The sequence below is a fragment of the Saimiri boliviensis genome, chromosome 13, assembly GCF_048565385.1.
Source record: "Saimiri boliviensis isolate mSaiBol1 chromosome 13, mSaiBol1.pri, whole genome shotgun sequence".
Lineage (NCBI taxonomy): Eukaryota > Metazoa > Chordata > Mammalia > Primates > Cebidae > Saimiri > Saimiri boliviensis.
In genome coordinates, this window is record NC_133461.1 from 30,703,739 (window position 1) to 30,847,917 (window position 144,179).

At 44.9% G+C, this 144,179-nt stretch overlaps 1 long non-coding RNA gene and 1 pseudogene across 1 annotated transcript; one reads left to right on the top strand and one right to left on the bottom strand.

Moving 5' to 3' along the window:
- Window positions 1–451: 451 nt before the first annotated feature.
- Window positions 452–885, bottom strand: LOC101041625 (ATP synthase F(0) complex subunit g, mitochondrial pseudogene; annotated as a pseudogene).
- Window positions 886–7,103: 6,218 nt separating this feature from the next.
- Window positions 7,104–48,509, top strand: LOC141580783 (uncharacterized). The gene is made up of 6 exons (XR_012513108.1): window positions 7,104–20,208; window positions 20,496–20,675; window positions 41,992–42,093; window positions 46,081–46,224; window positions 47,382–47,581; window positions 47,951–48,509. It is a non-coding gene; the product is annotated as an uncharacterized LOC141580783 (long non-coding RNA).
- Window positions 48,510–144,179: the final 95,670 nt, after the last annotated feature.

Below are 144,179 nucleotides of genomic sequence, written 5' to 3' on the forward strand. Positions count from 1 at the left end.
AAGTACACTAGCATCTTTTCGATGAATCTGATTGCTAATGCTTTTATAGAAAAAGCAGTAACTGGTGATGACAAAAACTTAGAATAACCAGGATTAAAAATCTGATGAAAGTTTACCATAACCAGAAATAGACAAGGAATTTTGGTTATTTTGTTGGCATACAGCATAATCAGAATTATGACCGATGACAGATTTCTAACAGCATCATACAATTTTGGAACACTCATCAATAACACCCATAAATGTAACTGTGTCTAGTATTACATGATTAGACAGTGCTTTTCATATAATTTATCAAACAAGCCTAATTAATTAACATCTCTACCAGATGACATACACATGCTCTGAGGCTTTCCAGAGGCACAAATGAAAAACTCCAAAAGGTAATTTTAAGTCAAAAACCTTTAATTTAGAACTTGATCTTTTTTATTATTTTTTTTTAACATATTTTATTCAGATAGCAGTCTGATCACACGTGGTCCAACAACACTCAAATAATAAACCAAATATAACCAGATGTTAAAGATTGGTCTTCAAACATCACAGCCAATGATGCCACGCTTGCCTATGATCTCTCCGACGTAAAACCACATCAACACCTCAGTGGCCACCAAACCATTCAGCACAGCTTCCTTAACTGTGAGTTGTTTGAAGCTACCAGTCTGAGCACTATTGACTATTTGTTTCAGGCTCTGAATAGCTCTAGGGATCTCAGCAGGGGTGGGAGGAATCAGCTCAACCTTGGCGTAGTACCAAAATGTGGCCAACTGAGGCTTCGAATAAGTCACAGCAGCGTTCACCAGCGCTGGGGTCTTCTCCACAAGGTTACGGATAAATTGGGCCATGGTTCTGGTATGGAAAGTCCATCACCCCGAACGGCCGGCTGAATGTCACCCTACCACCGGCTAGAAGTTGATCTTAAAGAAGTCTGTCAAAGATGTCAGAAGGTTCAAAACAGGATCACAGATCACTGTAAAATACTGAACAGGAAAAATAATCAAAAGACTTCAGAAGCAATACAGAAAGTTCCATTTTAAAAAACTTTCATCTTTTCAAAGCTTCATTTTTCCTAAGGGGGAAAAAAACACAAATGTAAACACAGGAATTTATTTTGATTAAAAAAAATCTTCTTAGGTCAGTTACCGAAATGGTAAAGAAAAACCTCTTGCAGTATGACAGCCTTTCCTTATGGGAAGCCTATTTGGATATACTGCAAGTTGAATCTGATGAAAATGTACTTGAAGTTAATCAGACACAGGAAGAGTATTTCCAAGGCTGTGAGTGTATGCCTAACTATAGAGGAATGTAAGTAAGAAAACTAGTACTTTGAGCAGAATACATGGCTCTAGGAAAAATTATGAGAAATCTCCTTGTTGCTTGGAACAATTCAAACATCCGAAAAAGCCAAGTATTCAGAATCAAGTTATACTGGAGGAAAACACCGCTTTTCTGTGTCTTCTACAGAGCATTTCAGTATCAAGTCATAACGGCAAGAGTTAGAACCAGAGAAAAAATGTTACAGGAGCTAATGAAAAAGTTAAGAGTTATTACTACAGCCAGATAAAAAGATGTACCTTCTTAAGGGAAGAAAGCTGAAGGCAACGATGTGTGACCTGCAGATAAGGCACAGCAAAACAGCAGAACCTGAACTTGTGAAATACACATCAGGACCTTCAAGAGGAAAACTCTACCTCAAGAAATGAAATGACCATTGTAAATGAAAAAGACAGCCTCTCTAACCTGAATCTAGGGGAAATTAAACAAATCTCAGAAGGAAATAAGGCAGAAATTAAAATGATGCATTTTAGAAAATGGCTGATTTTGGAATTAAAAATTAAACTTCTTTCAATTTTATTAAGACCAGATCCTTAAAAAAGAACCTTGTTCTAGCATAGAGGACCAAATTTTTGGCGTTAGTATATATAATATACATGTATAGCATTTATACTATAGTGTATAAACAAACATATGTGTATAGAATATACTGTATTAGTGTATATATACATATGTATATATATGTAAACTCAATCTTTCGAAAGTCTTACGATTTCATTCTAGCCTATAGCCAACTTCATTACACGCAAAACTCCTTTCATAAATTTATCCTTCATGAACCTTTCATGACCTGTACAGACCTTCAGTAACATGCTTAAACTTTCTGCTTTGTTTTAAACTTCCTCTTACTTAAACAATTGATCATGCTGCTTTAGGACAAAGATTTACTGTGCAAGACTCATAAAGAATTTTTCTGTTAACTTTGTAACCTTCCTTACCAACAGTACATTCTCATACCTGTAAATTCATATTTCTCTCTCCTCCTCCCACTTACTGGTTCTTTTATCTTGTTTCCATATTTGAAACAACCTCTAATAAACTCTGAATTTAAACAACTATTTTTTCCCAATAAACAATTTTTATGCCTTATAACTTTTCTTATTAAATACACATTTTTTTGGTACACTTTGTTTATGGAATTGTAGATTTTCCAATTTTGACTCTTATTAACCTTATATTTTAGTGAAAACCTAGAAAGCAAAATTTTTCAACTGTTATGTCAGCATTTTACAGATGAGAACCATTTTATAATTTTAAAAAACATGTTTCCTTATAATTTAATGTATTAATGGGCCCAAATATATTTAGCTTTTCTAGAATTTGGGAAGCCAAGAACAACTAACATTTTCAACAATTTATGTATCTGTTTTTATCTGGAAATGATCCAGACATTTAATGAATACTACTTAATTTAACATTAAGATTTCAAATTACATGTAAAGTGTATTAACATCATATTTTTAAAAACATTCTTTTGGTTTATCTTTTAGAGATAAGATCTTACTATATTATCCAGGCTTGAGTTCAATGACTGTTCACAGGGACAACTGTAGCACACTGTAGCCTCAAACTCCCACACACACAATCCTCTTGCCTCTGTTTCCTGAGTAGCTGGAACTATAGATGCATACCACTGTGACTCACACTTGCTTATCCCATTTATACCCATCCAATTCATTTTTTAACAATTATTCCTAGATTACTTATAAAAAACAAGATATTAGACATAGTTAATCATTTCAAGTTATTTTCCTGTGAACCATTTTTTTTATTACCTGTGAATGTCATGTATTCAGTTAAGTAACAACCATAAAAATGAAACACATGGATATTTTGCCAGTAACTCAGAGGATACAGCTGTTTTCATTAACAGTACTAAATTAGTCCAACTTACAGTTACACAAAGATCATTCTGTTTTTAAGTTGAGTTCATAGTTTTATGACCTTAAAACAGCTAACAGACAAATATAAAACTGAGTTGTCAATTCAGGCAAAAATTTTAAAGACATTGTTATTTTTGATTTACCAATTATTTTTAAACCAGCTTATTAAGTATTTACTTAAGTCACATGAACTGAAAAGCATTTGTGTTAATTACTATATATTTTATATTAGCACTCATTTATCTGAGCCAATATGAATAGAATTCCTTAAGGGATTTATGGCCAACTATGCCAGATTTTACCATGTAGGTACAGCATACAATATATATGTACATATGTGTAAACACACCTAAACATACACATATACAAACAGCTTTCATTTTAGAATTTTAGTTATAGTGATACAGACTTGCTGGTTTATGAAAGACAGTTATTAGATTCAAATTATATTTCTGAGAAAGTGGGACCTCAGCTGAGTAAACTTGCCAGAATAGGTAATCTTACGAAGGCTGTGAACCAAAAGTTTGAGTAAATAGCAGTTTTGATTTTTAAAAAAACCTCTTATCCCACCTCCCCAACCCCTTTTTTTCAGTTTCAAATGAGTTTAATGTTAAATATTTAAATGCTTACATTTTTAGCTGGGACTGGCTGAATTGTATAATAAAAAACAATCTCCAAATGGCCTTGAAATTTTAGTAACAAATCTTTTTGCCATTTTGATTGTTTTGACTAGTCAGTGCAGGCAAGAAAGCATTTTATTTAGCAGCTGTGGGTGGGGGTTTTTGTTTGTGTTGTTTTTTTGGCCTTTGCATAGCTGGCAAACCATTTTTGGACCAGAGATACCTTATATTATTGTACTGAGCTCAATATTTTGACTGTTTCATTTGAGAGCCCAATTTTCATAAAAATTTATCTAGTTCTTTTATGATAGTAATCCTTTAATTGTTCCATCACACTAAGCAGTTATTAGGCAAACCTAAATTTATATTGAAAGGGATACTTCTGAGCCGGGCGCGGTGGCTCAAGCCTATAATCCCAGCACTTTGGGAGGCCGAGGCGGGTGGATCACAAGGTCAAGGATCGAGACCATCCTGGTCAACATGGTGAAACCCCATCTCTACTAAAAATACAAAAAATCAGCTGGGCATGGTGGCGCTTGCCTGTAATCCCAGCTACTCAGGAGGCTGAGGCAGGAGAATTGCCTGAACCCAGGAGGTGAAGGTTGCGGTGAGCCGAGATCGCGCCATTGCACTCCAGCCTGGGTAACAAGAGCGAAACTCCGTCTCAAAAAAAAAAAAAAAAAAAAGGGGGTACTTCTTAAGTTTAGGTGTTGGTTGCCATGGAGTTGTTGTAATTTGTAAAATCATTAATTTGAAGGCCCTTTAAGGTTTTTTTTTTTTTTTTTTTGGTCTTGGCTGGAATGCCATAGGAGTGAGTTTTATCTCAACACCTGCAGAAAAGTCAGCAGATTTAAAGTAGGCAGAAAAAAAAAAAATAGAGAACTTGGAAGACTCTACATGTTAACTCTATAGCTGTAGCCCCTTGGCATTAAAAATAAGCTTGGAGAGTTTAATCTCTGTGATGGTCTTTGATCCAAAAACGTGTATGAGGAAAAGCCACGTAGCCGACCTGAAGTCCCAGAAAAGCGAGCACGCCTCAACGTTTGAGAATTCCCATTTTGTTTCTTCTCAATCTCTTAACAGCATAGAAAATTCTGTAAATCCTATCATCAGAGAAGTCAGGTGTTTGGACCAGTGTTTTAGTTGGTGGCAATTGCTCAAGTGGCTTTTAACGAGCCACCCTGTGCCCCAAATTTAGAATGTTTATTTTTGCTCTTGGAAGATGTTCAGAAACAAGGGAAAAGAGCCAAATCATTTACAGATATTCGTAACCAAACCAAAACGAAACCAAAATCAGTGTTCCCAAAGGTTCTAACCTGGTCATGCATATTTAAAAAAAAATTAAAGCACACAGAGGAATCTAAAGTAAACTCATCAGAAAAGGCATGCCTTAGAGTCCAGGGTAATTGGCCAGGTGTGGTGGCTCATGCCTGTAATCCCAGCACTTTGGGAGGCTAAGGCGGGAGGATCACCTGAGCCCACCATTTCAGGACCAGCCTCGGCAGCATAGTGAGACACTGTCTCTAAAAAAAAATTTTTTTTTTAAATCCAGAGTACTCAAACCAGATGGACGCTTGTCTTTATATCAAAAAGGACTTGTCAGAAAAGAAAAAACGTCTTTTGTCATCCCAGGAGGGATGTGAAGTCCTTTATTAAAGTGGTCTTAGAACCAAGACAAATCCAAAGTCAAGTCAAAAAGCCACTGCCAAAAGTGGGAGGCTCCACCTGAGAGAATACTCACCAGGGCAGAACACACAAGCTGTGTAAGCCGAGAGCCCAAAGGGCTTCAGCGAGTACTGCATACTGGTTCCCAGGTCACCAGTTCCCTCCGAAACGTGTCCTGCTTCAGGTCCTGCTGGACACCATTTTTGTCAAATAACAAGCTCTCTAAAAGAAAACTATTTGGGAATACAGCATTGCAATAGAAATACACATGTCATGGTAAACTATGTGTATATTCAGGGAAGGAAGACAGATTTTAAAGAAAAATGAGGAGGGTTGCATAATAGTTTTGAGGTAATGGTCCTTGGCTATAAAGATCAATAGCAAGCATGGTGCCAGTCTGAGGTTGGACAGGCAGTTGCTAGGCAGAAGTATTTTGTGTGTAAGATTTGGTGGCCTTTGTGATAGGTTGCAGTTTATGCAACACAAGTTATTTTCCCAAACACTTTGACAGTACATAGAAAATAATTGGACATGTTTAGTATTGAATGTGCCAAATTAGTAATATTACATTAAAATATTTGTTATTGTTGTTTTTAATAAGTTATTTAGGCAGTTATACCAGAATCTATCTTTTCTCATTTTCCAATTTATAAGTGTATTATCCAAAAACAAGTGTTTTAGAGTGACCACTGTATATTGTATTTTTTAAAGCTACCCAATTATGTGTAATTTATTTTAAAAACTTTTTTTCATAAGACCCAAAACTTCTTTTTTTTTTTTCTTTTTTTTTTTTTTTGAGACGGAGTTTCGCTTTTGTTACCCAGGCTGAAGTGCAATGGCGTGATCTTGGCTCACCGCAACCTCCGCCTCTTGGGTTCAGGTAATTCTCCTGCCTCAGCCTCTTGAGTAGCTGGGATTACAGGCTCGCGCCACCATGCCCAGCTAATTTTTTGTATTTTTAGTAGATACGGGGTTTCAACATGTGTGACGAGGACGGTCTGGATCTCTTGACCTCGTGATCCACCCGCCTCGGCCTCCAAAAGTGCTGGGATTATAGGCGTGAGCCACCGCACCCAGCCCAAGACCCAAAACTTCTGACCAATACATAGGTACAAATAAAAATAAATACAATTCCTTTTCATCTCGTACTCATTTCCACTGCCCTCTCTGAAGAAAGCCTTTTATTAGTGTCTTACTAAATGTGGCATGGGAGCTAGCATTTTCTTTTCTTTCTTTTTTTTAAATTGCATTTTAGGTTTTGGGGTACATGTGATGAACATGCAAGATTGTTGCATAGGTACACACTTGGCAGTGTGGTTTGCTGCCTTCTGTCCCCTCACCTGTATCTGTCATTTCTCCCCATGCTATCTCTTCCCACCACTCCACCCCCCCGCCCCTCCCCCGTTTCCCCCCAACGGACCCCAGTGTGTAGTGCTCCCCTCCCTGTGTCCATGTGTTCTCATTGTTCAACACCCACCTATGAGTGAGAATATACGGTGTTTGATTTTCTGCTCTTGTGTCAGTTTGCTGAGAATGATGGTTTCCAGGTTCATCCATGTCCCTACAAAGGACGTGAACTCATCGTTTTTGATGGCTGCGTAATATTCCATGGTGTATATGTACCACATTTTCCCTATCCAGTCTATCATTGTTGGGCATTTGGGTTGGTTCCAGGTGTTTGCTATTGTAAACAGTGCTGCAATGAACATCCGTGTGCACGTGTCCTTGTAGTAGAATGATTTATAATCCTTTGGATATATACCCAGTAATGGGATTGCTGGGTCAAATGGGATTTCTATTTTTAGGTCCTTGAGGAATCGCCACACTGTCTTCCACAATGGTTGAATTAATTTACATTCCCACCAACAGTGTAAAAGTGTTCCTATTTCTCCACATCCTCTCCAGCATCTGTTGTTTCCTGATTTTTTAATGATCGCCATTCTAATTGGTGTGAGATGGTATCTCAATGTGGTTTTGATTTGCATTTCTCTGATGACCAGTGATGATGAGCATTTTTTCATATGTTTGTTGGCCTCCTGTATGTCTTCTTTTGTAAAGTATCTGTTCATATCCTTCGCCTATTTTTGAATAGGCTTGTTTTTTTCTTGTAGATCTGCTTTAGTTCTTTGTAAATTCTGGGTATCAGCCCCTTGTCAGATGGGTAGGCTGCAAAATTTTTTTCCCATTCTGTTGGTTGCCGATTCAACACTATTCCCATCAAGCTACCAATGACCTTCTTCACAGAACTGGAAAAAAACACCTTAAACTTCATATGGAACCAAAAGAGAGCCCGCATAGCCAAGTCAATTCTAAGCAAAAAGAACAAAGCAGGAGGCATCACACTACCGGACTTCAAACTATACTACAAGGCTACAGTAATCAAAACAGCATGGTACTGGTACCAAAACAGAGATATAGACCAATGGAACAGAACAGAGGTCTCAGAGGAAATACAACATACCCACAACCATCTGATCTTCGACAAACCTGACAAAAACAAGCAATGGGGAAAGGACTCCCTGTTTAATAAATGGTGTTGGGAAAACTGGCTAGCCATGTGCAGAAAGCAGAAACAGGACCCCTTCCTGACACCTTACACCAAAATTAACTCCAGATGGGAGCTAGCATTTTCGAGGGAAGTTGATCTTATCTCTGGGCTCTAGAAGCTAGGATGTGAGGTGACTCTCCAGAACTTTCATTCTCAAGCCCCGCCCTCACTGCCAGTTCCTCCTCAGCTTCTGAGATAAGTGGCAAAGGAAAAATGGTCTCTTATGTCGGGACTAAGTCATGTGCTCTGAGCCCTGGGGAAGTCTGCAAGGCTTCTCTAGAACTTACACATAAATTATTCCTCCTCTGGCTTCTTCCTACAGCCTACATGGGCTCAGTAAATCCTCCTCTGTTAAGACAACAGGAAAATTAAGACAACATCCTTGCAACCCCTGTAACTACTTTCTATCTCTGCTATTTACAGCCAAGTGTGTCAAGACCAGTTCACACAAACCATGTTGATTTTCTGTTTTACCCCCTCCTTACTAAATCATCCCTCCATTTGCTGCAATTGCCATGGGGTGCTGTACTCAGACTTGGAGAGTGATGTCTTATTCAAGGCCAGTTCTTGTACTAGTGGTGGTTAAATAAGTGGTTTTGAAATTGGAGTCACAAGGAGAGCTTCTAAAATTCAGGTTCCCTGGCCTCAACTCTGGGATTCTGATTTAGCAGGTCTGGAATTGGAGCATTGAGATCTGCATTTTCAGAAGACCCAAAGTGTTATCAGCCAGGACGTAAACCTCTGCTTTAGATCACATTTCCTGTGGCTTTCAGATTTTTCTATCAGTGTTCTTCCCTCTTCCCAACTCCCACACATTAAAACTCAGATCATGCAGAAAAGAAGTTGCAGTTCCTTCATTTCACATCAATTTCTCATACATTCCATCTGGCTTTGGGAGGGTGTGGGAAGAGGTGGATGGCCTTAAATTTGCCAATCAAAGATAACGTTCTCTTTGGATTCAGATAGCCTATCTCAGGCTTAAAACTGCCTCTTTGGATAAATGCTCAGCTTTTCAAAGGTTCTTGCTATCTTCTTCCTCATGATGGCATCTAGAGGATGGGAGCAGTCATCTCCCGGTGACACAGGAAGCAGGTTCCCTAATGCATGTGCTGAGGTCCTTGACAGTCCTGCTGCTCATGCTCTTCCTGCCATCTCTGTTGGATGTCCCTGAATCCACTGGTTAATGTAAGTGGTTCACAGGCTTTTGTTCACTTGCTGTCATGCCGTGCTGCTGACCACAACTCTACCATTGCCTTTGGTCTCAAGGTCTCTGCCTTAATAGCCCCCATCTCCCAACTGTGGGATGATTAATCTGCTTAGCTTTGGAGTGGGTAGAAAGGGATGATGTTGGAACTTTGGGATGTACTAAACATCTTGCTCAAGCTTTGGGAAGCCAATATTTTCTCAGACTAACTAGACACCTCCTTCCACCAGTGCTGAGCTAGTGCTCCCGTGCCATACTGGGTAAGCCTCTTAAGTCATGAGTAGGACTTCCCTGAGTGGCTTGCAGTCTTCTACTTTCCCAGGCTATGCCAGGAAAGTAGTTCACTAACCCTACTGCTCTAAGACTCGCAGTCTAAACTCATCCTGCAGTTTCTGTTTATTTCCCACCTGGGCAATTGCAATCTCAAAGGAAGTCGAGGCTTCAGTGAACCATAATTGTGCTACTGCACTCCAGCCTGGACGACAGAGTAATTTTTAAAGACCCAGTTTGTTTATGAGACAGAGTTTCACTCATCAGCCAGGCTGGAGTGCAATGGCGTGATCTCAGCTTACTGCAACCTCTGCCTCCAGGGTTCAAGTGATTCTCCTGCCTCAGCCTCCTGACCATGCGTGGCTACTTTTTGTATTTTTAGTAGAGATGGGGTTTCACCATGTTGGGCAGGCTGGTCTCAAACTCCTGACTTCAGGTGATCCACCTGCCTCAGTCTCCCAAAATACTGGGATCACAAGCGTGAGCCACTGTACCCGGCCAGCACCCAGTTTAAATTCCATCCTCTCTGCAAAGTCTTCCTTAACTACCCCTATTGAAAGTTCCTCCTGCTCTCACAGGAAGTGGTACTTGGATGTTCATGAGATACATCCACAAGGCTCCTATAGGGGTCCTGGGGAGACAATGACACGGACACTCAAGAAAGAAACCTGGGAATAGCGAGTGTATGTGCTACAAAATGTGCTTTAGATTTGATTACCACCACTTAGGTTATGAGCTTTGATATGGTTTGGGTCTTTATCCCCACCCAAATCTCATCTTAAATTGTAATCTCTACATGTTGAGGGAGGGAAGTAATTGGATTATGGGGGTGGTTTCCCCATGTTGTTCTCATGATAGTGAATTCTCACAAGATCTGATGGTTTTATAAATGGTCGTTTTTCCTGCACTTTTACACGCTCACACTCTTTCCTGCCACCTTGTGAGGAAGGTGTCTGCTCCCCTTTCTGCCATGTTCGTAAGTTTCCTGAGGTCTCCCCAGCTGTATTAGTCTGTTCTCATGCTGCTAATAAAGACATATCTGAGACTGGGTAATTTATAAAAGAAAGAGGTTTAATTGATTCACCATTTTACATGGCTGGGAGGCTCACAATTATGGAAGAAGATGAAGTCCCCTTCAAGACAGGTCTTACATGGCATCAAGCAAGAGAGAACTTGTGTAGGGGAACTCCCCTTTATTAAACCATCAGAACTCATGAGACTTACTGTCACGAGCACAGCACAGGAAAGACCCACCCCCATGATTCAATTACTTCTCACTTGTTCCTTCCACAACGTGGGAATTATGGGAGTCACAATTCAAGATGAGATTTGGGTGGGGACACAGCCAAACCATATCATCAGCCATGCAGAACTGTGAGTCAAACCTCTTTCCTTTATAAATTACCCAGTCTCTGGTATTAGTTTATAGCAGTGTGAGAATGGACTAATACAAGCCCCTTGAGGTTAGAGACTAAAATTGCTTTTTCCCAGACATTTGCTTTTTTGGCGTGCTACATCTTTGTGTCTGCTTCAACATTTCCAGCAGTGCTTTATATATAGGAGGCATGCAATAAATGCTTCTTGATCGACTGACAGGTGCTCAAAAGATCTAGGTTGATTGATTCTCTTGTGATGCTATCTTTTCCTGAGAGCTCATTAATTTTTAAGTTGTTTACCTTAAAATGCATGGTATGTTGCCCCCACCCTGCTCTTTTTGCCTTTCGTAGGTTTCCATCTTGATCAGTTGTTCTCATTGTCTGTTTTGTGATCAAAGGTTCTGATGATCTTTGGGATATGTGTGTGTTGGAGTGAGGATGGGGCCTTGGGGAGATGCAAGGTGGAGGACGAATTCACCCAATGCAGCTCATGCAAGTAAAGTGGCCCCTTAGGAGCACGGAAGCATTGCTGTGGATTTCAGAGTTAGCTTCTTTCAAATCAGCATAGGCCTTCCAATGTGGCAGGCCATAAGATCTGAGGTTTTCACCCTGTTCCTGGAAGCCAAGTGGACAGCAACTAGTTTTTACCTTCTTCATTGCACATTTGGGGCTTGGGATAAAGTCAGATGTGTGTCCATTGAAACTGTAGCTACTGCATTCCACTCCTTGGGGATGGTAGTGCTCATGCCAACAGAAAACTTCTAGGCCAAGAATTACTGTCTTTAGAGAACAAGACAGGCACAAAAGTTGTTTTGGCATAAGAAAACCATGATTTGCACCCCACAGTGTAATATGGAAGACGATGCTGAATTCAGAAGATAGTGCAAGAGTGTGACAGTTCAGCTGTGGTGGCTTTTGCTGATGCATGGGGCTATTTAATTTACTTTTCTTTTTTAACAGAGACAGGGTCTCGCTGTGTTGCCCAGCCTGGTTTCAAACTCCTGGGCTCAAATGATCCTCCCACTTCAGCCTCCCAAAGTGTTGGGCATGAGCCACTGTGCCCAGGCTTTATACATTTCCAAGTCAAATATTTTAGTTGGTCAGTTAGTCTTTTTAAGCACCAATTTTGTGCCTAGCCTTGAGGGAACTGTAGGAAAAAGACACTGCCTATTTGGGAGGACCTTGATTTGCTGTCACAGGTGCCACTAATGCCAATTATAAGGCAGTGTGGAATCAGATGATTGAAAGCCCAGTCTGTAGCGCAAACTACTGCAGGGTTCCAAGGTGGGCAGGGAGGGTGGATAGCGTTTGATTTTGACAGCATAGCCTGGGCAGAGGCACAGTGGGGATGGTGAGTGTGCAGTGAGAGGAGGGAGAGAGGTAAGTGGTAGGGAAGAGGTGGGAGGGGGCAAGGAGAAGGCTCAGGAGGTTTTGGGACAGGGAAATGACCTGGTTGGTGACCACTTAGTTTCTTCTCACATGTGTACAATTTGGAATTTGCTTGGTTTTTAGTATTCCTGAGTCAGATGACTTCTTTCCAGGATGAGAAACCGTTTCCCAGGCCGGCTGCCTGGGTTGTGGTGTCTTCCAGTGCTCCTCTGTGATTGTACTCAAGATTAGCTGGTCTAGGCAGGCAGGATGGCAAAAGCCCTCTGACTTCATGTCTGAAAGAGTACGTGTTTCAAGTCTGTAATTACAGCATTTAACAGACTGTATCAGCCCTCTTTGGGATGGCTTTTGGCAAATGGGCTAGAAATCTATTATGCCTTTAAATAATACTCAGTCTTCTCTTTAAAAGGTTTCTCAGTGAGTCCACCCCACTCTATCCAAGTATGTCTCAGGCCATGAGTCAAAAGGAAATGAGTAGTTCTTTTTGGTTGGGGAATTAAAAAGAAATCTCCACCCAAGTAACAGGTACATAGTGGGAAAAAAATAACATCTTCCTGAAAGCTTAACCTTCAGGCAAAGAGAGGGTCAGGGGGTGGGAGCTCAGTAATGGGGAAACCTCAGAAGATGTAAAGAGAATTACAGACAAGGCTGATCATTGGCTGTCATCCAACAAAGCTCTTACAAGATTGGAATCACTGCCCGGTTCTTGAGCTCTGACCTGGAGGGAAGAGGAGTCTGGAAGGCTTGGCACAGACCCAAGAGTGCTTCCTTGTCTTTCTGGCTCCAAGTCCTCCTCAGCTCACTGGGAAGGAGGTGGCATGGGGGCAGGCAGGCCAGTCCGGATGAGTGCACACATCTCCACTGGCTAGTCGACTTCACAATTGCCCTGCAGGTTACCCTCACCCCTACCTGGTTCCGGTTTCAGACTGGAGGGATATAGAATGCCATCCCTACCCCTCACCCTGCTTGCTCTGGCCTGGAAAACTGTGCCATTCCTTTACCACCAGCTGGCATCTGCCATATGCTTTAAGGACCTGAATAGAGAGGATGGGAGAAAGAAGAAAGCAAAGAAAGTGGAGCGCTTACTATCTGACCTGCAAGTGCAGAGAATGCCTCTTTCCATAGTAGCACAGAACTTCTCCATCCCTTTGACCTCTGTCTCCCCAGAGGTGCCTGAGGAGGACAGCCTTCTTTCTGTGATCTGTTGTTAAGAACTGCTGCTGAGAATTCTTCCTTCAGCACCGCCTTAATCCTCTTTGTTTTTTTACTAGGTTCCCGGTAGGAAATAGCCAGGAATTACTTAGTTGACTACTATCTGAGGTGGTGTTTGGTGTTGGTAATAAAGAATAAAGATGGAAATGAAGCAATGAGACTGCATTTCTTTATGGTTCCTAAATTAACTCTGATATCAGTTGTTTGTTTGTTTGTTTGTTTTGAGACAGTCTCGCTCTGTTGCCAGGCGCCAGGCTGGAGTGCAGTGGCGCGATCTCGGCTCACTGCAACCTCTGCCTCCTGGGTTCAAGCAATTCTCCTGCCTCAGCCTCCCGGGTAGCTGGGACTACAGTCGCACACCACCACGCCCAGCTAATTTTTTTTTTGTATTTTTAGTAGATATAGGGTTTCACCATGTTAGCCAGGATGGTCTTAATCTCTTGACCTTGTGATCCGCCCGCCTCGGCCTCCCAAAGTGCTGGGATTACAGGCCTGAGCCACCGTGCCCAGCCTGATATCAGTTTTTAAAAGAGAAGTCAGAAATATTTTGAGCAGAGCAAAGCTCACTGACATACCTAGGTGGTCTTAGATGCAGCCAGTGTGCCAGGTACCACAGGACACCTAAATGTTTATCAGTGTATACTGTCACTAGTTATGAATAAGAATGCCTTTTTGCCACATGTTCTTCTTAACTCAATGTATTATCAAACTGATTTAACTCTTTCGGGCCAGGCACAGTGGCTCATGCCTGTAATCCTAGCACCTTATGAGGCTGAGACAGGTGGATTGCTTGAGCGCAGGTGCTCAAGACCTGTCGGGACAACACAGGAGTTTGAGATCAGTCTGGGCAACATGGTGAAACCCCATCTCCACAAAAAATACAAAAATTAGCTGGGCATGGTGGTGTGCACCTGCAGTCCCAGCTACTTGGGAGGCTAGATGACAGGATCACTTGAGCCTGGGAGACAAAGGTTGTGGTGAGCTGAGATCACACCACTGCACTCCAGCCTGGGTGACAGAGTGAGACCCTGTCTCAAAAATAAATAAAAACAGGCGCAGTGGCTTACAGCTGTAATCTCAGCACTTTGGGAGACTGAGGCGGGCAGATCATGAGGTCTAGAGATCGAGAGATCAAGACCAGCCTGACCAATATGGTGAAAACCCATCTCTACTAAAAATACAAAAATTAGCTGGGCATGGTGGCACATGCCTGTCATTCCAGCTACTCTACTCGGGAGGCTGAGACAGGAGAATTGCTTGAACTGAGAAGTAGAGGTTGCAGTGAACTGATATTGTGCCATTGCACTCCAGCCTGGTGACAGAGCAAGACTCACTCTAAAACAACAACAAAAAATTAACTCATTCAGTCTGAGAGGTGAAAAATAGTAAGAGAATTTGATCTTTCAAAAGGTAATCACATTTCTTCCATGCTCAAGACCTTCACTGCTTTCTTATTCTTACAGTGAAGCCAAACTTCCTTAACATGGTCCAGAAGGTACTCAGGATCTGGACTTACTATTTTTCTTACTTTATCCCATGACACTAACCTTACTCTTAGAATAGATTCTACCTGATGAGAAGAGAATATGTCCTTACAGTAAATGTGGAAAAAAGTCACCATAATGTAGCTACCATAGTAATAACGGCTCTGTCAAGGATCACAAGGATAAATGGACACTAAAAGTCTTGAGTGAAAGTTATTTGGTGATTGGAATATTTGCTCAGATTATTCATCAATTGTAAAGGGAGAAAGTGACATCTATACGTTGGGGAGACATGGTGGAAGGTTTCTTAACAAAGTGATCAAGTTTAACGTCACCAGTAATGTGACAAGTGGGTAGCACATGCTGTGACTAATGTGCCTCCTCATGTGGAGTACTGGGAAGATGCACATCAATCACTTCGGTGAGTGTTCTGTCAAAATACGGAACCTGATTCTAATCATGACAAAACATCAGAAAAACCAAATCTGGGGACATTCTACAAAATAATTATGAACAAGAGGGTAGGGAAGTAAGTAAAAGAAGAGTAATCGTGAGCCTTGTAGACTATTAGAAGGCCTTTGCTTTCCTAATAAGCTGGAAAGCCATTAGTGAGTTTTGAGCTGAGAATGACATACTATGACTTTATTTTATTTTATTTTTTGAGATGAGTCTTACTCTGTAGCCCAGGCTAGAGTGCAGTGGTGTGATCTTGGTTCCCTGCAACCTCTGCCTCCTGAGTTCAAGTTATTCTTGTGCCTCAGTCTCCCAAGTAGCTGGGATTACAGGTGTGCACCACTACGTGAACTAGTTTTTGTATTTTTAGAAGAGATGGGGTTTTACCATGTTGGCAAGGCTGGTCACAAACACCTGGCCTCAAATGATCTACCTGCCTTGGCCTCCCAAAGTGCTGGGATTACAGATGTAAGCCACCACCCCCAGCCAATATGACTTAATTTTAAAATGGCTGCTTTGTTCTAGCTGGTGGATTGAGAATAACCTATATAGGGGCAAGGACAGAAGCTATGTGTCCAGTTAGGATACTATTGCAACAATCCAGGCAAGATGCTAGTGATGTAGACCAGGATGAGGAGTGGTTTGAGATGTACATAACTTCAAATATAAAAACAGAATAGGATAACACACAACCATATACCCATCACCCAGCTGCAAACATTGTCAGCTCATGGCTGATGTTTATACACCACCCATTTCCCCCTGCCATTTTATTTGTATGCAAATCTCAGTTGTATCATTTCATTCTGGATGTGTGTTTTAAGAATTCGCTGATGGGTTGAATGTGAAGAAAAGGAGAAGTCAAAGATGTCTTCACGTTTGCTGTGAAGGATGGAGGTACGTTATTGGGATGACGAAGGCTGTGGGTGGAGTAATGTGAGACAAATGATTGAGAGATTCCTTCTGTGTACATATGGTTTGAAATGCCTATTTGACATTCCAGAGCTGTTGAATATACAAGTCTAGATATCAGGGAAACAATGGGGCTGTAGATATAAATTTGGGAGTTGTCAGATTATAGATAGTCCCTAACACCGAAAGATTGAACCACCAGCTTCTGGTACTCACAGAGTAGCTTGAGTCAGACTAATTCTTCTGCTGATAATAATTACCATATAAACTCTGGAGGCATGGGAGAGTGACCCAAAGCAGATATATGCTGGAGGAGATTCAAACCTTGAGAAAAAGGAACCACGGTGGGTGGTTTTTTTTTTTTCTTTCTTTTCTTTTTTTCCTGTGGGTACTCACTAGTCCCTACAATACACGGTTAATAGAACTCAAGTAGAAAGTGGCAGTCTTACTGTTCTGAGGTTTCTAGAGAAGCTGGAAACTGAGGAGGAGAGAAGTCATAGAGCAGGGAGTCCTATAATCTGTGTATAAACTCCTTTTAAATCCTTGCCTGACTCTTTATATGTAGGGATCAAAACTTCAAGATTCCCAGGGGAAAAGCAATAGCTACCAGGCTGGAAGCGCTGAGGAGAGATTTCAGCTTCCCAGTGCAATTTAAGTCCTTCCAAATTAGAGGAGCTTATTAAGGATCTCAGACTTTCACTGAAACTTCAGAGAGCCCACACCCTAAGAGTAAGGACACATCCTGGCACTCGGCGATTCACACTTGGACTAAGGACCAAGCTGAAATAGACTCACTATAATAGAACTAAAATCAATCCATCTCAGATTCAAGATGATCTGCTAGTAATTTAAAAGCTTGTAAGAACCATCCTCTTCAGAGGAAGATAAGAGAACCTAGAGTCTCTACAGTAAATCCTCCATAATGGCCAATGTACCATCTAAAATGAAAAGAACCGGCCGGGCGCGGTGGCTCAAGCCTGTAATCCCAGCACTTTGGGAGGCCGAGGCGGGTGGATCACGAGGTCGAGAGATCGAGACCATCCTGGTCAACAAGGTGAAACCCCGTCTCTACTAAAAATACAAAAAGTTAGCTGGGCATGGTGGTGCTTGCCTGTAATCCCAGCTACTTAGGAGGCTGAGGCAGGAGAATTGCCTGAGCCCAGGAGGCGGAGGTTGTGGTGAGCCGAGATCGCGCCATTGCACTCCAGCCTGGGTAACAAGAGCGAAACTCCGTCTCAAAAAAAAAAAAAAAAAAAAAGAACCGGAAAAAAAAAATGCATAAGATGTGACCCACAGTAAAAAACAAAACACACATCAGTCAACAGAAGCAGACACATAGATACTGCGGATGTTGAAATTATCAGAGAAGAACTTTAAAACAAATTTGATAAGTATTTTGAAGAATCAGTAGGAATTGGTCGGGCACGGTGGCTCACCTCTGTAATTCCAGCACTTGGGGAAGCCAAGGCGAGCTGATCACACAAGGTCAGGTGTTTGCGACCAGCCTGGCCAACATGGTGAAACCACATCTCTACTAAAATACAAAACTTGGCCAAGGATGGTGGCGCACATCTGTAATCTCAGCCATTTGGAAGGCTGAGGCACGAGAATTGCTTGAGCCTGAAAGGTGGAGTTTGCAGTGAGCCAAGATTATACCTCTGTACTCCAGTCTGGGCAACAGAGCAAGACTCTGTCTCAAAAAAATAGAAAGAATAATGTCTCACAAATGGAAGCCCCAGAGTAGTCCAGGCCCTGTATTGCAAAGGAGTGAGTTACTTCCTATCTCTGTGCTCCACTTTCCTCCATTCATTTGTTCATTCAGTAAGTATTTATCGGTTGAATACTTCATGTCAGGCACTGCTTTTGGGGTTGAAGTCATATCAATGGACAACCAAAATCACTTCTCTTGGCATTTACTTTCTATTTTGTAGAGACAAAACAAGTGCACATAGTGATAAATTATGTAAAAATAAATCAAGCTGGGCAAAGGAGTAGAAAGTGACGGAAACTGAGGAGTCTCTTTTACGTAGAATGGTCAGAGAGGACCTCTGATAAAATGGTATTTGAGCAGGGACCAGCAGAAGCAAGCATGTGAGTGTCTGGGAGAAGAACCTTCCAGGCCGAAGGAAGAGCAAGCACTGAGGCAACTAACTGAGCTGAGTTTGGGACATCAGCATGGTTGGGGTGCAGCAGGTAAGGTGTGCTGGGAGCTGAAGATGGGGAGGTGGAAGCAGTGGGACAGCTCACACAGGCTGTGTAGGCCATGGTAAGGGTACTGGATTTACTGAAGCCCCTGGAGGATTTTGAGAAGAGGAGTGCCTGGACTGACTTCATCTTAAAGAATCATTAGCAGGAAGCTTAGTTGAACGGCACTTGCAATTGACCAAGCTGGGCATGGCGGTGTGTACCTGTAATCCCAGCTACCTGGGAGGCTGAGGCAGGAGGATGGCTTGAGTCCTAGGGTTTGAATCCAATGTGGGTAACACAGCAAGACCCTGTCTCTAAGACAGATAAATGAAAATAAAAGCCCAACGGGGGAAAAATAATAGCCCAGGTGAAAGATGATGGACCAGGGTAGTAGCAGAAGTGGTCAGATTTGGGATATATTTTGAAGGTGGGGCAAACAGTGTTTGCTGATGAATTGGATTAATTGAAAACTCAAGGTTTTGGACCTGAATGTCTTGAAGAATGGAGTTTCTAATAACTGAGCCAGAAGACTGAGGGCCTCCCAAAGTGCTGGGATTACAGGCATGAGCCACCATGCCAGCAAGAGAGTGTTTTTAAAGGTGAGGGTTAAAGCAACATGCTTGATCATAAGGAGAAGGGAAAACAGGATGTCAGGAGATGGGACTGATGACCACGAGCAGATGATAGGAGGTGATGTGAGTGCATGCATGGAAGGGCCTTTGAGAGCAGCATGGAGCCTTCAAGCAGAGAAAAAGGACAGCAGGCTGAGGGCCTGCACTCAGGCACAGTTGAGTGAGCAGACTTGGTGGCCAAGATGAGTGAAAGTTGTCTTGTGGTTGCTTCTACCTCCTCAGGGACATAAGAAGGCAAGTCATTAATTAGCTAGAGTGAAAAAGAGGAAGGAGGTGCTGGAGAAGGCATAAAGTAGGGGTCAAGGGGTTGGGGAATTAAGTGGACTGAGCAAATGGAGGAGAGTTCCTGGAGGCAGCAAGAGCCCATCTGACTTGAATGGTCACGCCTTTTAGGCGAGACAGCATGCTTGTTTGCTAGACTGTTATTCTGCAAAATAATTCATCAGGACTCACTGCAGGAGAACTATATTTTCCTGCTCTAATGACATCAGGCTTTGGTATAAGATTTGCGTTGATCAGCAAAACATGGTTAGAAGTGATGTGTGTCAGCCGGGCGCGGTGGCTCAAGCCTGTAATCCCAGCACTTTGGGAGGCCGAGGCGGGTGGATCACGAGGTCAAGAGATCGAGACCATTCTGGTCAACATGGTGAAACCCCGTCTCTACTAAAAATACAAAAAACTAGCTGGGCGTGGTGGCGCGTGCCTGTAATCCCAGCTACTCAGGAGGCTGAGGCAGGAGAATTGCCTGAACCCAGGAGGCGGAGGTTGCAGGGAGCCGAGATCGCGCCATTGCACTCCAGCCTGGGTAACAAGAACGAAACTCCGTCTCATTAAAAAAAAAAAAAAAAAAAAAAGAAGTGATGTGTGTCATGTCTAAGTGGAAGATTTATGAAACAGCCTGTCTTTACCATGTTCTTTTCCCCCTGCCCAACTGGCCATATCCCAGGGGAGCTGCTCCATCATCCTGGAGACTGGAGTGAAGACAATGAGCAGTAGAGTGACAGCCAGCCTGCAGTGGACACATTCTACAAGTGAAAGGTGCACCTTGGAGCGGCCAGGCCCTGTGGCTGGGGTTGGTGGTTACGGTGGCATGGTCCGTGCTGACTGATAGAGCCCGCTGTGTACCTTTGTCCAGCTGTCTTCCTTCTGCCTCTGTGCAGGGGCAAAGAGGATCGACTCACTTTAATCAGCACTGGGGCTTTGAGAGGGGCCTAGCAGGGAAAGCGAGGGCCCAGGAAACTGAGGGTGTATTTAAAGGAGCCTGAGCTGGGGAGGAAGGGAAGCAAGGGATATGCCAGAGTCATCTTTGTGTTCATTTCTTACAGTGACAAGACGGCTGCCAGCAGCAGTCAGGACTAAACGTGTCCTTGCTTGTGTCCCCGAGGAGAATGGGTCCCTGTGTCCAGCTGGAACTTCTGGCGGCGAAGAGAGTCACCAGAATTTCTTTTTGAAAGGATTTACTTCAATTTATCTTGCCAGCAAAGCTTCTGCCCCTGCGGTTTCAGGTATCTGCTTTTGTTTGTCGTTTCGGCCTTTTCAGATTGAATTAAACTGGGGACACACACACAAAACTGGGGACACACACACACAACTGGGGACACACACACACAACTGGACACATACACACTAAACCGGACACACACACACACACACACACACACACACGAGAGAGAGAGACAGAGACAGAGACAGACAGAGAGGTTTCCTGGGCCAGTAGGGGTTTCCAGTGCTTGGGTAAGGACGGTCCTGTGTGGTCTGCTCACACCTTTCAAGTCCTCATCACAGCCTATCTAGTCCTGACAGGGGTTAGGTCCAAATCACCTATTTTGGAACCTGGGCAGGCTGGAACCTGGTCTGACTGGAACCCATTAATTCCCTGTGCCTTACTGCCCAGAGGCTAGAAGGCTTCCATTCTCATGACCCCCCCTCCCCTTATTAGAGAAGCCAGACAGTCCTGCACAGCCGTGGGCCCTGCCCTAGACACTGTCTGCCAGTTCTGGCCCTGGCCTTCAGGCCTGTTGCCCAGCCAAGCGCAGGAGAAGCTCTGCAGTCTTGCCTGGATGCCTCTCCCAGCTGTCTGCCCCTCCGGCCATAGACACTGGACAGGAGCCCACATGTTCTTTACTCCCCCTCATTTGGGCATCAGCACTTAAAAGAGGCTTTATGGTGAAGAGTGGGAGGTCCAGACAGGCCTCATTTCTCAAGATTGCAGGGTGCAGGCCTTGGCGGGGCTGAGCTGTCCCCTTGATCTGGGAGCTTCTCCCGCAGGAGTCTGGCCTTGCTTCGGTCTGGCTCTAGGAGCCCACCTGGCCCCTCGCTCATCCTCAGCAAGCCTCCCGCTGAAGTCAGGGCATGTGCGCGGTGACCTGACAGCCGGGGGTGCTGGAGATATCATGGTCTCATGATGCAATGTCTGCAGTGTTTATGTCCAGTGACCCTCAAAAAGGCACAATGGAGTGGGAAAGGTCAGGACAGGTTTACAGCTGGGGAGTTGGTCCTCCGAGAGGGGGGTGCCCACCATAGGCCACGTGGCTTGTTGGTGGCTAACCAACCTGTGGCCTCATGACGCTGAGTCCCATGCTCTTTTCACTGCCCCTCACTCCCAGGGAGAGCCACTGTTATTCAGTGTGGTGTTAACCTGGACTGCAGCGGACCCTCAGGCCGTGGCTAACTGGTAAACCTCACCTTGGGCTTCAGGCTGGGCTTGCTCAGAGATGACTGGAACACTCCGGTGGTCAGACCAGGGGAGGGTAGAAGATGGGGAGTCCCTGCCAGACTTCCATGGGGTTTCCCAGGTGCTGCTGTGGTGGTGGGGGGACTGCTTTTGTATGTTTTTCTTAAATTGTACTTTAAGTTCTGGGGTTCATATGCAGAACGTGCAGGTTTGTTACATAGATATACACATGCTATGGTGTTTGCTGCATCCATCACCCTGTCATCTACATTAGGTATTTCTCCTAGTGCTATCCCTCCCCAATCCCCTCAATCCCTGCTATCCCTCCCCTAGCCCCCACCCCCAACAGGCCCCGGCATGTGATGTTCCCCTCCCTGTGTCCATGTGTTCTCATTGTTCGTCACCCACTTATGAGTGAGAACATGCGGTGTTTGGTTTTCTATTCTTATGTTAGTTTGCTGAGAATGATGGTTTCTAGCTTCATCCATGTCCCTGGAAAGGACATGAACTCATCCTTTTTTATGGCTGCATAGTATTCCACAGTATATATGTGCCACATTTTCTTTATCCAGTCTATCATTGATGGGCATTTGGGTTGATAACCAAGTCTTTGCTATTGTGAACAGTGCCACAATAAATGTATGTGTGCATGTGTCTTTAAAATAGAATGATTTACAATCCTTTGGGTATATACCCAGTAATGGGATTGCTGGATCAAATGCTTTTGTGTTTTATCGAAGATAAGTTTGTTATTTGCTCAGTGACCCAAAATTGAAACTCAAGTCCTTTGGAGGAAGTTCCGGGTTCTGAAATTCCTTCTCTCAGCCTCAGTTTCTCCATGGGTTTTGGATTCAGGGATTGACCACTGTGATTCTGAGAGTATAGTTTGCGTGGTGGCTGGCCTGGCTCATGGGCCTTACTCTGCAACAGTGGAGGAGGACATGCAGGCCATTTGACCGAGTGTAGAGTCCCAGCTGGTAACAGGGTCCACTGAGGCACTGACTTCCTGCCCTGGGGCTCTCAGCAAATCCAGCCAGCCAGCCTCCGTTTTCCCAAGTGTAAAATGTGTGTCAGGCCATTTGCTTCTGTGGGAGGGCCTGGAGGGCTATAATTATGGGAAGGTGTGTGGAGTCCTGGGAGCCCTCAGCGGGGTTTTACAAGGAAGCTGCAGGCAGCTATGGGTCATGACTGGTTGGGGGAGTTACGGAATTTCTTTGGAAAAAAGAACCATGCAAGGAGTGGGAGGGAGGGGGAGATGGCAACTTGGGAAGACAGTGTCTGGCGCCCTTGGGAAGACATCTTAGCACACACCAAAGCCCTCTCTCACAATTCAATCAAGTTGTTGCTTCTGTTCATACCAAAAGGGCCTTTTTAAAATACAATTAGGCTCTGTTTTATTATGTGTGACAGACGAGGCCATTAACCATTCCGACTATTAAATCAGACTTCATTAAAAAAAATGGAAGTAACTGTAAATTGCCTTGGGTCACGATCGTTTAGAGCCGAGACATTTCAAAGAAAAACATTAGGGAGCTCACGACCATGATGAAGTTAATCAATTTGACATCCCAGGGAGGGCTGGGCGTGTCTGTGCCGGAAGAGCTGCTGCACAGCCTCTCCCCCGAGCCCGGCTCCTGGGGAGCAGGGGGGTCTCTGCCTCTCCTCTCTCCAAAGGAGAGCTGGTAAGGCTACGAAAATAAGTTGGAAATTTGGGGGAAAGGGAATTTCTTGTCTCTCAGAGAGGTGTTATTGGTTTGCTTTTCTGAAAAACTATCTAAATATATCAAATGTGATACCAAGTCATACATAATACATTTTTATGTTTTTGCACCAAAAAGTGACTTTGGAGCTGTAAGGAGCAGTGCTATGTAAGTATAATGCATCTTTCCTAGCCCCGTAAGTGGGGTGGGGTGGGGTGGGGTGGGGTGGCTTCCACAGACTTCCTCATTTATGGACAGGTTGCGCCCTTTCTCTGGGTGTCTACTTCTTGGCAGGGGTCCTGAGGAGGAGACACTCACATTGGGGTGAATCTTGCCCTCCTCTCCTTTGTAGGGGTAGAAAAGGGGGGATGGATAGGGCAATCCAAATACAAAAGATGGGAGGAAGCCCAGCCCCTGCACTCTTCTTCCCCAGGCTGTGCTGACCCCAGAGAGAAAGCAAACCCCAGTGTTCCTCCAAGGCTAAGGAGAGGTGGGGGCTGAGTTGTGTCTGGGGCGCATCCTGGCCTTGAAGTGGCAGCAGGCATGGCAAGGGTGGGGATGGGCGGAGACCACTCAAGGCCAATTCGGGAGGGGTGGGAGCCAGGGAGGGGGGTAGGTCACGAGAGGCAAGTTTGGTTGCCTGGAAGGTGGGGTCCTATCTAAGCAGGAATTTCCTGGCTGGATTATTAGCATAATAATGGTGGGGGTGGAAGGGGAGCAAGTTTGTCTGGAATGCAGAGATGGCAGGAGCAGTGCCGTCAGCCTCAGAGAGGTTTCCTCTGGGACCTTGCGCGCTCTCCCCTTTCCCACTGTCCTGCTGATTGAGATGCACCAAGGGCCTACCTGAACGCCAAGCTCGCTTTCCTTCAAGTATGGCCTGCGCAGGGCTCACCTACCTCCTCTATGAAGCCCCTCAGGCTCTACCCGAGCTGCACCCTATGCTTGGGGACCCTTTTGCCTCCCTGCTCTGCTGGCGCTGTCTGAAAGCTGCTAGATCCTGTAGTTCCTTGCCAGCAAACCTCTGTCCGGTCTCCATCTCTCCCTGTTCCAGCACGCCTCCTTCCAGTTCTCTGCTTTCCTGCTCTAGATCATGCCTATAGCCCAAGGACACCTTTTCTGGCCTCAAGTCCCTTCAGAAGATGTCCCCGCCTACTTCTCTGGCCTCACCTTCTGCCTCCCTGCTCCAAACACTTAATTAGCACTGTGGTTTCTTCTGGCCTCCCTGACTTTGCAGGTTTCTTTTGCCTAAACTGCTTGTTCCTGTCTTCTTAGCCCAGGGAAGCTCTTTTCAGATTGGTCAGGGTTGGTGACTCAGTATCTTCCTTCCTTTCTTCCCTCTCCCCGCCCCTCCCGTCCACTCCTCTCCCCTCCCCTCCCCTCCCTTCTTCCTTCCCTTCTTCCCTTTCCTGAGCACCATCTGTGCCAAGTACAAGATATCTGCTTTACAGAATTGCCAAGACAATAAAGAAATGTACTATGAGGTATTGATGGCACTGTGGAGAAACACAGGGCAGGGGAAGGGGAGAAGGAACGAAGGGGGAGCGGTCAGGGAAGGCCCCTGTGGTGAAGGGGCATTGGAGCAGAGACCTGAAGGAAGTGAGGGAGCGATCACTGCCACAGTGTCCCAGGGCCAGGGGTGGGGACATGCCTGCGTGTGTCCCACAACACAGCTCCGTGACTGGGACAGCTCTGGGGCCAGTTGTGCATTGTATTGTCACAATGGTGGTTATGCCAGTCTGTTTGCCCTGGGCTCCTGAGCCACACAGGGCAAGGACATGTCCTGTTACTCTCTGAATCTGTGCTCTGGAGCCACGAGCAACATCAGACACCCGCAGGCAATTGGCACGTGCCTGTGGACTAAAAGAATGAATGAATGTGTGAACACGGGGGAAAAAGGAGCAGATTTCTGGACTTATGCAAGGCTGTGGGGAGGAGAGAGAAAAGGAAAGATGCATGTGGTTTTTATATTCAAAAAATTTTCAACCAATTAGAAAAGACTTGCACACACTTCAGACAACTTTAAAAACCTAGTTTAGATAGAAAATTAAATAACTTTAGGTGATACCTTAGAATCCACTAATTCCACATTTTATCCAGGATGAGTGTCAAACAATTCCAAGTCTCTTAGATGCCCCGACATTTACTCCAAGAATACTCCAGAACATTTCTTTGGGGCTAGCTTCCCAGGCTGCATCAGACGAATGAATTGTCCCCTGGACTCTGAGATATCCTTCCTTATTTGTTTTTAACCCAAACTCTCCCCCTGCCCCCCGAGTGATGTTACTCCCTCACTCAGCAGTGGTCGAACATCACGGATTCTTCCTATGGTCTTCCTAGCAAGCATCATGAGAAACTACCCCTATTTTTTTCTCTATTTGCTTACTGGGAGCAAATAAGCCAACTGTGGTAAGCTTGTGTTGCACTGTCTGTCTCCCCGCCACCGGTATGTAAGCTCTCTGAGGGCACAGACCATGTCTGTTGTGTTCACTTTTGTCTTATGCTTACAGCAGTGCTGGTTCTCAAGAAATACATATTGAATGAACGAATGAATGAATGTCAAGAAAACCTGCACTGTTTCCAAAGACTCAACCTATATTGGAAGGATGGAGATTATTAGCCTACTACAGGCAGCTCCTTGATGATAGAGCCATGTGCCCCTTGTCTCTGGATTCCTCATCCTGGCATGGTGCTCGGCATGTAGGTCCGTCCAACACATACCTGCAGGGGGACTGTGCAAAATAGGACCCTTTAGAGCCTGCAGCAGTGACTGGCAACTCTCTGTGGCCAGCACAGTGTCAGGCTCCCATGGGTAGTTGGCACGTGCCTGTAGAATGGCAAGATGAAGGAATGTAGGGACAAAGGGAGAAATGAATGCATTTCTAGACTTGTGCAAATACCTATTGCCAGGTGTCCGCTAATGCTGTCTTGCCACAGTAAAGCAGGACAGAGGCTTATATTCCAGCCGCAGTGCTCTGTGACCCCAACTTGTGACTCTTCTCCAGCCACAAGGCCACGAGGGTGGCTTCTCAGGGCCTCCATACTGCCAGCGTTCATTCTTCTTTCCTACCTGTGCCAGTGCTGAGAGAGTAAAATCCTTTCCTTTCCTTTTTCCCTTTTCCTTTCCTTTCCCTCTCTTCCTCTCTTCTCTCTTCTTTTCTCTTCTTCTCTTCTCTCTTTTCTCTCTTCTCTCTTCTCTCTCTCTCTCTCTCTCACTTTCTTGCTTGCTTTCAACAGTCTTGCTCTGTTGCCTGGGCTGCAATGCAAGAGCCATGATTTCAGCTCACTACAACCTCTGCCTCCTGGACTCAAAAGATCCTCCCACCTCAGCCTTCCAAGTAGCTGAGGGACCACAAGTGCATGCCAGCATGCCAAGCGAATTTTTGTATGTTTTGTAGAGACAAGAGTTTTGTCATGTCGTCCAGGCTAGTCTTGAACTCCTGGACTCAAGCAATCCACTCCCTTCAGCTTCCCAACTGTGAGCCACTGTGCTGGCCTATTTTCATTTTAATTTGTTATTTTTAGACACAGGCTCTTGCAGTGTCACCCAGGCTGGAGTGCAGCAGTGTGATCACAGCTTACCGTAGCCTCAATCTCATGGGCTCAAGTGATCCTCCCTCCTCAGCCTCCTGAGTACCTGGGACTATAAGGCACATACCTCCATGCCCAGCTAATTGAAAAAAAAAATTTTTTTAAGAGATGGAGTCTGGCTATGTTGCCCAGGCTGGTCTCAAACTTGTGGCCTCTAGTGATCCTCCTGCGTCAGCATCCCGGAATGTGGGGATTACAGGCATGAACCTTCATGCCTGGACCAAAATATCTGTTTGAATAAAACCTTTGAGGATCTGGGATGAGGTTTGGTGGGCTCTGGCAATGAGATCACACAAGTGAATGCCTGTATTTTTTCCCTGTTTCTGTTCCCTTATGTGTGACTTTCTGCAAAGATAGGGTTTAATATAGAAGAAACCTAGGCTTCAGTCTTTCCTTTGAGTGAGAAGTCTAAAATATAAATCCTGAAACATTTAAGCCTGGGGCAAGCAGAATACGAATGATCCTCTCCATGGGCACTCACACCTAGCGATGTGATGGGTGTGTCACTCCTGGCCAGTTGGTTGCCTGATCTTGTTTTGGGTTGCAGGCAGGCCCCCTGGGCCTTCTCCCTGCTGCAGGCCAGGGGAAAAACAGGCTCCTGCATCCAGCCAAGCATGCACCATCTTCCCCATCATCGTGCTTCCTGCATATCCCTCGCCAGGCACCCACGTGCCCTGGAGATTGTCGCTGTTGCCAACAGTTGTGATTTTAATCCTTGCTCTGTTTTTCCTTCCTGGAGACCAGGGACCTTCCCGAGGTTTGTCCCAACAAAGCAGCTTCTCCCAGGCACTCTGTGGCCATTTCCTCCAAAGACCACTCCCTGGGGAGGAGTGAGTCACTAGAATGAGTCCGGGGGCAGGGGACTGGCTTTTTCGGAGGGGAGTGCGGGGAGGGTCCCAGTATTCTTTTATTTATTTATTTATTTATTTTTATTGCATTTTATGTTTTGGGGTACATGTGAAAAACATGCAAGATTGTTGCACAGGTACACACATGGCAGTGTGATTTGCTGCCTTCCTCCCCTTCACCGATTTCTGACATTTCTCCCCATGCTATCTCTCCCCACCTCCCCACACCCCCGTCCCTCCCCAGTTTCCAGTATTCTTTTCTTTAGCACTTTGCCCAGAGCACGTCTAAGCAGTGACCTGAGCTTGGCCGGTCCCTGGTTCTTCTGGCAGTCATGGTGCTTTTTGCAGTTTTCTGTTCTGAGAGGGGCCACTGTCTCTGGAAGTGGGGGAGACTTTCTGCTCCTACCCAGCCGCCAGTGGTGGCTGCTTAGCTTAGCAATACCTGATGCTGGGAGAGTGCCCAAGGAGCCTCTGGTGTTTCCTGGAGCAAGCTCACTCCCTGGGGTCCTGCCTGCACTGCCCGACCCCCAATGCCCCAGCTTCCTGCCCTCAGACCCCAACCCTTGACTCCCTGAGCCCTGACCTGGGAGCCAGTGATGATGGATTCCAGCTGAAACTGCCTTCCCCTAGTTGAGTAGTCTTTGCCAATCACTTCTCCCCAGCCCCTAGCCTAGCTTCTTTGCCTGTTAAAGGTGGATTAAAAAGAAAAAAATTTAAAAATACCACCCTGTTTTGCCAACCTTATGAAGCAGGAGCCTGTTGTGAAGCTCACATTAGCTGAGGCTGGAGACATGGCTTAGAAGGTGCAGGGCACTGTGCATATACCAGGCTGGAGCTATTTTTATTTTTAACATTGGAATCCTGTGTGTCTCTGTCTCGAGGAGAAACAGCCATTAGGGGATGCATGAGCTTTAAAGAGGAGCTAATGAAAAATATTGAGGCCAAGATTAATTTTCTGAAGCAATCATGAAAAAGCAAGAGATTTGTGCTAGTAGTTAACAAAAATGTCACTTGCCTTTTTTCATTCTGCATATTATTATATAAATAGTTTATGGAAAAATAGACTATGATAAAATATTTATAAAATAAACAGAAAATTAATCACTGAAAGAGTAAGTCAAGCCATCACCATTGGCTACATTATCCTCTGACATTTCCACTCTGGAATTACGGTGTTTTCACATAGTTTTTGCCAAGCTCAGAAACATCCCTCACTCTGGGGGCACTGTCCCCACTGTCTCTTGCTCAGAGGTGGCCTCTGACTCTGAGGGATATGAGTCTTTCCTCTTCACCATCACTGGGATTTCCGGCTGATTCCAATGATCCTTTACTTCAAAGCATCCTTACTGGGGGACCTCCCTGCCCCATCAATGAACAGTCATGATTTCAGGGTTTGGAAAAAGGGAGTAAAAGAGGCATTTGAAAAGTGGTGCCTGGGGATGGGGCCTGGTGGTCTTACTGGGTTTCTTGAACAAGCCTCCCCTCTCCACTCCCCTCACTCTCCACGACTATTTAAGTCATCTTCATTCACCTCAACTCTTCCATGTGCTGTCCCCTCACGGGCATCTGATGGCCAAGCGCTGTGCTCTGAGAACAACCATCAGATGGCAGCACATCCTGGGCCTCCCAGCTGGCCTCCTCTCACTGCCTCTCCTTCTCCCTCCTGCTGTGACACCCTGAGCCTTACTCCCCTGGTCAGCTGCCCCCACCCCTGTCTTGACTTCCCCCTCGCGCCTCAATCAAGATGTTCTGTCTCCCCGTGGCAAAAGAAAACCTCCGTCAACTCCTTGTCCTACTCTCCCGCCCAGTCAAACTAGTCAGACGAGGCATCTGTACATCCCTCCTGCTCTTCTCACCTGGCTTTGTTCCCCAACCCACTCTGGGTGGTGGATTTCTGACACTGAACCTGCTTCCTTGCTGCAGTGCAGGACTCCAGTTGGTGGCGGATGGGTTGGGTAGAACTGGCCCTTTCTGTCTTGTTACTCTCTCTCTTCAGCTTCCACAAGATCAACTCTCCCAGGCTATTCAGGCAACTGAATTTCTTACCCAGGGCTCAGGAGAGTTTCAGGAGTTCTGGGAGCTGGGACAAAGATTCCACTTCCAGCTATTTTGTACTTCCCCTCGGATCTCATGCAGGGAGATACCTAAAGACATTGGCCATTCATATGAGGCCATGGAAAGGTGCTCAGCCTATTGCTAATTAGGGAAAGTACAAAAAAAATCCCAGAAACATACCATTTCATACCCATCAGCATGGTATTTTTTTTTTTTTTTTTTTTTTTTTGAGACAGAGTTTCACTCTGTTGCCCAGGCTGGAGTGTAGTAGTGTGATCTTGGCCCACTTCAACCTCCATCTCCTGGGTTCCAGTGATTCTCCTGCCTCAGCCTCCCAAGTAGCTGGAATTACAGGCACACGTCACCACACCCAGCTAATTTTTCATATTTTTTTTTCTCAAAACGTAGCCTTGCTTTATTGCCCAGGCTGGAGTAAAGTGGTTTGATCTTGGCTCACTGCAACCTCCACCTCCCTGGTTCAATAGATTCTCCTGCCTCAACCTCCTGAGTAGGTGGGGGTTACAGGCATGCGCCACCATGCCCAGCTAATTTTTGTATTTTTAGTAGAGACAGGGTTTCACCACGTTGGTCAGACTGATCTTAAACTCATGACCTTGTGAGCCACCACACCTGGCCTTAATTTCCATATTTTTAGTAGAGACAGGGTTTCACCATGTTGGTCAGGCTGGTCTTGAACTCCTGACCTCAGGCAATCTGTCCGCCTCAGCTTCCCAAAGTGCTAGGATTATAGGTGTGAGCCACCACACCTGGCCTGATAAACATTTTTTAAAAGCCTAATAATACCAAATGTAGACAAGGAGGTGCTGAGATCAAACATACCCAGCAGGGAGTGTCTTTGGAAGAACCACTTTTGAGAGAAGTTTGGCAATAGCTAGAGAGTTGAAGATGCTCCTGCCCCATGACCTGGGCATCACAATTCCAGGCCTGTGTTGCAGAGGGACACAGGGAGCCTTGTTGGTGCAAAAATATTCTTGCAAGATTATTTGTAACATAAAAAAATTGGAAACAACCAGAAAATAAATGTAAAAGTTGTGCTTTATCCATATAACAGTTAAAATGAATGAACTACAGTCACAGGCATCAACATGGATACATCTCAAAGACATGTTGTTGAGTGGGAAAGACAAGTTGCAGAAGGGATGTCTAGTATGATACTATTTGTATAATGTTTTAAGATATGCAAATTAGTACTACGAAATGTGTGTGGATACATAAATATGTATGAAAACTATAAAAATCTGCACAGGAACGATAAACACCAAATTCCTAAGAGGTGCTTTATTTTCCCTGGGGAGAAGGGGAGTGATGGCAGGAGCGATACGCAGGGGGGCTTCAATTCGATCTGTTGTTCCATTTCTTTCTTTCTTCTTCGTTTCTTTGTTTTTTTTTTTTTGTTTTAGATGGAATCTCTTGTCGCTCACGCTGGAGTGCAATGGTGCGATCTAGGCTCGCTGGAACCTCTGCCTCCCGGGTTCAAGCGATTCTCCTGCCTCAGCCTCCCAAGCAGCTGGGATTACAAGAGTGTGCCAATGGGCCCAGCTGTATTTTTGTATTTTTAGTAGAGATGGGGTTTCATCATCTTGGCCAGGATGGTCTCAAACTCCTGACCTTGTGATCCACCTGCCTTAGCCTCCCAAAGTGCTGAGATTACAAGTGTGAGCCATCACGCCCGACCTGTTGTTCTGTTTCTTAAAAGTGAAAATCTGAAGCAAATGTGGCTTAGTGTTAGATTTTATTAAGCCAGGTTGTGTGTAGATGTCTTTGATGTTAATGAATTGGCTTTATTAGAAAACATATCAAACATAGATAAATGAAAAAAGCTACTTAGGCCTCTTCAACATTGGGGAGCATGAAGGATTTCTCCCATTCCAAACGGCTCTCCTGTCCCAGGGTGGAGTCTTTTCTTCCTAGTACTGGTGCCCCTTCTTTAAGGCACTGAGTTGGAAAACTCTGAAGCACAGTGGTGGAAAATTCTGCCCTTCCTCCAGGCTGAGCCTCTCTCCCAGAGTCTTGCCCTTCATACCACATCATACAGCTGAGCTTTTTGGTCTGGGTAGTGGCCCAGCTTCAGCCTGATGCAAGAAAACATGGCATTTAGGAGCCAGACTGGCTGGGTCCAGATGCTGGCTCTGCCACTTGACTGCACGACCTTGGGCAAGTTACTCTGATTCTGTCTGCCATAGAGTGGAGGGTGCATGGGCAGGGAAGAGGGTGGCCCATGAGTTCAGGAGGGTGAGCAGGGGCAGCTCAGGGAGGTTGAGATCCTCATCCTATCCAGAGCTGGGCTACTTGGCACAGAATGATCAGGTCATATTGTTACCTGGCAGCAGGAAATGGCAGCCTGCTGTCCACCCATCCCAAACCACATGGGAGTTGAAATGGACAGGCCTGATAAATAAACTGCTAAAGCAATTTATTCAGACTGGTTTCCCTGCCCAGATAACCAAGCAAGTGTCATTGAAAGCAAATCTGCTATTGATTGCAGCAAACCCTTAGATAGGGCAGGAAAGAAACCCAGGCTCCTCCAGCTGGTGCAGAGCAGCTCAGAGGCCCTGGGCCCTGCCTCTGTGAAAACTCTTTCCAGGTTTTATCTTCTTAAATCAAGCATTTCAAGAAAAACTAGATAATCAGGCTGTGTGGGATTTCTGCAGAACTCTCCAGAAGAGTCATGAGCCCCTCACACCTCCACGCTCCTGCCTCTTGGCGGTGTTCCAGCTACGTCTCAGTGGTCTAGATTCTGGGAAGCTCACACCTGCCCTTCCATCCTGTCCTCTTACCTTCCCCTGAGAGTGTTCACATGCATGGCCTTCTGTGGCACTGGAGATGCAGGCCATGCTGGGATGAATATGGGGAATTGCTCTGGATTAAACTGTGTTATCCTAAAATTCATATGTTGAAATCCTAACCCTCAGTACCTCAGAATGGGATCTTCCTTGGAAATGAGGTTGTTGCAGATGGAATTAGTTTAAGATGAGGTCACTAAGGTAAGCCCTAAGCCAATATGACTGGTGTTCTTATAAAAAAGGAAGAATTTGGACCAGTACACACACACACACACACACACACACACACACACACACACACACACACACACAGCGAGAGAGTGAGGCCATGTGACAATGAAGGCAGAGATTGGGGTGATACCTCTATGGGTCAAGGAATTCCAAAGATGACCAGCAAACCTCCAGGCTGGGAGGGAGGCCTGAAACAGATTCTCCCTTACTGCCCTCAGAAGGAACCAACTTTGCCATCACCTTGATCTTAGACTTCCAGCCTCCAGAATTGTGAGAAAATACATTTCTGTTGTTTAAGCCCCCAGTTTGTGGTATTTTGTTATGACAGCTCTTAGCAAGCCAATACAGTGACTATGTGTCTTTCAACTGAGGACCTGGGGACCTGATGACCCCTGAGAGCAGCAGTGTCTCAAGGTCACATGGCTACTAAGGAACTTGAGCTAACACCTGGCTTCACAGACAGCGTCACAGGGTGGCTTGGACACTTATACAAGGGAGTCAGTGATTTCAATAGGAACTGGGAATAAAAACGTATTGCAGTTTATGCTTCTATGAAGTGTGATATGTCACAATGGCTTCTGGGTGGTCTGTTCCTGAGCTTGATCGAGATGGTGTTTGGGGAAAATACTTTACTTATCACCTGTAGGAGATCACACAACACACCAGATTCAAGTAATGGGCCCCATCATGAAGACCACAGCCTTCAGACACACTGTCAGTGTGCCAGCTCATTATATAAGTAGTCCAGCATCTCTGGCTGCCAAATTTGTGGGACTTACGGCATTTTGGCATGGCCTCGGCCTTCTGATTCTGGTGTCCTTTCTATCTTATATTCTTGGGTGTGGACGATTCTAAACATCTTTCTTCGGGAGTTATTCTTTTCCTCCCCACCAGTGCTAAGCTGGTTACCACACTATGGGTTGGACGGCTGGAGTTGGGCAGTGGGGAGTATAGGAGGGGCAGGACAGAGGCTACCCATCAGGAGGCTCATGGCAGGCTGCCTCCATCTCGCCACCCACAGCCGTGTGGCCATGGTTAAGCCACTTCCCCTTTTGAGCCCGTTTTCTTACCAGTAAAGAGGATTGGGGAGTGAGGAAGATGAGCTCTCTTCAAATTGGAAGGAGGCCGCAGCCCAACAAAGATGGTAAGAGACACCAAGAGTGAGGCTGGCTCACCAGCTATTTTTGCTGTTTTAAAAATCCCACCTAAGTGCCAGGTTTTTCTCCATTATGAGCCTGAGCAGGACAGCCAAGGTTGAGCATCTGTCAGCACAGCCGACTTGCTCATCAGAACCTCTGACCAGCAGAAACATGTTTTTAGGCAAAAAATATAGGACACATGCATGAATTCTTAATTTGTACAATTTAGTTGGCAAGCAGCTCTTAAAACAGAAGTCTGCTGAGATGGCGCATACTAAAAGTGTCCTTGGTTTTGAGAAGGTAGAACCACTGAGTTTTGGGCCCCGGGTCACCTCCTGTTCTAGAGCCTACATTCCTAGCCCTACACTGGGGTAGCACCCCTCCTCTTGGTGATCTAGATGAATGTCAACCCCACCTGGATGGCTGGTCGATGGCTGTGCCCCGTAACTCCTTCCGTCCCCCGGTCATGTCACATCCTCCCTCTTCAGATTAGAATTCAAGGTCACCTTATATGGGAGTTTCCATCTCCAGTTTGCAGGCAGTTGCCAACACCATCCTCGGCATTTTTTGTCTGTACCTCTGTGCTGAGGATGGTTTTTGTATATGTCTTTGTGTTGAATGTGGCATACCTTCCCTTTAAGATGTGAAGCTCCTTGAGCATTGGAACGGAGTTATTCCAGCTATAACTGGATTTAGGGCTATGGATTCTTCCAACTTGTGGCCAGAACCTGCATGTCTGGTGTTGCAGCGTCAGGCTCAATGAAGAAGAGGCTCAGTGCTTGGGTTGACAATGGTCAGCACAGCTGGTGAGGGGCAGAGCCAGGAAGCCAAGCCGAATCCCGCTGATTCCCTGCACAGTGCTGTCCGGTCCTCAGCAGTGCAGCGCTGCACCGCAGCCCATCTGGCTCAGGGAGGCTGCAGAGATGGACTCAGAGGGCAGGACAGCCCTTAAGGGGCCTAATAACAAAGCCTTGTAATAGCAACCATGGTGGGAGGGAGACGTGCTTTCCCTAGCTAGGAAGAAACACTGCAGAGACGTGGGCTCAAGGCCAACTTCAGAGGCAGGCAGGGGTGTCTGCTGAAACTCCGGGCTTGGCTTGACTTACATGAGCTCCCTAAGGTGACTCCTGGAGGCACACAGGCACAGTGGAGGATCATGAAGCCACAAAGATTGCTCTCATTCAGCCACCTCTCCCTTCTTCTCTAGTAACAGAATTTTTCTTCTTCTTCTTCTTTTTTTTTTTTTTAAAGTGACGTGCTTGGCTGCCCAACGTAAAGGCTGCATTTCCTAGTCTCCCTGGCTGTGCGACGAAGTTCTAGCCTATGGGGATGTAAGCAAAAGTGAGAAAGTGTTCTTAGAAAGAAGGGATGTTCTTTTTTCTTGTCCTTTTCTTTTTGTTGCTCTGTGAAAAGCAGATGAGATGGCTGGTGCCGGAGGAGCAATCTTGGGCCTTGAAATGACCTCGTGAACCACCCTTGCTGGAACTCCAGGATAGAAGCCACGTCATCATGACACTATGGGGTGTCTCAGCAGGACTGGTCCACCTGCTTTTTACCTTCTATGTAAGTTTCTATTTTATTTAGGCCACTGTGTCTTTGGGGTTTCTGTCTCCTAATCCTAGACTCCAGAGAACCCTTTATTCCTTTTTCATTTTCTTGCAATTCCTCTGATTATCTTTTGATGCTGGTTTATCACAAACACCTCTCTGTAACTTGTTAAAACTCCCCTGTCTTGGTAAAGAGAGAACAGAGCTTATTCAGGCTCTGAGCTTTTGGTAGGCAGGAGATCTGAGTGTTATTGACATTGTTTTGTTTTGTTTCTATGGTATTTATTTTTAGGTTACCATTTACTTAAAGTAAATGATACTACTTTTCCATTTACAATAGTGACATGAGGTCATTTTCCTTTTTAAATAATTTACTTAAGCAAAAACCATTGAGCCAATTTGAAAGATGTTAAGTGACTGGGAGTGCAGGTTATGTCAGCCGTGGCTGAAATGAAAGCAGTGGCGGGAGGATGACAATGTTTGGGAAACAAGGTTCTAGGTTGTGCTGCTTCAGAAAGAATTGTCTAAATATTCTTTCTCCAATAGTTGATGGTTCTTGTTTTTGATAATTCAAAATACTCTTGTAATGGGGTTCCCACAGACCCAGCATAGTAGTTAAGAGTGTGGGTTCTGAAGTTAGACTCCTGGGGTTCAGTTCCTTGCTCCTCCAATTGCTAGCTGTGTAGCCTTGGGCAAATTACTGTACCTTCCTGTGCTTGACATCTCATCTGTAAAATGGAGTTGATGATGTGTTTGGGAGGACTAAGTGACTAATTGCTCCTAAAATGCTGAACAGAGTGTCTGGTGTGTATTAAATGTGCAATAAATGGCAGCTGTTATTATTCTTAGTTTGTGTGACTTGAGCACACCAGCATGTCAATGTTGAGAGCTTTATGTTAAGTTTTTTGGAGTAGAATAACTCTGATTTGATGCTTGAGGAGTTTCATATTGTAAAGGGAAAATATACCACATTCAACACAGAGAAATATACAAAAGCCATTCTTAATATGAAGCTACAAGCATAAATCGCCAGGTGCGGTCTTGGCAACTGCCAGCAAATTGGAGATGGAAATTCTCCAGATCAGGTGACCTTGAATTCTAATATTTGAAAGGAAGGAGTCACATGACTGGGGAGGAAGGGAGGCTGTAACATCTATAGTCATACATTCAGGGTTTATTGAAGACCTTTGTTAAAACTTGGTATCCAATGCTTAAGCTAAAATAGATCTTTTATTGCAGCAAAACAGCAGAAAAACAACCTTTTTGATTTACTTCAATTTTATTCGATGCTTGTGTAGGACTTAGGAGGTTGGGAATATCACATCTAAGAATTTCCACCACTGAGCATGTAAAGATAGACACATGACTGCCCTGGCCTGCATCGTGGAAGGCTACAGGGTTTGGTGGAAAGACCACTGGGCTGGGAGCCAGTAGACTTGCGTTCTAGTCTTCTCCCTGCCTGCCCCTTTGTGATTTGGGGTAAGTCACTTCTTTCAGCCTCTTTTCTCATCATAAATCAAAATAACTGCATCAGACTAAGTAGCCTCTGTCATTTGATTATTCTTCATCTTAGGAGACAGCAGGAAGATGAGGAATATACTACAGGGCAAAGTCCCAACCTACTCTAGGTATTGGACAGGGTGTGGACTTTGGAGCTGGATAGATCTGGGTTCAAGCTCACTCACTTACTAGTGGGGAGGTTCAAGGCTGATTTCTTAACCATCCTGAGCCTCAGTTTTCTTAGCTGTAACATGAGAATAATAGTACTTATGTAAAGATGCTATAGAAATAAGAAGAGCATTGAATAGGCATCTCACAGAAGAAGCAATGTAAATGGATAAAGTGCACATTAAAAGATGCTCAGGTTCTCTCTCAGTGAATGAATTAGAACTCAAAATAGCCAGATCTCATTTTACCCATCTAATTGGCAAATACTGAAAGTCTAATAATTCTCAGTGTTGGAGAGAATGTGAGGAGATGGGCATTCTTATCCACTCTTGGTGGGACTACACACTGGAGCAACTATTTTAAAATACCTTTTATTTGGTCAGATGTGGTGGCTCACACCTGTAATCCCAGAACTTTGGGAGGCTAAGGTGTGGGTCACTTGAGGCTAGGAGTCAGAGACTGGCCTGGCTAATATGGCGAAACCTCATCTCTACTAAAAATACAAATATAAATATAAATAATAATAATAATAATTATTATTATTAGTTGGGCATGGTGCATGCCTGTAATCCCAGCCACTCAAGAGGCTGAGGCACAAGAATGGCTCGAACCCAGGAGGTGGAGGTTGCAGTGAGCCAAGATCGTCCCATTGCATTCCACCCTGGGTGACACAGCAAGACAGTGTCTCAAAAAAAAAAAAAAAAAAAAAAAAATTCTTCTCAGCCTTTTGGCTAAGATCAAGTGTTAAAACACTGTTTATTTTGAAATAATCTAGATGTAGAGAAGAGTTGCTCAGATAGTTTAGAGAGTTTTGATGTGCTCTTCATTCAGCTTCTCCTAATGCTAACATTTTATGTCACTATGGTACAATGATAAAAACTAAGAGTATTAATGTTGGGACAATATTAACAAAGCTACAGACTTCATTTAGATTTTTCTACTTTTTCTATGTATGTCCCTTTCTGTTCCAGGATCCAATCCAGACTACCATGTTCTGTTAATCTGTGTGCTTACCTTAGTCACCTCCAAACTGTGACAGTTCCCAGAATTTTCTTGTCTTTTGTGACCTTGACAATTTTAGAAGTCCATTTCTGATATTTTGTAGAATGTCCCTCAGTTTGGATTTGTCTGATGCTTTCTGATAGTTACAGTGAAGTTATAGAATTTTGGGAGGAGGACCACAGAGATGATGTGTCCTTCTTAGTGCATGGTATCAGTGGATGTGTGGTGATGTTAACTTTGATCACTTAATTTAGGTGATGTCTGTCAGCTTTATCCATGACAAAGTTAGTATTTTCCTCTTCTTACATTCTGTTAGAAGAGAGTCATTATGTCCCAGCTCACACTCAAGGAGAGGGAAATTAAGGTCCACCTCCAAGGGAGGTGTATCAAAGAATTTGTTAACATATCTCACTACAGTAACTAATGAGTGTTTTGAGGAAGATATTTTGAATATGCATTCTGTGCTTTTCTTGAACTTTCACCCATTAATTTTAGCATTCATTGGTGGAGCCTGCCTCTGCTAGTAATTGTTATTGTGCTGTTCTAATGATGATCTTCTATTTCTCTCATTTGTTCTATATTTATTTGTTGGAATTATTATTTTTTACAGGCAGCATCTTGCTCTATCACCCAGACTGGGGTGTAATGGCATGATCACAGCTCACTGTAGCTTCAACCTCCTGGGCTCAAGTGATTCTCCCACTTCAGCTTCCTGAGTAGTTGGGACTACAGACATGTGCCACCATGTCCAGATATTAGTTAGAGTTTGTTTATCCAATCATTTATTTTATTATTTGGGATTTAATTCAATAACATTGTATTGGGAGCCCTTTCAGAGTTGCTTGTGTCCTTTGACAAGACTCCATAAGTTTTTTGAACACTTTCTTACTTTCTGGTACCACAGAATACTCTTAATTTATCTTGTATTCTTCTTACTTCAACTCTGGATCAACCATTTCTCCAAGGAGCCCTGGTTCCTTTTGCTGGGAAATGATATTTAGAAACCAAAATCTTTCTATTAGATGTGCACACTGCTATTGGGATGTCACGGTTTCTAAGTCTTTTCAGCAGATAGAGATAGAAATATGAATCTATCAATCAATCTATCTATCTATCTATCTATCTATCTAGCTATCTATCTTAGTCTCTTTTGTGATCATCATAAATGAAATTGTGCTGATATCTCTAACACTAATTCAATGCAACAGGGTTCATTACAGTCTTCTGCTGTTGCTTATTTGTAACGTTTTTGTCCAATAGTGAGAAATTTGCTTCTTATTTCTGTAATATATTATTTGTTTAGCCCTAGTGTATATGTACAATAGTTTCAGAATCAAACAGTATCCTTTGAGTAAACAAATTTATTAATGAAGACACAATGTTTGTGTAGTTCTCTTTGTCTTTTGCCTCACAGCATCTAGGCAAAACACTGCTTTCGGAAGTGATTTAGGTTAAAAGCATTATTTTAAAAGTTGAAACCTAAATTTAAAATATACTTATTCTTTGTGCAGGCAATGTCATTTTTAAAATTTTATATACTCTGTCAAATGTGTAAAAATATATGTGCAAGTATGTTTGCTGCTGAAAAAATGGAGAAAAACTAAAATGTCAGTTACAAGGGAATCACATTAAATATATTGTGGTATATAAATATTCTAACACATGCATGCAATAAAATCCAATATAGCCAATGAAAGGAAATAAAATAATATTTGTAATGATTTGGAAATTGACAAAAAATATAAAACACATTTATTATAGTATGATGTATTTGGTGTAGAAGAATTCAATATATATATACTTATCGATGTGGAGTGGAATGGAGTTGGGGGAGGTGACTGAGGAAGATTAAAAGACTAATTTTTATTCTCTGTTCTACTCTGTGTTATATGATTTTTTTTCTTATGAGTATACATTACATTTATAAAAGAAAACATTTAAAAGTAAAAAAAAAAAACTTGAAAAAAGAGGTACAAATGGGTACATGGAGGTGGTTTAATAAATAGTAACTGGTTCCATTTCTGATCTGGTGGAATGAGCTCCTGACTTGTAATCCTACAAATAATAACAATAAATTCTGGAAAAAAAAAAAAAAAAAACCACAAAAAGCAATGACTTAAAGCCTCTGCAGAGTGAGAAAAATCAGGGAGAATTTGGAAGGGAGTTGAAACTAGAAAAAAAGGCCTGGCACATGGTACATTTTCTGTTCTAATGGCTTCAGGCTGAAAACTGCTTGTTATTGAGTTTTGGAGTGACCAAAACTCTGATAGAAAATCTGTCACCTTTCTGGCCTGAAATGTCAGAGGATGAAGCCTGGGTAGCCACAGCCACTGGAACATGTAAAGGTAATCCCAGAAAGAAGAGAGCCAGAAAGGACAACTGTAAGTTCTGTGGGTGAACTAAAAAATCCAAATTGAGGGACACTGGTTAACCCTTGTACCACACATGTGCTTGTAGGTAAGGCTAACAGAACTGAACTGAGATTTGAATTGCCGCCTACTTCAGGCAATTCAATTGAAATTTGAGTCTACCAAGTTGACTGTTTTCTGAAACAATAACATTAGCATTCTTTGGGAGAATATAATAGAGTTTAGAATCTCAATGATATAAAATTCACAGTCTATGGTGCAATCCAAAATAACTTGACATTCAAAGAACCAGAAAAATACGAGTTTTCTTTTTTTAATTATTATTATTTTTATTCTACAATATGTTTCTCCATGAAGGCCTAATGACTTTTCTTAAGTGAAAAAACAGTCAATGAAGGTAAGATACCAGATGCTAGAATGATCACATAAGGACTTTGAAGCCACTGTTATAAGCATGCACAATGAGGTAATGGAAAATATATTTGTATGATTGAAAAGATAGGAAATCTCAACAGAGAAACAGGAAATATAAACAAGAACCATATGAATTTTCTAGAGCTGAAAAATAGCACATCTGAACTAAAATTTATAGACTTAATAGCAGTATGGACCTAAAAAAAAAAGTCAGTGAATGGAATGATACATCAATGAAAATTATCTAATCTGATGAAGAAAGAGAAAATAATGTTAAGTGAACAAAGCACCAGGATCTGTAGGACATATGTATGTGTACTTAGAGTGTCAGAGTGGGAGGAGAGAAAGAATGGGGTAGAAAAAATATCTGAAGAAATAGTGGCTGAAAATTTTCCAAATCTGGTGAAAGATATAAATGTATAGATTCAAAAAATGTGGAAACCTCAAGTAGGATAAATGCAAAGAAAATCACATCTAAGTTCATTAGAGTGAAACCACTGAAAATCAAAGATAAAGAGAAAATTTGGAAGCATCCAGAGAAAACAACACATGAAATTCTAGACAACAATAATTTTGACATCCACAGATTTCTCATGAGAAAACATTGAGTCCAGAAAATAGTGGAACACCATCTTTAAAGGTCTAAAAGAAGAAGAAAAAAAACCCCTGAAAACTCAAAATTCTGTATCCAGCAAACATATTCTTCAAAAAAAAAAAAAAAGAAAAGAAAAAAAGAAAAAAAAAATAGACATTTATTTATTTATTTTTTACATTTCCAACAGACCTGCACTGGAAGAAAAGCAAAGGACGTTCTTCAAGCTGAAAGAAAATTACGTAAGAGAGAAACTTGGACCCGTAAGAAAGAATATGGAACATCAGTAATGGTAAATATCTGGGTAAATATATACAATTATTATTAGAGACAGGGTTTATCTTCTGTTGCCCAGGCTGGAGTGCAGTGGCACACTCTTGGCTCACTACAACTTCTGCCTCCCATTTTCAAGTGATCCTCCTGCTTTAGCCCCCTGAGTAGCTGGGACTGCAGGTGTGCACCACCATATCCAGCTAATTTTAGTATTTTTAGTAGAGACAGGGTTTCACCATGTTGGCCAGACTGCTTTCAAATTCCTGATCTCACATGACCTGCCTGTCTCAGCCTCCCAAAGTGCTGGGATTATAGCTGTGAGCCACTGTGCCTGGCCACATTTTTAATCTCAATTTCCTTAAAATATATATGGCTATTTTGGCTAGGCACAGTGGCACAGTGGCTCATGCCTATAATCCCAGCACTTTGGGAGGCTGAAGCAGACGGATTTCTTGAGCCCAGGAGTTTGAGACCAGCCTGACAACATGGTGAAATCTCATCTCTACAAAAAATACAAAAATTAGCCAGATGTGGTGGCACACACCTGTGGACCCAGCAACTTAGGAGGCTGAGGTGGGAGGATCACCTGAGCCTGGAAGGTAAAGGCTGCAGTGAGCTATGATCTTGCCACTGCATTCCAGCCTAGGTAGCAGAATGAGATCCTGTCACAAATACATACATACATACATACATACATACATACATATGACTCTTTAAAAAAGAAAGCATAGTGTTTCTTGCAGGCTACAGTACATGTGAATATAATATACATGGCAGTTGCAGCATAGAGAGTGAGTGCTGTGAGTGGGGTGGAGTGAGGGGTAAATGAAACTGTACAGTTATACAGCATCCAGATTTTATGGGAAGGGGCACAATATCAACTCTGTGAAAGATTAAGGATGCGCATTGTACTCCCTAGTGAAACCTCTAAAAAATAATGCAAATAGTTCTAGCTAAAAAGCCAATAGATACATTAAAATATAATTCTAGAATATACTGCAATAGTCCAAAGATGGAAGGAAAGTAGGAACAGGGGAACAAAAACCAAGAAGGGATGAACAAATGGTAAGTAATGAAAAGATAGACTTAGTTCCAACCCTATCAACAATTAAACATTAAAGGACTAAATAAGCACCCTAATTAATAAATAGTAATTCACATTATTATTACCATCATGACTACTGTCGCCTGCAGAAAGAGTGTGCATGCCTATGAGCATCTAAGGTTTGGCTTTGAGTTATCTGCTGCTTCTGGAAAAACTTACTCATCTCCCAAGCAAGCAGGCAGGGTGCCCCTGAAAAGGCCACCTCTCTGCCCTTTCTGTCCCTGCTGAGTGCCTAGGTTTGAGCTCATCCTTGATGAGCACAGATGCAGAGCAGCATAGAATCAGCACTAGAGAGATACTAGGACTACTGAATCCATCCTGAAAAATGCCTCAGTTTCCCTTGATAGAAATCTGTCAACTAAGATGAGTCTCTAAGAAGAATTTTTTTCTTTTTTTTTTCTTTCTTTCTTTCTTTTCTTTTCTTTCTTTCTTTTTTTTTTTTTTTTTTTTGAGATGGACTTTTGCTGTTGTTGCCCAGGCTGGAGTGCAATGGTGTGATCTTAGCTCACTGCAATCCCTGCCCCTGGGTTCAAGTGATTCTCCTGCCTCAGCCTCCCGAATAGCTGGGATTACAGGTGCCCACCACCATGCCCTGCTGATTGTTTTTTTTTTTTTGTAGTTTTAGTAGAAACAGGGTTTCACCATGTTGGCCAGGCTGGTCTTGAACTCCTGACCTCAGGTGATCTGCCTGCCCCAGCCTCCCAAAGTGTTGGAATTACAGGCATGAGTCACTGTGCCTGGCTGTAAACAAAAAATTAAAGATAATTGGTATACACATTATATGTTTTAAAATTCTGTACAAAAAGATTTGCAGTAAAAAGTCAGTCTCCCTCCTATTCTGTATCCTTGAATCAATTTGAAAGTTTTAAATGTGTTTAGCTTGAACCACCTCTTGCAGCAATGGGGTTGGGGTCCTAGAGACACTAAGAGCAGGAGCAGTTGGGTTTTACATTCTCTACTCAAGCAGATGTCTGCCTCATGTTCTTTTTTTAGCATTTGAAACCAACTTCCTGGAATCTATGTCCTCGCTATGGCAAGCAATAGTATTCCAGAAAGCTTGTTTTTATAGAAGAAAATTTAGCTAGGCATGGTGGACTGGTCTTGCCAGCTTTGTAAAATACAGAATTTGCATGAAGATGAAAGTCCTTTGTAACTAGGAGTCGAAGGGGTGTGGGTGGGGAGTGTACCAGAAATAGTCTCTGCTGGTTAAATTTGAGGATTAAAAAAAGGTCATTGGTAAAACACCATTTAATATTGAAATGGTTTGGGATTTTGTTTTTCTTCAAAGGACAGAAGTGGAGTGGAAATGTGAGAAGGTCATGAGTCCATGAAATCTAGTAGGATTGGTTTTCATCCTAATCCTACCACTAATGGCTTTGGAAAGTCGCCTGTCTAAGCCTTAGTTCTACCATCTGGGAAATGATCCTGGAACAAAACAAATATTCAACAAATACAGTTTTCTTACCCAGATCTTTCTCTCTGTGTTTTGGTGTTTTCCCATTACCTTATACTGCATAACAAAATATCTCAAAACTTAGTGGATTAAAATAAGCAAAACACTTATTTTGCTCAGTGCACAGGCAGCTTCTGAGATGGCTCCTGGGATTTTCACCCTTGGATAATCCCTTCCTTTGGAGCATGGGATAGATGTCATGACTTGATTCCAGGGAAGGGGGGGAGAGAGAGAGAGAGAGAGACAGAGACAGAGAGAGAGAGAGAGAGAGACAGAGAGAGACAGAGAGCGAGACAGAGAGAGAGACAGAGAGAGAGAGAGAGAGAGAAACACTACATAGAAACTATATCACCTTTTCTAATCTCACATCAGAAACCATTGAGTCACTTCCACCAGATTTTATTCCTTAGTACAAGTCCCCAAGGGAGCTGAGCAGGATAGTCAAGGGGAAGAGAATTAAACTCCACCTTTTGTAGGAGAGTTGTCCAATAGTCAGGAAATCCATGTGGGATCAGAAACGTTGCTGCGGCAGTTTTTGGAAAATGCCATCTGCCCCACTGGGGAAACGCAATCCTCCTGCTTCCATTGGTGTCTTCTTCTTGTCATTATTTGCCTTAACTTTACTTGACCCTCTTTAGGGGATAGGGTACTTAGGCATGATAATATTTCAGAAAAGTCTTCTTCCTAAACTGTTTCACTTCCCAGGGATCAATATGGCCAGAGGCTCTAATGCCTTAGGAACAAGGCCTTTCCCCACCTTTTTCTTTGAAGACACGTCTAAGTGATGTGCACAATATACTTGGGTAACTCATAGTTTTAATTTTTTAATTTTATTTTTTGAGACAGGGTCTTGCTGTGTCATCCAGGTTGGAGTGCAGTGGTGCAATCACGGCTCACTGCAGCATCCCGGGCTCAAGTGATCCTCCTGCTTCAGCCTCCCAAATAGCTGGGACCACAGGCGTGTGTCCCCGTGCCTGGCTAATTTTTTGATGTTTTGTAGAGAGGGGGTCTTGCTATGTTGCCTAGGCTGGCCTTGAACTCCTGGGCTCAAGTGATCCTCTCACCTTGGCCACTGCACCTAACTCAGTTTTGACAAGGAGGAAGTTGTGAAGCTCAGCTGTTGCTCACTGACTCACTGGAAAGCCACTTGCTTAGTGGCCTACCAGTTCTTTACGTGAACAAATCTGCAAAGACAATGCTTCTGAGAATATCCTGTAATTCTTTTCTTGAGGAGGGAGGGAGAGAGGGAGAAAAAAGGAGAGAGAGAGAGGCAGGAGAGGGAGCCAGAGCAGAAGAGAAACACAAATTCAGATAGGTGAGTGGGACTGAAATGTGAAAAGAAGGAAAAGAATGGAAAACCTAAAACAAGAGACCAATGGCCCAATTCCGTTCAGAATAAGGAAGTAAGATATAACACTGTCTTTGTTTTGTTTGCTTTGTTTTATTAGAGACAGGATCTTGCTCTGTTACCCAGGCTGCAGTACAGTGGCACAATCACGGCTCACTGCAGTCTTGACCTCTTGGGCTCAAGTAATCCTCCTGCCTCAACCTCCTGAGTAGCTAAGACTACAGGAGCACACCACCACACCCAGGTAATTTAAAACAATTTTTGGAGAGATGAGATCTCACTATGTTGCCCAGGATGATCTCAAAACCCTGGCCCTCCTGATCACTCCCAAGTGATCCTAATATCTCAGCCTCCCAAAGTTCTGCGATTATAGGTATGAGCCACCATGTCTAGCTAACACTGTTTTTAAAAAACATCTTTATTGAGTTACAATTCACATACCATACAATTCACTTATTTAAATTGTACAATTCAATGGTTTTTAGTATGTTCACAAGAGCTGTTCAATTTTCAGCACAATTAATTTTAGAACACTTTTATCACCCTAAAAAGAAACCCTGTATCCATTGGCATGGGCACTAGTGTAGTGACCACTCCCCATCTCCCTCCACCTTTTCAGCCCTAGGCAACTGCTAATCTGCTTTCTGTCTCTATAGATTTGCCTTTTCTGGACATTTCATATACGTGAAATCATATACGTGATATGTGGTCTTCTGGCTTCTTTCACTTAGCATAATGTTTTAAAGATTTATCTATGTTGTAGTATATATCAACACTCCCTTTTTATGGCTGAATGATATTCCATTGCACAGATATGCTACATTTTGTTTATCCATTTATCAGCTGATGAACATTTGGGTTGTTTATTTTTTTTGGCTCTTATGAATGCTGTTGACACAAACATTCATGTAAAGCAGGGATCCCCAACATTTGTCTATAGCAGGGATAGCAGTCCCTGGCCTGTCAGGAACCAGGCTGCCCAGCGGTGATGAGTGGTAGGTGTTGAGTGAAGCTTCATCTGTATTGACAGCTTCTCATCATTGCTTGCATTACCTCCTGAGCTTCACCTCCTGTTAGATCAGCAGAGGCATTAGACTCATAGGAGCATGAACCCTGTAGAGAGCTAGAGTAGCCCACCCACTCTGGGTGATCAGCAGCAAGCCTGCTGTGAACTTTAGGTAAACTCCAGAGAAGTGAAACCATAATGGGAGGATGTGTATGTCTCGGGGTAGAGAAGACAGGCCTAGAGAGATAACCAGCTTTCACTGACCTTGCTGCAAGATAGTTGTTAGCTGAAGTATGTTAACTGAAGTGTAAGAATAGTAACCACAGGCTGTTCTAAGTAACTGCACCCTCCCTCTGCTATGTGTCTTTCTTTATCCCCCCACTGTTCCCTTTTAGGTCTTTGAACCCTTGTGCAGCATAGGATGCAGCACACACCAGAGAACCCTATTGTGAAGTGCACATGCAAAGGATCTAAGTTGCACACTCCTTATGAGAATCTAATGCCTGATGATCTGTCACTGTCTCCCATCACTCCCAGATAGAGCCGTATAGTTGCAGGAAAACAAGCTCAGGGCTCCCACTGAATCTACATTATGGTGAGTTGTATAATTATTTCATCGTATATTACAATGTCATAATAATAGAAATAAAGTGCACAGTAAGCATAATGTACTTGAATCATCTTGAAACCATCGCCCCCTTCCCAGTCTTTGGAAAAATTGTCTTCCATGAAACTGTTCCCTGGTGCCAGAAAGGCTGGGACTGCTGGTGTACAGGATTTTATGTGGGCATTTGTACTTCGGTATATACTTAAGAGTGGAATGGCTGGCTCATAGGGTGACCCTATGTTTAACGTTTTGAGAAAATGACACATGGTTTTCCAAAGTGGCTACACTCTCATTAACGTATACAAAGGTTCCAATTTCACTATAACCTCACCACATTCTCTGTCTTTTCTCTTACAGCCATCCCAGTGGGTGTGAAGTAGTATGTCACCGTGGTTTTGATTTCCGTTTCCGTAATAGCTAATGATGTTGGGCATCCTTCCCTGTGCTCACTGGCCATTTGTAGGTCTTCTTTGAAGAAGTGGCTATTCAGATTCTTTGCCCATTTTTAAGTCGGGTTATTTGTCTTTTTCATTATGGAGTTGAAAGAGCTCTTTGTATATTCTAGATACAAGCTCCTTATCAGATAATGTAATTTTCAGATATTTTCTCTTATTCTGTGGGTACTTTCACTTTCTTGATGGTATTGTTTGTATCACAGAACTTTGTAATTTTAATGCAGTCCATTCACCTATTTTTTCTTTTGTTATTTGTGCTTTTGATGCTATATCTAAGAAGGTTGTGCTTTAACTCAAGGTCATGAAAATTTACTCATATGTATTATTCTAAGAGGTTTTTTTGTTTTGTTTTGTTTTTTTTTTGTTTTGTTTTGTTTTTTAGCTTACATTTAAGTCTTGGATCCATTATGAGTTAATTTTTGTGTATGGTGTAAGGAAGGGGTCCAACTTTATTCCCTTTCGTGGGGCTATTCATAATACTGTTTTCTTTACATAATAAAATTTATAAATCAACCTGTTTAATAGTGCTTTTCTAAATGAAGCAAGACGGGGTGGGATCCACTTTCCCCTTAGTTCTACCATATTTTAAACATGAGATTTCTATGAATTCTATTTCTTCTTCACTCCCTATTAGTATATAATGTGAATATGGGCACATTTCTAAAATTAATAATTGTGTAGAGGGGCTTCAACTCTTTGTTTTTTTAAAAAAGCAGATTGCACTAGGATAGTGATTCTCAACCCTATCTACTTATTAGAATTACCCACAAACTTTACAAAACACCTACACCATAATTCCTTGCCTGGATATTTAATTGGTCTGGGGTAGGGTCTGAGTACAGATATTTTTCCAAGCAGCCCAAGTGATCCTATGGTGCAGCCAGGATCATAACTCCTGCTCTGGACAGTTTCTTTGACAGCTTTCCAAATCTATCATCCTATAGTTGTGTGGCAGTTCTGAATAGCAGAAACATGACAGAATACGCCACTCAACCCAAGCGAGCTATCCCCAGGCACCCACCCTGCAGAGTACTCTATGAGTAGCTGGTGTCTGTCTTGGGTTTGACAAAGCAGATCTTCCCATCTCTTCCAAGAGCAGGTGGCATCGTTTTTACCTGGTGCCTGATCTCTGCAGTAGCCTTGAGGGGACCTTTGCAGTCAGTCCAAACCAATGGCCACTGTTCATGGGGCCTTGCTCCAGCCATACTGGCTTCCCTCAGGTACATTTCTTCTCACCTACCTCCCACCTTCACAATGGCTGTTCCGTCTGTCCAAAGCTCTTTTCCTTTCCTTCTTCTCCACTGACTTCCTCCTACCCTCCTCTGGTCTTAACCTAACATTGCTTCCTCAAATATACCTTTCTTGTCTCCTTTTCTCTTCTTCAGATCCCCTCTTGGTAACTTCAGAGTGTCACAATGTGATATTCCTTCTTGCCTGTGTCCCAGCTATGATGAATTATGGGTATAAATATTTATTAGTGTTTTTCCTCACTCAGTTGTAACACAGTGGCCACGTCTGCCTTGGCCACTGTTGTTATTCCTAGTGCTAGAACAGTGCCTGTCATCTAGCGAACAACCAGGCAATACGTGAACGACCCTGAAATGTTGAAAAAAGCCTTAACTCTGTTGAGTGCCCACTCTTAAAGAAGACAGAGCAGCGTGCAACCCATTTAGAAAGAGGTTCAGTCAGGAGAAGCTTCAATGGCAACCATTTAGATGTCTCATGGGAATCTTTGCTTCTGAGAATGTCTTCACCAAGAGTTCCTCATTCTCTGGCTGTGCAAGGTTGAGGCAGCATCAGGCTGTGGCTTTGGGAAAAGGAAAGTCACCCTCGTGTAAGTTAAGCTATCCCTTGTAAGTATATCACGCGAATGGTTTGCCATTTATGAGTGTGAGTTAGGCAGGCATTCACTCCATTCACTGGAAATCTGATTGATGCTTGATCCTGCAAAGCACCCCAGAAATCCTTGAGTTTAGTCATTAATTCACTGGACAAGGAGTCATCCCTATTTGTACCTCCATTTCCTTGGAAAATGGAGAGGTTGGACTAGATCGCCAAGTGCCCTATTGGGTGTCATCTGCACAGAATTACTTCTCTTCCACTCCATCCATAAGGTTGTGTTAGGAACTGTTGTCTCATCCTTATCTCAGATGACAACTGACAGACATGGGGGTGAGCACCTTGGCCCAGGTTGGACACATCTGTCCCTTTCCTGGACTTCAGGGCAGGGACTAAGAAAAATCTGCCTTGTTCACGTTTTTTTCTACATGTCTTGGAGAAGGCAATCCGAGGAAAGAGAAAGACTGAAGGAACGGAGCTTTGTAGAGCATGAATGATGCAGGGAGAGGGGACCCCCCAATTCCAGTTGTTTCTGAGCCCCAATTCATCCTTGCATTTAATTTTTTTTTTTTTTTTTTTTTTTTTTGAGATGGAGTCTTGCTCTGTCCCGCCCAGGCTGGACTGCAGTGGTGGGATCTTGGCTCACTGAGCAACCTCTGCCTCCTGGGTTCAAGTGATTCTCCTGCCTCAGTCTCCCAAGTAGCTCCAGGTAGCCACCACGCCTGGCTAATTTTTTTTTTTTTTTTTTTGTATTTTTAGTAGAGACAAGGCTTCACCATTTTGGCCAGGCTGGTCTTGAACTCCTGACCTCAAGTGATCCGCCCATCTTGGCCTCCCAAAGTGACTGCACTTAGTTCCTTATAAACAGTTTTCACTGTGCTGAAGCTAGTTTGAGTTGGGGTTCTGTTACTTACAGTGAAAATATGAGCATTCATGACTAGCATTTGGAGTTCTGAGTATTTATGATCAATATTTAAAACAAGACCTACTTCCTACCTTTATCAGTGGCATTAACCAAAAGGTTAGAGACCTTGAGAAGCTGAAAGCTCCATTGTCCTCTGTATTAACAGAACCCCTCTTGGGTCTTTGGGTCCATTTCCAAGAGATACAGTGCAAGATAATAAAATGAGGAAGGTGCGAGCCTGGGAGGTGGTTGGGAACAGAGATCTTACTCTAAGAAGCTCTTTGCCAGTGCACATGAGGGCAAGGCATTGTTTTCCTTTTCACTGCTATGTCTCTTGGGCCCCCAGACAGGGCCTTGAATAGTGCCTGGCACAGGGGAAATGCACATGGAGCATTTATGGAATGTGTCCTGTGGGAGTGCCCACCTCTCCTCTGGTGTTCTAGCATAGAGGGCGCCCACGTTTGTAAGGGGCATTGGTGGCTGTGGGGAGTGGGCAGAATTGAAGACGTGGATCACAATGAAACTGAGGTTTGATGGCAGGAAGATACCCCGGGGTGGGGGTGCTGTGGCAGTGGCCCTGTTCTTTGTCGCTGCCTCCAGCTCGTGCCTGCTGGCCTCTGTGCCATTGCTTCTGTCATCTCACCTATCGCCTCTGGGGACCCTATTTCCTCAAGCCCCTTCTCTCTGTGATGCCTTCGCTGACCACCCCAGGTGGAAGAGCTCCTTCCCTCGGCGCTGCTCACATGGCAGTTATTTACATAGTGTCTGGCTTGCCTGCTCAGTGGAGAGCTCTCGAAGTACAAGGATGGGATCGTCATCATCAGCACACCCCGAACACCCCCAAGGGCCTGCCCCACAGCAGCACTCGGGGCACAACAGCGAATGAGCGCAGACCTGGACCAGGCTGGCTGACATAGAAGGTTCAGGGAGGAGGTGGTGAAGGTGACTGAGACATCTGTTTCTACTGGTCTACTTCATTCTGTCAGTCCATGATTCTCCCAGCATTTAATTTGTGCCCTTTTATTCATTCTCCTTGACTGTTAGTTTACTTTACAGTCTTGTTAGGGGTAATTCAGCCACCCCAGGAATCAATGCCTTGTGGCCTGTTATGTGACGTGTATGGGCTCCCTGAGACCTCCAGAGGGGCCCAAAGGGCACAGAGAAGGGGGCAGTTTCTCCTGCATCCTAAGTCCTGCCTCTCTGTGCTCCCTCCCTCTCCAATGCCGCCCTCCCTCTCTGTACGCTGTAGGGCCATGATTCCTTTTGGGAAAAAGAGCATTAGTTATTGACTTTTTTTTTAAAGACAGGGTCTCACTCTGTTGCCCAGGCTGGAGTGCAGTGGTGCGATCTTGGCTCACTGCAGCCTCTGCCTCCTGGGTTCAAGCAAATTCTCTGTCTCAGCCTCCTGAGGTGCTGGAATTACAGGCACACGCCACCACACCTGTCTAATTTTTGTATTTTTAGAAGACATGGGGTTGGCCAGGCTGATCTCGATCTCCTGACATCCTGCCTTGGCCTCCCAAGGTGCTGGGATTACCAGCATGAACTACTGTCCCTGGCATAATTTTTTTTTTTTTTTTTAATTCCAGGCTTGAGGTTCCTAGACAATCAGTCAGCTCATAATCCTCCAAGTCGCAAAGTAACCCCCCCACCGCCAAACACACTTTCAGAAACCCCTGCCTTCCAACAAGATGACCTTGGCTTTCTTTCAGCCTCCTTTGCTGAAGCTGTTGACTGATATCACCAGGATAAACACAGGCGTGGGCTGACTGCAGGGAGCGGAGGTGCTGGGCCTGATTTAGCCTCTCGACCTTGAGGGGGTAGTTGATGGGGCAGGTTTCCTGGGCGGGATTATAAGAAATCCTAGGGAGTCCTTGGGTGGTGTGTGGGGGCGTCCAACGGGGTTCTGAGTCTGTATGACCATATTGAGCAGATGTGCTTGGGCATTCTTCCAGGGAGAGGGTCAGTAGTTTTTATCGGTTTCTCAAAGGGGCCTGTGACCTTCAAAACGTTAAGGAGGCTGGCCCGGATGATCTCCGATGAGGTCCTTCCTGCCTCAGCCTCCGTACTTAGGTAAGAGCTGTGTCAGGAGCCACGGAGTGGAGACACAGGCGGTGGCTGATTCCGGGGCGCCACCTGCTGGTGGTGGGGTGCATAGCACCTTTGGGCAATTGGAAACTCCCTGGACTGACTTCCTGTCTGAACGAGCCCTAGGAAAGGCTCTGGAATGAGGTTTTGGAATCTGGGTGCAGCTGCCTTCCCTCCCAAGAGATTGAGAATGGTTCTGGTCCAAATATGGAAGGGAAGCCCTGGTGGGTCACATCCCTCCTCCTCATTCACTCTGCACTTGACTTCTGAGCCCCCTCAGGAGGCTGCGTGGGAGTTGAGAGTCAGGAAGCATGTTAGTCCTCGTTGGTCTGGGTCAAGGAAGGAAGTTCTGCCTTAAGTGGGGGAAGAAGAGCTAAGGAACTCTGGCCAGACTTGAGAATAAAGGCAGAGCTTTTTATATCTCAGAAGGCTTCCCTCGAATGTAGTAGGGTGAAGGAATTCACCCTACTTTCATCTGGAGAGGCAGGTGTTGTCTAAGCCCAATTCACAGATAAGGACAGTAAGGCCCACCTAGGTGATGTGATTTGCCTAAGATCACACAGCTAGATGGATTTGGAGCCAGTCTCTCCACTGGAAGTCCCACTGGAGATAAACACTCCCACTTTCTCCATCCTCCCTGCCCTCCTCCCCTGACACCCCAGCTTGGGCTGCCTGGGGTCAAGAGCCTGTATTTAGCTCAGCATGCTTCTGGTGGGTGGAGTCCAGGGGGAATGATGAGAGTCCTGCTTTCCAGTTCCTTCCACCCTCCATGTACAGTGGACACATAGGACCAGACCAACCCCCTTGGTCATGTTGCAGAGCAAGGCAGGAAGCTGAGGCCACCTCCTCAATAGCGATGCTCTCTGTACCATCCTCCCTGAGGCTAGAAGGAGGCTGCCTTGGGATAATACAAAGGAAGACCTTAATTCCCTCAGCAGAGTGCAAAGCAATGAGGCTCAGCATCCCAGTGGGTATTGGAGGCTGAATATACAACAGAAGCCAACAGAAGGTTTGATCATCAAGTGACAGGTCCATGACATGTTACTGAATGTAACTCAGGTTGAAGCTGGGAGGATGGTATTACAGAGCCCTTTGTCTTCCTAGCTTAGTTGCCACTTCCTCTGGAAGCTCTCTAATGGCCACTCAGTTTGGGAATCTTCCCCTGTCTTCCTAGTGCACGGAACTCACAAGCTTATTACATTTGACACTCTCCATTGTATTTGCCCATTTGCTTGTCAGTAGCCCTCTTAGGCTCTGGACTTCTAAGGGTAAGAGCCTGTTTGTCACATTTCACTATGGTAATGCAAGTGGTTAGCTCATAGTCTGACACATGGTAGGCGCTTACAATAATATGTTGAATGAGAAACAGACCTTCTCATATAGTATCCTGGTCAGAGACAGAATTGTTGGGAAATTTCTTACCTGGACAAGAATTCTGAGATGTTCTGAGGAGGACAGACAGCTACCAGGTTCCCCAGAAAGACAAAAAGAAGCAAGGATTCCTTGGTCCTGCTTTGAGTCCCAGCATGAGTGGGTCTCCTGGCTGCAGTGGTTGTGAGGAGTTCTGTGTCTTGGGAGCTGTGTCCGCGGAGACTCGACTGTGTGGGATGCTCTGAGCTTGTGTTCATGGCAATCCTGGGGAAAGGCCTTTCTTTTAATGGTTCCATTCATTATACTTTTTCCCTGGGTCAAGAAAAGAATATACTATCAGGCTTTCAGTAAATTTTAAAGAGTTACTGAATTTTAAATACATTTTAAAAAATATTATACATATGCACATATAAAGGATATAAAAGATAAAAATAAAATGAACATACATCTACCGTGCATCAGGCTTAAGAACTTATTTTTAAATATTGTATGTTATTATTTAGTTCAAAATAATTACTGAATTTTCATTGTAATAACCTTGAGAACTCTTATGTATCTCTTGCAAATCCCTTTGCCACCTCTGGAGGTTCCAGCATCCTAAATTTTAGGTTTATTGTTTTCTTTTATTAAATAACTTACCACATGTGTATCTGTCAAAACAATATATTATTTAGTTTTGAATGTTTTGAAATATATTTAGGTGGCATCATATTGAGTGCATTCTTCTGTGACTGATTTAATCCATTCTGTTAAGTGTAGCTGTGGCTCACTTGTTTTCACTGCTGGTCAATATTCTATTTTATGACCAAATCACAGTATATTTATCTATTCTCCTGTCTTTAGAATAATATTTTGATGGTATATGTATTTTCCATCCTTTTGCTTTCAGACTTTCTGTGTTTCTATTTTTTAGGAATGCCTCTTACAGGTAGCTTGTAGCTAGATTATTAAGAATTCAGTTGTACAAATTTTATCTTTTAACTGGAAAGTTAATTTGTTTACTGTTTTTACAATACATTTGGATTTATTAATATTATCTTATTTTGCATTTTCTACTTGTCCAATTTTCTTCATTTCCTTTTTTTTTTTTTTTAAACAGGATCTTGCCCAGGCTGGAGTGTAGTGGCACAAACATGACTCACCACGGTCCTGACCTCCCGGGCTCAAGTGATCCTTCTACTTCAGCCTCCCTAGAAGCTGAGACTACAGGCGTATGTCACCATGCCTGGCTAATTTTTGTATCTTTTGTAGAGATGAGGTTTTGCCATGTTGCCCAGGCAGGTTTGGAACTTCTGAGCTCAAGTGATCCTCTTACCTTGGCCTCCCGAAGTGCTGAGATTACAGATGTGAGCCAATGCACCTGGCCCTTCATTTCATTTTTTCCCCCTTTTCTTATTTTCATTTGTACAGTGAAATCTCATTCTCACTGGTCCCCATTAGGGTTATAGATGTCAGTTAGGTCCTTTTAGTGGTTACCCTAGAAACTTTAACAAGCATAGTTAATCTAATAAAGTAAAAAATGTATTCGCATTTTACACTTAACTGTTCCTGTAGATTTAGCTTCAGTTACCCCCTGTTTGACTCAATGCGTCAGGCAAACCCCAGTGATCCAGATTCTTCTTGTATAATCCCCTTCCCTCGAGTAGGAGTGGAACGTGTGACTTGCCTCTAAACAATAGGATATGGCAAAGATGATGGCATGTCACTTCTATCGTTATGTTTCTCTACATAGCACTGTCTTAGACTGAAGAGAAAGACCTTCCTCTTTTGGTTTTTTAAATAAATTTTACTCTGTACATTTGAGGTTTCAAACATGTTATGGGATACATATAGATAGTAAAGTGGTTGCTATAGTGAAGCAGATTAACCTATCTATCATCTCACATAGTTACTTTTGGAGGGAGGGCCTGCTGGTATTAAAGAAGCAAAAAAGTATGTGTGAGTGTCTATGGAGAGGGCCATGTAGCAGGGAATGGAAGGCAATCTGTAAATGATGAGAAAAATGGGGACTCAGCCCTATAGATGTAAGAAGGTCAATTCTGTTGACAATGTGGGGGAACCTGAAAGCAGAGTTTCCTGAGTCAAGCATCTAATGACACTGTAGTGTCATGCTGACACCTGATTGCATGCAGCCTTATGAGACCTGAGCAGAGGACCCAGTTAAGCTGTGCCCAGATTCCTGATCCATGAAAACTGTGAGATAATAAATGTGTGTAAGTTGCAATGTTTGTGGTAATTTGTTATGAAGCAATAGAAAACCAATACTTTTTATAACTTCCTCCCCTCCCTGCCACCACCAATTTTTTGGTTTAATTTGCTGGAAAAGCCTCTTGAGCCTGGTGTTTCTTTTGTGTGAAGATTTTAAGTTATAATTTATTTATTAAAACAGTCATGGGACTACTGCTCGTATCTCCTATTTCTTCTTGTGTCAGTTTTAGTATTTTTACATTACTAGGTATTGTTATTTTTGCTAAACTAAAATATTTTGATACAAAGTTGTTCAAATTATATGCTTTTGACCTTTTTAATATGGGTAGGACCTGTAGTGGTGCCTCTTTCTTTTTTCCTTATGTTGGTTATTTGCTACTTTTCTCTTTGTTTCTTGGTTAATTTCACCAGAGAATTATACAATATATCTTTATTTTTAAAGAACCAATTTTTGACTTTATTATCTACATTATATTTTTATTTCATTATTGTCTGCTGTTTTATTATTTAACTCTTGTTTTGTTTTTGATATTTCTAAATTCTTGAGATAGTTTTCTTAGCTTTTATTTTTTATTTTTTGTAATACGTGCATTTAAGGCCATTACATTGTCTTCTGATGTTTTAGCAGCATTTAACAAGTTTTGGTTTTTAAGGTTTTATTATCACTGAGTTTAAGATACTATTTAATTTCTATTTTAATTATTTTTCTTGACTCACATATTTTGGAAATGTATTTCTTTAATTTCCATTCACACAGAGACTTTTCAGTTATATTTCTGTTATTAATTCTGAGTTTAATTTCACTGTGGCTAGGGAATGTACTCAGTAATTTGGCTTTATTTTTAAAAAATTGAGGCATAATTTAAATATAATAAATTTGTATGTAAATGTAGTTTGATGACTTTGGGCAAAGGTCTACACCTATATAACTAGTAATTCAATGAAGATATAGAATATTTCCATCACTCCAGTGAATTTTTCATGCCCCTTTTCAATCAGTTCACCTCCACTCCCTCTCTCTCTGCCCAAAACAACTACTGTTTCAGTATCTATCACTAGAACTTAATTTTGTCTGTTCTAGAATTTCACTTAAACAAAATATTGTAGTACACACTCTTCTGTGTCTGGCTTCTTTCATTAAACATAACAGTTTTGAGATTCATCCATGCTATAAGGTATTTCTACCCATTCTCCTTTAATGGACATTTAGATTGTTTCCAGATTTTGCCTATTCTGAATAGCCAAATGAACATTCTTGTGCACATCTTTCTTGTGGACAAATGTCTCATTTCTCTTGATAAATACATAAGACTGAGGAGTAGAGTTGCTGGGTAATATGGTACGTGTTATATTTAACTCAGAGGGAATGGCCAAATTGTTTTCCAAAGTTGTATCACTATACAATCTCACCAAACATGTTAAAGAGCTCAGTAGCCACACATTCCGTCCACATGTCAGTCTGTTTTATTTTAGCTGTTCTAGTGGTAGGAGGTGGTGTCTCATGATAGTTGTAATTTGCATTTCCCTGATCACTGATGATGTCGATTATTTGTTTTGTGCTTACATGCCATTCATATATATTTTTGTGGCAGTGTGTTTGTATAAGATCTTTTGCCCATTTTTGAAGATTTAACCTTTTAGTTTGAAATAACTATGGATTCACAGGAAGTTGCAAAAAATAGAGGGTTTCATGTACTCTTCACTCAGTTCTTCCCAATGGTAGCATGTTACATAACTTCTGTATAATGTAAAAATCAGAGAATTGATGTTGGTACAATCCACAGAGCGCATTTGTTTCATCAGGTTTCTATGCACTTGTGTGTGTGTGTAGTTCTATGTAACTTTATCATAGATGTCTTGTGTAACTTACTACCACAATGAAGTTCCAAGATTGTCTCATCACCTGAAGGATTTCCCTGGTGCCACCTCTTTATGGCATTCTTACTTCCCTTCCACACCATTCCTAATTTCCTGGCAACCACTAATCTGTTCTCCATCTCTGTAATTTTGTTATTTTGGGAATGCTGTATAAATGGAATCAGACAGTACGTGACCTTGTGAGCTAGGCTTTTAAATTCAGAATGCATAATTCCCTTGTGATACATCCAAGTTTTATGGATCAGTTACTCATTTTTTTCTACTGTTAAGTAGCATTTCAACATATGGATATACCACAGTTTGTTTAAGCATTCTTACTGAAGGACATTTAGGTTGTTTCCAGTTTTTGGCTGATTTAAATAAACCTTCTGTGAACATTCAGGTACATGCTTTTGTATAACCATAAGTCTTCATTTCTCTGTTAAAAAGCCCAGGAGTGGAATTAATGGGTTACATGTTTAGTTTTTTGTTTTGTTTTGTTTTGTTTTTTTCTTTTTGAGATGGAGACTTGCTCTGTCACTAGGCTGGAGTGCAATGGCGCAATCTTGGCTCACTGCCATCTCTGCCTCCTGGGTTCCAGCGATTCTCCTGCCTCAGCCTCCTGGGGAGCTGGGATTACAGGCATGTATCACCACGCCTGGCTAATGTTTCGTATTTTTAGTAGAGATGGAGTTTCATCATGTTGGCCAGAATGGTCTCAAACTCCTGACCTCAGGTGATCCACCTGCCTCAGCCTCCCAAAGTGCTGGGATTTCAGTTGTGAACTGCCGTGCTTGGCTGCATGTTTAGTTTTTAAGGAAACTACCAGCTGTCTTCCAGAGTGCCTGTGCTGTTATGTATTTCCACTAGCAATGGATGAGTGATTCATTTTCTCTGCTGCCATCAGCATTTGGTGTTGTCACTATTTTTTACATTAGCCATTCTGATAGGTATGTTTTGATAACTCATCGTAGTTTTAATTTGCATTGCCCTTATGGCTAATGATGTTGAACATCTTTTTGTGTGCTTATTTGCCATCATATATCCTCTTCAGTGAAATTTTCTTCATGTCTTTTGCCCATTTCTAATTAGATCGTTTTTGTTTTAAATGTTGAGTTTTGAGGTTTTTGCCCATCTTGTAGATGTGGTTTGCAAATATTTTCTTTCAGCCTGAGGCTTGTCTTTTCAGCATCTTAGGTCTTGCACATAGGAAGAGTTTTAGTTTTGTTGAGGGTGATGCTATGGTTTGAGCTTGTCGCCACCAAAACTCATATTGAAATTTGATCCTCAATGAGGTGGTGGTGGGAGGTGGGGCCTGGTGGGAGTTGTTTGGGTCATGGGGGTGGGTCACTCATGCATGGTTTGGTGCAGTTCTTGCTGTAGTGAGTGAATTTTTGCTCTGGCAAGACTGGATTGGTTCTCACAGGAATGGGTGAGTTCCCATGACAGTGGAGTGTTAAAAACCAGGTGACTCTTGGGTTTTGCCTCTTTGCATCTGTCTGCTTTCCCTTTGATGTTCTCTACCATGTTATGACAGTGAGAAAGCCCTCACCAGAAGCCAGGGCCATGCCCTAAAACTTCTCAGCCTACAGAGCTGAGCTAAATAAGCCTTTTCTTTATAAATTACTCTGTCTCAGGTATTCTGTTATAGTAATGCAAAATGAACTAAGACAACCAATTTATCAATGTCTTCTTTTATTAATTGTGTTTTTGATGTCATGTCTAGGAACTCTTCTCCTAGTCCTAGGTCCTGAAGACTTTCTCCAGTATCCATCCTCCCTCCCTCCCTCCCTCCCTCCCACCTTCCCTTCCTCGCACCTTCCTTCCCTCCCTCCTCCCCTCCCTCCCTCCTTCCTTCCCTCTCTCCCTCCCTTCTTCCTTCCTTCCCTCCCTCCTCCCCTCCCTCCCTCCTTCCTTCCCTCTCTCCCTCCCTTCTTCCTTCCTTCCTTCATTCCTTCCTTTTCTTTTCTGTTCCCTCCCTCCCCCCTCTCTCTTTCCTTCCTTCCTTCCTTCCTTCCTTCCTTCCTTCCTTCCTTCCTTCCTTCCTTCCTTCTCTCTCTCTCTCTCTCTCTCTCTCTCTCTCTCTCTCTCTCTCTCTCTCTTTAATTTTTGAGATACAATATCACTCTGTTGCCCAGGCTGGAGTACAGTAGTGCAATCTTGGCTCACTGCAACCTCTGCCTTCTGGGTTTAAGCAGTTCCCCTGCCTCAGCCTCCTAAGGAGCTGGGATTACAGGTGACTGCCACCACACCTGGCTGATTTTTGTGTTTTTAGTAGACATGGGGTTTTGCCTTGTTGGCCAGGCTGGTCTTGAACCCCTGACCTCAAGTGATCTGCTTGACGTGGCCTCCCAAATCCAATATTTTCTTATAAAAGTTTTAGACCAGTCTGACCAACATGGTGAAACCCCATCTCTACCAAAAATATGAAAAAAAAAAAAAAATTAGCCAGGTGTGGTGGCGCGTGCCTGTAATCCCAGCTACTCAGGAGGCTGAGGCAGGACAATGGTTTGAACCCAGGAGACAGAGGTTGCAGTGAGCTGAGATAGTGCCACTGCACTCCAGCCTGGGCAACAGAGTGACACTCCATCTCAAAAAAAAAAAAAAAAAAAAAAAAAGTTTTACGTTTTACGTTTTACTCTTAAGTTTATAATCCATTTTGGGTTCATTTTTGTATAAAGTATAAGGTTTAGATTGAGGTTCTTTGTTGCTGTTTTTTCATCTCCTATGAATGTTCAGTTGTTCCAGCACCATGTGCTGAAAGACCACCCTTCGTCTTGAGTTTCTTTGGTATGCGTGTTAAAACTCAGTTGAGCTGGGCATGGTGGGAGGTGCTTATAGTCCCAGGTACTCAGGAGCCTGAGTCCTAGGCTATAGTACACTATGCCAACCAGGTGTCTGCACTAAGATTGTCATCCAAATGGTGACCTCCCAGGAGTGGGGGACCACCAGGACTACCCCAGGTCAGAAATGGAGCAGGTCAAAACTTCTGTGCTGATCAGTGGTGGGATCTTGCCTGTGAATAGCCGCTACACTACACCGTGGGCAACACAGCAAGACCTTATCTCTTAAAAAACTCAAATGGGCATATTTGTATGGGACTATTTCTGGGTTATATAGGCATTCCATTCATCTCTGTATCCATCTCTCTACAAATACCACACTCTCTTAATTACTGTGGGAATATAATAAGCCATACATTGATGTGTTAGTCAACTCAGGCTTCTGTAACAAAATACCTTAGACTGGGTAATTTTTAAACAACAGAAATCTATTTCTTATAGTTCTGGAGTCTGGGAAAGTCAAGATGAAGGCACAAGCAGATTCGGTATCTGGTGAGGGCCTGTTCCTCATAGATGTTGTATTTCCTCTTCTCGCTGTATTTTTACATGGTGGAAGCAGTGAATGAGCTCTCACAGGCCACTTGTAAGGGCATTAATCCCATTCATGAGGGCTCTGCCCTCATGACCCAGTTACCTCCCAATGACTTAATTACCTCTTAATACCATCACCTTAGGGATTAAGATTTCAATCAATCAATTTTGAAGGGACATAAAAATTCAGATCATAGCAACTGGGTAGAGTGATTTCTCCCACTTGATTCTTCTTTTAAAAAATTGATTTAGCAGGAGTTCGAGACCAGCCTGACCAACATGGTGAAACCCTGTCTCTACTGAAAATACAAAATTAGCCAGGCATGGTGGTACATGCCTGTAATTCCAGCTACTTAGGAAGCTAAGGCCAGAGAATCACTTGAACCCTGCACACCACTACACTCCGGCCTGGGCAACAAGAGTGAAACTTTGTCTCAGTCAATCAATCAATCAATATTTGATTTAGCTATTTTAGGGCTTTGCTTTTCCACTTAAATTTTATAATATATGGAATAAGCTGGTCTATCTACCAAAACAAAGAAAAACACTTAACAATTTTAAGAACCTCTATCTGAGATTCTCATAGAAATTATAGTAAACTGCTAGATGAATCTGGAAAGAACTGACATTTTAGTATGTTGCATCTTCTAGTTTATGAATACTTTATGTCTATTTAGATGTTTATTTAGATCTCCTTTGCTTTCTTTGATTAGCATTTTCTAATTTTCCGCATACTAATCCTATACACGTTTTGTTACATTTATGCCTAAGTATTTTATTTCATTTGGAGCAATTGTGAGTATGATTAGTATATGTTAGTATTGTGATTGATTTTTAGTGTATTGATCTTATATCCAGCAACCATGCTGAACTCTTATTGGTTTTAAAAGCATTTTTGAAGATTTTCTATTTAGACAGTCATGATATCTGTAAATAGGTACATGACCTTTCCTTTCCTCCTCTCCTCCCGTCCCCTCCCCTCCCCTCCCTCTCCACTCCCCATTCCCTCCCCTCCCCTCTCCTTCCCTTCCCTTCCCTTTCCCTTTCCTTTTCCCTTCTCCCTTTCCCTTCCCTTCTCTCTCTCCCACCTCCCTCTTTCTTTCTCTCTTTCCCTCTCCCTCTCCCTCTCCCTCTTTCTCTCTTTCTTCTTCTGCCATAGTGCATGGGCTATGACTTCCAGTATCAGGTTGAATGTGAGTGGTGAGAGCAGACATCTTTGTCTTGTTCCTAACTTTTAATGAGTACAGCATTTATTATTTCATCATTAAGTGTGATTTTAGTGGTAATTTAAAAAAAATAATTTCAACTTTTATTGTAGATTCAGGAGGTACATGTGCAGGTTTGTCACATGAGTACACTGTGTGATGGTGAGGTTTGAGGAATAAATGATCCCATCACCCAGCTAGTGAGCATAGTACCTAATAGGTAGTTTTACAACTCTTGCTCCCCCCGTTTCTCCTTCCTTCAGTAGTCCCTGGTGTCTATTGTTGCCATCTTTACGTCCATATGTACCCAGTGTGTAGGTTCCACTTATAAATGAGAATGTGCAGTATTTCTGTTCTTGCATTAATTCACTTGGAATAATGGCCTCCAGCTGCATCCATGCTGCTGCAAAGGGCATAACTTTTTGTTCTTTTTTTTTTTTAATGGCTGTATAGTAGCCATGGTTATTTATACCACATTTTCTTCATCCAATCCACCATGCCTAGGTGGATTCCATGTCTTTGCTGTTGAAAATAGTGCTGCAGTAAACATATGAGTGTGGGTGTCTTTTTAGTAGAAGGATTTCTTTTCCTTTGGGTGTTTACCCAGTAATGGGATTGCTGCGTTGAATGATAGTTCTATTTTCAGTTCCTTGAGAAATCTCCAAACTACCTTCCACAGGGGCTGAACTAATTTACATTCTCACCACCAGTATATAAATGTTCTCTTTTTCTCTGCAGCCTCATCCAACATCTGTTGTTTGTTGACTTTTTATGAGTAGCCATTTGGCCTGGTGTGGGATGGTATCTCATGGTTTTGACTTGCATTTCTCTGATGATAGTGACGCTGGGCATTTTTTCATGTCCATTGGCCCCTTTTATGTCTTCTTTTGAGAAGTGTCTGTTCATTTTTTTTTTTTTTGCCCACTTTTTAATGGGGTTATTTGGTTTTTGCTTGTTGAATTGTTTAAATGCCTGATAGATTCTGGTTATTAGACCTTTGTTGGATGCATAGTTTGTGAATATTTTCTCCTATTTTGTAGGTTGTCTGTTTACTCTGTTGGTAGTTTCTTGTTTTTTCTTTTCTTTTCTTTCTTTCTTTCTTTCTTTTTTTTTTTTTTTTTTTTTTTTTTTTTTTTTTTTTTTGAGATGAAATCTTGCTGTGTCACCCGGCTAGAGTGCAATGGCTCACTCTTGGCTCACTGCAACCTCCACCTCCAAGGTTCAGGCTATTCTCCCACCTCAGTCTCTTGAATAGCTGGGATTACAGGTGCCTGCCATCACATCCGGCTAATGTTTTATGTTTTTAGTAAAGACAGGGTTTCACCATGTTGGACATGGTGACCTCAACTCCTGATCTCAAGTGCCTGCCTCAGTCTCCCAAGGTGCTGTTGATAGTTTCTTTTCTGTGCAGAAGCTCTTTAGTTTAATTAGGTTTTATTTAATTTTTGTTTTTGTTTAAATTGCTTTTGAGGACTTAGTTATAAATTCTTTCCCAAGGCTGATGTCCAGAATGGTGTTTCCCAAGTTTTCTTTTGGGATTCTTATAGTTTGAGGTTTTACATTTAAATCTTTAATCCATCTTGAGCTAATTTTTGTATATGGTGAAAGGTAGGGGTCCAGTTTTGTTCTACATATGGCTAGCCAGCATTCCTAGCCCCATTTAATGAATGGGGAGCCCTTTTCATTGCTTATTGTTGTTGACTTTGTTAAAGATCATATGTCTATAGGTGTGTGGCTTTATTTCTGGATTTCTATTCTGTTTCATTGTCTTTATGTCTGTTTCTGCACTGGTACCATGCTGTTTTGGTTACTGAAGCCTTATTGTATAGTTTGAAGTTGGGTAATGTGTTGCCTCCAACTTTGTTCTTTTTGCTTAGGATTACTTTGGCTTTTTGGGCTCTTTTTCAGTTCCAAATGAATTTTAAAATAGCTTTTTCTAATTATGTGAAAAATCATGTTGGTAGTTTGTAGGAATAATGTTGAATCTGTAGATTGCTTTGGGTAGTATGGTCATTTTAACGATATTAATTTTTCCAATCTATGAGCATAGAATGTTTTTTTCATTTGTTGGTGTCATTTATTATTTCTTTCAGCAGTGTTTTGTAGTTCTCTTTGCAGAGATCTTTGACTCCCTTGGGTAGAGGTATTTCTGGGTATCATTATTATTTTTTGCAGCTCTTGAAAATGGGATTGCCTTCTTGATTTGGCTTTCAGCTGGAACATTAATGATGTATAGAAATGCAACTGATTTTTGTACATTGATTTTGTATCTCGAAACTTTACTGAAGTTATTTGTCAGTTCTAGGAGCCTTCTGGTGGAGTCTTCAGGGTTTTCTACGCATAGAATTATATTGCCAGTGAAGAGACACAGTTTGACTTCTTTTCCTGTTTCCATGCCTTTTATTTCTTTCTTTTGCCTGATTGCTCTGGCTAGGACTTCCAGCAGTAGGTTTTTGTAGATGCTTTTTATTGAAGAAGTTTCATTAATTTCCTAGTTTTCTGAGGTTCTTTTTTAAAAGTAGGAAAGGATGTTGAGTTTTGTCAAATGCTTTTCCTGTGATGAGATGATTAAATGATTTTTCTTTTTCAGTTTGGTGAGTTACATTGATTACCGAACGCTAGCCAACCTTGCTTTCCTCATGTAAACCCCACTTGCTCATTAAGCATTATCTTTTAAAATTTATATTGCTTGATTTGATTTGCCAATTTTTAATTTAGAATTTTTACATGTATGTTCATGAAGGATATTGGTTTGTAGTTTTCCTATCTCTGTGGTTTTGTTTTGTTTTCTTGTCTGGTTTTGGTATCAGGGAAATGACTTCATAGGAGAAGTTCAGAAGTATTCTTTCTTCTTTAACTTTCAATTGGCTATAATTGATACTATTTTTTTTTCTTAAATAAAAATTATTGGTAGAATTCACCAGTGAAACTCTCTAGGTTTGGAGGTTGTTTTTTTTTTGTGGAAGAGGGAAACATTAAACACATTTAATTTCTTTAGTAGATATTCAGGCTATCTATTTCTTTTTGAGTGAGCTTTGGGAATTGTATCTTTCAAGGAATTTATACATTTTATGTAAGTTGTCAAATTTATTGGTATAAAGTTGCTCATAACATTTCTTTATTATCCTTTTAATATCTGTAGCACCTATAGTGATATCACCTCTCTTATTTCTGCTAATGTAATGTGTGTCTTCTGGTATTTTTTCTTGATTAGCTTAGCTAGAGGTTTATTCATTTTATTGTTTTTCTCATAGAACCTGCTTTTTGTTTAATTTACTTTCTCTCTCTCTCTCTCTCTCTCTCTCTCTCTCCCTCCCTCCCTCCCTCCCTCCCCCCTCCCCCTTTCTCTCCCTCCCTCCTATTTCTGCTCTGATCTCTATTTTTCTTCTGCTCACTTTGGGCTTACTTTCATCTTCTTTTTGTAGTGTCTTAATGTGAAAGCTGGGGTCATTTACTTGAGAGTGTTCTTCTCTAAAATAGGCAGTTAGTGTTATAAATTTCCTTCTAGTACTTCTAATACTGCTTTAGCTGTGTATTAAAACTTTGATATGTATTATTTTCACTTTGATTCAGTTCATAGATTTCTTCTTTGAACAACATTTATTTAGAAAAGGGCATCTTGTGGATTTTTCAGAGATATTTCTGTCATTGATTTCTAAATTAATTCTATTGTGGTCAGAGAAAAATGCACTCTATGACTTCTATCCCTTGAAATTTATTACACATGTTTTATGGCCCAGAATATGGTCATGGACACTTGAAAAAAAATGTTCTACTGTTGTTGGGTGGAATGTTCTATAAATATTAATTAGGTCAATTTTTTTGTGAGGTATTTTGCTGGGTATAGAATTATAGGTTAATACATTTTAAAAAATATTTTTAAAGTATTGTGGATACTATCTTCTCATTTCCATTGTTTCCAGTAAGAAAGCTGTGGTTATCCTTTGTTTATTTTATTTTTTTTTGAGAAGGGTCTCCCTCTGTTGTCCAGGTTGGAGTGCAGTGGTGTAATCATGGTTCACTGCAGCCTCAACCTCCCCAGGCTCAGGTTATCCTCCCACCTCAGCCTCCCAAGTAGCTGGAACTACAGGCATATGCCACCATGTCCAGATAATCTTTGTATTTGTTTTAGAGACAGAGTTTTGTTGAGTTGTCCAGGCTGGTCTTGAACTCCTGAGCTTAATTGATCCACCCACCTCAGCCTCCACAAATGCTGGGATAACAGGCATGAACCATTGTGCCCAGCTGTTATTCTTTATTTGTGCCTTTGTTCATTTTTCCCCATTGTCTGCTTGTAAGATTTTCTTTGGCATTAGTTTTGAGTAATACTATCTTGAGGTGCCTTGGTGTGATTTTATTTATATTTCTTGTACTATAGCTTTGTGAGATTCTTGTTCTGTAAGTTTGTGGTTTCCATTAAATTTGAAAAAGTTTGTCCATTATGTCTATTACAATTTTTTTTCTGCCCTCCTCCTTACTTTGGAAATCCAATTTCATAAATATTAGGTTGCTTGAATTTGTCTGATATCTCACTGATTCTCATATCCTTTTTGGATTCTTTTTCTCTGTTTCATTTCAGATAATTACTATTGCTATATTTTCAAGTTTACTCAACCTTTCTTCTGCAAAGTCTAATCTGCCATTAATTCCTTTCAGCACATTTTTCATCTCAGATATTGAATTAATCTCCAGAAAACCAGATACTGTTTTAATCTCTAGAAGTTCAATTTAGCCCTTTTAAAATGTCTTCCACTGGCTGGTCCGAGTGCAATGGTGTTTAAAATGTCTTCCATGTCTCTATTACAGTTTTTGAACATCTGTAATACAGTTGTAATAACCATTTTAGTTTTAATTTATTGCTTTTTCTTATCTTGAGAGGTTATATTTTTCTGCTTTTTTGCATGCCTGGTAATCTTTGATTGGATACCACACATTGTGAATTTTACAGTTTGTGTGTTGGATAGTTTGCATGTCTATAAATATTCTTTATTTTGTGATGCAGGTAAAGTAGTTGGAAACAGATTCATTATTTGGGTCTTGCTTTTAAGATGTGTCAGACCCGACCAGAATGTTTTTTAGTTTAGGGCTAATTATTCCCTGCTACTGAGGCAAGGTTTTTCTAAGTGCTCTACCCAGATGTCCCATAAAATATATTTTTTAGTCTACCTGGTGGAATCAGGTGCTCTTCATCTTAATCCTCTCAGATGTTTTCCTCCAAGATTTGGGTAGTTTCCTCAGATGTATGCATTTGTACTGTACTGAATAATTAAAGAGAAACCCTCTACAAACTCTTGGAATTCTTTCTTCCTTTGTTTTTTTTTTTTTTTTTTTTTTGAGATGAAATTTTGTTCTAACGCTCAGTCTGGAGTACAGTGGTGTGATCTTGGCTCTGCCTCCTGTGTTCAGGCAATTCTCCTGCCTCAGCCTCCCAAGTTAGCTGGGATTACAGGTGCCTGCCACCACACACAGCTAAGTTTTGTATTTTTAGTAGAGATAGGGTTTTGCCATGTTCGCCAGGCTGGTCTCAAACTCCTGACCTCAGGTGATTTGCCCACCTTGGCCTCCCAAAGTGCTGGGATTATGGGTGTGAGCCACCATGCCTGGCCCAGCGTTTTTATATAGGAACTTTTGAACACTTAATGTATTCCACTTCAGGCATATGTTGTTGTCATCTATTTCATTTCTATTTACAGCTAGTGCTCGACTTACAACTACGGTCAGGGCTGCGGAACGGTGGTAACACGATTTTGGTCATAAGTTGAGTAGGCTATACGTACAGTTGAAATGGTGCATGCAGAGATGGTAGTGCTGCCAGAAGCTGGCCTGCACTGTCGTACGCCCAGCTGGGCTACGTTTGCGCTGCCAGACGCGGAGCAGTTGTGGCTAGCGATTGTGGTCGTAAAGTCGAATGGTCGTAAGTTGCATAGGTCATAAGTTGATCAATACCTGTATTAAGTATCAACATCATTATTTTTGTTTTATGTAATTAATGTTTGTTTATATGTGCTATTTTCCATTGCTCTTCATTCCTTCCTGCATTTTTGAGTTTCTACCTGCAATAATTTTCTTTCTGCCTAAAGAACACTTTTCGGTATTGTCCTTACTGTTTGTCTGCTTTGTTGAGTTTCTCTAGTTTTTGCATGTTTGAATATGTTTTTATTTCACTTTCATTCTGAAGAATATTTTTGCTGGGTATAGAATTCCAAATCAGCAATTATTTTCTTTCAGTACTTAGAAATATCTTCCAATAGACTCTGGCTTCCAATTTTTTTGTTAGGAGGTTTAAAAAAAGATACTTTTCTTTCTGGCTGTTTTTATTTATATATTTTTAACCAATTAATTATGTGGTTTTAATTCTTGCATTGATTTTGAACAAGTCTCAACCATTTTCCCTTCAAAGATTGCTGCTGTTTCATTCTTTTTTCTCTGGGATTACAATTGGATGTAGGTCTGACCTTATTGTATTCCTTATTTCTCTTACATCCTTATTGTGTTTTTCATCTCCTTTGTCTCTCCATAATTCATTTTGTTTTTTGACCGTTGTTACCTCTTACTAATTATTTTTTCATCTTTTTCTAAGCAGTTGTTAAACTTACTCATTTAATTCCTAATTTGGGTTATTTTATCTTTCAGTTCTTGAATTTATAATTTTTCAAATTTTAAATATTATTTTGGTTCCTTTCTGAAATTCTACATTGTGTCTTTATTTTGTTGGACAGTAAAGCATCCTGATCTTTTCCTCATGGAAAGCAATGTCTTCTCTACCACATTGCACTTGTTCTGTTGATGTTCTGAACATAAAGTTTATTGAACGTAAATTCAGTCTTTTACTTTATCTGGTTGTTTCTGCTTATCAGTCTAAAATTTCCAGATCTTTTGCCATCTTGACTAGGCCCATGATTTTATGAGGAGGGCAGGAAATCAGCAGAAAGGACTCTAACTCAAAAACAACCAAATTTATTCTCTTCTGACACAGGATTTTCATGCTGAAGTCATGTGAAAAACAAGTTTAGCATCGAATCCAGGAATGGCACAGCATGATGGCAAATCTGTCAACTGTAAATTCAGCAAATAAAGGAAAGTTTCTGCCATCAAGAAACTTATTATCTAGTGTGGGAGACAGAACACAGATCAATAATTAGTAGGACATATTAAAAATATACAGTTGGCTGAATAATGAAGTACAGATCCTGAGTGTACTTCACTTTCTAGTCTCTAGATGGAGACTATGAGGACTAGAATAGTTTTGAAAGGCCCCAGGTGTGCTGTTACTAGATGTAAGAAAAAGGATCCCATGATGAATTACTTTCTTGAAACTTGAATTAATTCATTCATCCATTCAGCATTTGGACATTTTTGGACTTTATTCTATCCCAGGCACTGGATGCTGTACTGGCCCCACTGGAGAACAAGATGGGTTGGACCCCTTCTCTCATGAGCCTTACATTCCCAACAGTCCTGCTTATGGACCAGAGCGGGAAGGGGAGGAGCACGGCTGGAGGAGGCCTTGCAGAGGAGCGGCCGGAGAGGAGTGATTGGGCCCGTGACCCTGATCATGATCTGCCATCTCATCTCCCCGGAACATCCCTGGAGGTTCTGCCTGCCGAGGACATGGTACTCACAGATGGCCCTCACCCTCATCTTCTGGGTTTGGGGCAGGGATCTGCGTGGGGATCGAAGCCCATCACCTCTTCTCTCTGTGATATGAGCCAGATTGTGATTTTGAGATCAGCAATTGTATCTTTTCATCTCTGAATCTCCAAAACCTGCCACATTGTAGGTGCTCAGTACATGTTTATCAATGAAAGTTGTTACCTCAAGACTTACCTGAGGTCCCCACCTTTAAGCACTTAGTGTCATCTCCATTTACAGACGAAGTCTTGCTCATGGTCACAAGCCTGCATCTTCTGCAGAGCCCTATTCAGTTCTTACCTTCCATTACTCTCTCTGTCATAATTCTAGTTCATAATTGGGTTAACCTTTTCCTGAATTCTTACAAGACTAAGCCCGAATGAATCATTTTACCATTTCAGTAATAGCATCCCTCTTAAAAGCCACTTACCCTCTGCCAAGCACTGTGCTGAGTACTTTAATACTTCACCTCAGTTCTTAACAACATCCCTTTGAGAGAGGCATTTTTATTCATGTCATGTTACAAAAGAGAAATCTAGGGCTTACCGAGGCAAAATACTGTACCTGGAATAGCACAGCTAGTAAGTGCCAGAGCTGGTATTTGAACCCTGGACGGTCTGACTCAGAAGTCTGTACCCACAAGCATCATGCTATTACTGCTTCTGTTGCACCGTGTTAGGCTCAGTTCCCCACTGGAAGGCAAGTGCTTTCCCGTGCAGGGAGCCCATCTTAAGGTTTTGTTTGTTTGTCTTTGTGATTTTCTGCCCACCTGTGAAGGCCTGGGATAATGCCTTATGTATGGTTGATATTCAGTAAAGACTTGCGCTGAAATTTCACTTGCAGCACTGTCAGGCTTCAGACTGCCACTAGGTGGTGCTACATTCCAGGGAGTGGACAGTGGCCGGCCATTTGATTGGCAAGAGGCAGGATTCTGATAGCTCTGGACAGTGGGAGAGGAGCGTGGTCTATTCAGAAATGGGATGGCTGGGGCCGTGGAGGAGGGGGACTTCATACTTCCTGAGAGGAGACAGGGTTGGGGGAGAGAATCTACTACCCAACTTGTAGCTACTGCTGCATCCCCGGAAAGACTGCAGTTAGAAAAGTGGCTGGCCGGGCAGCAGAGGGGCCAGAGAGTGCCTCTGCAGCCCACAGTGGTGGGATGGAAGTAAGTCAAAGTCACAGGCCATCAGGAAACTACCAGGCTCTTGGTAGAGAGCCTCTGGCCTGCCTTTCTGCCCAGGACCATGGGAGGTCAGTGGCCAAATCAGCATTTTCATTCCACTCCCATTCAGACATGTGGCTCCCCACCTTCTAGTTGGGGCTTCAGGCCACTGTTGTTTCAGGTGCCCAGGGAGAAGCGTGCAGTGACGGATTCTAGACCCTGGCCCTCTGGCCTCTGCTACCTGTCTATTCTCCTCTTCCACACTCCTCTCTGGTCCAGCCACATTTTGGTGGAGAAACAAGTGTAGTGCTGTGAGGAGGACTGGGATGGCAAGTACTGATGGCAGAGTTCAGATGTGGATGGGTCTCTGCAGGCTGTCTTAGTCAGGGAGGGCTTCCTGGAGAGGGAGGTCCCAGTAGATAGGTGGGGTCTGATCCTGCAGCCTTGAGTGTCAGGTCTTGGGGTTTGGCAGTAGTTCAGCTTAGCAGGAAGAGCAGAGAATGTTAGGAGACTTGGGCACTGGCCATAGGCCAACCATGGTCAGTGACTGCATCTCAGCCTCAGTTTCTTCTGTAGAGTGATCATATTTATTGTTCACACCAGTATGATCTTGTGAGTGAAAGGAGTTATTAATTGCCCTGGGTCAAAGGCAGAGACTGGGACAGCTGTCTGGGCAAACCAGAATATAAGGTCACCCAACTTCTATGTAAAATGAGTTACCTTCTAAGACCACCAACTTGAGGTCCTCTGATTTCTGACTCTAAGGGAAGCACACAGAAGGGACACAGAAAGGAGGCCAAAATGTCCTGGTTCTGTCACATTCTAGGATGCATGGAAGATGTGAGTGATGCTCACTCATGAATCCATGGATCTAGTCTTCCAGTCCAGCCAGCCATCCATGAGTCACACAGATCCAACAGTCTGCAGGAAGACCCTGGGTGCCAGGCTCTGAAGGGCTGCACAGACACCTTGCTGTTCCTAGGGGAGAGCTGGGGCGCCCTTTGACCTGGCAGGGCTCTCTTGGGCTGGAGTTGGTTCCTTCCCCCTCCTTTCCTGGTCCCATCCTAGCTCTGCCCCTGAGGAATTCTTGATCCAATCCACCTTCCTTTCCTTGGGCTCCTGGCGCACCAAGTATGCCGCCCCCCCACCCCGCCCCCAGGAGGTTTGCTGGGAAGCGCTTGGGATGGCCCCCGGTTCTGCCTGACCCTGTCTTGCCCACCCATCCTCATCCCACCCCAGCCTCTGCATCCTAACAACCCTATGACAAATTATCCCATGGCTAAGTGAAATTGGCTGCTGCATCCAATACCGTGGATTATGGAGAAAGGAAAATACATAGCTCATTAACTCAAATCCCAGCCTCCCTCCCCCAGGCCTCGTTTTTTTCTCCATCCCCCCTCTACTCGTCTCTGGAGAAGAGGCCTGGCCAGAGGACTACCTCCTCTTCCCTCTTAGGACTTCTTGGGGAAGGGAGGAACTTGGGAGGGGGACGTGGGCTTTCAGGGAGCCAGGACCAGGTGAGCACTCTAGCACTGCATGGGACCCACCAGCAGAGGGCGCCACGGCACAGCGGGACCTGCGGGGAAGATGGAGACCCGTGAGCAGGGACTCCTGGAGGATGGCGAGGACGCTGGCTGGGGAGATCTTCCACCCCAGGCCTTTCCCTTGTTTGAATACAAGGGAAAGCAGGGCAGATCTCGCCCCGGAGACCCTTTCTGGAGCAGGGAAGGGGAGTGCTCCCCCACCTCCCGAGAACCAGGGCCAAGCCACAGCAGCAGGGCTGCGTCCTGGAAGGAGCGGAGTTGCGCCGCGTGCGGGGCGCCCTCGCCTTGACCTGGCCCGGGGCTTCTGGTTTCAGCGGACTGCAAGGGCGGCAGCGCCAGGGCAGGAGGCTGGGGAGGGAGGCTGGGAGCCGTGTTGGATGGGACACTGGTTGGTTGAGATGATGTCCTTCTCCCCCATTCAAGGGCCGGCCCACCTGTGGCCAAAGACAGGGAAGAGCTGCACTTTCAGACGGTCATGAAGAATTCATCCGGCCTTTGTGCCCGCCTGCCCGTGAACTCCAGCCGAGACAATGGCAGGGCTGGGGGCCTTTGTCTCTCTCCCGGCAGAGGCAGTGTCAAGTGTTGGCCACCTGTGGGCGGGGAGCCCCCCTCTCTTGGGAGAGGGGCAGTCCTGTAACTTGACAAGGGCACCAAATTCAGGTCTAATTAATTGGAAATTAAAATTTCCATTTGACTGGGCCAGAAACAATTGGGGGTGGGGACCTAAAGTCAGGAGAGGCCATTGGGAAGAGGGTCGGTGTACATGGTGTGCGTCTCTGCTAACCTTGCACTGGAAGCAGGGTGTGCCCCCAAGATGCACTCACAGTCAGAAAATCAACCAACCGGCAATCCAACAACACCATAGTGGCTGCACTCAGCAGGCTTTCCTAGCAAAGGTGCTTGCAAAAGCAAGAAGGCCCCTCATGTCTCGGAGAGTTTCAGGCACCCATCAGGTGCTTGGCACTGTGCCATGTCCATCAGTAATGCATGTGCTGCCTGAAATTCCACCATTAGAAATTCATTTCCTTGTGACTTTACAACTGTTTAATTAACTTAGCGTTCCTTGAACTCACATTGTATGCTGGGTTCAATTTCACATGTGGGACTGCCTCAGTGAACAAAAGGCAAAATGCCTGCTTTTATGGAGCGTCTAGTCCAGTGGGGAAGACAGAGATAAAGAAATAGACCTATGTTTTGTAAGGGGAAGGCCTTCTGTGTGGGCACAACAGGCTGCTCTTTTAGGTAGGGTGGTCAGGGTAGGTCTCACTGAGGGACCTTGAGCAGTGGTCTGAAAGCTGTGGTGGAGTTAGCCGCGTGGCTGTCTGCGGGAGGGCGCTGCAGGCAGAGGGAAGGGCAGCGGTGTGAGGTGGGATTGTGCTTGGTGCCTATTGAGTGGGCCAGCCTGGCTGGAATGAAATGGGCAGGGAAGAGAAATGGAGAGATTGTGGTTGGATTTGAACATGTGGAACCTTGGAGGCCATTGAGAAGACTTTGGCTTTAATGGTGAATGAGATGGGCTGTGGGGGTTTTGAGCAGGGAGGGGCCTGATTCGACTCATGTTTCACCAGGTCATTCTGGCTGCCATGTGATGGGTGGAGTAGAGGCGGGGACACGGGGCAAGTGGGGAGGCCAGTTAGAAGGCACTGCAATGGTCCAGGTGTGAGAAGGCATTCCCCACACCCCACTGGTGATGCTACTGCCTCTGTGTTTGGTGTTGGAGCCAGTCCCTCATCTAAGTCCTTCTCAGCCCTAACAGAGATGCCCCCACCTGGCTGTGCCAAAGCCTGCCCTGGAATTGAGATGGTGACACCCTCCCTGCCCTGCCCTTTGCCCTTGAGAGGAGCCTCAGAGCCTGTCTAGTGATCCAGAGGCCTGGTTTCTCCTCCCAGCTCCGATCTAGTGAGTGTTTCCAGCCATTTATTTCACACCCAAGTTTCCTCACTATGAAACTGATGAATACATTGCCTGTTCTAGGCCAGGTGTGGGGGCTACAGACGTGAGTATGCTCTCCAGGAGTCTGTGAGTCCTGTACAAGGGCGACAAGGAAACATGTGGGATACCACAGGCATCAGGGACTCTGTGTTATTTTAAAAGTGTGCTGGGAACCTGTGAGAAGGGGAGACTGGACTGATTCTGCCTGGAGCAGGCAGAGAACGCTTCCTGGAGGAGGCAACTGTTAAACTGGGGCTGGAAGGACAAGTCAGTGTTCACTAGGCAGACAGGAGGAAATGGTGTATCTGGCAGAGAACAGCAGGGGCAAGGGCTTGGAGATGCAAAAGTCACCGTTAAGATACCACCTTAAAATCAGCTAATTTTAGAGCCAGAAGGGACCTTGGAGATCATTAAATCCAGTGGTATTCAAACATTTTTTGTCTTATTTCAAGCATATATAGAATTTCATTGTATAAACCAGATAATATTAATAGTTAACATCGATCGTTTACCATATGCCAAACACTTTACCTGTGTTGATTTAATCTTTTCCCACCAATCCCGTGAGTTCAGTTGCTACTGCTACATCCTAATTTTATAGATGAGGGAAATGGGGCACAGAGAAGTTAAGGAACTTGCCAATGGTCACACAGTGTGAGTGAAAAGGCTAGGATTTGAACCCAGGTAGTCTGGTTCCCAGCCTAGCCATGTGGTTACCAGGCTGCCTGGTCTCTGTAGATGTGAAGGTGGAGCTGCTTGCTTAAGGAGCGGTGGAACCCAGAAGCCCTTGTCCCCTCCTCATCCACACATTTCCCACTGGACATATCCCATGGATATTGTGCTCCCTCTGAAACCACTGATTTAGATCAATCACGTGATGGAGAAGCCATATCTCCTGGACTATGCCATAGTTTCCAAGGTTAATGACGTCTAAGTCAGGGAAGGCTTTCTGGGGAGGGAATGCCCATTTCGTGTCATGAAGGTCCATTCTTTTACCTTGTGGGATGTTTCTAGCAAAAGCTTCAGCTTTGTGGGGAGGCTGCATGGGGGTTGGCAGGACAGCGCGTGCCTTGGTTTCCAGCTGGGACTCCTTGGTCTTCAGCTTTCTTCAGCACTGGGGCAGAGGCAGGAGGAGCATGACTCTCAGCGGACTCCCTGTGGTTGGTGATTGGCAGGTGGGGATGAGGAGCATGTGTGTGTGGAGGGTCTGCAGGTCTCAGGCAAAGTGCAGTGCCAGGGCATCAGTGCAGTGGGTAGGAGGGACAGCCCCCTTCACACTGACTCCCCCGCCCCTCAGCTTGCTTTAAAACAGAAGAGGGTGGGATTTTGCCCTGGTCGTCAGGAAGGGGCATGGTTATGTGAGGGCTGGTGGACAGGGGAGCAGAAGTTTGATTTTCACTGGAGGCCACCCCTCCCCATTCCCCTTATTGAGGGATCGAGGGGTACTAGAAACCCTTCGAGTTCCCCAGTCCTCATTCTAAGCCTCTAGTGTCAGCTTCCAGGGGCCGGTGGAGACCCTTCCTCCTCCAGGGGTCTTTCCTGACCTCCCAGCCAGCGGGCTCCTCTGTCCCATGGGGCATCTCTGGCTCCCTCTCTGGTTCTTGCTGGTACTTTTGGCCACAGCTTTACATCCTGCTTTCCCAAGCCAGGTGCTCTTTCCCCCAGGTCGGCATCCGGCCTGTTCCAGGTGTACATGGATCCAGCATTTGGTGAGTGGCTACTCCAGGCATCAGGCACCAGGAGGGGGCCTGCCCCTCAGCAGCTTCCAGCGTGGTATGTGCATGTGTGCCTATGTACATGTGTATATGTCTGTATGTGTGAGCATGTGTGCATGTGTATACGTGTGCGTGCGTATGTGTATTCAAGTGCATGTGTGTATGTATATGTGTATGTATAGACGTGTGCATGTGTATACGTGTGCATGCGTATGTGTATTCAAGTGCATGTGTGTATGTATATGTGTATGTATAGACGTGTGCATGTGTGTATGTGTATATGTGTGCATGTGTATACGTGTGCATGCGTATGTGTATTCAAGTGCATGTGTGTATGTATATGTGTATGTATAGACGTGTGCATGTGTGTATGTGTATATGGGCGCATGTGTGTGCATTTTGCATACGTGTATAGGTGTTTCTATCTGTATGTGTGTATATGTATGCGCATACATATATGTGTATGTGTGTATAATTGTATGTATATGTGTATGTGTATAAATGTGTATATGTGTGTATAAGTGTATGTATGTATATGCGTGTGAGTATAAATATATGTATGTGTATGTATGTATATGCATGTGTGTATAAATGTGTGCATGCATGTATATGTGTGTCTGTACAAGCATGTGTGTGTATGTGTAGATGCGTGTATGTGGTTTGGTCTGAGGACACAGGCTGAGGCCCAGACTTACTCTGGAAACTGCGGCTGAGCACCGTAGCGTTTGGGGCAGGGATGGGCGGCTCTTGTTAGTGACCCTGTCCATGGTCCGCAAATCCACCAGAAAGACTCAGCGTCTTTGTTAATTTTAGTCCTCTCAAAAGCAGCCTTGGCCATCCTGTCCTGACCCTCTCCCCAGAACATGTGATCTCCCCTAAAATCCTGACCTTCTACACTTGAGGGAGGGTCCTGCTTCCCCCCATCAATCCCCATGCCCACAGCAGTCCCCTAAATCCGAGGCATCCCGAATTCCAGGAACCGTTGAGAGGTTCACGTATCCCATTACTGTTTTGGCCCTGTCCTCTCTTTCTTGGGTCCAGCCAGTGTGATGTTGGTTCCTTAGCAGCCCCGGGGAGAAGCGGAGGGCGAGGAGCGTGGGGAGAGTCCAAGGAGCCATCCTGAATCCGCAGGCCTCCCGTCGGTCCGCAGGTCAGTGCGGCCGTGCGGGCACCAGGGGGCACCGGAGCGTCGGGGTTCGCGCGGCGGCTCCTCGCAGCCCAGGGGGCGCGGCGCGCGGGGACCGCCAGGGGGCAGCAGAGTGCAGGGCCGCGGGCGTGGGGCGCAGGGCTGGGCGGCGGCATCTGCGTTCCCGGCTCCGAGCGCCGTTCTCTGTTAGGAGGGTAATTTAGAGCAATTACACCGATTATTATTGCTTTTCTAATTAGTGCTTTTCCTACAGAATTAGCCGAGTGTTTATTAGGAGCTGCTTGTTGCCAGCCGCTTAACTGCTTCGCTGCCGGGTGCGGGCGCGGGGAGGGGCCGACGCGTGGGGCTGCCTGGTTATGTGGTTTCGCATAAAAGCACGGATTAAATATTCATTCTGCTTTGTTACATATAGCATTAATTTTTTATCAGCTGTATGTTTTCCTTGAAGTTTTCCCTGCGTGTTAACGTTCAGGCGGGCTGCAGAGGAACTCTTGGGCCTTGGCCGGTGGGGAGTTCTGTGACCCTGGGGGCCAGAGGGGTCCCTCTGAACTCTGTGACACGGTTAGACTTTTCCCAAGAGCGTGTCCCAGATCTTCTAACACCGCTGGGAGGGAAGCAGAATGGATGAGGAAACTGAGACCCACGGTGAGGGATCTTGCATGTCACTCCCAGGGCTGACACAGACCAGACTGTGCGGGCCGGCACGCAGGCTCCACCATGGTCATCTCTGGGACCTTCTAAGTCTTCAGGCCCCTCGGGAATCTCCTGCATCACCCTGGCCGAGCGGTGCCATGTGGGTGGGCCCAGGCCTTCCCAGTCACAGGAACACAGGCTTCAAACTTTTCCCAGCTCAATCCATCTATGCCCTGCCGGGAGGGGGTCGGATACCTCTGCTGCTCCTGGATTCTGCCACCTCCCGGCAGGTGAACCTTCTAGAGCCCTTGACCTGGAGAAGCGGCTACACTCAGGGGTGGGAGGCAGAGGGGAGAGATTTGGTTTTATTCAGGGCACTCTCCTTTACGGCGAATAATTGTTACTTGCTTTGCCTGGGGGGAGGGGAGGCTGTTCTCACTTTAGTCCCGGGGAACCCCATGTGAGAAAAATTAGACGTACAAATGCACCCACAGCAAACCAGAGGGTGTGGTTTGTACCGCCCAGCCTTGGTTCCCCGTGGAAAAGGCTTCTTGGAAACCCACTCCCCCGTGCATCCAAGTGTTTGTTTACAGCTCATTAACTATTTGATGGAAAGGTTGGGGTGGGGGAAATATTGACAGAAAATCAATCAGAAATGAAGATTAATGATCTCCAAAATGTTCCTGTGGGGTCCACAGGGAAATAGGGCTTGAGTTCTAAAACCAGGGCCTGATAAACGAAGATTTTATGTCTCCATTTGCCATTGCACAGAGAGAGGCCACCAGGAATCAGGTCGTGAGGAGTGGCCACACCCGCGGAATTTGAGACGGGGCCGCAAGGGCACCTTTTAGCTTTGAGGCCTCTTCCTCCTGGCCTTCGTTCCTGTCAGCGGGGGAGAATAGAGGAGAGAGTCAGGGTGGTTCACTCCACCACCACCATGACACTGGGCAAGCTGGGACCAGGACAGGGTCACATGGCACCTTTGTTGTGTCCCATGCCTCTGTTACTGGTTTTTTTTTTTTTTTTTCTTTCCTTTTTTGAGACAGAGTCTCATTCTGTCACCAGGCTGGAGTGCGGTGGCATGATCTTGGCTCACCGCAACCTCTGACTCCCTGGTTCAAGCAATTCTCCTGCCTCAGCCTCCCAGGTAGCTGGGATTACAGGCGCCTGCCACCACACCCAGCTAATTTTTGTATTTTTAGTAGAGACGAGGTTTCACCATTTTGGCCAGGATGGTCTTGATCTCCTGACCTCGTGATCTGCCCGCCTCAGCCTCACAAAGTGTTGGGATTACAGGTATGAGCCACCACATCTGGCCTGTTCCTGTTTTATTCACTGGGTGAGGTCAGGCTTCCCAGGTGGAGCTGGAAGGGAAAGGCAGGCAGGTATTTTCAAATAAGCCCATGGGAGTCAGAGGTCAAAGAACAGCTGGAATATGCCTCATGCCAGTCCCAGGGTGGCTCTGGAATGGCACCAGCCACAGTAGGTCCAATCACAGGGTGGAGAGGAGCCCAGGCTTGGTCCCCGCCCTCCAGTTCAGCTTCCAGGCTTCCATCTTCATCTTTCCTCTTTCCATGTGATTGCAGTTCAGGCAGTCAGTGGTGCCTTAAGCTTCTGCCCCTCACCCTGAACACAGCTGTGTAGGACCCTCCAGAGGCCCTTCAGTCCCTGGCAGTGTATCTACTAAGTCTGGCCCAGGCTGCTACAGTCACCTGGGAGGATTCCCAGATCCCCCTGCTGCAGAGGCCTGTTTGGGGCCTGCACATCTTGGCAGGGCTGGATTTCCCAGACTTAGGGGCTGGCTCCCAGGTGCACCACACTTCAGTGTGCCCCCCAGATCTGGCCACCTCCTCTAGGTACTGCCATTTCTGGCTCACTTCTCCCTGACTGTTGAGGGGCTCTTCTGCTTTCCATCCTGCAGAGATCCTTGAGACTAAGAATCAGAATAGAGCCTGGCTGCCTGTATAAAAGGAGAGGAAGAAAACAGTGAGGGAGGAGAACCCCAGAGTTTGGATTGCAGTCATCACAGCTTGCCTCATGGGAATCTACATGGTGAATGTGAACGTGGTGCTGAGGCTTGTGTGGAGTCTGGAGTCCCTGAGGCTGGAGCCCCTAGGGCAGAAAGTGGACCACCAGAGCTCCCAGGCATGGGAGTGGCTCATAGGTGTCACTTTTGAAATCTATTCCCTCGAGACATTGGTGAGCCTGGGCCGCTAAGGGTTTCTGGGGACACCCTCCTGCATTTAACACAGATACCACTGACAGGGGAGCTGTGTTAAAGTTCATGGGAGACCGCCATGAACTTTAAAGGCTGGAAGAGGTTTCACATGCTCTACAGTGGGGCATCTACTGGTGGCACTTAGCACTACTAACATTTGAGGCTGAATACATCTTTGTCAGGAGACTGACGTGTGTGTTGTAGGACATCTGGTAGCATCCCTGCCTCTACCTCTAGATGCCAGCAGTGCGCACACCTCCTCCCATGTTGTGATAACCAAAAACGTCTCCAGACATTGTCACGTTTTGGAGGAACAAAGTCACTCCCAGTGAGACCCATTATTCCACTAATCTTCTTTAACAAATGTACAAACCAATAACAAGAAATAGGATGTGGCATAAGCAATTTCATCTAAGGCTAACACGTAGAGGGCTCAAATGCTTGGATTCTGGAATCAGCCACATCCAGACTCAAATTCTACCGCTACTACTCACTAGTTCTTCTGTGACCAGAGACAAGTAACATCTCCTTACCTTAGTTTACCCCTCTATTAAATTTGCATATTAATTTTCCTGCCTGTATGGGTTGCCGTATTCAATCAGGTGATACACATGAAGTGTTAACTGCCTAACATCTTGCAAGAGCTCAGTTAATAGCAGTGAATATCAGAATCAAAAGGCAGTTCTGGACGTTTCTCCTGATTAGAAATAGAAAAGCCTGAAGAAGTATGGGACAATGGAATTCTAAGGACACCCTACAACCTCTCTCTCTCTCCAAAAAAAAAAAAAAAAAAAAAAAAACCCAAAAAAACCCACAAAAAACCCCATAGACATAAAGAAAAGACTTTTGGCAAAGTTCTTATACATGCTGAAGCATAATAAGTGGGGGCTGGGTATAGTGGCTCATGCCAGTAATCCCAGCACTTTGGGAGGCTGAGGCGGGCAGGTCACCTGAGGTCAGGAGTTCAAGACCAGCCTGGCCAACATGGTGAAACCCTGTGTCTACTAAAAATACAAAAATTAGCCGGGTGTGGTGACGGGTGCCTGTAATCCCGGCTACTCAGGAGGCTGAGGTAGGAGAATTGTTTGACCCTGGGAGGTGGAGGTTGTAGTGAGCTGAGATCATGCCATTGCACCCCAGCTTGGGTGACAGAGTGAGACTCCATTAAAAAAAAAAATTATCCGGGCATGGTGGCAGGTGCCTGTAATCCCAGCTATTCCATGAGAATCACTTGAACCTGGGAGGTGGAAGTTGCAGTGGGCTGAGATCGCACCATTTCACTCCAGCCTGGGTGACAGAGCAAGAGACTCCATCCCCTCACCCCACAAAATAAAAATAAAAATAAAATAAGCTGGGCTATAACCCTCGAGGGAAGATGGAAAGTAGATGGGAACAGATTAACCAAGGAAACATTGGTGGGCCTGATCCTGAGAGGGCCCCAAGGTGGAGGTGGCTGGTGGTGACAGAGAAGGGTGTCACCGGGACAGTGGACAGGCGAATGGCTGAGGTATTGCAGCAGGAGCAGCAAGTGCCCTTACATAGTTTGTCACCTCTACCCACAGGAGTGGATGCCTGGGGCAGATGCATGTGATAGGTTTGGTATCAAATGGGATTTCCTGGGGCTGGGCAAGTCTTAGAAGGAGTGAGGATCCTTCACTCTGAGGTGATGGGGTGTGGCCAGGCCCATCTTCTGCTCTCAACAGTTGTTCCCTTTCCCTTCAAGCAGGGTGAGCAAACAGAATTGCCAGCGCTCATCCTTAGAGAGGAAGGCAGAATCAAGAATGGCCACGTTTGAGGAGAGCTGATACAGAGGAGAGTATCCAGATGATGAGTGAAGGAGTTAGCTCCGAGGAGACAGGCAACAGCACAAGTAGCAGGGACTTTGGGGTAAGAAAAATTAATGTCCTCTAAAAGATGTAAAGGCATTTGACCCATACAATAAAAATTAGTGGCCGGGCGTGGTGGCTCACGCCTGTAATTCCAGCACTTTGGGAGGCCGAGGTGGGCAGATCACTTGAGGTCAGGAGTTCGAGATCAGCCTGGCCAACATGGGAAAACCCATCTCTACCAAAACTACAAAAATTAGCTGGTCTTGGTGACGGGTGCTTGTAATTCCAGCTACTCAGGGGCCTGAGTCAGGAGAATCACTTGAACCCGGGAGGCAGAGGTTGCAGTGAGCTGAGATCATACCACTGCAGTTCAGCCTGGGTAACAGAGTAAGAACCTAAGAATCTGTCAATAAAAAAAAAAAAAAGAAGAAAGAAAGAAAGAAAAAAGAATTAGCTAAGATTATGAACATTTTGTTAGCTGAACAAAATTTCAGAATCAATGGATTGAATTGCGGGATGAGCACAGGTGAAGAAAGGAGAGCCCAAAGGTCAAGGTGAGGATTTCTCCAGGAGTGACGCAGCAGGTACAATGACAGACAGTGTAAAAGGACAGTTAGTCAACACCGAGAACATTTAAATAAGGAGTACCAGGAGGATAAGATAGAAATAAGGGAGGGGAGGTGGTACTTAAAGAATTAGCAAAAGAATTTTCCAGAACCAAAGAATGACATAGTGCTCAGGTTTAAAGGGCCCACACATAGCCAGCCAAACAAAACAAAACACAAGCATGGACATGTAAGCGAGATTTTTAGGGCAGCAAAGATAAAGGAAAAGTCCTAGAAGTCTCCTGAGAGGGAGAGAGAGAGAGAGAGAGAGAGAAAATAAAATAAAACAACTTACATTCATAGCACAGTTAACCCTTTTACAATTTGGGGGTTAGGGGCGCTGACCTTTTGTACAGCAAAAAAAATCTGGGTGTAAATTTTGACTCCACTGAAACTTAACTACTAATAGCCTGCTGTTGACTAGAAGCCTTACCAATAATATAAACAGTTAACACATACTTTGTATGTCATATGTATTGTATACTGTATCCTTACAATAAAGAAGCCAGAGAAAAGAAAATCGTATCAAGAAAATCACAGGGCCAGGTGTGGTGGCTCATGCCTCTAATCCCAGCATTTTGGGAGATTGAGGCAGGAGGGTCCCTTGAGCCCAGGAGTTCAAGGCTGCAGTGAGCTCTGATGGTGGCACCGCACTCAGCCTGGAGGTCAGAGCAAGACCCTGTCTCTAAAAAAAGAAAAGAAAAGAAAAATAATGAAGAAGAGGAAATCTATTATTTACTAAGTGGAAGTGGAGCATCGTGTTGAGTAGGCTGAGGAGGAGGAGGAAGAGGAAGGGTTGGTTTTGCTGTCTCAGGGGTGGCAGAGGCGGAAGGCGGCCGCCTGTAGTGGATCTCTGCAGCACAAACCCAGGGTGTTCAAGGGTCAACTGTATTTTCACTTCCTGGGGCTTCTGTAACATATTATCACAAACCGGGTGGTTTAAAACAATATTGATTTAATGATCACAGTTCTGAAGTGTAGAAGGGTTGATTCCTCTTGGAGGCTCTGAGGGAGGGCCTGTTCCATGCCTCTCTCCTAGCTCGGTGGCTCCTGTCAACCCTTGGCACCCCTTGGCCTGTAGCTTCAGGGCCCTGCTATCTGCTTCCATTTCCACGTAGCTTTCTCTGTGTTTCCGTGTTCTTTCTTCTTCTTATAAGGATCCCAGTCTTTGGACTTAGGGCCCACCCTAAACGATCCCATCTCTAGATCCTTAATTATATCTGCACACACTCTCCTTGCAAATAAGGTCACACTCACAAGTGCTGGGGGTTGGGACTGGGACTTGAACGTATCTTTTTGGGTGACTCACTTCAACCCACTATGCATAGGAACAAGAATTGGATTGATATCATATTCCTCATCAGCAAAATTGGATACAAGAAAATAATGGAGCAAAATTTTCAAAGCTCTGAGGGGAAATGACTTTGAACATAAATGATCATTCAAGTGCGAGGGTAAAATGAAGCCATATCAGGCAAGTAAGGTTCAGAACATTTACCAGCCTTCCAGTTCTCCTTTGGAACAATTACTGTCTTCGGCTAGCGTGCAGGATGCCCGCCTTCCTCCATCCCCTCCCCTACCAGCAGGGAAAAAGCATCCCAAATCACCTGGCATTAATACCTTTAAAAACATTAACACATTGACATATAAAAATATTAACATATGCATCTATAAAAATATTAGTATATTTATGTTGTTTAGCAAACTAGTGTAATTATGTAGACAAAAATATTAGGTACATAAAAGACCACTTTGTTACCTGTTCTCTCCAGCCTAAATATGCACTTCCCCAGAGCAACCCCTCTCAACTCTTTTAGCTACTTAATCTGCTATTCTGTATTTTAAAATTTCTTTTATATATAGCTATTTCTTGATTTCTCAGTTTTAAGAGTGATTGATTGACTTTCAACCATGGAGAGTTAAATTTTAGCTCTTTTACACACCCACTTGCTCTCTCACCAAACACACAAACTATCCTTCCCCCATCTTCCAACAGAGCTGTATCACAGTTTTTCATAAAAGTCACTATTTGGGTGTTTATATTAGTATGAGCATATAAATATTATTCATAGCTAAGCCATGTAGTGTGCTATGATTATAATTCCTTTTTCTTCCTCCTGAATTGATACTTGCTTTTGTTTTCATTTGCTTAGTTTATATGCCTGTTAGTATATTGCGAATCCATTCCTAAATTCTTCTACAGAACTGAAAATCTCTTTAGAAGAATATATTCGAATATGTCAACTGTTCCGTTAGCTAACATCTTGGGATTTTTGTTCACCTCTTTTCTTGATGGGTGGGATTCTTGGGTCCCATTGTCTTTCTTTTTCTTGGTTTACTTCCTTATTTTGGAAATCTGTATCATTTAGTAGTTTCCTGTGAAAAATTAAAAACCCTCACTCTTGGCAGTTAGGTTGGATATAGAATGACAAATTGGAGAATATTTTTCTACCTTCTTGAAAGTATTGTTTCATTATCTTTTAGCTTCCAGTATTGCTAAAGATATACTGATTCTGGATCATTTGAATATGACCTTTTATTTTTAATGTGATCTTTTTCTACTCTCTGGAAGCTTTTAGGGTCTTCTCTTGATTCCTGGTATTCTTAAATTTCATCATGATATGCTCTAATGTGGGCACATAGCCACCCAGTTAAAAAAAATTCTCATTTCTTTAGCTTCCTTTGCAGGTAGAGTAGCTTATAAATATAAATAGAATTAAGGTGTTCTGAGAAATCTCTTTAAAAGAGGGGAATGTCCTTTTTTTTCCTTCTGCATGGATAGAGATGTGATGGTTGGAGTCCTAGCAGCCATATTAAACCATGAGATAACGTTGGAAGAAGCAGCCCTGTTCTGTGAAGCAGTAAGATGGAAAAAGCCTGAATTCTGACATCATGCAGAGACCAAACTACCCTTGGGCTCATTGCCATTGAGCTTTCTTTCGCTTGAGAGAAAAATACATTTCTCTATTTTTAAATTACTATTTTGTATGCTTTTTGTTAAACAAAGCCAAACATTTCTAAATAATAATATAGACACACAGTAATATATTTTCCTTTGTGAAATTACTTTTAAAACACTTTCAAATAACTGTCAATGCTTCTATGATAAAACTACACCATTATTTTCTCCCCAAATTTATCTAAAATTGAGATAAGCATCATGTAATTGAGCATCTTACATGCAACCAAATACAGGAAAAGACTGAATACAGGAGGAAGACATAATAAGGTTAAAAGAAACTAATACAACTTGTTGTTTATTGTAAAAATATTTAAAAGTTGAAGACTACCTAGAAAAAAATGTCAGATGTCATCATGGGGAGTAGTGCGTTGGGGTGGTGAGGAACCGAGGAAGGGATAGGCAGTCAATTTGTTCTTAGTTTGATCTAAGTCTGAATATAGATACTGATTATTTGTAGATATTGTTATAGAAATGCAAGGAATTGCTGACAAAATTTTAAGGGTAAACACCAGAAAATTGAAATCCATAGTATAACTTTCAAAATATTAGAAAAAAATTGAATCAAATGAAGACAGCTGAAATGAATTACCAAAAGGCAGAAAAATGGTTAGAAATCAAATAAAAAAGCATAATAAATAGAATGCATATAGAGACATACACACACACACACACACACACACACACACACACACACGTCATTGCTAGAGTAACTCTAAGCATATCAACAATCACAATACTTTTGAATGAGTTACATTCCTTTCAAATTGGATTTTTTTTTAAATTTTTTTTTTTTTGAGATGGAGTTTCACTCTTGTTACTCAGACTGGAGTGCAATGGCACGATCTTGGCTCACTGCAACCTCTGCCTCCTGGGTTCAGGCAGTTCTCCTGCCTCAGCCTCCTTCAAATTGGATTTTTAAAAATCCAGTTTCATGCAGTTTTCTAGCAAGATATACATATAATATAAAGAGAAAAATTGAAAGCAAAAGGAAAAATGTAAAGATATATATCAGGGAAGGCTAATAAAATAAAAATAGGGACGGTAACATTAATAGCAAATAAAGAGGAATATTTTGTGTTGATGAAGGAACTCCTGTTAAGATGACATATGATAATTATGGGCCATTATGCATATAACAGCAAACTCACATATATAGAAAGAAAACTTGATAGTACTGCTGGGAAATAAATATAATATTATAGTCAGAGACTTTGACTTACTCCTCAACGGATCAGACCAACAAGAAAATCAAGTAAGGTTATAGAGGATGCAAATAACATAATAAGGTTGGTGATATATAAAATGCATGGTATATATTGAACAAATAGAGAGTACAAATTTCTTTCAGACATGCATAGAACATTCACATAACTGCCCATATATTAGGCCACATATAAAACATTAATATATTTTTTCTTTCTTAAAATTGTTACATAATATTTGCACATATTTTATGGGGTACATGTGATATTTTTCTAAATGCATAGAATGTGTAATGATCAGGCAGGGTCCTAGCAGATCCATTGCCTCAAGCATTTATCATTTCTATGTGTTGGGAAGATTTCAAGTCCTCTCTTCTAGCTATATTTTGAATTATGCAACACAGTGTTGTCAACTATAGGCTCCCTACTCTGCTATCGAATATTGGAACTTAATTCTTTCTATCTAACTGTGTGTTGTGTAATCATTAGCCATCCTCTGTTCATCTCTCCATTCCCAACTCCCCTTTCTCTTCATCTGGTATCTACCGTTCTAGTCTCTACCTCCATGAGATCAACTTTCTTGGCTTCCCCATGTGAGTGAGAAGATGTGATCTTTGTCTTTCTGAGCCTGGCTTATGTGACTTAATAGAATGACCTCCATTTCTATCTATGTTGCTGCAAATGACATGACTTCATTCTTTTTTATGGCCTAATAGTATTTCCTTGTGCATATATAGCATACATTTTTTAATCCATTCATCTGTTGATGGACACTTAAGTTGATTCCATATCTTTGCTATTGTGAATAGTGCTACAATAAACATGGTGGTGCAGGTATCCCTTTGTAAAATATTAATACATTTTTAAACATTACCATATACTTAAATGGCACATTCACAAGTCGTAATGCAATAAAATGAGAAGCCATCAACAAAATAATGGCAAAAATAAAATCTCTGGACTTGTGATTTAAATAACACATTTCTCTCAATAATTACTGAATTAAGGGTTAATCAAAATGGAAAAACACATTATTAGAACAAACACAAGAATACGATATGTCAAAATATGTGGAGTATGACTCTTCGGAAGATATTGAAAAGCTTTAGGCCGGGCGCGGTGGCTCAAGCCTGTAATCACAGCACTTTGGGAGGCCGAGGCGGGTGGATCACGAGGTCAAGAGATCGAGACCATCCTGGTCGACATGGTGAAACCCCGTCTCTCCTAAAAATACAAAAAATCAGCTGGGCATGGTGGCGCGTGCCTGTACTCCCAGCTACTCGGGAGGCTGAGGCAGGAGAATTGCCTGAACCCAGGAGGCGGAGGTTGCGGTGAGCCGAGATCGCGCCATTGCACTCCAGCCTGGGTAACAAGAGCGAAACTCCGTCTCAAAAAAAAGAAAGAAAGAAAAGCTTTAAGTTAATTAATTAGAAAATCCCAAGTCTCAAAATAAATAACCTATGATTTCAGTTTAAGAAATTAGATAAATCAATATGAACTAAAGACAATAAACAGAAAGCATTGGTAAAGATGAAAGCTCAAATGCATTGAACAGAAAACAAAAAGTAGAGTTGATTTACAAAACCAAAATCTCTTTTGGTTTTTAAAGACCACTAAATGAGACAATCCTTTGCCGAGACTGACAAACAAGGATTGAAACAGACAACAGCAGGAACTAAAAGTGGACAACAGAAAAGTAATAAATTATAATTGGAGAAAGGATGTTTATGTTAAAATTATCACTCTCACTCTCAGCTTTTCATGTCTAAAAGTATACTATAAAGATACTATTGAAGTTGTCACTTTAGTCATAGAATTAATGTCCACTTTAAAAGTTCCTAAATTGTGTATCTTTATGTTATAAATGGCATCATTGTATTTTGCATGTATTTCAAAGTTATTGTTCTTTTAAAGATTTCTTCTCTCATGGTTTCAACCATTGTGGATGTGTCACAAGTCAGCTTGCCCTTCGTCTTAGGTTTAGCCTAGTCTACAATGCTGTGCCACTTCCTGGGGCACCCACAAAGAGGATGCTCATTTGGTGGGTGCTAGAGTGAATGTTTTTATCCCCCCAAATATTCATATGTTGAATCCTGATTTCAAGGTGATAAGACTAGGAGGTGGGACTTTGGGAGGTGGTGAGGTTATAAGGGTGGAGCCCTCACAAATGAGGTTAGTGCCTTTATCAAAAAAAGGCCAGAGAGCTGCCTTGCCCTTTCCACCATGGGAAGACATGGGAGACAATGGCCCTCTATGAACCAGGAATGAGCCCTCACCAGACCCAGAATCTGCCAGCACCTTGATCTTGGATTTCCCAGCCTTCAGAACTGTGAGAAGTAAACTTCTGTTGTTTATAAAGCTCCTTATTCTGTTACAGCATCCCCAATGGGCAAAGATAGTGGATATATTCAAGCTAGACTTTTTTTAATTGTGAAGGATAGAGACTTATTTGGAAATAAAAGGTCTCTGTCAAATCACTTTTGGATTGGATTGGAACAGAAATCTGTCAGCGCTCTCTCTCTCTCTCTCTGTCTCTCTCTCATCTCTTTCTCTCTCTCTCCCGGCTCCCCCCGCGTCTGTCTCTGTCTCTGCATCTGTTTCTCTCTGCAGCCTTCCTCATCATGTGTGCTCCCTGTCACACCAGGGTAGTGTGGTTCTGAGTTGACTCCACCTTCTGCCTCACTGGCTCTGTCTCTCATTTGTCTTTAGTTGAAAACCATGAGAGGGCTCAGCTCCCCTCTCCAACACCAGACCTTAACAGGTCACTGTCCCTGCCAAGGTGTGGCTGCCCCTTGGTTGGGTGCCCACTGCTGGTCCAGCCAGGTGGATCCCAGCATTTCCTGGCAATGCACATGCAGTGTGGACAACAGCTGCATGGCTCTGGCCGTTTCCCTTTGGATGGGCCGTGAAGGTGTCCCCTGTCACTGACGTCTCCAGCATGGGCTGATGTGGTTGCCTGAGAAAATGAGCACAGTTTCCCCGGCAGGTCACTCAGCGAGTCTGTGTCTCTGCTGCCTTCCTGTATGGCTGTACTCTCCCAACCTCTGCGTCTGAGAGGGCTCTGAACCTCTCAGAATCTGGAGACTATGTCAGGGGCAAGGAGGGCATCCAAAAGCCTTGTCTGTGCTCTTGGAGGCTGCACATGCTTAGCTGGGATGAAGCTGGTGACATCCCAGCATTGAACTGGCATTTGGGCAGAGTTCCTGGCAGCTCCAACTCCAGCGGCTGCTTCTGGCATCCTTGGAAATACAGGAAATGCACAGGCTTCCACAAGGCTTCTGGGGACGTTTCCCTGTGGGTGGGAGCCAGCTCCGGCAGCCAACACCCGAAGCCTCACTTTTGGGCTTTTCCACCTTCAGCAGGAATGGCTGAATCCCAGTCCTACTTCACTGGGCTCAAGTGCTGCATCCCTGGAAGCAACTCCAGCACTGCTGGCTTGATCACGGAGCCCAGGGGTACTCTGCTACTGCAGTGTTGCAGTTGTCCGTGCCGTGGCTCAGTGTTTGCTCTCTCTTCTGAGGGAGGAAGAGATTTCCTGGCTGCCTGATAGCAAGCTGGGCCACGTGGCATGCTTTGAATGACACATGACAATGGAATTTGGGTAGAAGAGACATGTGAGACTCAAAAAAATTTATTTCTAATGTTTTTGGAGATAGGATCTCACTGTGACATCCAGGATGGAGTGCCATGTCGCAATCATGGCTCACTGCAGCTTTGACCTGAGCGCAAGTGATCCTCCTACCTCTGCTACCTGAGTAGCTGCGACTACAGGCACACCTGGCTAATTAATTTTTTTTTTTTTTTTTTTTTTTTTTGGTAGAGACAGGGTCTCTCTATGTTGCCTAGGCTTGTCTTGAACTCCTGGTCCCAAGGGATCTTCCTGTCTCGGTTTCTCAAAATGCTGGGATTACAGGCATGAGCCACTGAGCCTGGCCAGAGATGTGTCACTTGAAGCAAGCACTTCCAGACCCTTCTGTGTTGCTCCACTGTTTCTCTTTTTCCCATGCTATAAGACCCGCACGCCCAGGTCCTGTCGTGCTCCTGGCTGCTCCTGCTACCTTGGTCCTGAAGTGAAGAGGTCTTGCAGCAGAGAGTGATGCCCAATCTGTGATGATCATGAAGGTGAGTAAGAAGTGAGCCTTTGCTGGTGGAAGCCTCTGAGGTTTGGGGTCGCCTCTTTCCGCAGCATCCTCAGCCTGCACTGTGACCCTCTATTTGCTTCTGTCTCCTGCCCTAGACTGTGAACAACTTGGTAACAGGGACTGGGCCTTTCAACAGCTACTTATGTGGTGATCTCTATGTGACAAGCACTGTGCTAGACCTTTAAGATACAGAGCTGAAGAGACTGGTCCATGACCTTGAACCTCCCAGTCCGATGGGGACTGATGCACATGGCAATGATGAGAGCTTAAAAGAAATGTGCCTCAGAGGCTGCAGGAGTCAGAGAAGGGAATCCCTCACCTGCTGGGGATGGGAAGGCCAGGGCAGGTGGCACATAAACCTTGTTTATGGAGGTGAATATGTCTCTATTTGTCAATTAATTTATAAGTTTGGGCCATCCCTCATTCCAGAAAAGTCTTGAAGGCAAGGAAGCCTTTGGGTTTGTGCCTACGGCCCTACTGCCAAAAAGAAAGGTGGCATGTTAAGTCCCTCTGGGCATTTGTTAAATGTTGAATGTCCCAGCTTTGTTCCTTTTCTGCTCTCTTCCTTCCTCTGTCACAAACCCATCCTCCTGCCCTCCCCTTTTCTGGGTCCCAAGGATTTAAGCTTTTCCCCCACCCCCCTTGCCAAGCGGACAGCTTTCCTGATACACATTAACACCTACAAGCAGAGTCACTGGCCTGGAATATAAAGAAGGCGCTGTTTGATGTAAATGTTATTCCGGAACACATATTTAGGATCTTCAGAAAATCCTCATCCACCTTTCAGCTTCAATACCTTAGATTGAAGGTATGAGAGAAACAACATGTAAACAGCGTTTAGAGTTAAATTATTAACATTAAGACCCTCTTTATTAGACAGTCGTACACAAAGGAATTTTATTTCAGATCCTCTGACACATGACAAATGGCTGCTTCCGACAGAAGTAAACTACGTTCTCCGGCAAGCAGAACCGAGGGTTGTATCAGCTGGGGGAAGAAAATCCAATTTGCTTTTAAATGCCATTTGCAGACTGCTTCTTTCATACTAACAACCCAAGTTACTGAAGTTGAGAATGTAAAAATTTAGACGTTAAGAAACTTTACACAGACCCTGTCTAGTCAAGGGGGTCCCCTCCTCAAACCTAAGTGGGAGACAATGTCGGGGTGTTTGGGCAAGGAGCAGCCCCATTTTTCATGCATGCTCTTTCTCCCTGAATGCCAAGGGTTTTTAGAATAAACTGCTTTGCCAAACAGTGAGCAGAACATAAAATCCACCGAATTACATCCTACTTAGGAGTTTCCAAAAGGCGGCTTTGAAACAAATTCCCGAGGATAAGTAGGATAGGCGATCGTGTAGCCAATATGTGTGCACACATATAGTGAGCAAAGCCTGTCTTCTAACTGTTTAAATAGCCAGAGGTGGGAAGAGAAATGGAATTCGTAGTCAATAGCCCATTGTTCTCCTGGTTCTTTTTCACCCCTCTTGCTCCTTCCTGAGCTGTGGTGATTGGTGTGCCAGTGGCTGGGTCACAGGTGAGGTGGGGAGTGGGCTGGCAGAGGGGCGCCATGTTGGATGAAGGGCTATGTGGAGTGGGCAGGCTGGATGGAGAGCTGGAGCTGAGCGTGCCAAGGAAAGGCTGGGAGCAAGGTGGTAGAGTGGCCACTGGAGAGGGTCAGGGGGACAAGGACCTGGAAGTAAGCAGGCAAGACACAGCCAGGGAGCTCTGAAGCCCAGGAGGGCCGATGGGGCTGGTGAACGCATAGCACTGAGAGATAGCAGGGTTTTGTGGGGGTGACGTGGTAATGGTGGGATTCAGTAGCAGGGATGGTGGAAGGCGTTGGAAAAGGTGGACATATAGCGGGGATAAATAGAACGGAGGTTTAGGGACAATGTGAGACAAGACCCTTAATAAAAAACCAGGGAGCACACAGACTCCTGAGGTCAGGGCATGGGCTTAAAAATCAGGCAGGCAGTCCCAGCAGTTGCCATAAGACCAGAAAATGAGCTCGTGACAGCTCAGCTTCAAAAGTGCTGTCTGAATTCCGTTACTGGCAAGAGTCAATACGAGGACATGTAAGCCTGACTCTGGCTCTGGAAGTGGGAGCAGGTTTAAGACAATAAAAGGTTGTGTTTGGTCACTGTGATATTAGGGTCAGGAAGATAATGACAGGACAGGAAGGGAAGTGGGCAGAGATCCAACCAAGGTGGGTGAGAACTGAGTGGTCCAACTTGTGAGAGCTGTGGAAATGTATTCCGTTACTGGCAAGAGAATTGCAAGGGTTTGATACGATGGTTGCTATAAAATATTCCCATTCCCCACTCAAACTTCTTCAGAGTCCAAGTCTAAGAATTCAGTTTCTTCAAATCTGTCAGTAAATACTATGACATTGATGAATTGGCCATGATCCCAATATGTGCCTTGGCAGTAGAGTTAGTGAAGAGGAGAGGTGGCACCCAATCCTCCCAGGACCCTCACAGACTCTCTTCACCTCCAGTAAGGTTGGGACCTGCTATGAAGGTCTTTGTTGCATGCGCTGAGGGAGTGGCCTCAGGCTCAACTTCCCAAGTCTTCCCTTTGTCTCTCTTGACTACTGTATCTAACGAGTCAACTTGTATTAGGGTCTGTCTGTCCTCCTGTGGCTAACCAAGCATTAGGATATGCGTGTGAGTATATGTGTATAAAACATACATCTTGATATATAAAACATATGGACTATAACATGTGTGTGTTTATATGTGTGTGTGTACACACACACACACACACACACGAGGAATTGGCTCACATTGATTGTGGAGGCTGAGAAGTCCTATGAGCTGCCATCTGCAAGCTGGAGACCCAGGAAAGCTGGTGATACAATTCCACGCAGAATCTGAAGCTCTGAGCATCAGAAGGGCTTGTGCCCACCCATGCTGGGGAGGGCGGTCTGCTCAGTGGAGTCCACTGATTCAAATGATAACCTTGTCCAAAAACACTTTCACAGACACACCCAGATTTTTTTTTTTTTTTACGCAGGGTCTCTGTCATCCAGGATGGAGTACAGTGGCATGATCTTGGCTCACTGCAACCTCCACTTCCTGGGCTCAAGCGATCCTCCTGCCTCAGCCTCCCATGTAGCTGAGACTATAGGCATGAGCCAACATGCCAAGCCGAACACCTAGAAACACTTAACCAGATGCCTGAACATCCTGTGGCTCAGCCAAACTGATGCATACAATTAACTGTACCCCAACTACCCCTCATTTTCCAAAGCTGTTGTCACCAAAGATGTGGACTTGAGCACTCTGTCTTCCATTCCCATAGCAAAGAACCAGGCCCTGCTTCCCAGTACCCCAGCCTGTGCTGGAGTCTCCCTTCTTGCCTGCCTGGGTGAGTGATTAGTGGGCTGGACACATGGGAAATGGAGACCCCTGGTTGGTTGACCTTTGCGGCCCTTGCACACCCAGATATCTACCTTTGTTATGACAGTGACCACACTCTGTGGAAATAATGATATTGTGGACAGGCATGCAGATATAATGTGGAGCCCTAGCCTGTGCTGACACATAATAACCGTGGGGTGGGAAGGTAGCTGGGCAGGAGTGCTGCTGGGAGCTGTGTCATGGGAATTGGGACTGAGGGTTATGAGAAACTGGATAGACCCTCAAGGGCTGGAGTCATAGGTTCAGCGCAACCTGTCCCATGTCTGTGTGAAATTGCCCAGCCCCCCAAACACTCTAGACCCTAGTTCCATACTCTCGTGTCCTTGTCCCCTCCCAGCTCAATTCAGAAAACTTTATTATCTCCAATTGGACATCCATTTGAGGCATGAAAACAGCGATGAAGAAGGCATGGGGGCTTCCTACAGACAACATCTCTGCCGGATTCTCAGCACTGGGTTTTCTGGAAGATTCCACCTGTGGCTACAAGGTGTGGGTATGTTTTAGAGAAATGTACTGAGTGGCAGGGTCAGCTGAGAGCATGTGAGCCACATTCCTTTCCATGGAGCTTCCCAGAGCCTTTGAGAGGTCTTTGGCTGAGGTTGATTGGGCCTCCTTACCTCAGTCCTCTTGCAAGTTTTTGTCCTGGGGTAATTTTGACCCTGTGATGCAAAATCTGGCTCTTTAGTGATTTGGGGGGAGCTCTGGTCTTCCACAAAGGGTGAAAAGCCACTGGGGAGCAACACACCTCTGGAGACTTGGCCTGGTTAGAAGGGGGGTTAACAAAGAATCGATGTGGTAATTTCCTTCTATTTCCAAGTGAGTCCAGGACTGCCTCCTCCAGGTAGCCACTCCTGCTTGTAGGCCTCTCCTTCATTTCAAGCCCAGCCAGCATTCCTGTCACCTTTTCTTTAGGAGATATTCGTGTGATGGCTTCAAGTCCCTTTCAAATGCCTCTGACTGTATCTTCAACTAGATGGTTAGTTCTCAGAAGATGATACCACATCCTTTTTTCTTTCCAGACTCTTACCAGTCACCCCAAAACTACTAGTAATTACATGAGAATATTATAATTATCCAATTATTATTACAATAAAGGACTTTCAGAGAGAAAAACATCAGATGGTTTTTAATAATGCACAATTATTATTGCGTGCTTTCATTTTTCTAGCTTGCCATTTAATTTTTGTCCTATTCATGCTTACCTTTTAAAATGATAATCATCGTGGGGTCAAGTTTTATGTTCATTTTAAACACTGAAATATCCGTTAAACATGTCATTGAGAGTGTTTTTTCCATATTGTGTCGTGGAGATCACCTTGATTCCCCTTCCTCAGTAATGCCAGGCATCCTGTCTGCTTCTTCCTCTTCAATGGCCATGGTCAGTAAAACCTGAGAGGGCCTGGGGAGTGAAATGTCTAATGGGGATGTATGGATAGAAACCATTCAGCACACTCTTGGAAGAGACAGGTTCAGTGGCTGCACTTGGTTTCCCCTCTCCAGACCTCCCTGTCTTTCCTGTTCCTCCCGTCTCTCACCTACAAGCTGCTGTTTGGTTAAACATGGTTTTGCTTCGGTTATTTCTTCCTGCATGCTAAGTCTTGGGGAATAACTACATCAGAAACTACTGAGCAGAGGCTGAAATCCATGCATTACATCCTACTTAGGCGTTTCCAAAGGCGGCTTTGAGATAGATTTCCAGGGATAAGTAAGATCAAAAATACACCCGGTAATGTTTGTACACACACACAGTGAGCAAAGCCTCCCAGACTCGTTAACAGGGGAGGGTGGGGAGGGGAGGGTATGCAGTAGGCTGGGGCTCGCAGAGCCCATCCCACCCTGGCATGGAGTTGGGAGAAGCTGCTCTGCAATGGAGTTGGCCCTGGGCTCCTTCAGGACCTGGTTTGGCATGGGGTGGTACCGGTCGAGAGACCCCCGGCAGACGTGCCTACCCATCCCGGACGGTCCACGACATCATTGTGGGGAACATTCCTGTGTGAGACCCCCAGGTACCATTTCTTAGAAGCCTATGGCCATGTTACTAAAAAAATGGGCTTTCTGGGCATACTGCTGGAGGCTGGCTCTCATCAGCTGCTGAGGGGGTAAGACTTAAAATTGAGTCTGATGTCATGAGGCTTGACACCTGCTGAGGCCAGGAAGGCCTGAATGGTCTAGAGGCATGTTCCCTTCCCGACCCTGCCCTCCTGGACAAGGCCACCTAGCCAAACAAGCCTTCGCATCAAGGGGGCCAGGCACAGTTCTTTCTTATCCTTGAGCAGTGGGTTTCAGTTTGCTGCTAGCCACAGAAATGTTCAGACAAGCCAGCTGCATTTGTCCATGGGAATCGGCGATCACCTCACCATCTCGGTACCACAAAGCTGCCTGCCACATCCCTGGTTGTTCACTCTGTTCCTTCAACAGCACCATGTGGCCCTGTGTGGTGTCCTGGGCCCTCCTCCCCAGAATGTGAGTCCATCTGACTCATAACTGCTGCTGATCTCATCTTTCCTGTGTCAGGCATCAAGTCAGGTCCCAAGTGTTTGTCCACCCCCATAACCCCAAGGGGATTCCCACCCTCTCCAACAGGGTGAATAGGAGGTGATGAAAACAGCCTCAGAGACACCAAGCGGTGGGCAGAGGCTGAGTCTGCATGCACAGGCTGTGTGACCTCAGACCAGGCACTGAGACCTTCAGGGCCTCATTTTCCTCATCTGTCCATTGGGGTAATAATTTCTGCCCTTCCTAAAGGGATCACCAGGAACAGTCTGTGAAACTAAGGAGGCCAGGGCAGAGTCAGCTGTGAGTTGCTTTGCAACATAAAAGTGATGGAATCACCGCTGCCCTGACAAGGGGACTGGGCCATGGGGCAGGAGGCATGATGAGGGCCGAGGGATGACAGGTGCTCGTGTGGATCAAGTGTTACCGTCACGGTGATCGTTGCACAGTTGGATTCCCTTCTCTTGAAGCACGCCTGCTTTATTTTCATTGTTTATCTTTTTCCACTGGAAGCAGCTAGAGACATTTTGTTCGTCGGTTTTGTTTGTCAAGCCTCCCAGCTTCTCCATCGAGGAATCGATGATCTGTAAACAAACGCTTCGATGCGCAGGGGCGCTCCCTTGTTTAAAGACACCTTTGGGGGGAACCCTTTTACAACGAGAATGATTGCCATGCAATGTCTGTACTTGTGAATTTGGAGTTTTGCTTAGCAAGTTACTTTAAAATGGAGACTGCATGTCCTGGGCACAACAGACTAGGAACAGTGTGGAGAAGACTTCCAAATCCTGTGAGGTGGTGCCAGCTACGGAGGCAGCCGGGCAGGGCTTGCTCCTGATAGGAAGTTTGCTTTGAGGGACTCAGGCTGATGAAGGATGAAGCTGGGGGAAATGGTGCAATGTATCAGAAAAAGCCTCAACCTCTGCCCGTTTCTAAGCCTGTGATCATGGCAGTCTTCTTTAGTCTTCCCACTTATAAAATGGAGGTAGTAATGCTTGCCTTCAATGTTGTTCTGATTATGAAGTGAAATGTCGTATGCGACATGCGTGGGATCTGCAAACACAAGGTGCTGTCAGGGCTCTAAGCACGCTGTCTTTCCATCTGACAGTCCCCGACAGAGAGCGGGAAAGGTCGGTTGACTTTGCCATAGTCTTGCCCTTTAGCCTGATCGTTGGCGGACTTCTGCAGGAGCCTCTGTTATCATCCCTGAAGCTGTGGGCTGCAGTAGGAATGCCTTGCACTTGTTAAAGTCCTTCCTGGGGCGAGTGCAAAGGACCTCGCTTCTCGCCAATGGCTCTGATGCTTTTTCTTCTGAATCCTCACTCTCACCTCCCTTATTTCTTGTCTCCTGCTCCCTAGTTCCGGGGCCTCTCTCTCTCTTTCCTTCATCTGTTTGTTGCTTCTTCCTTCTTTACCACCATCTTCCCTTTGTCCCCCACCCTTCCCTTACTCCCTCTCCTGCTTTTTTCCCCCCAATTCTACCCTGAACCCCACAATCTGTGTCACAGAGTTGGGGAGGCAGATCCAGTGGCCTCTACAGCCATAGCCCGCTCCTGGAGCGCCACCATGCAGAACTGCCTGCGGTCCTGTCCCATTTTGCCCTTCTCCTGTGGCCAGGATTTGCACAAATGAACCTGGGCCCCAGCATGGGGGCTAGGGCCACTGAGCTCTGGAGTGCAGACTCTCAGCCCAGCCTGGCTACCCCCTGGAAACAATCTGCTCCCTTGCCCAGGTGACAAAAATAAGAGAAAGAAAGGAGCAGAGGCCTGCACAGGCAGGCCCAGCAGCACTGAGTGAGACCACACCAGCCTGCGCAGGAGCCGCAGCGAGCTGGGCTAATTAGAGGGGCCTTGCAGTCCCCGTGGTAATTTGCTTAAATGGAAGACGTTGCTTTTCTCTCCTTTTTCTGTTCTCAGGAATTCCAGTTTTAGGCTCTGGCAGTCTCTAACCACCCTTGGCCCTCTGGGGAAGTGTTTGCTATGGAAATATGCAATTAATATTGCAGCGATCATAATTGCTAATTATTAAAACAATGCTACCCCCTTTTCCTGGCCTAGTTTCATGTTTAAAACCATTTAAATAACAGGGAGGAAGAAAAAAAAATGAAAAAAAGTTAAACACCAGTGCTGAACTTGTGCAGAGCCAAATGAGATGGTCCCTGGGCTGCCTGGGATTTGTCCTGGCGTTTGGAAGGACAGAGTTCTCCAAAGCCTCTGGCCTTGGCTCCCCTGGAGCCATGTGCTAGATAAAAGTGAGGTGCAAGTTGCATTGTTGTCGCCGGAATCCTATTTCCACGGTGACACAGAGCTATTTTCTTTTCTGTCTGATTCATCTCCAATAGGATCCGAGACCATTAGGACTTAACGGTGTCCTGTCTTCCTCTCAACCCGATTCTTTTCACTTCCTTGGAGTCAGGGCAAGAATTTTCTGGAAATAAACAGTTTAGTGTACTGGTGCTTGGTCACTCTGAGGGTAAAGTGGAGGAATGACTCTAATGAATGGCTACAGCCATTTCTAGTGGTTCTTTCAACAAGGAGGTTTCAAAGCATCAGTAGCAATGGCTGCTTGGTCACCACATTGCTAGCACAGCTTACGTCATGCCACCCCACAGCAAGAACCTGCCAGGGTCTTCCCCACACTCAGTTTATAGGGTTGAGCCCTAACCCTAAACTTGGCATTCGAATGTTTCATGACCCAGGCTCAGTCCATTTGTGGGGCTTTATCTGTCACTACTTCTCACCCCAGCCAGTCTGGCCATTCCCAAAATGTGACCCATGCTCCCATGCTTCTGTGGTCACAGGGAATGTGCTTCTCAGCTTTACTCAGCAAGATCAATTCCATCCTTAAAGATGCACCCCAAACCTCCCTCTTTCCCAGGACATCACCTCTACCCTCTGGACTATCCTAACAAGTACTTAATTCCCCTCAGGGCCTTATTACACGTTTCCTTGTACTTGATCCATTTCCATACATACCTTCTAGTCCTGACTAAATGCTAAACTTTTCGAAGATGTTGATTTGTAGTTACTGACCTCAGTCATCTTTGTCTCTCTAGGGTCTAGTCCTATGCTTTGCCCATAGTAAGGGCTCAATGATGATTGAGGAAATAATGATTAAAATTCAAGAAACCTTTCAAAAAAAAAACGACACGGGTGCTGTGTTCGTTTCCTACAGCTTCTGAACAAAGTGCCACAGACTCTGTGCCTTAAAGCAACAAAACTATACCCTCTCATGGTTCTGGAGGCATCTGAAACCAAGGTGTTGGCAGGGAGAGCCATGTTCCCTCTGAAAGCTCTAGGGAGGTACCTTCCTTGCCTCCTCCAGCTTCTGGCAGTTGCTGGCAATTCTTGGCATTCCTTAGCTTGTAGTTGTGTCACTCCAGTCTGTCTCCATTGTCACTTGTTCTCTGTGTGTGTCTATTTCTAAATTTACTTGTTTCTTTTCTTTTCTTTTTTTTTATTGCATTTTAGGTTTGGGGGTACATGTGAAGAACATGCAAGATTGTTGCATAGGTACACACATGGCAGTGTGATTTTGCTGCCTTCCTTCCCCTCACCTGTATCTGTCATTTCTCCCCATGCTATCTCTCCCCACCTCGCCACCCCGCCGTCCCTCCCCCATTTCCCCCCAGTGGACCCCAGTGTGTAGTGCTCCCCTCCCCGTGTCCATGTGTTCTCATTGTTCAACACCCGCCTATGAGTGAGAACATGCGGTGTTTGATTTTCTGCTCTTGCATCAGTTTGCTGAGAATGATGGTTTCCAGGTTCATCCATGTCCCTACAAAGGACGCAAACTCATCGTTTTTGATGGCTGCGTAATATTCCATGGTATGTATGTACCACATTTTCCCTGTCCAGTCTATCGTCGATTGGCATTTGGGTTGGTTCCAGGTCTTTGCTATTGTAAACAGTGCTGCAATGAACATTTGTGTGCATGTGTCTTTATAGTAGAACGATTTATAATCCTTTGGATATGTACCCAGTAATGGGATTGCTGGCTCAAATGGGATTTCTATTTTTAGGTCATTGAGGAATCACCACACTGTCTTCTACAATGGTTGAACTAATTTACACTCCCACCAACAGTGTAAAAGTGTTCCTATTTCTCCACATTCTCTCCAGCATCTGTTGTTTCCAGATTTTTTAATGATCGCCATTCTAACTGGCGTGAGATGGTATCTCAATGTAGTTTTGATTTGCATTTCTCTAATGAGCAGTGATGATGATATCCACCATGATCAAGTAGGATTCATCCCAGGGATGCAAGGCTGGTTCAACATACGCAAGTCCATAAACGTAATTCACCACATGAACAGAACCAAAGACAAAAACCACATGATTATCCTAATTGATGCAGAGAAGGCCTTTGGCAAAATTCAACAGCCCTTTATGCTAAAAACCCTCAATAAACTAGGTATCGAAGGAACATATCTCAAAATAATAAAAGCTATTTACGACAAACCTACAGCCAATTTCATACTGAATGGGCAAAACTGGAAGCATTCCCTTTGAAATCTGGCACTAGACAAGGATGCCCTCTCTCACCACTACTATTCAATATAGTATTAGAAGTTCTAGCCAGAGCAATCAGGCAAAAAAAATTTACCTGTTTCTAATAAGGATGCCAGTCAGTGGATTAGGACATACCCAAACCCAGTATGACCTCGTCTTAAGTTAATTACAACCGTAAAGGCCCTGTTTCCAAATAAGGTCAGATTCTGAGGTTCATGGGCTTAAATCTTTGGGAACATGATTCAGCTCAGGACAGTCACCAACAGGTATTGGAGGTGGATTTGAGGTCTTTGCATTTTTAAAGCCCAAGTATCTTGAAGACTGATGGGGCGGTAGACAAAGAATGGAACTTTTACAGGGTCCTCTGCTTTTTGCCATGTGACAGGTAGGGGTATTTATCCAGAAGCTGGCGTTACAATGGGATAGAACTAATGAAGGTAACAACTTGATGTTATCAACATAGACGTTAAAGGTGACAATTTCAGCGCAATCCAAGTTTCAGCAGAATCCAAGTTTTACACTTTATTCCACAAAACATTTTTCAATAAAACATATTTCTTCTACCTTAAACTATGTACTATGATGATAGCAGAGAAATTAAGAAGGTATTGAGTCACAAGGATGAAGAAGACAGGGGAGGAGAAAACAAGGCATGGAGGATTTTAGCAATGTTTTGAGAGATGAAGAGGGGTTGAATCATGCGTTTGAGATAGTGGAATGGCAGATATTATACTCAAAAGATCTGCAAAGGGGAAGGCTCAGGAGAAGTGAGCAATTGGCCCTGTAGGACCTCTGAGGTCCCTGGCATGGAGGCCCCAAGTTATCCAAAGGACAAGAATGAGGTATGAGGCTGCATTTGGTGTACTGGTTGAAAATTTGCTTAAAACTGGTTGGAATTTCCAGGCTCCTCATGCAGCCAGACATCACTCTCTTTCCACATGACCTCCCTTTCGTAGAGGCGTCTTGTTTTCTGGACAAAGGAGGCTCCGTGCTTCACTCTGGGTCAGTAGAGGGAGGGGTAAATCACTCAGCTGTGTAACGGGGACTCTGCTTCCCCCTCACCCCGCTTTTATCCAAATCATACATATGTTGGGGGCTAGGGGAAAATCTGTGCCACACGTGTGGGGAGAAGGCCTAGGCTTACATTTGACTCTGCCTCTTAATAACAAGTTACACTATGCTAGCCAGTTGTTTTTCCTGAGCCTCTGTTTTTTTCTCGTCTGAAAAATGGGGCTATTTGATAATGCCTCTACCTCCGTGGGAATGGGATGGGGGTGTGTTGTATATGAGAGGGCTGCATCAGATGAGAGGGCTGCAAACTGTAGAAATGTGCATAGTCTAGCAAAGGCTGAGCCTCCAAGACAGAGTGGGACCAGTTCCTAGAGTCAGGGCAGGGTTGGGATGGGCCAGACATTTTGAGCATGGGGTCTATGTTTCCAAAGCAGCAACATGGCTCCCCCACCCCCCAGTTTCCCAGGAAGTGTCTGTCTCACTGTATTATGGCATCAGTTTCCAAGTCTTTACTTTTTGATGAAGCATTCTTGAATTCCTTTGCTCATGCAACAGTCAGATGCTGAGCACCTGTCACATTCGAGGTGCTGTGCTACTGCCGAGGATACCATGAGTGGAACAGTCATGGTGCTTGCCCTCATGGAGCTTACAGTCTATAGGAAGGTAGATTATAACCAGGTCATCAAACAATGAAGCCAGATGACAGTGGTGGTGATCATTTCAAGGGAGAGGCAGGAAGCACCATGAGAGTGTGCAGAGGGAAGAACTAGGTTTTGTCTGGGGCTCAGAGAATGGTTCCCTCAGGGGCATATAACAGAGCTGTGACCTGAAGGCAAAAGTTAGGGTGTTGCCCAGGAGCAGATAGCAGGCAGGAATCAAAAACAGGACGGAACATGATGCAGGAGGAACCCAAGGACCCTGAGTGGGGCTAGAGTTCCCTGAGCGAGGGTCCATGTGTATGAGGAGGCTGAAGCGGGTAGGGCCATGCTATGCAGGACCTTGTGGGCTGTGTAAGGATGTTGGTCTTGATCCTGAGAGCCAGGGGACCCACTGAAAGTGCTTCAGCAGAAAGATGTGGGATCGACTTTGTCTTCGGCAAGCCTGCTTTGGCTGCAGCAAAGGGAGAGCTCACTGCTTTCTTCCGCTTCTCCCCGTCCGGACACAGAAGCTGTGGGGCCACTGTTCTTGATCTGGGTCCAGTTCTCCATTATCCTTATCCCCTCTAAGATGCTTCAGCTGCAGTTTTTATTTTTGGAGGCTCTTGTAGACAAGCCCAGTTCTTCATTTACCCTTGCTGGAAACATGACCCTGCTCTACTGAGAAGGTCATTTACTTAGTCTAGGCTCGTAGCTTCTGGAAGTACCAGTGTGGTACTGGAGCAGCCAGCCAGCTAATCGGTCAGGATAACTGGGGCTGATACCTGGTCCTTTCAGGTCCCCCTGGTATTGGAGGCGATGTAGTGATGTGAAAGGAGTCTGGGCTTTGGACACTGGGGTTTAAATTTCCCTTTGGCCACTTAGTAGTTGTGTCACGGGGGCAGATGTTGTACCATGCAGGAGACCCAAGTATGAGCTTCAGAAGCTCTTGAAACTGATCATATATGATATGTGAAAAGGTGGACCTTGCATGCCCCTATGGTTTCATAAAGATCTGGTGGCTTCACTGCTGCCAATGTGATGAGGCTTAACCAAGGGCCTGCTTTGTTATGGTGCAGAAGTGGGAGGCTGCAGGGCCTGGTCCAACTATAGAAGCTGGCCCTTGAAAACCACCCAGCAGGAGCCGTAGCAGCCCAGCAGTTCTGCTCTGAGAATTCAAGTCTCATAAAGGCTTGAGCATGGAAGACGCTTCCTGTCTGAGGCAATTCTCTACCCTGAGTTTTGTGGGGAACTGTCTAGCTGTGACAGGAACCTGGTTGGTGGTTGTGGCTGGGGGTGTGGTTTAGGGAACAGGGACAAAAGCTGGGCCTCGAGTCTCCGAGTCTCCGCTGAGCCTAGGCTGTAGTCCAGCAGGGCTGGGAGGACCCAGCAGGCAAGTGCAGGGCACAAGCCCCTCCTGGCGCTCTGGCTGGAGCAGAAGGACAGGAGCAGGCTGGAAATCCTGACACTTTTGGGCCCTTTGTGGGGTGAAGGGTGCTTTGCAGCCCCAGCACATGCCTGAGCTTGAGCGGGATGATGGATTCCAGGCTACTGCCAGCTGGTGGGGTCAAGGCTGCTGGTCCTCTGCCAGCAAAGCTGTGGGTGGGCTCCGTGTCCAGGCTGGGAGAGGCAGGGGAAGATAGGGTGTGGGAGTGCTGGGAGCCCTGATTTATGACTGCCTTTGCTGGTTTGTCCACTCTGCTGAGACGCTGGCCACACTGGGGGTGTGTTGTGGGGGCTGCTGTGCTCTTGGGGCAGCAGCTAAGTGTACAGGCTTGGGGAGCAGGGACTACATGGCTCTGTCCACACAGGGTCTCACCCTGGGCTGGGTGTAATTGAGATCTTCATGTTTCTGGATGATACTGGGGGAGAGAAAGTGACCTCTGTCTTCTCTACCTCCCTTAAACCTCAATCCACAAACCTGAGGCAGGGGTTTTGCTTTCTACAAAGCTGCCCTTCAATGAGTAAAAGTGTGCCTGCGTGTGCCCCTCCTAGAACCGAGGGTCCATTTTCTTCCCCACATAAAAGGAAATGAAATGTGCAGGGCTCTAATAAAACATGAAAGGCTTAGGTGTAAGCCGGGAAGCAGGGCTTTGAATGGGATTCGGTGGTCTCAGCTGCTTGGAGGTGTATCTATTATATGTCAAGCAATTAGAAACTGGTTTCTATTAACTGGCCGACTTTGTTCGCAGCTACCAGTGAAATGGACAGCTTTCCCAGCGGCATCTGCCAACCCATACACACCTTGGAATCAGTTACAGGTGTTCAGGGTTGTAGATCTTATATCTATATGTTGAATAGACACATGGTTTTTTCAAAGTTACTGGGACCTTAGTTATAATGCTGATATCAGATTGATTGATTCATTCATTTGTTCATTCAGCCATGCATGTTCATAAATACCACAAGACCATGTGTGTGCAGAGGATATCAAATAATTAAATAATGGGAGGAAGTAGATAATAATTGTCACCTGCGTGGAACTGATACCTGCCATGGGAGTTTGAAACTGGAGAATTGTTTCTGGGGGGTGCCATGGAGAGAGAGGATGGGCCTGATGTTGGAGCTGAGTGAGATGGAGTGAGGCAGGTGGGTCAGAAAATGGCATGAGCCCAAGGGCAGACCCAGCCTAGGCGACAGTGAGGAGGCTGGTCTGGCCGAAGGGACAAATGAGGAAGGGCGAGAGAAGACAGTTTCAATGAGGGAAGAGCAAATCCAGAGGTCCTAATACCTGCTTTCTTCTGCTTACGTATCTGCCACACCCTATTGCATGTGGCTAGGCAATGGTTTCTGGTTGGCCTCACTGAAACCAGCCCTCAGGTCACACATGGGAGTGCACAGTCCCCAGGCTAAGCCTCTGAAGCTTATCCCGGGACCCTCCGCACCAGTGCATTTGGAAGTCTGTTGAGGGGTCTGCAGGTGGCTGGAGTTCTAGAATCCTCACCCACCCCTGAAGAGCCAGGGCAGGGCCTGGTTGCCTAATGTCAGCTCAGCCTAGGAGGATCTTCTCCCTGGCAGAGGGGGTATGTTATTGGGTATGTCCAGGTAGGAACTGGGAGATGTTCCTTGGGTGGAGGCGCTTGTCACATTGGCTGGACAGTGAGACTAGAGGAAAAATCTGGGTTTTCCTTGACTTTCATGCCACTGCCTTTGTCTTGTAGAAGATGCACCATGAAAGGTGCTTGAATGCCAAGCAAAGGGAGGGAAGGTCTGGCAGGAACTGAGAACAGGGTTGCCCTATACAGCTACACAGGTGGTCTACTGCACAACTCCAGCAATGCCTTTCATGTGGAACAGAGCCCCCAGGGCTGTGCAGGATGCAATCCCAGCATCCTTGCATGGCAGCCCAGGCCTGGGAGAGGATGGCTCAATTGGTCTAGGAAGAAATGCCCCTTTAAGAGCACACAGGCCTGAGGGGTAAACTCACCAGCTGTTCAGACACAACCCTCCCTCTTTAGGCATTTGGTGTCCCATGGGTCGTGGCCAGTCTGTTTTCAAGTTTTACTGAAAGATGACTTGTGGTTTTGACTGAGATTATCTCCGTAACCCTTCCTCTACCTGCAGAGGCGAGATATCTGGCCTGGCCTGGGGAAGAAGCAGGGATGGGGTTTGTGGGAATAGCAGATGGCCCGGCAAACCAGACAGTTAATCCAACCAAATTACAGCAACAGATGTTTGAAGATGTTTGCATTCAAATTCAAACTGTTAGGTCTCTTGGAAGAGCCAACCAGAATGGGGAAGTTCGATCTCCTTCTTAATTAAAGCAAAACAAAACTAAACAATCATTTTTAAAAACCCAGCCCTGATCCCAAGTTGTCATAGATCATCCACCAGCAATGGCAGAGACCCTGGCTGCCTGCCCGGGGGTTGGGGTCCTGCCCTCAGAAGAGAAGCTTGCTGCAGGAGGGGGATGTTGGAGGAGGGTGGTCAGCGGCCCGGCAGGTGGGGTGAAGGATTGGAGGGTGGTAATGATGTGCGGCGGGGATGCCCACCAGCAATGGCCGGCCCTGCATCGCTCGTTCAGCGTGGGGGACTCGCATCTCGAAGACGGAGCATTATTGATGCTCTTGCCTCAGGGAGGGAGAGCTGATAATGGATGGTGGAGGGGGGATGAGCTTTGTCATCAAACAAGGGGCCTGAAAGATGGTCCGCTGGAATGTTATCAGTCATGCCTTGATCAAGATGTAAGACTCTCAAGGTCTTCTGTCTCCTCTCTCCTCCCTTCCTGCTGCTCCCCTCTGCTGCCCTTCCCCTCGCCCCTCCCTGAGCCCTCCTTCCTCATCTGCCAGGCCCCATGCTCTCCTCTTCCTCCTCTCCCACCTCTTCTTTTCTTCCTCTTTTCTTCCTTTTATTCTCTTTCTTCCTCGTCTTTCTCCTTTTTTTTTACTTTTCCTTCCTTCCCTCCCTCCCTCCCTCCCTTCCTTTCTTCCTCCCTCCCTCCCTCCATCCCTCCCTCCCTCCCTCCGTCCCTCCCTCCCTCCATCCCTCCCTCCCTCCCTCCGTCCCTCCCTCCCTCCATCCCTCCCTCCCTCCCTCCGTCCCTCCCTTCCTTTCTCCCTCCCTCCCTTCCTCTTTTTCCTCCCTCCCTTCCTTCCCTCCTCCCTGTCTTCAGCCCTGTCCTCCTCCTCCCTCCTTCCTTCCCTTTTTATTCTCTCATTTTTTGTCTCCTTTACCCTTTCTTCTCCTCCCCTGTTTTTCCTTTATTTTCATCTCTTCTTTCTCCCTCATCTCCCTCTCTCTCCCTCCCCTCATTCTGCCTCATCATTTTCCTTTTGTCTTGTATTTTCTCTCCTTATCACTTCCCAGACCTAGCCTGGCCCATGCATTCTATGGGTAAGATTTTTAGTTCAAACCACACTGCTAAGCGGTGCTTTTGTTCTCAGTAGTTATTAATCTGCTCTCCGGCCTCTCCCCTGCCCCACCGATGTTACTAAAAGTCATCTTTGAAGTGATGCTATGAATCTAGGAATTCAAACCCACCTTTTCTGTTCTCAGCTTTCAGCAGCTCTGGGCCTTGGGGATGACCCAAACCCAGGCCTCTGTATAGGCCCTGCTGGTCTGGGTCTGGCTTCCAGCTGCGGAGGTCACTGCCTCCAGAGCCTCTGCTGTCAACTGCCCCAGACTGAGTGCTCCTCAAATAACAAAGGCACGGGGAGCTGCTGCCATCCTTTTTCATCCAGACTGGGGCTTGGCTGAGCAAGACCGGAACACAGTAAGGTTGGTCCAGAGAGCCCCACCTCCCCAGGCTCACCTCTCTCTGCACACTGTCCCTCATATTCAGTGCCCTCCTTTGGCCAGCAAGCATCAGGTGACATCAGTCTCTTTCATCTGATGCTTTCATCTTGATGCTCACCCACCCCGAGGAAAGAGTGCATGATGACAGCTCAGTGTTGGGATGAAGCTGCCATGCGGGGATTTTAGGTGTCTTTGAACAGGTGTGAAAGGTATTATTTGAGACAGGAGATCTCCTTTGTGCCCCTGAAATTACAAAATGTAGGAGACTCAGTCTGTAGGTGCGGCTGATCTTTTTGTGTTTGCAAATTAGACATAGCCATAATATTTTTCCAACCTTAAGACAAAGAACATATCCCAGTCCAATTCTTAAGAAGTGTGGATAGGGCTAGGGACTGTGCCAGGTGCAGGGTCCCTTTCAGCATTTCCTTGAGGGTCCTCAAATCTTAGAAGCATGCTCTCTGGGTCTCATTCCCCACTGCTGGCTATGTGTATTGAGTGCTGATTCTGACCGGTGCTGTGCTAAGGGCTTCATATACAGGATCCCATGTAATTCTTATGTTTCTGATGTAAATGATGTCGATATCATTTTACCAATAAGGAAACTAAGGTCTGACAATGTTCAGCGACTTGCCCAAACCCATTTACCTTATTTCAATGACACAGCTGGGGTTTCACCCCAGATCAGATTGAGTCAAAGGCTAAACCTTAACACTTCCCCTGGCTTGGAAGAGAGCCCTGCCTTCATGATAGGGGTGACACTGTAATGGAGGGAACAGCGCCAGGCTGTGGAGAAGCCATATTGGGGCAGGTAGGTCTCTTCAGCACTGATTTGGTGGGAGCACGCTGGAGATGGCTCCATAGCACCCTTTAATCCATTGGTAACTTGAAATTGGCCACAGCAAAGGTATTTATACCATGGAAATTGGCAAATACTCCAATTCAGGGCTTCTTCTCCTAGGAGCTGGTTGTTAAATATTTACACATCACTGATCCGGATCCATGCATGGGTAAAGTTAGGGTAGCTGCCTGGATGCATGTCCCAGTGTTTGCAACATGGGGAGCAGGAGAGTTGGAGTGGTACAGAAATTCAGGAAACTCACTCTTTGGCAGAGGGCAGCAGGAGCCTGGTGTAGAAATAGAGTTGGAGAGTGGTAGGGGAGGGCCTGGGGAACTGGCTTCCAGAAAAAACAGGTGCATTACCATCCCCCATGGAGCCACAAGGATGGCTAATGCCTGTACTTAATGCTCGATGGAGCAGCCGCCTAGGCCTCCTGGTCCTGGCTTACATAGGTAGGATGAGAAGGAGCCGGGGTATTGGTGATTAGAAAATCAGCGTGGATAGGAGCGGGTAGGAGGTGGGTCAGATTAGCCAGAGGAGCCAAAGGAAGGACCTGGCTGGCCCCTTGCCCGCCACCTCTCTACATCCATTTTTCTAGACCTTTCTGGCTTTGAGCTGGCAAGTGCTGAGGTTGTATGGGCACCTGGTCTGCACTATGTTCTGTGTGGAAAAGGGATGCCTGGGAGCCCTCCTTCAAAATGCACACCTACATGGACTTGGGTTCACAGTGAGCACAGGGTGGTGTCTCATTGGGTGCAGGATTTGTGGTCAGCAGGGGAAGGTGGCTGAGGGCTGTGGCAGACCACTTCAGCAGCCTCCTTCTCCTGAAATGCTCCAACCCCTGGTCCAGTCATGTGGTCCTCCTCTGAACTCCCACAGCATCCGCCAATTCTGCCCTAAAATCTTGTCGCTTACTTACCTGCTCCTCCCATTGCGACGGAAGGCCTTGGGTTTGCTCCTTGTGTCTCCGGTCCTGCTACTGCAGATCCTCCTTGCCTAACGAGTACCTGGTGAGGAAGGCTGAGCAGAGGAAGCAAGAAGTGGATGAGGAGTGGGTAGGGGGGCAGTGTGGCTCAGTGAGGTACCAAGGAGGGGTGAGCTTCTCCTGCAGGCCATGAGGGAGGAGATGGCTGAGGCTGGTATGGTGTAGCAGGTGGGTGGGGAAGGAGAATGGCAGGTCCAGGCAGGATAATTCACTGCTCCCCAGTGAAGATCTGACATCAGGGTGGGAGCAACACTTCCTGGTCAGTGAGGTGGCTCTGGATTGGAGTAGAAAGCTGTGACTTTCCCGCAGGGGGCCCTGAAAGTCTCTTCTCAGGCTGCCAGCCACATGTGGGCCACAAGACATCTCTGCAGCAGATGGAATAGTGGTCCCCCAAAGATATCCATGCCCTAGTCCCCAGGATCTGTGAATACGTTGCCTTCTATGGCAAAAGAGATTTTGTAGCTATGATTAAGTCAAGAGTATTGAGGTAAGATGTTTTTCTGGATTATCTGGTTGGGCTTGATGCAATCACAGGGTTCTTACAAGAAGTAGGCAGAGGGTCCAGAGCCTGAGAAGGCAATGCCATGATGGAAGCAGGAATTGGTGTGGTTCTGCAGGAGCCAAGGAATGCTGGCAGCCTCTTGAATCTGGAAGAGATTCTCTCCAGCGCCCCCATTAGGAACCAGCCCAGCAGACACTTTCGTATCAGCTCCTTAATACTCACGGGGGCCTTCTGACATCTAAACTGGGAGAGAATACATTCGTGTTGTTTCAAGACACTAGGTTTGTGGTGATTTGTTGCAGCAGCAACAGGACACTACTACAACCACAAAGATCGGGTGACAGCAACACAATGCTGTGCGGTGCAGCAGGCGGACCTGCTCCCTCCCACCCCTATGCCGTTGGCTCAGGCCCTGTCTCTTCATCTCCAGCCACTTGGGATCCTCTGTAGTCTCTTGGACCTGCAAAACTCTCGCCCATCTCAGGGCCTTGCTCTTGCCTGGAACACCTCTTCTTTGTTTGCACATCTAGCTCCTTCTCAATCTTCAGTCCTTGCCTAAATGTCATTTCTAAGTGACATTCCTATCATTCTCTGTCTTAGCACCTTATTTACACACAGACACACACACACACACACACACACACAATTTATCTGCTCATAGTTCATTGTCCATTTCCTTGTCATTAGCGTGCAAGTCCCTTGAAAGCCGCATTTCTCATCATGCAACCCCGACTCCACTTTATCTTGCTTTATAGCACATATACCCCCAATCTTATGCATGGATCATCTCCCTTTGCTCACTAGCCTGCAAGCTCCAGCAGGCAGGGCTTAGTGTTTGCTCATCGCCATGGCCCAGCACAGTGCCTGGCACAGAGCAGTTGCTCATGTACATCATTGGATGGATGATGGATGGATGCTCTCAGAAGATGTCAGAGCCGTTGGTGACACTTGGGTATGGATGTGAGGGCTTGGGTTCTCTTTCAGGGGAAGTTGTACCTCCACTCTCCCAACACATCCAATGTCTTGAGCATTTTCCTGGGGCCAGGCCCTTCCAACAAACCAGACATGTGGGCATGCATCATTATCCCTGTTTTACAGGATAAGGAAGCTGAGGTGCAGTGAGATGGGAGATTTGCTCAGGGTCACACAGCTGGAGGGCAGTTGGAGCGAGTTTCAGACCAAAAGGCAGCTATTGCCCTAGGCCACAGGCCTGAGAGTTAGAAAGCTGGGCCTGTGGGAAAAGGATTTAAAACATCACAGGATAGGATAGGGGGAACTCTGAGATTCCTCAGGGGTCCTTGTAATCATACCTAGAGAGTTCCATCTTTTGGGGAGCTCTCCAAGCCTATGCCCAGCATCCAACATGCTCAGAAAGACTCCTTCACACCACCTGCCCCTTCCCCCTGCAGTTGATCAATCATGCCTTAATTTGGAAGTCCCCTTGGACAGAGGGCTGGTGAATTCACTTCTATAACCCTTTTCCAGCACCTTGGCCAAATGGCTGTGGGGTTTTATGGTTTGATGAGCCATAAAACACCCTTGGTACAGCACATCTTTTATTGACTCTTCAAATTGCCTGTTGTCATCGAAGATGGGGGATTATAAAATGCCAGCCTTATTAGTTTTCCTACAGTGGGAGCTGCTCAGAGAGATGTGTGGGTGTCAGCTGGGAAAAAAGGAGGCAGAGAGCCCCACTCTCCACTCTCCTGGACTCAAGGAACACCTGAGTGTGGGGTTAGAGACGGCTGGGTCTGTCTTCATCTTCCCATCTCGGCAGCTCAGTGAGGACAGGTGGCCAGACGCTTCAGGCCCTGAGTTCTCTGTGCTCTTTCTCTGAATGGAAGAGTGACAGGAATTACCCAATACATCCCCTTCTTTACAGACTGGAAACAGGAGGTCAAACCAAGAATTCTGCCCAGGAATCCCCAGTGAGGAGATGGCAAAGGCAAGATTAGAACTCAGGCTTCCTCACTCCTAGTGCTTTTGTATAGAAAGGCAGAACAGCATATTGGCTAAGTCCAGAGGCTCTGGAGCCATACAGACTGACTTTGAATGTTCGCTCTGTCACTCAAGAGCTGTGCAACTTTAGGTGAGTTACTCAGCTTTTCTGTGCTGCAGTTTCCTCATCTGAAAGTGTCAAGTAACAATGATGTCTATGTCCTGGGTTACTGTGAGCAGTAAATGAAGTAATACATTCAAAGTGCCTGGAAGAGTGCCTCATTCATACAGCTCACACTGGAAGGGCTGGGAAAATGTTTGTTGAGTGAACAAATAAATGAACGATCAGATTATTCAATGGTGAAGTGTGAGCTGAACCCTATGGTCTGATCAGTATTAGAAACTGGCCTTTTAAATATCTAGACCCTTCCCATATTCGGATCTGTTACTTACTCTCCCAGGGCTGAGTTTCTTCCTCTATGTAATAGAGACCCCAGTCTTCCCAGGAGTCCCTGGAATTGCTCAATTCCAGTCCCCAACTGTGCCCTCACCTTATCTCTTCTCCTTCACCTGTTCTCCCAACTCCCTCCTTGTCATCAATTTTTAATTCCGTGCTATCTCATGTGCAAGCCTCCCCGACCCAAAGGCAAAAAGCCCCTCCCTTAGCTTCAGCGCCCTGCAGTTCCTGCACAATCTCTTCCCTCCGTCCCACACTTCCTGCTCCCTCTCCCCACCTTCATCCACTTCTGAACCATGCATTCTTCTCAGCTCTGCCTGCCCACAGCCATGGTTCAGTTCTCCAGTGACCTCCTCCTCCCATTGCCAAGCCAATGAGCTTCTTCAGCTCAAATGTATAGGGTTTCTCTTCACTGGACGCCATTGGCTCCATCTCTGCCTGGAAACCTTCCTTTGCCTTAAAGATGCAGTTTGGTGCCTCTTTAAACGATATTCTTTAAACAATTGGATGCCATTCATTAAGAGAAGGGGCCCGAGTGGCTTGCAGGGGAAATGGGGGGATGGAGGAGGCCCCTCTGTGGATGCTCTGCTCTGACCCCGGATTTCCAGACCCGACTCAGGTGCAGAGTCCCAGCAGTAACCAGCCCTACCAGCTTATGGGCAGCTTTGAGATCCACTGTTGCTGCCCCAGGTTGGCCTCCTGTGTCTCCCAGGCCTCTCTAAGCATACCTCTCCTAAACACCTGTTCTCATCTCTTTCATGTCAGTGATATTTTAGTGACCTGTGATCTTGTGGTTTGTCTCCTGTAGATGCCTGGCTAGTGACTCCACCCTGAAATCCTTGGTCTCTGTCATCTCACAGGCTCTAGACTTTTCCTGAACTTCTGGGACTGCCATTGCCATGTTCCTTGGTGAGTCTCTCCTTCTATCCCATCCTTAACTGTTGGGGAATTCTCCGTATTTGACCACTGCTCTTCTCATACTGTGACTCTCTCAGGGATCTCAGCCACTCCCACGTGTCAACCCGCACAGTGTACTGATGATAGCCCACATGACTATCTCCAGCCCAGACCTCTGCTCAGACTCAATTGTCCAACTTCCTGCCTGAAATCTTCACCAGATCTCTTGGATTCTTCAAATTCCATACACACAACCCTGTTCCCCAACTTGCTCCTTCTCTTGAGGTCTCTCCAGCTAGCCAGAGGCCAGGGCTCTTCCCTCAGCTCCACTGCTCCCATCAAGCTTTCATCAAGTTTTGCGGACTCCACAGCTAAACAAAGGGGATAGCTGACATTTATTGGGCACTTCTCTAAGCTCCCTGAAGACTTCAACTCCTATAATCTGAACAACACCCATACAAAGTGGGAACCATGAGTATCATTCCTATTTTGCAGACAAGAAAGCTGAGGCTTGGAGCCACATGGACAGGAAATGGCAGAACCAGGACATGAACCAGGTGCTCTGGTTTCAGAGTGTGTACGGTTATTTGCGACACTCTCATCTCTCCAATAATCTCTCCAAGCCAGTCTTCATTCTGACCCACACTGTCACTTGCTTGGACTACAGTCTCAATGGAGTTCCCTGTTTCTGTTGGGTCTTCCTCAAGGCCACTGCTGTGCAGCCACCATAGCAATATATTAAAAATGCTCATCTACAAGTCTCCTCTACTGACAATGCCAAAATGCATTGCCACTTGTCATATTATATATTATGTATTTATTAGTGTATATATTTTAATGTACTTTCTCTACCTACTAGAATGAAGGTTCCGGGAGGGCAGACACTATCTGTTCCATAACAGATGGATACTACCGTATCCATCCCTGACATCAGGTGTCTGACCCCTGCCTTCTATCTCAAGCTCAGCTCTCACCACTCCCTGCCTAGAAAGCCAAGCTCCAGCCAGGGGTCCCCCAACATTGTGGTGCTTCTCTTCTTCCTGGCTTGCTCCTGTACTGCTCCCTCTGCCTGGAAAACCCCATTCCTTATGGCTGGGAAATTATAGTCTATCTTTTAAGACTTAGCCCAGGTGTCTCCTTCTCTGCAAAGCCTTCCTGAGACCCCCTGTCTGGGGAATTCTCTTGTTTCTTGCAGTCCTTCATAGTTCTCTGATGTCTCCAACACCCCTCCAGACTGTGAGGGTTTTTGTTTTTTTTGAAACAGGATTTTTTATATAGAGACATGGGTTTCTGTTTGTTGCCCAGACTGGTTTCAAACTTCTGGCTTCAAGCAATCCTCCTGCTTCAGTCTCTCTAAGTGCCGGGATTACAGGCATGACCCAGACTGAGTTCTTTTTTCTCTTTTGGATGGAGTTTCACTCTTGTCATCCAGGCTAGAGTGCAATGGTAAGATCTAGGCTTACTGTAACCTTCACCTCCCTGGTTCAAGCGATTCTCCTGTCTCAGCCTCCCATGTAGTTAGGATTATAGGCACCTGACACTACGTCCAGCTAATTTTTATATTTTTAGTAGAGAAGGGTTTCATTATGTTGGCCAGGCTGGTCTCGAACACCTGACCTCAGGTGATCTGCCCGTCTCGGTCTCCCAAAGTGCTGGGATTACAGGTGTGAGCCACTGCGCCGGCCCAGACTGAGTTCTTTAAGGGAAGGCCTTTTGTCTTATTTATTTTGGTAACAGTACGTGCTCAAAGTTAGTCTAATGAGAAATAGAGGCAACAAGTGCCTTGGGATGAGACTACCTACTAGGAAACATATAATTTAAGATGGAGCAGGCTCCCTCCAGAAACCATGGAAGCAACACTGACATGGGAAACAGACACACTAGCGCTCACACAGACGTTGTGAAGACGGGCTGAGCAGAACATGAAAGGTGCTCAGTACATATGGAGTGAGTGAATGAATGATGGTGATGAGCTGGGTATAGCTTACCAGGGACTATTGTCCGAAGAGGAAATGTTAGTTAGTTCCAAGGGAGGAATGGAGCAAAGCTTGTAAGAGTGTCAGGCAGTCCAGGTCTGTCACATTTTCCCTTACAGCAATAACGGAGATTTCAAGTTTCATTTGTGGATGCCTTTTGTCTTGTTCAGTGCCTTGGTTTTCCTGACCAGCAGAGTGGAAGCTCTTACACCTGGTCTATGTCTAGTGAAGTTGCTGTAGAGTTGAAATAGGGAGAATGGCCGGCAGTCTAAGGTGGTGACGAGATGTCAGGCTGGTGTCTTAGATGCTATTCTTCCAGCACAGTGATGACCCAGTGGGCACTGGGCACCATGGCAGGCCAAACTGACAAAACTCAGTAGCACTCAGGCTTCAGTCCTGTCCTCAGCAAGGTGGTTGGGCCAGGAAATATGTCCCAAACACCCCCCATTCCCGCCTGTGCTCCTCCATGGCCCATTCAGGTCATCTGAGAGCTGCAACCCCAGCCAGGGTACCACCTTGGTGGCAGTGACAGGATGCAGAGGGGTGGAGATGGTTCCCTTCTGACCAAGTCTAGACCTTGGTGGCCCTTTTCCTTAGTGCTTCATGGAGAGGGAACATTTTTCCAAAAGGACTTTAAAAGAATCTTTGACATTTGGGTATTCCATCTTTGAGGATATTCAAAGCTCCTTCCTTCCTAAGGTTCTTTGGGCCTTGAAGGTACAAAATCAGAAACTGATCACATTTTATTGCCCCTTGGGGCTGCAGCTCATGAGCATAAAAAATCTCCATGTCTCCTGTTTGAATGGAAGAGCTTTACAATGAACTACCCAGGCTGAAAAGTCTTCTTACTCCATCCAGAGCTTCATGCCTAGAGATATGGGAAGGAATGATGATGGGTTTCAGAAGGCCCATAAGCCCTCTGAACCCGTGTGATACTTTGTGTCTGTGGGCCATTGTGTACAGGTGCAATATCCTTGCCCAGCATGCAAAGGGTTTCTGTGGCCAAAGCAACAACAGAGAGCATGAGAATTGTCTCTCAAGCCCAACAGAGCAACGGTATGTGGCAGGTACTGCTGCTCACCAGGAGCTCACAGTTCAGTGGAGGTGATGCCTTTAAGGCATGGTTACTGGCATAAAGTTATGGGCTGGAGAAGGCCATTAACAGGAAAGACCTGTGGCCTGGGGAGCTGGGGAAGGCAGAGGTTAAGAACCTGAAGGATGCACAGAAGTCATCTATTTGGAGGCAATTACTCTACCAGGTAAGGTGGTGAGCCAAGACCAGGAGGTGAGAATGTATAAGCCACACTGTGGAGAATGGGTTGTGAGATGTAGGCAGCACTCACTTCAACGGCTGGTCTATAAGGGGCTGTGAGAGGCTTTGTTTAAGCTTCTCCCTCAACATCCCTTCCCTGATCCGTTACAACGAGGTCCCACCATACTCTGTTTGAACCAGGCTGTGGGTGGTGGCAGAGAACACACCCAGGCCTTGGAAGCCTCTACTTCATTCACTGCCTTCACTTGTTTAACTGACCCCACAAGTTCCCCGTGACCTTCTTCCCCTCCCTGAGTCCATTCCTTGCTGTCCGAGAGCATTAAAAGGATTTCAGAATGCCGAATGATTATTGATATCCTAATGAGGCTGTCCAATGGCCATTAGCTTGCAGACTACTTGGATATTTTTAAACTACTAAAATCAAATCTTGCAACATCCATTATGCCCTGGATGGTGCATTGCTGTTGAGGCCCTAACATGCATAAACGCAACTGAGCCTGCATTATCAAACATTTAAGCCCTTAAAAATTGCCCAACCTCTAAAATCTCCTCTTAGGACCCCGTTCTGACATTGCCTGGGCAGACACTAATCCCCATTAAGACCTCTCCACCTATTCCCTGCTCAGGGCCTGGGGTCTGCTTTAGACAGAAGCAACAGCTTTTAGGCGCATTAAAGGATCAGGCCACAGCAAAGATGATCTTCTTCTCTCTTCAAGGGGAGGCGGGCTGAGGGGGCAAACCAGCCAATCACTTTTGAGGATAAGAACACTATTGAAAACAATTCTGAATATGTCTGTGTGTGTTTGAGGTGGTGTGTATGGGCGGGGGTGGGGGGGCGATGTATTACAGAGCTATTGTACCCCGGCCCAGGTGGTTGCTTCTGTAGCCCATGAAGAAGCTGGGAGGTCTTCATGGGTAGCAGACAGGGTTTAGTCTAGGCAAGTTTGACCTCAGTTCCCACATGGGCCATAAAATAGCAGCACCCACGATTTGGGAAGTTGGGGGAAAGGATCTCAGTGCGTGGGGCTGCTCTAGCTTGCAAAGAGGAGGCAGTCTAACCTGCTCCTCCACGTGGCGAATTTCTAGAGGCAGGTTCTGTTGCTGTGGGGGGAGAGGCTATGAGGCTATGTATCTAATTTGGGAGTCAATTATCAGGAAGCTTAAACCCTATTTCCCAAGGCAGCTTTATCAATATAGCTGTTATTTTGGATTCCCTCTGTCTGACGTTTGCATCTTATATCTTAGTCAATTCAGAAATTGACGGGACAAGGAGGGTATTTCTTCTTGACTTTCTGACCTTGCAATACCTTTGTAGGGCCTAACACCCTCCAGCTGCCTACTGAACAGCCTCTCGCGTCTTCCCTTGAGTATTGACTGCATCATGACGCAACTGTTCTTATACCTTCAAAAACCCAACCCGTCACTGGCCTCTTGCCTGGACACCAACTCAGAGTTAAGCTCACAAGTAACTCCAAGTTTAGCCCTGCATTGGCTCCACCTCTGATGCTCGTGTGGCTTTGAGCAAGCAATTTAATATTTAACTTATCCAAGCCTCATTTTTTTGCTCTTTTAGGGTCACAGTGAAGATAATCCACAAAAAGCACCTGGCACCTAGTAGACATTCAATAAATGTCCATTTCCTTCCTTTTTTACTCTCTTTACCAACTAGTTGACCTTGAGAAGTGACATAGTCACTCTGAGTGAGTGTCAATTACCATCTCTGTAGTCAGTCATGTTGAGATGAAGCAATGTTCAGGGGACAGGGTTGGTTTTGAGATGATGGAAGGGCAGAAGTCTGAGCTGCAGCAGACAGATGAGGCCAGGGAGTTCATTCAAGGCCACAGGATCAACGGGACTGAGCTTAGGCTCAACCCCAAGTGTCCTGACTGCATCGTACAATCTCACCTTTGCTTCTTTTCTGACACTAACTGTGAGGTTCCAGTCAGGACACCTGGGGAGCCCAGCTCAGACACGCTTGGCTCAGGACCGAGCTCTGTCCGCTTCGGGCTGGGGCCCAGACTTCCTGCCTTGTATATCTGACCTCCGTTTCTCCCTGCTCTTTGACACTCAGTCCCCTAGAATGGGTGCTCTCTCGCCCTTGCTGCCTGATCTGTTGGAATTAATCTTTTCCACTGGGACCTCACTCTGTGTCTAATTCTTCCGGCAGGTTCTAGAGGCGTGAGTCCACGTGACCTATGGTAACTGCTGAGCCGCTGACTCCTCCATCCAGAGTTCTACAGTCTCCTTCTCTTCTCCGCTGGTGGAGTCTTTATACTGTGAAAGTCCTGGCATAAAACTCTTGGTGTATTTTTGTTCACCTATAGACTTTCCTGTTCCCCTTCATCACCGTAGGGAGAGGAGGACTTCTTTGGTTGCTGATTTGAAATCCTTCTCAGGCCTGAAATGTGGACTTTTCTGCCCCTTCTTTTCCTGCTGCAACACTGAACCATTTGCAGAGGGAGGATAGCAGTGGAGGAGGAAAGCAAGCAGGAGTTGAAAGTCCTGTCATCTTGTCTACAGACACCCCAGATTTAGATAACCTGGGATGTGGGTAATTTGAAAGTGACAAATCTGACTGCTGGAAGTGGGAAGTTGGCAGGGTGGTGTCCCTCTTCCTGCGTCTCTAGAATCCCACAGTTCTGTCCATTGCTACTTGGGACAGATGGGAGGCTGGGTACAGAGCTGTAGTGTCACTTACTTTTCTTATCTTAGTCAAGACTGTTTGGTACATGCAAAACCCCTGTGATCCGCTCCAATCTAGACTAAGGGCAGGGAAGGGATTAGGGGCTAAATCAGGCAAAATCTGAGCTTGGTGAGAAGCAGCCCCCATGTGACCTTAGGGGTAGAGAGTTTCCAGTGGGTACGGCACACTCCCTGTCCCAGCTTCCTGCCAAGTATTGCTCAGTCCTCAAGCTGGAGTTAAGCCGGGGCTGATAACTCCCCACCACCTAGCAGTGTGACATCTGTGAATGGATTTCTAATTACACATATAAATCAGCATGATTGGAAATTCTTGAAATTTTATTGGGAAGGAAATTTATAGTGATTAAAACCAATTAATTTGGGCCTCCTATTAATCCATGTGGCGGGGTTGATGCTGCCATGCTGCTGTGCCTCCTGAAAGCCATTGGGTGGGGACGGGCTCAGTCTGGGGGCCACTGGGGGCACGTGCTCATTTTTCAGGTTACAAATGCTCATCCCATGTTTTAAATTACACCTCTGCCCCCGGCCACATATCTTGTTTTGTGGCTAAAAATAGACTTCTGGGCTTTCACTAAAGATTCAGAAACACTAAAAGGAATCTTTTTAATCAAAATAAAGAACCCTTTTTAATTACTCAGCCTCTCTCACAGTTGGAGGTAATAATTGTCGTGTGCTCTTAAGTAGGGCTGTTATTAGATTTCCCTGGGGCTCCTCTATTTTCTAGAAGTTTGCAATGCTGGCTGTTGAATGCCAGAGGAGAAGGAGTCAACTCTTGTCTCTTTAAGTCTTTAATGTCAAGACTTAAAGATGTGGGGTTGAGCCCAAGCTGAATCCCATTGACCCTGTGGCCTTGAATTAACTCCCTGGCCTCATCTGGAAACAGGGAGAAAGGGAGCAAGCTATGGCAGATACCAGGTCCACCCGGGGAAGAGCCTCCCAGTGGTTCCACACTGCCAGTGAGATCAAGTTTAGATCCCTCTGTGTTAGTCAGGGTTATCCAGAGAAACACAATGAATAGGATATAGATAGATACATAGGGAGAGATTACAAGGGATTGGTCCATGTGATTGTGGAGGCTGAGAAGTCCCACAATCTGCTGTCTGTAAGTTGGTGGCCCAGAAAAGCAGCTTGTGTAGTTCCAGTCCAAATCTGAAGGCCTGAGAGCTGGAAAAACCATTAGTGTAAGTCCCCATCTGTGTCTGAAGGCCCAAGAACCAGGAGCACCAAGGTCTATGGACAAGAGAAGATGGAAAATCCAGCTCAAACAGAGAGAGCAAATTCTCCTTTCGTCTGCCTTTTTGTCTCATTCGAGCCCGCAGTGGATTGGATGATGATCACCTACACTGGTGAGGGCAGATCTTCCTTAGTCAGTCCACTGATTCAAATGCTAATCTCTTCTGGAAACACCCTCACAGACACACCCAGAAACACACCCAGTGTCACCAGCCTCTAGCCTTCCCCCAGCCTAGCCAAGTTGACACGTAAAATTAACCATCACACCCTCCATGACTTCACCTCTTCCTTATTGAATGTCTCCTTTCTGAGACCCTCACCAACATCACCTCCTGCTCTATCCTTGGCTTTTGTGATTTTTGTTTTGTTTTGAGACAGGGTCTCACTCTGTCACCCAGGCTGGAGTGCAATGGTGTGATCGTGGCTCACTGCAGTCCCAGCCTCCCAGACCCAAGTGATTCTTTCTCCTCAGCTTCCTGAGTAGTTGAGACAGGAGTATGTCACCATACCCAGCTGATTTTTGTATTTTTTGTAGAAATGGCATTTTGCCATGTTTCCCAGGCTGGTCTCCAACTCTGGAACTCAAGCAATCCGCCTGCCTTGGCCTCCCAAAGTGCTGGGATTACAGGCATGAGCTGCCACACCCAGCCTTTCCTGGCCTTTATTCCTGCCAACTTACCCTCAGTTCTGGAGAGATGAGAATGGGCCTGGGTCCATTCCCTGGGGCTGCTGTGAAAAAATATCATGAACCAGGTAATATAAAACAACACAAATGTGTTGTCTCAGTTCTAGAGACTAGAAGTCTGAAATCAAGGTGTTGGCAAGGTCATGCTCTTGCTGAAACCTGTATGGGAGAATTCTTTCAAGCCTTTTCTGGATCCTCGTGTTTGCTGGCAATCCTTGGCGTCCTCTGGCTAATAGATCTATCACTCTGATCTCTCCTTTTTTCATCACATTGCCGTCTTCTCCCTGTGTGTCTCTGTCTTCTCTTCTTCTATGGATGAAGGGCCTCTACTCTAAAAATCTCACCTTAACTTTATTATATCTGCAAAAACTGATTTTCAGATAAGGTCCCATTCACAGGTACTGGGGGTCAGGCCTTCAACATGTCTTTTTTGGAGGACACAAATCAACCCATAGCAAAGCCCTTTGTTGATAGATCTCTTAAGTTAGAGGACTATTTTTGGTTCTCCTATTGGCATCCTTATAACTTTGAATAATATAATTAATTATCTGTTTCTGTTGCTTTCATGTTCACAAAGTCTTTTGACTTGGCACTATGTAAGATGCAGATATGAAGGCCCCTGCTCTTCCTTCCAGTTCTCTCCCTCTGGTGCTTTTACTTTTGCATCACGTAGCAGAGTGAAACTGAACCCGTTTTCTTTTCCTCCTGGACACCCAGCTAAGCTGCACTTCCAGCCTCCCTGCAGTTGGTAAAGGCCATCTAATTAAGTCAAGCCAGTGGAAGCTAGGGTGAGGTACATGTGCCATTTCCTGGATTTGTTTCTAAAACCTGCTGGGTAGTCTCCCACACATTCTCTTTTCTTGTCTGCAGGATGAAAGTGGACAATTTGGTGGAGAATTTGGTGGAAGACTTGGAGACCTAAAAATGACAATATCATCTGATGAAGGATCCTGGATCCTTGGGTCACTTCATGGAGCAGAAATACCATCCCACCACCTGATTACAATTTCCATCATTTACACGAGGAAAAAAAATAAACTCTTATGACAATGTCACTGATTTTAGGGTTGTTGAATAGAATGGTTTAGATATCTCGAGTAACACACATTGTCAGGGGTGTCAACATTTCCATTCTGCCTGCAGACGCAATTGAGCCTTCCACATAGCTGAAACAATCACTAAAATGGAAAACAGCATTTACATCATTATGACCATATACTCTGTTAGGCCAAAGAAGTCCCAGGATTATGTTTCTCTTGGCTGGTTTTGAGATCTCATGAATTCTCCATCAATGCATTAAAATTGTGCTACATGTTATATTACTTCTCATTTGCAGCATTACTGTCTGGTACAGTTTTCCCTGAAGTTTCTAATTGCTGTCTTTCATTTTTATGATAAAATTTGACTTTCTCATATTCTTGACCACTTAAACTATTCTTAATCACACAATCTATGGTAACCTATTCCCCTACCTCACCCCCAGGTTTCTCTCCCAGGACCTACTCTGACCTGAAAACTGGTCCTCTCAGTTGCTATTTAGCCATCTTCTGGAGGTGGAGGGTTCCAATCCCTGTTCCCTGGACCCTGCACTTTTTCCTCTCTAGGTTTATTTCACTGTTGTGTGTGAATACAACCTCAAGCTACAACTTTTCATTTTTCAAGAAACCACTTTAGAAAGGATATTTGAGAGGCAGGTGATATAGTTGCAATATGCGTCCTTGCTCAAATCTCATGTTGAGTTGTAATCCCCAATGCTGGAGGCAGGGCCTGGTGGTAGGTGTTTGGGTCATGGGTGTGACTCCTTCATGGCTTGGTGCTATTTTTTATAGTGAATTCTTGTGAGATCTGGTTATTTAAAAGTGTGTGGCACCTCCCCCACCTCTCTCTCTCTCTCTCTCTCTCTCCTGCTTTTGCCATGTAGTGTGCCTGCTTCCCCTTTGCCTTCCACCGTGATTAGAAGCTTCCCGAAGGCCTCCCCAGAGGCAGATGTCCACGTTATGCTTTCTGTACAGCCTGCAGAACTGTGAGCCAATTAAACCTCTTTTATTTATAAATTACCTCGTCTCGGGTGTTTGTCATAATGCAAGAACTGCCTGACATGGTAGGTTTTCTGAGTCCTTGCTTGTCTGGAAATGTCTTTACTCTGTCCTCACTATGAATTGATAGATGTTTGAGTATAAAACTCTAGATTTGAAATAATTTACCTTCTGAACGTTGTTCACCTTGCTCTAATATCTCTCCACACACAGCAGCATTTGGGTCTACTTCGTTTTCTCTTTTCTGTAAGCTGTCAGAATGTTTTCTTGTCCTGGGTGTTATGAAATTCCATGTACATAAGTGGGGGGTCACTTTTCATTCAGTGTTCTGAGACGTGGTCTGAACATGGGTGTTCTGCTTCAGTTCTGGTAAATTGTCTTGTATTATCTCTCTGATAATTTTCTCTCCTGATATCTATTAGTCAAATATTGGACCTCCTGGATTAGTCCTCTAAGTCTCTTACTATTTTATTAGTATTTTCTATCTCTGTTTTCTTTTGTGGGGGGAGGGAGAATCTATAGTCTGAGAAATTTCCTTAATGTGACTTATTTTGTAGCTGGCTTTCAATTTTTTTTTTTTAAACCAAAAAACAAAGATGACATTATTTACCTTCCTAAGACCTCTTTTCTTTATTTTTTTTTTTTAAGTTCTTCTTTTTCTATTGCACTCTGTTCTTGTTAAATAAATATAATGTGCTCTTGAATTCTCCTGATCCTTTTTTAAATTAGTTAAAAGTTTTCTGAATCATCCTGGCTTTCTCAGGGAACCAGCGTTTTTGCTTTCTTTTTCTTGTCTGTACTGGTGGTCCCTCTTGTTGTCCTGGTGCTTCTGGGCCATCCATTCATATTATAGAGGGAAGATTGGTATGGGATTTCTTTACTGGGCATAGGTTTCTTCTTCTCACCCCCGACATCTCTCCCTTTAGTGGGATGTGTGCCTTGAAGCTCCTTGGTATGTCCACTCAGCTGGCACACTTTAACTTAAAATGCACGAGCTGCAACTCTTCAATCAGGCCACCCATCTCAGATATGTGCACATGCACACATACACACACACTGGCAGAACAGTTTTACCCTGTGGTCCTTACAAGCGTGGCTGAAACCTTGGTAGTCTCCAGTCAGTTCATTTAATGCTTGTAGAAAAGAGCAACTCCTTTTTTTTTTTTTTCTTGCATAAAGGTTCTTACTGGGCCACCCCCTCAGGAGGCAAGATGGAAATGGTGGGGAATACGGAGAGGAGGGATGCCAAGCGGTGCCCCTTGGTATTTATATTCTAGGTAGAGACTTTCAGTCAATCTCCCAGTTTTCAACCCTAGTTCTCATTCCTGCTGCCACTGTCAGTATTCCTAGGCCAGCTAGAATTTGCTGCTGAGGTCGCTTTATAGTGCGATCACCTGTAACTTTCTCATCCATTGTCCTTAGTCAACATGCCCCATCAGTTTTATGTCTTCTAGAAACCTATAGAATTTTCTCATGTGTCACCCCTGCCTCCACTCATCCCATTTCTTCATTGTTATAGATTTGTTTCTTTTTATTATTCTCTACTTCAAATTCAGTGAGATTTCAGGTGGGCAGGGAAATATATATATGTGCTTAGATTGCCATCTTAAATCAGAAGCAAAATATTTTTTTATGTGAACTAACAGAGTAGATCTGTTTCCTGCCAGCAAAAGAGCCTGAGTAATCACCAAACCTCTTGCTTTACAGATGAGAAAATGGAGGCCCAAGTAGTTGAACTGGTGAGGTCACACCTCTACTTCCCATCTGTAATCCTGGTCTCCTGTTAAAACACTTTTAATGAGAGATGGAAAGACACAATACCTCCCCTGTCTGCTCTTGACATTTTACTACGTTAGGAAGCTCTGGGGCCTACATCTTGAGGAGAAGCCATCGTTCAAGTCAGTCAACAGCAAAGCCCTCACTCTCTCCTTCTTAGAACTCTCATTCCAAGTGATCCTATGTTACAAGTAAATACCACATCTCATTACAAGATGAAGAGGCAGGGAGGACACCACCTGGAGCTGGCCTCCCAAAGTCTGGGACTCTGGGAACCAGGCAATGGCAAATAGATAAGCCCCAGCCCATGGATCAGCAAAATGGGGAGGACAGACGTCTTGAAAGAGAAAGATGCAGAAAATACAAGGGGCCAGAGAGCAAAGGAGGGAGTTATCTAAAAGTAGAAGCATACTAGTGCCAGGAAATCCCCTATGATCCCTGGTGCACCTGTGCACACAATGTCACTATTAGCCAAAAAGAATATTTACCAGAATGTTCACATTCACAAGAATTTGAAGTCCTCTCCCTTACATCATATCCTTTTCTTAGTAACATCTGTACCCAGTAAGCCCAAGCAAATCAATAAAGGGTTCTGAATCTTTGGGGACCTGACATGATGCAAACCTCTACAAACCAGAATAATTTGAAATAACTACCCATGTATTTCTGCAGGTAAATAAAATCTTTTGGTGTGCTTTAGAGTACTTCATTCTCTTGGCTCAGTTAAACTTCCACATACAATCTTGTTTATATCATTTCCTTGGCACGGTTGAACATAAGGTATCTTATCACTATCCTACCCAGACTTCCAATGGATGAGTGCAGACCTGTGTTATTTTAGCCTATTTGTGAAACCCCAAGGTTACCAAGGCAGATTGAAGGCCATGGGTTTGCAGTAGTCTGTAAGACAGACTTCCCACTCCAGCCCAAGAAAGCAGAGGAAGGAAAAGTGGGGACAGCCTCACATAGAGGGATGATTTTTCTTCCCATGGTCTCTCTTTGTAGTGCATTTCAAAAGCCCCCCCTTTCCCAATCTCCGCCTCCTTTATCCTGTTGCCCCATAACTGGGATACATTTATTCACCCTGAAGTATTAAGGGCTATTATCCTACCTTTCCTGCTCCCCCAGGGGATATGCAAGGAAAGTGTAATGTTTTGCAGCAATGAGTTGAGGAAGGTGAAAATTTTAGGCATCAGTGAGGGAAAGAATGTGGATGTAGGTGTCTTCCCAAACCATGCATGCTGTCTCCCCTGGCAGTGGGCAAAGCCAGTTCTCTTGCATATTCAAGCCCACTCTTTATTTCCCACTAATTAGATGGTGTCTTTCCTACCTCTACACCCCTGACCAATTAGTAGTACATCTTTCATCAAACTCTCCTTGAATTCAGTCCTCTGGGTACCTGGCTTGGAAGGGTCCAGGAGAGTGGGGGCTCTGTGTTCTTTATCCATGTATTCCCTACAGTATGTGTATAAGAAGAAGAAAGAGCTAACATGTTCTGAAGCCCTCACTATGCCAGATTTTGTGCTAGGTACTCTATGTATGCTATTTAAACCTCCTGACAAGAAAGTGGTTATTGTCCATTCTCCAGATGAGCACACTGAAGTTCAGAGTTAAACAACTCACCCAAAGTCACAAAGTACTTAGGATTGAAGTTCATTCTAGCTTCAAAGATCGTCTGTCCTTCCTTCCTTCTTTCCTTCCTACCTTCCTTCCTTCCTTCCTCCGTTCCTCCCTCCCTCCCTCTCCTTCCCTCCCTCCCTCCCTCTCTCTCTCTTTCTCTTTCTTTCTTTCTTTCTCTCTTTCTTTCTTTTTTTCTTTCTTTCTTCTCTTTCTTTTTTTTTTCTTTTTTTCTTTTTTTGAGACAGAGTCTCCCTCTGTCTCCCAGGCTGGAGTGCAAGTGGTGGAATCTCCACTCACTGCAACCTCTGCCTCCCGGGTCCACCAGTTCTCCTGCCTCAGCCTCCTGAGTAGCTGGGATTACAGATGTGTGCCACCACACCTGGTAATTTTTGTATTATTAGTAGAGATGAGGTTTCACCATGTTGGCCAGGCTGGTCTCGAATTCCTGGCCTCAAGCAATCCACCCACTTTGGCCTCCCAAAAATAATGCTCTTTCTGACATACCTACACGTAGTAGGTTCTCAGGATAATTTTATTGAACGAAATCCAACCAACCTTTTCACAAGCCCTCATGAGTGAGGATCCTTCCATTCCGATTCCCTGGCATCAGAGTCCCTTTAAATCAGGCTGGTAATTGCTCTGGGCTCTTTGCGACGCAGTGCATTTAACAAAACAAATATAGGTTCCATTTCACATGCAAGTAAATATTTTCCCAAAGCGATTAGCACCCAGACAGCTAATAATTACTGCACGTGACACTTTTAAAAGTTGACTACGCATATTTATGGAAAATGATTATTATCACAATATTAGGAGCTCGTTAATCCACAAAAGCACATGCAAGAACATTCCGAAGTCAGTGTAACATTTGTGCGCAGTAAATACCCATCTGCTCTGAAAGCTGGTGTGGTAAGTGCTTGAGTATTCCACAGGTAGGGAAGCCCTTTGAGTGAGGAATGAAACTGTGCACTCTTGTTGGGGTATGGCTTTGAACACCCCAGTTCTTTCCAAACATAGCATCTGCGCATGTGCACACACACATACACACACACACACACACACACCTTCCAGTAGGATTCAAGAAGGACTACAGAGTTTTACTTTCCTCCCAAATGTGCTTCAACCAGGGCTGAAGTTCCTGCCTTTAGAGGACTTCCTTAGGTTAATGGCGAAACCACTGAAGGTGCCATTATAATGAAGACAGGTGCTGGGATCTGCTGGCATGCATTCATTTTGTAGTGAGTGGGGCTTTGAGACTCAAGATGCAGAATCGGAAAGGCTTGAGGGATCTTAACTAGGGAAGAATTGTCCAACAGGAGTCCCAGCTGGGCAGGTGGATCACGTAGAGCTTCATTAGCAAGAGATCTTGGTCACACAGAGCAAACAAAGGAGAAGGGACAAGGTCTGGCCTACAAGTCAGAAGACAGGAGTCCTGTGCTACACAACTAATTTGTTGTGAAACCTTTCACAACTTGTTTAATCATTTTGGACTCAGTTTTCTTATCTATAGAAACAAAGATTGGATTAGAATGATGTGTATACATTTTTTTCTGCTTCAATCTTCTTTTCTTCCTAAGAAGAAAGGGAGGAGATGACGCCAAAGATAAGTTGGGGTGTGGCATCAAAAGCCTCCAATATTACTTAACTCTTCCCAGGAGAACATGAATCCTGTGAATTTCTGGCCTCCTCTCTTAACACAATGCCACCACTTTCTCTCACCAGTCTCTGCCTTATTTCTTTTCCTCTTCAGAATGCAATTTCTGTAAAAAGCGACCCCACTTTGCACTCACTCCTCAACTCATCCCTCGCCCTGAATTGTTCTTCTCAAGGACACGGTGGCCGTCTCGTGGATAAACCCAACTGGCATATTTTCAGTATGTCTTGCTTGACCCTCTGGTGCTCACTGCTCTTGTGGACCTCACGTCCTTCTTGCAAACCTCTCCTCTCTTGACCTCTGTGGCTTCATTTTCTACTGCTCAGTCCTCTCCTTCTCTGTTTTGACTTCTCTTCCCCTGCTCACCCCTTCGGCACTGTTTCTGGCCATGGTTCTGAGCCAGCCCTTTCCTCTGCCTCCCACTGCTCTGCCTGGGAGATCCCAAGCACACTCTTAGCTTTTGTTGGATTTCATGTCCTGGTGACCCTCAAATCTGTATCTTCAGCCCAGATCACCCTCCAGAGCTCCAGATTCATTTATACAACCAATTTCCGGACATTTCCACAAGCAGGTTCTGGGAGCTTCTCAGACTCCACATTACTCAAACAGAATCCATCTCTCCTTCTGAAGACTGACAGGGTCATGTGAGGTCTCTGTATCGTCAATCCCACTTCTCTCCAGCCTACAGCCCCCACCCTGGTCCGGCAGCCAGTGTTCCTTATTTGGTCCATTGGGTGGCCTCTTTCTGCCCTTCCTGCTTGCAGCTTCTCCTCCCTCATGCCATATCTCTGCATTGCTCCGGCAGGGAGGGATCGTTTGATGGTCTGCTTTCAATTTAGAAATCTAATAACAAAGTCACTTCTTGTTTAAAATCTTTCTGTAATGGATGTCTATTTTGTTTTTGTTTTTGACACTCTGCATCACCTCAGCTTAAACAAATTACCTCCTTTCACTCTCCTAGCCACAGTGATTGTCCAGGGTTGGGTAATTCAAGCCCAGCCCAGCCCAGGGCTTTCACTTGAATCACCTGACAAAGGATTTCCTGGCTTATTATTATTATTATTATTATTTTGAGATGGAGTCTGGCTCTGTCACCCAGGCTGGAGTGTAATGGCGAGATCTTGGCTTACTGCAACCCCCACCTCCCAGGTTCAAGCAATTCTCCTGCCTCAGCCTCCTGAGTATCTGGGATTACAGGTGCACATCATCACGCCTGGCTGATTTCTTTTTTTTTTTTTTTAATTTTTATTTTTTTAGTACAGACAGGGTTTCATCATGTTGGCCAGGCTGGTCTCAGACTCTTGACCTCAGGCGATCCCCCAGCCTCAGCCTCCTAAAGTGCTGGGATTACGGGCAGGAGCCGCTGCACCTGGCCCAGTTTGCTGATCTTAAACCTGGGAGGATGTGAGGCTGGAGCAGGTGTGGCCTCCATGTTGTGCTGAAGAAAAAAACCCAGCTCCTGGAGGAGAGCAGAGCTGAGCTCAGAAACGGCAAGGCCACGTCCCGATGGCTTGGTCTGAGGCCCTAAGTCTGTCCCTACCTAAAGCCAGCCTGACCACTGCAGTTTTCAATTGTGAGTACCAATAATTCTCTTCTTGCTAAGCTAACGAAGTTGGGATTTTCTCTGTTTGCTATTGATACACGCTCAGCGTTCCTCCATTGCTTTTAAGATAAAGTCCAAATTCCTTATCAAGCTTGGCAACACCCTCTGATGCCTGGCTTTATTTCCCTTCAGCCTCATCTCGACTCATTCTCTGCCTCATACACTTGATGTTCCAACTAAGAGGAACTTCTACCCGTTCCCTGAACGCACTTCACCACTTTATTGTAATTGCTTTTAATTGTCCATCTCCTGTGGGAGACTGTTGGTGCCACGGAGATAGGGCTGTGTTTGTTTTATTCACTGTTGTCACGCCGGCACCTAGAAGGATGCGTGGAATGTAGTCTGTGCTTCATAAATATTTGTCAAATCTATCAATGGATATTGGTTCGTACTCACATGAGATGTCAATTGGTAGCTTAACTTGTTCGTGGACTAAGTCTTGTTTTATGCACTCATTTGTTCAATAAATATTTATTCAACAGCTATCGTGCAGAAGCCAACAAAGATTAAAAAAAACAGTCTTGGACTTGAAACAGCTTATAGTCAGTGGGAAAAAAAGACATAGAAACAATCATAATATATCTTTCTTTTTTTGAGATGGAGTTTTGCATTGTAGCCGGGGGCTGGAGTGCAATGGCACTATCTCGGCTCACTACAACCTCTGCCTCCCAGGTTCACGCGATTTTCCTGCCTCAGCCTCCCGACGAATATATCTTTTGCTGTAATCGAGATGTGTACACTGTCTAATGAAAGCATGGGAAAAACCTCTCCTAAAATTTCCTGGAGATGTCAAGAATGTTGGGAAAGACTTCAGAGGGGAGGCAATGCTTGCGATAACGGTGACAATAACAATACCGCCAACAGGCACCGTGTTAACGTTCCATAGTCATTATTATCTCTTTTAATCCTCAGAACCACACCTGAGATTAGCCTCATCTGCAGATGGGGAATATAAAGATCAAAGAAGCAAACTGCCATTTGCAATGCCACTCCGCAAGTAGGTGAGCTGTATCTAGTCAGGGGTGTTTTGCCAGGCAGAGGAGTAGGGAGAGAGGAGAGAAGGTAGGGACACTCGCTCTCCCTACCTTCTCTGCCTGGCAAAACACCCCGTGGCAAGATTCCACACAAAACTCAAAGAAGTGCTGATGCTGTCTTTACTATTTTAATACTTTGTTGATCATCCATGGTGTTTTGATTAATTTTGATTTTTAAAAATATCGCCTTAAAATAGTACTTATATTGATTACTGAGCTTTTTGGTATCCCCTAAAATTTTGCTGAGTGCCTCACTTGTCTCCCCCTATTCCTGATTTTGAGTGGGAAGCGCTGTGTGTTTGGGAAGCTACAATTGTGCAGGTGCATTGAGTTTGCTCAGGTGGTGAGGGAACTGAATGAGTGCAGACAGAAGGGTAGGCAGGGGCCAGGTGATGTCGCCTGGACTCACATTGTGGTACAGAAATATCATCTCATAGGCCAGACATTCTTAACCTTAAACAATGGATAAACTCTTTTAAAGAAAAAAATAATTCTCAATGACCCCACTCCCTGTTTCTGTTCTTGTTTTTCCATTTCATTTTATATATTGACAAACCTAAAGGAAACATCAGTTATGTGTAAGTACAAGCTTAACATATTTACAAATAAAACACAAACAAAATGCAAAACTAATAACATTCAATTAACAACTTAAATCTTCCATGACGGATGGTGTTGGTTTGTTGAGTCAGTGTCTACCACATAATTTATTTCAGATGCTGCTTTTCCCTCTGCCACATAGAGCGCCCATCACTTTTCTTCATTTTAACTTCTACAAAGCCGTCTTTCCTAATGTGAGTCTTCATTTGGCTGGGAATGAAGCCTTGACATTTTAATCTCACCTTGATTTCTCATTGGTTGCTACAAGTAAAGTGGGTTCTCTTGGCTCCAATGTGATGTTGAGTACAAAAGTGATGTAGGTGTGGAGTTAGAAGCTATGTAGCCATCCAAATGATCTAAAATACGTAAGTAGAAATTTAAACGTCCCGTTGAGAAGACGCAAATTTTAAAGAATCTGCAGGTGGACCACAGTTTGAAAAATATTGCTACAGCCCCGGGGGTAAGGTGGGGAAGGATGTTGAGAGATTTTGAGCAGATCTGCACGTTGGAATGACTGCTCTTTTCACAGCGTGGGTGGCTAGAGGCATGAATCCAGGTGAACAATGACAAGGGTAGGACCTGCGGAAGTGAGAGGGGATAGGAGTGGGGGCAGCCTGAGAGATGTTGAGGAGGTAGAGTGTTAGGACCTGGGCACTGACGGAATGTGAGGGCTGAGGGAGACGGAGGACTGTGAGAGACTGCCAGGTGTTTGCCTTGAATGCTTAGCAGATAATGGTAGCATCGCAAGGAGGGAATTCCAGAAGAGGAGTGCATTTTGTGGGGGCTAATGGCTCTGGCCTTGGACATTCTGAACTGAGGTGCCCATGAAGTAACTGGGAGAAGCTGTCTGGTAAACTGTGAGATCTGGAGATCAGGAGGGGACATCAGATCTGGAGTCTCCAGAGAAACTTGAGTGCACACGTGGGTAAACCAGATGTTCTCAGTTCCTCAAAGGTTAAAGCAGGGGCCTCAGGAGGTTGTGAATCCCTTGATATTTATGCAAAAATTTGAGTGTGTTTAGTGTATGTTTCTGGGGAGAGAGTCCTCAGCTTTCATCTCATTCTCCAAATGGTGTATGGTCATTTGAGAAGAGGAAGGCTGAAGCAAGAGGCTTGGGGAACAGCAGCACTTCCGGGGAAGAGCAGCAAGTGGAGCCCCTGCAGATGGCAAGAGGGTGTGAACAGTGGTTGGGGAGGTAGGCACTGGGAGAGCAACAGGAACCTCGCAGAGGGGAGGGTGGGCAGGGAGCAGAAGAGAGGGCTGACAAGGTACAGAGGAGAAGGTGGGCAGGACACAGGAGAGGGCGAACAGGACGCAGAGGAGAAGGTGGAGAGGGCATGGAAGAGAGGGTGTGGGGGAGAGAGTGGGCAGAGCACAGAGGAGACAGTGAAGAGGAGCGGATGGACAATGGTGACATGCAGAGGCCTGGTCCAAGGAGACGGAGATGTGCCACATGGTTTAGTCATAAAGAATCAGTACCTTTTGCCAGGACAGTTGTAGTGGAGCAGAGGTCGGAGTGGCTGGATGACTGAATGGAGGAGGAGGCAGAGAGTACACACAAGCCTTTGGGAAACTTGATTGAAAAAGGCAGGGGAGATAGGAGTGAGCAGAGGTTAAAATGTTCTAAATGCAGGGGAGCAACCTGAGCATGTTCGTGTCCCACGGAAAGAGAGGAGAGGCAGAACATACACACGGGAGAAGGTACTGAGGCATCTGGCAGACAGGGAGGGGTGGTGGTGTTTTAAAATATAGTGTAATAAAAGACAATTTGAGGTGTAGTAAGGCCAACAGATCAGGAGGTGATTGTCATTGAGAAGACAATATGTTACCCAGTATTCTCAAGAGGAGAGGGGGCATGGCATGCCATGGAGGCCACAGGGCACCAGGGTTGGTCAGGAGGCAGAGGGAAAGAGGGAATGGGGGCACTGTATACAAGAGCCTTTATTGCAGCTTCTGCAGGAAGAAACAGATGAGGCAGGGTGAGCAGGTTTATGATTGGCTAGTTTGAATCTCACTGGGCTCTGGGACATTGGTGATGTCCCTAGCTGTCTAGCACATGTCCCTGGGGTGATTAGAGGAGGGAGAGTGACCTGGAGTATGGGAGCTGTAGCCTCTGAATTGGCTGATTTGTATTTGAAGAGCACTCATGGGCACGTTGTTTACTTTCTCTAGGAATTGGCTAACCCTGAAGTCCCTCCAAGTTAGCAGGCCCTAGATATTAAGGTGTCAGAATACATAAAATAAAAGACATATGTCATACAGGTGTCTAGACCACAGATGAATGGGTTGACTTTGAAGGGAAACGGAACTCCCTTTTTTTTAGAAGTGGATCTTAAGTAAGTCTGGCTGTGTGTGTGTGTGTGTGTGTGTGTGTGTGTACATGTGAATGCATGCCAGACGTTAATGTCAAATGAATTAGAGGAATTTCATGCTTTCTTGTCTGATGGTACTAGCAAAATAAGGAAGTTATCGGAAGAACTTAAGTCTGTCCAGCAAGGGTAGCTGTGGTGACTAAGGGGATTGAGGCCCAGGAGTATCTGGACTTCTATTCTTGTTCTGACTTTGAGATACATCAGGTGACTTTTGCTGAGTCACCTCCCCTCTCTGGTCTTCATGTGAGGGGTCTTAGCCTTCATCCAAGAGGGAGGGGATCTGAGCACCAGAGGGGCTGGAGATGAACAGTGCCATCAAAGGGCATCACTTCAATCCTCGCCATCCCAGGCAGCTGCTAATGGAGTGTGCTTTCAGGAACTCCCCTGTAGGAAAAGCCCTCCTTAACTCAAGTAACAAACCAGAAGGGAACTGTCTATCTTCGAGAAAAGTCTTTGAAATGGCAGACTTTTCTAGTGAATTTGAGTGCTTACAGATAAGTAGCAACTTGACTGAGGTCTCACTGGCAGAAAACCTTAACACTGAAGTGTTAGGATATCAACTGAAACAAAAATAAAGTGTCTCTGATACAGTAACGTAAGTAAAGGGGCAATGTGGGTTCCATGGACAAGTTGTGGTTTGCACATAAGGCTGCAAGAATACATGATTAGTAACAGCTTTTTCAAAATGTAACAAGCAGATGTCTTTTGGACACCTACTGCATGCTGGCATTGTGTAGGAGGATTTGTGTTTGAATAAGATATAACCTCAGGAATCAAGAACAAAGATTCTCACATTCTTTTTTTTTTTTTTTTTTTTTGAGACGGAGTTTCACTCTTGTTACCCAGGCTGGAGTGCAATGGCGCAATCTCGGCTCACCGCAACCTCCGCCTCCTGGGTTCAGGCAATTCTCCTGCCTCAGCCTCCTGAGTAGCTGGGATTACAGGCACGTGCCACCATGCCCAGCTAATGTTTTGTATTTTTAGTAGAGACGGGGTTTCACCATGTTGACCAGGATGGTCTCGATCTCTCGACCTCGTGATCCACCCGCCTCGGCCTCCCAAAGTGCTGGGATTACAAGCTTGAGCCACTGCGCCCGGCTAAGATTCTCACCTTCTATGTCTCCGATTAAATCTCTGATAGGCTTAAGATGAACCTGGAGGAGTATTATTATGGTTTGTTTTGATGCAGTCTCCTGGGCCCTATCTCAGGCATTCAGATTGTGAAAGTCTGGGATGAGACCCAGTGGTCTGCATTTGTCTCAAGCATCCAAGGTGATTCTGATGAACGGGGGTCCAAGGCAGCATACCGAAAAAGTCAGCTAAGAGGTCACAGTTGTCGGTCAGTCACCTAAGTCTATCTTTAGGCAAAACAACCTATTCAAGAAATGGGGCTGATGGAGGAATAAATAAAACCATCATCGCACCACATTCTTAAATAGAAGAAGGCAAGGAGCTCTTTTCAGTAACAAACAGTAGAAAGAGGAAGGGGCCTTCCACAAGAAGGGTGAAGCAGTGGCTCAGAAGGAGGGTTCGGAGCAGGAGTTGACAAACTTTCTGAAAAGTGCCAGATAGGAAACATTTTAGGCTTTGCTTGTAAGAGAGTCTCTAAAGCAGCGATTCAGTTCTGCTATTGCAGCATGAAAGCAGCCATAGACCACTATTTGTAAATGAATGGGTATGGCTATGTTCCATTAAAACTTTATTTACAAATATAAGTGCTGGACATTATTCATGGTAGCCAAGATATGACAAAAACCTAAATGTCCATGAATGGCTAAATGAATAAATAAAACATACAAATATACTTTCAATGCAATATTATCTAGTCTTAAAAAAGAAAAAAATCCTACCATATGTGATAACATGGAGGATTCTGGAGGACATTATGCTAAGTGAAATAAGCAGACTAGAAAAACACATACTACGTAATTCTATTGATGGTAGGTATCTAAAATAGCCAAACTCATGGAAGCAGAGAGTAGAATGGTGGTTACCAGAGGCTGGGGAAAGAGAAAGGAACAGCTGCTGTTCAGTGGGTGGAAAGTTTCAGTTATGCAAGATGAGTCAGTTCTAGGGATCTGCTGTAGAGCAACATGCCTCTAGGTAACCAGACTGTTGTGCTCCTAAAAGATTAAGAGGATATATCTCTTGTTTAACGCTCTTACCACAAAAACAAAACCAACAATAAAGGAGTACAAGGAAATTTTGGAGGTGCTGGATATATGCATTACGTGGTTGGTGGTGAGAGTTTTGTGGCTATATGCGTGTACCCAACCTCATCAAATTGTATACATTAAAAACCTGTGTGCAGGCGTTTTTGTCTGTCAAATGTACCCTAATAAAGCTGTTTTTTTTTTTTTTTAAATAAATGTGGCTAGAGGGATTTGGCCCCTGGCTGTAGCTTGCCTATTCCTAGTCTACAGTCTGAGTCCTTGGTCTCTAGCTCTGGATTCTTTGACGGATGTCATTCTCCAGTCCCTGAAGAACTTGCTCTTCTTCAGGAATTCTTGTTCAGGGGATCCGAGGTTGCCAGTAACCTAGGAGGGTGAGTGAGGTGAAAGTCCTGTGAAATGTACAGATTACAGACATTATCAAAGAGCTCCTGGCCAACACTTCATACACATGAGGCATGAACTCAACACCATGTATTCGAAAAAGGCTATGACAAGGTCAGACACCTCTGACTAAGACATCTCTAGCAGCAGTAATAGCTTCGTGTATTGAATACTTGCTGTGCCTCAGACACAACACCAAATACTTTCCTGCTCTATCTCAGTTCACCCCTTCAGCAACCTTATCAGATAGATATTATTATTATCATCATTTTTTAGATAAAAAAAACTGGGGCTCAAAGAGATGAAATAACTTGCCCAAGATAACTCAGCTAATAAGTGGTAGAACTAGGAGGAGGTCCTCAAGCCCAGGAAAATCGACTCTAGAATCCTGCCCACACCATAGCATAACCATGTAGGATGCAAGTCAACTAATGTTATAGTTAAACTACAGGCTACATATAGACACCAGGAGGGCTAAGTGTGCCCACCTCCTGTTGTTTTGGAAACTCATGATGACAAAGGTGACTGTGATGGACGAGTGGGGTCTGAAGCTGTTATAAATTATGCTTACCCATAGAAAGTCTTGGTTTGCTGGAATTACCAAGGTCCAATCAGAAAGTGCTTGTTAAAATCTTCAGAGAGGTAGAGATAGGAATTCCACGTTGCCTCTGGATCATTTGGTGAGGGACTGACATCATTTTCCAAGAACTTCTGGAGCCTTTGACTTTACACAGCTGCATTCAACCTAGAGATGCTACAGTTTTAATCTGAAAAAAAAAATTGATTCCACCTCTGGGTTTTATTCTGCTGGCCAAGCGATCCAGGGGCAACTTCAGGTTTGCATTTCTGTCCTCACTTTTGCTAAGCCTGGTTAAGTTCATGAGACTTACCTGACCCCCTTCACTGGTTTTCAAAACTATCTCTAGCTTCTTATAAGTTCAAATCAAACTTTGTTTTGGAAATAGTCATTTCTTGTTTCTCTGGGGACTTCTGAAAGGCTTTCTCTTTTTTTTTCCTCCTACGGAGTTTTAGGGAAATATTTTATTTCTCTTTCCAGATTTATTTGGCTTAGCTAAAGACATCAGAGGCATTGCAAAAGTTTCCATTTTTGTCTACCCCCTTCCAAAGTACACTGACAGTTAGTTGAGTGTTCATAACACTGGTTTAAGACAAAGGCCAATGGAGACAGATATTAGAAATAAGCTCCTAGGAGTCAGGACTTAAGCTCTTTGGAGTTCTACCCCATATCCTTTGAATCTGTGGCAGAAGGCTAAGGTGTCCCCTTCAAGTCTGAAGTCTTGTTTTTTTTTTTTTTGAGACGGAGTTTCACTCTTGTTACCCTGGCTGGAGTGCAATGGCGCGATCTCGGCTCACCGCAACCTCCGCCTCCTGGGTTCAGGCAATTCTCTTGCCTCAGCCTCCTGAGTAGCTGGGATTACAGGCACGTGCCACCATGCCCAGCTAATTTTTTTGTATTTTTTTTTTAGTAGAGACGGGGTTTCACCATGTTGACCAGGATGGTCTCGATCTCTCAACCTCGTGATCCACCCGCCTCAGCCTCCCAAAGTGCTGGGATTACAGGCTTGAACCACTGCGCCCGGCTTGAAGTCTTGTTTTTTAAATTACAAAAACGTGTATCTTATTTTCTCTTCCATGAGACATCTGTTTTCTCTTTGTAGGAAAATGATTTTTCCTGCTGTTTGCTTTTCTGTGTCCATGTTTGAGCAGGGTTTATACTCTGGGAAGACACAGGTATACCAGCTGTTTGTGGCTCCATGTTACTCCTGACACATCTGCCCTCTTTGAAAGTTGCAGGAAAGGTAACGATCTAGTTATACTTAAGTGGGTTGGAGCTCAGGAGAGGTTTGGATGGGAGTACTATATAAACGCATTGGTAAATGCATGGTGTGTAAACCATGGGACTGCAGGAGCACACATGGGTAGAGGAAAGAATGGGGCCTAGGACTGAACCCTGGGGTGCATCAATACTTGACAGAGTGGTAGAAGGAGAGAGCAGTGGGTAAACTGTGGCAGGAACAGCCAAAAAGAGGAGGAGATCCTGGCGGGGGCAGTGCCACGAGAGCCCAGGGACCTTGTGCTTCTAGGAGAGGCTCAGTGCAAGAGACAGAAAAATGGCCTTTGTATCTTGCAACATGGGAGTGTTTGGTGACACTGATGAGTGGTTTTGGTGACATGTGCAGCCAATGCCCTAGTAGAGTGGACTGTGGAGAGAGTGTGCAGATGATGATGACAAGCCAACTTGTATCCAAGTTTGCTGGGAAAGGGATCGGGGCTGTGGCTGGAGGGGCGAGAGGATGGAAGAGAGTGTTTGATGGTTGGCCAAAATGCCAAAGTTAGCACTAAGTGCTAAAAAAGCAGTAGCTACTCTTATCACCTGGCTTTCAGCCCTCAGAAATGGCCTCTGCATGGGAGTTTGCCTTTGACGGAGCTCCCAGAGACTGGAAGGCCCCCAGCTCCCCTGCCCAACACATAAGGGAACGAATCACTGACTAGAGGTTAAACTTAGGCGAACTGGGAAGTTTCTCTTTGGAGGAATGGGCTTGTTTGTTTCCCCGTCCTATGGAAAGGGTTGCCTTCAAGAAGTCTGCAAGATTCCTGAAAGCTTCTGGAATCCCCAGGTCATCTGCCCAGTGTGGAGTCCTGCACTCTCCGGCTCAGGATCCTCACTTGAAAGTTGAATTTTCTGATGTTCTCTACATGCTGGGGTTGCAGAAAACCAGAGAGAGAGATGAGAGACAGAGAGAGCGAGCAAGAGAGAGAGAGAGAGGAGAGAGAGAGAGGAGAGATAGAGAGAGAGAGAGAGAGAGAGAGAGTTGCGGACACGTGCATGATCTTTTTTAAAGAGCAGAGTAACTCTTATACAAATCTGATAATCGTCTCAGCAACTCTGGGCCTTGCCATTTACATTCCCCAACTTAGTCTCCCTTCGACATCAAGGACAAAAATAATGGCTTGTGAGGACTTAACGGCTTAGGGATGGAAAACTTAAAACTGGTCGGATTCTGTCCAAATCCTATCAGATTTTCTTGCTTCTCATAAACCTTTAATCAGCTTCAATGGTGTGTGAGTGTGTGGGTGTGTGTGCACTCACATACATACACACTGTTCCTCTCCCCTTAGTCAACTTAAATGACAAAGCAATGGTGTGCATGGGTGACACACACACCAACAACTGGAATTGTGGCAGAAATGGGGTCCAATGTTGGCTGCCACTGGTGTACCTGAAGGCAGAATTTACCCCTGGGACAGGACTAGGGATGAAATAGAGTGCCAGGCGCCCCGACTCTCATGTGCCGAGGCTCCAAGCTCCCTGCCCACTGCCGTTCAAGGCTACCCGGGCAGTAGACAAGCAGAAGCCTGTCTGAGGCCCAGAAGGCTGGGGTGCAGATCCAGGGGAAGCAACTCCAAATACCCATCACTAAAAATCTTGCTCCTTCCCTCCTCCCCACTCTACAGCAAAAATAAGGGAGTTCTGAGCTTCACAGGCTTACTTTGGGGGTTTGCTGGGAGACGGAAAAGCCCTTGGAGGGTTTCCATTTTTGTCCGTGGGATGAAGGGTCAGGGGGCAGGAAGGGTGGAAGGAATGGAGGAGCTTGCCCGGGTCCGGGAGACTCCACGTCCTCAGTTATCTCACCACTGACCCAGGGAGGCCAAGGACAGACCTTGGGATGCCACCCTCAGGTCATCCTGAAGAAGAAAGGGATTTGCAGGAGGGGCAACAGGGGGCAGGTGGTGCTGACATTTCTGTCTCTTTGCCTGGCTGATTAGTGCTCCAGATGTTGTAGTCTGACTATAACTGGGTTTTCTTGAAGTGTCAGCACATGGAATGAAACACACACACACACACGCACGCACACGCACACACACGCACACACGCACACTCCCCCACATACACACATACTCCCCACCACCACAAAACACTGTAGAGCAGCCTGGGGTTTATCGAAGTCTTTTCCCGCTCCTTCCTTCCCTCTTGCTCCTTTTCTTTTTCCTCCTGCCCTTCCTCCTCCTTCTCTCCCCAACCCCCTTTCTCGCTTTCTTTTTAATAAAATTGAAACTGGTTACATCATATACCAGGCAGCAAAACTTCACCAAATCCTCTTATAATAATACCTTATGTTTTTAACATTCGTCCTATGGCTGCTGCCTCATTTATCTTCCTGTCTGTGTCCTTTCTTTTCTCCTGAGTCCCTCACCCTCTACACTTCTTGGCTGTCCTCGAAGGACTGTCTCCCCTGTTCTCATACAAAGAAACTTGGCTTTTCCAGCTTCCCCTAGTTTCACCTTTGTTCATACAGGCAAACAAAACCCCTTTTAGTGCATGCACCCCCTTTAAATTCATCCTCTTTAGAAGGCTGGTGTCTGTAGGGTCCAGAAGATCCTGAGAACGGGTGAGGGAAGCCTGGCAGTGCCTGGGCAAGACTGGTGAGGGCAGTCTCTTTGGCTCCAGGCCATTCCGGCTCTTCAATCTTTTTCTAAGAAAAGCCACAGATCTAGATTCTTATGTAAAATCACCTACTTTAAAAAGATCAGTAATAACTTATCATATAAAAAATCTGAGTGCGACAAATACGACATTTGCGGGCCAACTTAGCTTCTGAAAACAGTCTATGGCTGCCCTTGTGTTTGGCTTCTTGCCTCTCTTGTACCAGCTGCAGTGGCTTCCATCTGCTCGCACAGCTGCTGCTTGGAATTATATTGTGGGAGCAGGGTAGACTGGGGTACCCTTCAAACCTCAATTGCCTCCGGTTACCCCCTAATTCTGTGGGAGGGGCAAGGGGAAGGGGGCAGAAGGGGGTGAAGAGGAAGCATCTTCGAGTCATGTTTTGCAGGAGGGGCATGGGAAGCCCAGTGTCTAGCGGAGGAGCTTCAGGCAATTGCTAATAGCAGGTAAGGCCTCCCCACAAGGTTCTTGGTTTTGTTTTATTGTGGTTGTCTGTATTTTATTTATAGTGCTTTATTTCTAGTGCTTCACACACTCACACAGGTTGGGGCTGGGAGTGGGTCCTCTGTGCAGGCCAGGCCCCATGCCCCATGCTCTGCCAACGAAGTCTCATTTAACACTCAGGAGAGCCCCCTGAGGTGGGCACTGTTATTAACCCAAGTTTAGAGATGAGGAAATGGAGGCAGAAAGAGGCCAGTGATTAGAAGAGGCCACAGGGCCAGTGAGAGGTGGGCGCAGCTGGGATTCAACTTGTGTATTTAGGGAATCCGAACTGAGTGAAGAATGACAGTTTGGGCTGGATTTATGCCAAGGGAGGCACGAAGAGCCTTCTCTCCATAATGAAGCACCCTGTTGCCATGGGCAGCCCTGTGACTCTGGGTGCAATGGCCCAGGGAGTGTTTCTGGAGGTCCCCAGACAGGCTGTCCTCTGCTTCTCACTGGAGAAGCAGAGTGACATGCTGGAGTGACCACACAGTAGGCTCCCATGTCAGCAGCCACACTGTGGTGTCTGAGCCCCCAACTGCACATGTCAGCATGGACTGTGGGATTCCCACTTCACCATTGTGGCTGCATATTGAACTCTAGGCTAGGCTGAATTTCTTCAGAGGGCCACACTTGTGCATGGGCTGGAGTGGGCAAAATAGTTAGGACTTTCCCCAGGACACAGCCCATCTGCATGGAGAGTTGTCCTGAGCCTCAGTCTTCCAGGGCCCAGGAGCCGTGGGCAAAGAGTGGGGAGTGGCTGCCTTCGTGGTGCTTCCTTCTTAGGCCTCAATTGACTACTCAATAGGGCTGGCAGGGAGAGTCTGGATCAGGCTTGAAAGCTGCCCTTTGTACTAGGGCCTACAGCTGAGTTGTGTTCTCTCAGACTAAGACGTGGTCTTAAGAAGACAGTCCAGTCTGAGTGCAGCCTGGACAAGGCTTCATGATGACATATCAGGCATCTCTGGGACTGGGCCACAACTGCAGGGAGGCTGCTCCTATTGGAACAATTAGGAGGTGTCCATGGTAGGAGCCATCCCCTGCTCTGCTCAATGGTTTAGGGACAAGGCTGGAGTCCCAGGATAACATTCAGGCCACTCTCTGGACCAGGGAGATGTGGATCTCAATGGTTATTGCAGGGACATGGGTACATCCGAAATGACTTTCTTTCTGGTCTTGCTGCCTCTGACTTATGCAAGTGAGCGGGGGGTACCCTAAAATGCCAATCTCATTGTATTGTCCAATGTGTAACCCCTTCAATGGCTCCTGCTACTTCCAGGGTAACATCCACACTCCTCAGTATGGAAACTAGGCATTTCCTGAGCTGACACTGCTTATTTCTTTATTCTTTTCTCTTCCTTTTCTTCCACCAATATCCTAGGCTTCGATCATTCTCTCTTTTCTCCAGCTCTCTACACACTCCTATATTATCAGAGATGGCAACTTGCTTAGCTAAAATTTCCCTGCATTCTTGTAGATAGAGGTGTCCAACTAGATACTGATGGAAGTGTTTGAGAGAAGCTTCAGGTAAAGCTCTTTAAAGATGCTCACTAAGTTGGGTACTACATCCTTTT